Here is a 131,533-nt window from a genome sequence, read left to right as displayed (position 1 = left end):
CCCTGTGTAAGGAAAACAAAGTGGACAGGCATTGTAATAGCATGTAATTGACTGTTGGTGAGCCTTGGATGAGATGATTAAACCAAGTTCTCACCAACCACATAAATCCTTCCCCACAAAAGAAATCCCCCAAACCTCAAAAGCCAGATGAAGGAATCTTTATTATTATGCTAATGGTGTATTTGGAAATGAACTCCAGTTTATTATTGAGGCCTCTAAATTTGCCCTTTCTGTTTAATAAGTTGAGACTTGCAGTTACCACAACACACCAAGTTGTCAGTAAAAGTGGGAAGCTTTGCCAGCGAATTTCTGTGGAAATATTTATAGTGCACCTTCTATTCATTTAGATATAAAAGATACTTGTGAAAAGCTCTGAGGCGTTCAGAGGAATGAAGATATTAAGTATCTCAAGATACTGGTGTTTTTTTTTAAGACAATGGAAACATTTTTAACGTCTCTTATCTCATAATGAAATAACGAACCTTAGAATATTCATCAAAATATAGTGAGTTTTGAAGTACTTCTTGTTTCTCTTGCTGTTTTTGATGAAGCCAGTGTTTCTATCCCATGGGCCACTTTCCATTTCTTATTATACTCCAAGAAATATTTTGAAAAAGTTCTAAACCAGCTCATATATAGGTCCAATTTCTCATTTGAGGCTAAGTTTACTCTTTACAAGTGATTCTGACTTTGGCAGTGAATCTTTGTGCTAGAGGCATATGTCCTGCAGCATGCCTCATGTGGGTTGTTCACAAGGTGCATTTAAATTGGTAATTTCCCACTTGCATGCAGTAAATACATCCTGCTTCAGACTGGCATTCAGGACTCTAAATAAAATTATAGGAGTTAGTTTTCTGTTAACTAAATTAGCCATCTATCATCTGTGATCTCAGGCAGGCACAAAGTTCCTCTAATCATCCAACTTTTCTTATGCCTTAGGGCATAACACCCTATAAACTAGGGAAAAAATGCTCTTTACCCACCACTCTGAACAGGTGTAAGCTCAGAGTTGTTGGGGACCTTAGGGCTGATCCATGGGAAGTGAGCATCAGTGCTGTTGTCTGATGGGGCCAAGCGACAGTCTGCACTCCGGTCCTGTGATTTGGGGCTTCTGGGGTCACACTGATGTTCTGGATGGGTGGGTGATAAAGCTGTCTGGTCATTGTAAAGGCAGGGAGCCCCTGCACTGGGGATGCAGTCCACGGAGGTGGAGTTGTACTGGAGCTCAGGGAACTTCAAGGCAAAAACTGAAGCTGAGGTGGTGCCCAGGAGGCTCCAAGCAGAGCGATGGAGGGAAGTGGATGTAGGTGACCCTGTGAAGGGCCTGGGGAAGCTGGGGTCCATGGAGCAATCACAGCCCCCAGGTGGTTCGAATTCCCTGGGCACTGGATGAGGATCACACCCTCTGTCAGAAGCAGTAGCACTGCCGGTAGCAACCTGAATGGGGTGTGGGGAAGGGAAGAAACAGGTAATAGATAGATACTGCTGTATTAACAAGCATAGAGAGGCACCTGATGTTATGGCATAAGCTGAGGATTTCACTCAATTCTTTGGCTTTCCATCTTTTATCCTGCATTGCCTCTTCCTGTGCATCTGTGTGCTTAAGCACTTCCACAGTGTGCATGCAGGTGGGAAAAGCCTTGTGTGCCTGGGGGCATTCAAGGGAGGTAAGCTGTATTTATTGTGGTGGGAGACTCGAACCTTTCTTAATGTTTTCCCTGGGGAACCCAGCCTTTTCTGCTGCTGACAGCAGCTAGCAGAAGGATTATAAAAGGCGTCTTAATGGTTTTGCCAGTTGCAAAGGGTTGTACTGATTTGCTGCCCATGTGTCCTGCTAGGAGCTTAGGGTGGAGGCTGCTATCCTTACTGTTTTGCCAGGGTGTCCTGATCTGACTCTGTCTTGCTCAAACTGGGGCAAAAAGAGGTGAGCTCGGAACAAGGCAGCAGGTCAGGCCAGTCTTTTGGCTGAGGCTGCTCCTTCCCAGGCAAGAAACTGGATCTGTGAGGTTTGTCCTCTGCTCTGGCTCAGTTCAAGGTCAAACGCTTTATGTGAAAGCATTAACAAGGATATAAAGAAATGGGCTTTGGACTGGAGGAATAACATTTGCAACACAGGGACTAGTCTGCTAACTGTAATTGTTTCTAAGCCTATGAAAATGTTTCCCCAGTCTGTTCCACCAGTTAGTTTCTTACTTTTTCCTCCACTTAGCTATGTCAGCTGAGAAGACGTTCCTGTGGCTGTCATGAGAAAAGGGGTAGCCATGTAGGGTATCTCTCAAAAATCAGCCCAGAGGTGCCCCCTCAAAGTCGCTTTTACAACAAGATTTTTGACTCCTGGTGATGTCTTTGATGTATAACTGGGCTTGCATGAGATCCATGCAGTTATGTCTAGGCTACGCTTGTTAAACCACCTTGTTTCATGCCAGATTATAATCTTTAATATTATAAACCTAAATCAAGACTACTCAGTGTTCCAAGGTGACACAGTACAGGCTGACAGGAACTGCTTGAATAACCTGGCTGTGCAGTTTGCAAAGGAGATGATCTCTCCAGCTGATGGTAATGGCTCAGTTGCCTTCAGTCTTTTCTGTTAGGTGTCTTTTTCCAAGCTTAAGAAGCATTGCTGTCTTTCCTTCGCAGACCACCTGATTTTAGCTTCCACTCGATCTTTCTTTTTGGAAATTATTTTTCAAACATAGAACTTAGCTTGCTCCAGGTGTATGTGCGTGGTAGTGCAGACAGTCAGCTGATGCCCTTTTCTGGAGGAATGTTGTGTAAACCCAGGGTCATAGGTTAATTAAAATAAGGTAGAACTTCGTCCTACTTTGAGAGACAAGTTGGGGCTGGAGCATTTTTGAAGGACATGTGTTGTCCTCTAACATCTGGAGTTTAGACCTCCCTCTTACTGTATGGTTGGATGGAGTGGCACTGCTGCTGGTGCATTTACGGTGGCATGTCAACAAAGACAAAAGGAGAAGAGGAGACAGCTGATAATATTATGCAGTCATTTTAATGGAGAAACAGAGCAAGTAGTTACAGAAAGAAAAAGTTTGCAGTTTTACAAAAGGGTCTTCAGCAAGCATTGTGTGTCTGATGCCAGATGGTGCTCTCTCCTCGTGGAAATGGTGGAGTTTGGCAGTCTGGACAAGGTTCTTGCTCACAGTTGTTCATAAGTCCTGTTCACTGCTGTATAGAGCACAGCATGGATATATAACAGGAGCTTCTCTACATACTGTCTTTTGGAGAAGTTTATTGTGAAGCAAAGAGGAGTTTCTGGCAGTTGAAGAAATCTGCTTCCCATTGACACAGGACTGTTCCTATTACTATGGCACTACAAAATACCTGAGAATTAATTTAAAAGTCAATTTTTCCATCAGCATGATGTAAAGGTGCCTCAATACTTGCTGTAATTCAAGTTGCCCTTTAGAGTAATAGCTGAAGAAATTCTTAAAGATATGAGAGGGTTACATATGGGGTAGTACTAACGAAGCCTGGCACCCACACGCCTCACTGAACCCAGCCAGAGGTGTGGGGGCCCAGCATTTCTCAGCACTGTGACCTTAGTCATGAATCTGTCTCCTGCATTTAATTTCTCGGTTTATCTTTCTGCTGGTTCCGCATAGATAGCAGCTTCAATAGCTGTATCTGTTGCCAAATTGAGAAAAGAAGGGGTAGCCATACCCAAAATTGAGGAAGTCCCCATTCCCATAGTAGCCCCCGTAAACATTCAAGCCTCTGCTGCCGTACAGGTTCCCAAAGCTTCTGTAGCCATATGGGCTCCCATATCGGTACTGGTCCCGGTAGAAGCCATATGGGCTTCCAAATCGGTAGCCATTCAGGCCCCCAAAGCTGTACTGGTCTTCGTAGCCGAATGGCGAGTAGTACCCATCATAGTAGAAGTCCCTGTTGAAGGTCATTGTTGGCTGATGTGGGTAAACCTGAAACACAGACCAGGGAGTAGGGTGAGCACGTTAGCTGCCAGCAGCGGGAGGGAAGGCTCAGAGCCCAGGTGGAGCAAGGGAAATGTGCTGGCACTGACCACGCTCCTTCCTGTGGGTTTTACATCCTCTTAGCTGCCTTGTTTATCTATCTAATCCTCTGAATTCTCCCAAACTTTTTTCTCCTTGTCCTCATCTTTTGATATTGGCTGACAATACTCAGAAAATATTCTTTTTACCAATTGAGAGCTGACCTTTCCTCCAAAGTTAATGAAATGTGAATAAAACAAAGAAAAATATGTCACTTCGGGTAGTGATGCTGATTCGCATCAGACTGACAACACACTTCATGCATCCCCCAATCTGGAGAGCCATGGGGTGCTCAACCCGGCATAAACTCAAAGAACACAATGAAATGGAGGAATTTCTTTGATGGATGTCCAAGTAATAAATGTTTCATATTTTTTATCTAAGGATTTGAATTCCCCACTCCTAAGGAAAATAATCTAGAGTTGGAAATTACTTATCACTTCAAAATTAAGTTGTCTCCTTACGTTCTGCAGTGCTTTAACGCCTGCTATTAAATAAACACAGGAAGAGCAAAACAAGTTCCAGTGAAGGAATTGCATTCAAAATGAGAAAAAGAAACTGCTTACAGACTATCCATGTATACATGTGCATATATGTGGTGTTATGTACATGTACACAGCACAGCCTTTTAAATATGTCCACACACACATGTATAAATATTTTTATCGAGACATGCATACAGATGTATATACACGCAAATATATATATATATATATATATATATATATATATATATATATATATATCAAAAAGTATAGAGTAGAGTCAGTATGGACTTACCCAGTTCACTGAGGAGAGGAACTCAGGAGAAGCGAATAAAACTTCGGAGTTCTGGGTCCGTATATATACCTTTCTAAACTCAGGTGTTAGTTATACAATGGATCTAGTTGCGTGCATTATTCCTTCAACTGATGTAATCGGAGTCAGTGATTTTCATATTTTCAAAGTTTGATGGGATGACACACATGTCATACCTTCAGAATTTCTTTCATCTTAAAACAAGAAGAAATGGGCTCAGCACATTTCTAGTAAAATTGCATGGAATTCTTTGTAGTTGGATGGATGGGATGTTTAGACCATTACTGGTTGCGCAATCTGCTTGTAGGTACACCGTTTACTTGGCTTTTGCATCTATGGTGCAACACAGAGGGGAGAAAAGGAATATATTTGTTCTGGTGTGTTGAGAAGTAGTGCTTCAGTGCTAGGTTATAGGTTGGACTATTTGATCCTAGAGGTCTTTTCCAACCTAAATGGTTCTGTGATTCTGTTCAGCAGCATTGTGACCTGTACTTAGTGCCTGATGATATTCGTGGGGTTCTTCTCTTGCCAGCGGCTTTGGTTTTGTCTCAAGTTCCACAACACTGATTTTGAAGAAATTTCTCTGCTTCTGCTTTAAGAATGTTCCCAAGTATTTCCTCCTGCTTTGAAAAATATATACATATATATATTTATTATTATTTTTATTTTTTTAGCTTTCAACTTTCATAAAACATAGTGCATCACCTTATTAGGACTTGGGAACAAGAGACCTTGATGTACATTGTAAGTGACCATATTATTAAAACTGGGGGTGTCTTTTGGTGACAAACTATTAATATTTAAATACTGCAACACTTTGCAAATTGAAAACATTAATGAGTGTTTATGAAGTGCTTTGGTATTCAGAATTCTGAGGAAGCCTCAGCATCCTGCTTGCTCATTATTATCCTTATTTTATATTCAAATTAATGTCAGAAATTAGGTGAAGGTCATACAAGGAGTTCTGTAGCAATCTCCAGTATTCTTCACTATTGTACCATATTTGACATGTGAGGTTGATTCTTTGCTAAGAAAATATTAACATCCAGCCTTGGAAGACAATATTTAGCACACCTCTCCAAATCCTTATCATTTATTATTTTCGAGGCAAAGTTCATACTTGTTTTCTCCACTTTATTCTGATGACCTCAGGGTCATGTCCTCTAATGAATTAAAGTGCAAACGATGCCGCAGTTGTATTTTTGCTGAAAACATTTTTTCTGCTCACGCAGCAACATGACTTTTATTCACCATGGACATTTTGGAGGAATGCAATTAAGATTTATTTGTAGTTTGTGCTGGTCCTGTTTGCTGCAGTTGCTAAGTAGCTTAATAGAAAATTCCTAAATAAATGTTTGCACTTCCTTTAAGCAGAAAGCCCCTGCCGTAGCACAACAGAATTTCTGATGAACAATATTTCCAAATGTAGGAATATTTTACTTTTTTTTACTGAAATTTTCTCTCCCTCCAATGGCTTTGGGAACTTACAAACGCCTTTATATAATATATAAATAAACTTCAGTTTTGACAGCGGAGACAATAAAATGGTATCAGGAATGTAGTTGGCCCAGAACATTTTAAGATGAAAGAAACCTGTAATATATGTGACATATGGGAGGTTGAGAACACACTAATAATCCCAAACAATGAGGAAAATTATATTAATTGAAGATATGACGTGTACAGGCAAATTTGTTTTCCAACCAATAAGGCTACAAACTCTTTGAATATGCAGGGTGTCTTAGATAAGCCAGGAGGGCAAAGGAACAGTATAAAAAGAGCTCAGAGCTCCAGGCTCTCCATCAGCTCTCTTGCCTTCCTTCTCCTGGTGAACTCGGTAAGCCTCTTCTCAATTCGATCTCTTCGTAAGGCTTAGAGATTTTGGTCTGCTAGTTTGTTGGGATTGCAGCTCCTCTGAAGTGTAAGATTTCTCCATGCCTCGTACCTGTGCCTACTGCTGTGCAGGAGATTGCAGGCTCAGAATTTTAGAGCTGGGGCTGAAACTCTCCTGGTCCTGTTGGTACTTGGAATATTCAGCTCCTGGTTATCAGGCAGCTCTGTGGAGAACTTAAGAGACTTACAGAAGGATTTCCCTGCTGCGGCCCTCACTGGGTTCCTCCATAATTCTCCTATTTTATTCAGAGGGAGGTCTTCTTGTCTGTTTAGCAGGACTGGAATTCAAACTGATATTCTGATATGTCAATGTATTTGTAGTTTCTTGGTTTTGCTGTTAGCATTTGAAGATCCCAATCCAAAATCTGTGAATTACTGCAACAAGACTTGGAGCTGTTCTGGTTTACTTAAAGCTCTCTTGAAGACAGTCTTGAAGGATTTGGGAATGTAGAGCTTTATGCAAAGCTGATCTCCTAAAAGAAATTGGGGATTGATTACTCCTTACCATATTGACTAAGAAAAATCCTGAAACAAGCAACAGGGAAGTTTTGAGCTGTAACAGGTCTATTCCCTAGCTGGTAAACAAGAAAGAAAATTAAATGTTTTAAAAAGAACGGAAAAATGAGAAAGCTAATGACGGTAGGTGGGTGAAGGTGAGAAAATGGAAATAGAAGAAGGGATGTAATAAGGAACCAACATTTAGCTTCTGTCTTCAGTGAAGAAGGCTTTGGACTCTGAGGCTGTTACTGCCTGGAAGTGTTTCTCACTTTGGCTTTCCTTCCTGCTGCTGCATTTCAGGTTTGCCTCCATCGCAGAAAGATGACTTTCTTCCAAGGCCAGTGCGAGGATGACTGCTATTCTCCCTGCGGTTACGGGGGCCTGTATGGCTACCGGGGCTACGACTGTGGAAGCCCTTGCGGCTACCGGGGCTATGGGAGCCTCTACGGCTACCGGGGCCTCTATGGCTTTGGGGACCGCTATGGCTTTGGTGGGCTGTACGGTTCCCGGGGCTTCTATGGCTATGGGGATGGCTATGGCTATGGGGGTCTGTATGGCGGCTATAGGGGCATCTATGGCTATGGGGACTGCTATGGCTACCCAGGCTTATACAGCAGCCGCTACGGCTACCCCTTCAGTTCGCGATATGGCCAAAGATACGGCTACGGGAGCTGCTACCCCTGCTAAACCCAGCGGGAACATCCCTGAAGTGAGGATCAACCCCGGCCTGGCAAGCATGGACTGACGGTGAATCTCAGTGGCGGTGTTTCCTGATGCAGAGAGCCCCAGCGCCAGCAGCCACCCCTCCGCAGGGGCTTTGAGTGCTCTGCACCACCACCCAAGTGCTTAAAATGTTTCTGTTTTCCTGCTTTGTGTCTGCTTGCTCTTGTGTACGTCCCATAGTCTCCTCTTGATCCACTGTTGGATCAAAAAACTTGCTTCTCATCAATGCTATGGTTCTATGTAAACTCTAGAAATGCTGCTGCAATATCTGGCTTTTACGTTTGTTGCAGTGATGTATTCTGAATGAATGGTATAGGCAGGGTGTTATGTGTCTTTGGGAATGTAGCCTTTCTGTTCTGTATACCTTTAAAAGTGTATCTACCTTTCACATTAAAAGTTATGCTTCATCAGTACTGTACTTATGGTTTTATTTTTCACTTCCATTTCTTAAATATCTTGAAATCAAGAGCATCACAGGTGGGGTGTCTGAAAGTTGTTGTTAACTTCATGCACTCCTGAATTTTTTCTCAGAACCTTGCCCTCCTCAAACTGGGAAACATGGCCATTTGCTACTGCAAGAAACTTCAGCTGTATCTCTGATGTATTTCTCAACTCCAGGCTCTTGTTTTATGCACTCCAAAGAAATGATTCATTTAAAATGCTTAGGTGCTGCAGAGAAGGCAAATCAGGTCCTAGACTGCATCTGCATGGGCATTTCTAACAGGCAGATGTGATCATCCCACTTTAATCAGTGCTTGTCAGGAACACCTGGAGCCTTGTGTCCATTTCTGGTCCCATGATTCAAAAAAGACAAGGACAGACTGGAAAGGGTCCAAAGGAGATGATCAAAGGTCTGGAGAACCTGCCTGGTGAGGAAAGACTGGTGTAGTTTGGTCTGGAGAAAAGCAGGCTCGGGGGGACCTCATCACAGTGTTCTGGTATCTAAAGTGTGGCTAAAGATGTAGGTGCTGTCTTCACAAGGCCAAACATGGAAGAGACGAGGGGAAATGTGTTACAAGCTGCATCAGGAGAGGTTTTGTCTCCTCGATACAAGAAACTTTTTACAATAAGGTCAATCAATCATTGGAGCAACCTACCCAAGGATGTGGCAGAGTGTCCACCACTGGGGGAGTTCAGTATGGGATTGACGAGGGTGCTGAAGGGCCCCATCTGGGCTCCCTTTCCCCAAGGGAGAGGGGAGGTTGGGGCTGGTGATCTCTCAAGGTCCCTTCCAACCTGGCCTGTTCTGATAGTGAAGACATCATAGGCAATTGCAAATGCATATACTTGCTGGCAATCCTGTTTTTAATTTTGGAATAAGCTCATCTTCTATCTGTTTGGTCTTCCCCAGTGGACAGGGAGGGGGAATTTGCCCTTGCAAAGTAAATACATTGTTAGAAGTGGATCTCCAGCAGCCAGCACCTCCAAGGTGAGGCAGCAGGGCATGTGTGTCCGTCAGGTCAGGGGAGTGGGTTCAGAGCCTGTGTTTTGGAAGGAAGCTGGGTCACAGCTGATTTTTCCTAATATTTTTTTCCAAGTGAATTTTATGGGCAGAGGGCTGACTTAAGTGAGAGACTGTGGCTGTGTGGGAGGACAATGACGGCGTTTTCTCACCGCTTCCGTGGCCAGGGGCAGCTGGCAGCTGAGAGCTGCCAAAACGCCCTGGGGACATTGAGTGTTGTTTCATGTGTATTGTTTTTTTATGAAAAGCTGCCTTTTTTTTTTTTTTTTTTTTTTTTTCCACCTTTCATTCTCAGTCTTCTAGTTTTCAGCCCCTGGATTTATTGAATTGTTATTGTAATTGCACCCAGGGAAATAGATTTTTTCTACCCAATGTGGAAGATTGAGGCAATGTTTTAGGTTTTCAAGGCCACCATAAAGACAGTGAAAGCCACCACTTCTTCCTTGACACTTTTCCTATTGAATTTAATATAAGATTTATTTATAGATATATAAAGTTCCACTGGCTGCTGCAGCAATTTGTCTGTTAGATGGTAATCTGATTGGAAATTGTGATTTTGAAAGAGTATTTGAATATGGTTTGTGGGAATAGGAGTATTATACTCACTTGAACTTTCTTTTATGTATACTCTATAGAGGTCTGGGACTAACTCTTCTATTTTAAAACATTATAATAAAGACCATCACAGCCTTATTATGCTGAAATATTTTAACCTTACATCTGTAATAGTTTAAATTATTAAGGGAAAGGGAGAAATTTGTGGGATTTCTCAGATTTCTGAGGGGTAGAGAGAGGAAAACAGCTCATTTACTTGGGCCAACTTCAATGAACATGAAGGGATATAAAGTGCTCTGCACAAGAGGCAGGACCCCTCCCCCCCCTCAGAATGCCACTGCTCTATTGAATCTCATGAATGTCTATTCATGTAATCAAGGGACAGGCAAAAGAAGACTGGAACTTTGATTTTTTTTTTATATACAGAAAAATTTTAATGCAATAAGAAAAGAAGTTGACACAGATACAGAAAGATCATAGTTTTGGCATGCTGAAAAGAGCTAGAGTAGATGAGTCACTACACTATGCTATACAGAACATTCCTTTTTGTGAAAGCTGTGTTGCTCGTTCTTAAGGTACTTGTAAATCCAGATCAAAGGAGGCACAGCCGTCATGTTTCTCCATTACGCAGTACTGCAGCACCTTACTGGAAGTAGTTATTGAAAATGCAGATGACACAAGAGCTAATTTTCACTGATGCAGGAGTTCTTTAACGTTGCTGCGGCGACTGGAAGAAGCTTCAAATGAACTGCAGATCATTCTTATTGCTGCCAAAGGGGTCTAAATGCGGGAGACTATCTAGAGTAAGCTTGTAGCTGAGAAACACTGGAAGAAGGAGACAGAAAGTATAACAAAAAATAGAAATGCCGAGAAATTCTAGAGAGCAGCCAAGCTCTCCATTCTTGGTAGCTTCAGCTGCAGCTGCAGGGGCTCAGCACTCCTGAAAACGTCGCCTCTGAGATGATCCATCGGTCTGTGCTTGCCGGGTCGGGGTAGATCCTCACTGTGGGTTCCCACTGGGTTTATCAGGTCTAGCAGCACCCATAGCTGTAGTTACAGCAGGATGGGTAGTAGTAGCGGGTGCAGCAGCTCCGGTAGCTGCAGGGGCTGTAGCAGGAACTGTAGCAGGGACTGCAGCAGTAGCTGTAGCAAGGGCTGCAGCAGTAGCTGTAGCAGGGGCTGCAGCACCTGTAGGCCCGGTAGGAGGTACTGACAGACCTGTAGCAGGGGGAGCAGCACACGTAGTAGCAGGACATCTTGGGGGTGGTGGAGGGAGGTAAACCTGAAAGACAGCACCAGGAAAAGGGTAGGCTCAGTGTGCAAGGAGCAGCATGAGTAGTGGCTGGGTGAGGTGGGGGATTTGGAGGGGTACTGAGCAAATGGCTCAGTCTTGGGATATTCTTCTGACATCTGTTTTTATCCAGCCAATTGCTGTACTCCCCCCTAACTATGTTCAATGCTGAGACACAACTTCTATTCTTTATCTTCTCTTCTTAAAAATGAACCTGATACCTTGTATTTTTGGACTTTGACTACAGGAGATTCAGTTTGCCAACCGTATATGTGGGAGCGCTTGCTGTCCAAGCTCCTAGGATGGGCAAGCTGAAGTTAACCCTGACAGCTAGACTAACTGCAGCTCAGGATACACACCTGTAGGTGTTCTAATGTCTAATGAAAATACCACACAGCATTTTAAAAAGTTTTTAGACGCATTCATTCACTGCACACCAAGTTCAGTGTACAGAAGCCAGAGAACCACAGCCTGGTTGAGGTAGGAAGGGACCTCTGGGTCCCTCTGGTGCAAGCCCTGCTCAAGCAGGGCTACCCACAAAAGGGGGTCCAGGGCCACAGATAGACCTGGTACCAGTGCTGTTCCTGGGCACATTTCCTAGGACCACATAATCTCCTTGTCTGGCTCTAATCTCAGCATGTAAACTACTCCATTTTCTGTCCTACATCACTTCAAACACCTTTCAATGTCAGCTGTAGCAAGGATACTGAAAATACTCTGCTGCACAGTGAGGTGCTAAGGTTTAATTCCTCTACTGCTGCATGTCAGAGCTGATCTGGTGACTTCAGAGAGAACAAAGCAATTCCCATGTCCAGCCTGCATTCCTTATTGCAACATCTTTCTATAAAATAGCTGTTTCTATGTTGCGCAATACACAATTCTGTCCATTATCCAACATTTCATATGGAGTGTCACCAAGTCAAAAAAAATAAGAAAATTTCTTCAGCTGTTTAAATGGAATAGAGTAAAGCTGTTGTTTCCTAGTATGTAAACATAAAACTATTACTAGGCTTCACATCTCACTAATGTTATCTGAATTCCTTGCCTGAATGTTGGCTCATCAATGCCCCCCTTTTTTACTCTAACAGCTTAAAAAGTACAGGATAAAATATTTGTACCAATATTACAAATCAGAGAATGTTAGTAAAGGAGTTATCTAAATTAAAGGAGTCTCTAAGAGAATGGGATCTGCACTTACCAAGTTCACCGAGGAGGCTAAACCAAGAGGAGTGGTGTGAGGAGCAAGGGGGTTGTGAGTGCTTTTATACAGTTTCTCGGACCCGTGGAAATAGGTGCGATTCTCCGCATGCTTCCATTCCCTGGTAGTCATGAAACACATTTCGGAAGTACATCAACAGTACAATTGCTATAATTGTTTTCCTCTGCATTTAGGACACTTTTCAAATTCCTCGGGTAACACATTGTGATTACTACCTGTGTGATTCTTTCATCTTAAAACTTTCCAGGATAAATGGGTTTCTGGGAATTCTCAAAAAGGAGGACTGGGAATGAAACTGGAGGATCTGTGAATGAAACCATAGGTTCTGCTGAACAGTACCAGTTACACTGCACGTGGAACTGGGGAGCACATAGACTTTCTTTTTGCATTATAGCCCTGCAAGGGAGGCAGATACTGCATATTGTAAGGTGACTTAAAACACCTGAGGTGGAAAGAGGCATTATAGAATGTGCTTAGGGCTTTTACCAAGCATTTTGATTCATTTCCGTCTCAATTAATGACAGGCGTTCCATTGATTCCTTTAGGTTCTTCTACTGTCTATAATTTGGCATACACACTATGAGACGGACAGGCCAGGGCACAGGATCGATTAAATTAGCATCTGAGCAATGTGTCTAAGGTTTAATGCCTTTTTCTGGGGGTCTGTTTTCTCTCATTTCTGGATAAAATTCTTAGAAAACCTTGCTCAAATCCATGTCTTGTGATTTTACAGTTGTGTCAGGGCAAGTTTTACTGCAGGACCTGGTAGTGCAGAACAAATCTGGGTTTTCTGCTGGCCTTTCATAGGGAATGCAATAGTGAAAAGGGGAAGAGCAGTCTTAGGAAGGCCGTGGAAGCCTGGAGGATGGGGACTGTGCTGTCCTGACTGGTAGGAGGCACTTGCTGGGAAGGTTTGGTGGAGGCTCTGCCAGCAGCAAGGTCCTGCCACATGCCTGGCTTCCACCATGTTTCAGCTGAATGAAAAGGCTGGTGAAGTGCTAAAAGCTACCAAGCTACCCAAGGCAAAAGGGCTTATACTAAGCTGAGAAGGGAGAAATCAGCTTTTTTTTTTTTTTTTTTTTTTTTTTTTTTTTTTTTTTTTGTGGTGTGTTATCCAGTGAGATACAGCTGTATCTCCATGCCAGCCTGCACCATGCCAGAATGAATGACGAGTGTGGTGCTTTAGTTTGACTGAAGACAGAAAGAGCTCAGCCTGGGGATTCCCTCCCCATTCTGTTGTTTATTATACAACATCGCGGCACCTAACAAACCATTAATATTTAAATAATACAAACATTGCTAAAGTAAGTCCTTAATGACTGTTTTGGAAGAGCATTGATACCATAAATTCTGATGAGGCTCAGCACTTCCAGAATGTCTGTTATTATCCTCATTTAATATGCAAATTAGTAATGGCTCACTGCAGTGAAGGTCATACAAGGAGGTATTTGAAGAGAGAAAAAAAATAAAATGCTCTTGGCTTTATGTATTGTGCTCTGCCTCCTCTGGGAGGGCGGTGTTAGATGAGGTTGAAAACCAGCATCAACAAGATTTCCTGTAAAATAATATTTAAAGTTTTAACTTCTAAATATGCTGTTAACATAAGCAAACCATTTATATTTGCAGTGGTGATAATAATAACTTGGTGATATCCTGAATGAATTTTTTATGGTACGTTCAGGGACAATGATGAGATATAAACTATGTGATTTATTTTTTCCCCTCTCCATTTTGTATATGTATATAATAGTTCCTCAAATGAATGTTGAACTTTTATAAATTTCCTGGTTTTCTTTAGTGAACTAAACTAAAAGAAAGTATTCAAGGCAAAAACTAAATGTATTTTAGAAGAAGAGGAGAAAATCTATTTTTCTCAAATAGAAAACTCTTCTACAGGCACACTAGGAAGCAAAGGAAACTGAAAAAAAAAAAATACTTGCCTCTTCAGATACTCTAGCAGTTTAGCAGTAAAAATTTGTATTCGGTGAGGTACAGGTGGTACACTAGGTTTTATTTTTTGGTGTATAAAACTTTTAAGCGCATACTGGTTTCTCAGAAAACATTTTAGTTATTATTAATACTAATAACATAGAATAGTTATTAATAATTTAACACCCTGGGAACATGTAAATCAAAATAAATGACAAATAAAATTCCTTCTAATTCAGACTGCATACAAATTTAAAATGTTAAAAATATCCCAGATGTATGAATTTTGATTCTTAGTTATCTCTAGGCTGAGGATCTGTTAATCTTTTGTCCATCTCCATCTTTTGTTCTATCTCCAATGACCTGCAAATGATAAAAAAACTGCAGTGACCCAAAAAGTTTGAAGCAAAAGAGGACTGTAACCATCACGTTGTCATGTGGAGATGAGAATGGAGGAATGACCCCTGATGCTGAGGAAATCAATTATATTAATTGATGTTCTGATGTGTGCAAATACATTTATTTTGTTGCTCTTTGTGAAGGTAAGACAATATACGGCATAGGGGCCGAGGCCAGGTCCCTCACCAGCAGCTGGGGAGCACTGCAATGGCTATTACTGCTCCTTGAAAGTTAAAGTTGAGATTTTTCAGTTACCTAACTCAAAATTAAATTATTTTGATGTCCCAAATCTTGAAAATCAGAAATTGAGCTCAGGAAGTGTAAATCACTAATGTCTCTAATTCTGTACCTACAAACAAGAATAAAACAGGGAAATGCCCTAAATATACTTAAGACACAGAGTGGCATTCAGTCAGTAACTGGAAACATAACTTATAAAAAATCTCATTAGGAAGATGAGGTCAAATGCACCAAGGAAAATATATTAAGACATTTAGTTAAGAGCCCTGATTCATGAGAACATTACAGGTTTGAGGGTTGTAGTCCCCATAAAACTTAAATTGCTTTTTGTCGTCTTCATTTATCAAACAATTGATTTTTTCCTGCATTATTTTTTCATTTGGTATACTTTTCCAGGCTATACTGTAGCAGAGTTTATTTCAGAACTAACATATGTGTAAATATGTATTAAAAACAAAACAAAACAAAAAAACACACACAAAAACTTCTGAAAAGGTTTGTGAAAGATGTTGACATTTTATTTAAAGATGTTTTTTCCTATTTTTTCTTTAACTTTTCAGCTATGCCAAGTGCATAGTTGTTTCTCCTAACATATTAATAATAAGATTATATACAAATAATAAATATTATAGTAAATACATACAGATAGGGTGTGTGTGTTGGGGGGGTACACAAAAACCATCACTTTTTCAGATGTGATCCATTTTTCCCAGTTTATTCTGATGTCCTGTTATGGCTGTAAAATATTTATTGAAAAAATCTACTCATTTCGTTTTCTTTCTTTTCATCCTTTTCTTTTTTTTTTAAAAATCATTAAATGTATTTCATAAAATTTTAAATATTTTTATTATTTCCAGCACTGTATACAAAATTGCAGCTTGAACATTGGGAACAAGTAAAATAACATGCAGTATTATTACACAGTAATACACAGTATTGAAAGACAAATCATTTACATTTTCTTTATGTTACTCTGGAACATATGAGTCACAATATATTAAATAAACGGATAATTTCTGTTAAACATTTAAAATAAATTTATGCATAAAATGGGGCTACTTTTAAATGAAAACCAAATACCTTCATACTCTGAGTTTGCAGTCCCTGACCAGCTGATGAAAAGATGTCCTTGATTTGAATTTTTACTGTTGTATCAGATGAGAACATTTTCAGTCTTAATGAAACAATTCAGCACAGTGACCATGAAAAGCCTTTGCTAGTAGGTTATTTGTCTGAAACCATTTGCTTGAAGTACACAGCGTACTCCTGTAGCCCAGGCTGGTGAATTTTCAAACCAGTGTTCGCTGGATGTTTTGGCAGCTCACTCTTGGACTTGTGGGCTTGTTTTCTTCATATTTCTCTTCTGCAGTGTCCTCTGCTGACCTGTTGAATAAGTGTAGGTTCTGATGCATTTCTATGCTCTGCTTTTACGTGGATGCAAATTCACACGAGTCTCGCTTCTGCTGGAATCAGTCGCACCTGGCGCTTAAGGGATGAAGGAAAGAACCTGACAGCAGTCCCTTCCCTGAGCATCTACCCTCCAGGGAACATCAGCACCAAAGTCCCTAAATCTGCCTCCCACACACAGTCTGGCGTTGGCTGGAGAGATGAAGTTCCTGCAGATTGGGAGGAAAAATGCCTTCTGTTGGAAATATTTCTTGCTGTCTTTTCATGGCTGCAGGTGGCTCCAGCCTGGGAACCATTCCGGTACGTTCATCCCTTTGTCATCAAGCTGACAGTCACTTTTACTTAAGGCAGCTCTTCTCCCTCCCTGTCACGTGCCCTCCTGTTAATTATGGGGAAGGATGACTTCCCATTGTAGCCTTGTGTTATCGTGGGAATCTGCCTTCTTGTCCTCGCGTGTAAAACAGTTCTTCCCGAAGGTGCGGGCTGGCAGGCAGATGTGTGCCTAAACCCAGCCCACGCAGGGAAGTGTGCCGGCCTGGGTTGCACAAGTGACACTGGCCATGCAAAATAGTCTCTGATGGAAAAATGGCAATTTTTAAACCTCGTTGTGCACTGGGAACAGGTGAATGTGAGCTCCTACATGGTCTTGTATCAGGCATCTGTTTTGGGAGCTGCAGAAAGCTAAGGGAGTCTCTGTGTCTCTTTGATTGTTTTTTGAATCCTTAAATGTAGCATAGCTTGGGCTGGATGTAATCAGCAAACACATTTAATTTTTGTAAGTTTCCACATTTCTAAGGTAGTGTTTTGGAAGGAAACAGCATTTTGGTGTGTTTTGTGGAAGAGGGGCAGAGTTAAGACGAGATGGATGTGACTTTTCAGGACTGTCTTGAAGGAGACAGAAGTTGAGTTGTCCAATATGTCCTCTGTCACCTCAGACTCCACAGCTGCTTAAAACTGCTGACCTTGAAAGCTAGTGGCTCCTTTTTGCCAAATCTCAGGTAAATAATTAAAAATGCCAAGTATAAAAGAAAAAAAAAAGTTAAAATATGACAGAAAGCAGTAGTGTGATGCAAGATCTTTTAATGAGAATAAGAAGCACTGTATACAGCAGTTACAGCTTGTAGACAAGGAGGAGTATCCAGAGATTCATACATTCTAGAAGTAAAGAGTTTCTACATCTCGCAACAGATGCTTTGCTCTGGGGCTGCAGTGGTTTAGTGGACCAGAGCTGTCAGCACAGTGTGTGGCAAGGATCGGCTGCTCTGGTCTGCATCTCCTGACACAAAGCTGCACATCAAACACACAGTATATCCACAGAGATAGGCTATGAAGGAAGAGCTGACCCTAGAAGCAGGTTATTTGAAGCAGAAGAAGACATTATAGAGAGTTGCTAAGTGCTCCAGGACATTCCTGACTGCAGTTGTTGTCATGGGAATATTTTGCAGGTAGAATTCATACAGGAGCCATAAATCACTATTTTGCCTTTAGCAGGGGTAGCAGGGGTAGCAGCTCCCATAGCTGTACCTCCGGATGTAGCGAGTGGAGCAGGGGTAGTAGCGGGAGCTGTAGCTGGGGTAGCAGTCGCGATACCCGTACAGGCCCCCGTAGCCACGGTAGCCACAGGGACTCCCACAGTCGTAGGTGCGGTAGCTGTACACGGTGCCGTAGCTGCACGGGGAGTAGCAGGAATCCTCACACTGGTTCTGGTAGTAGTAAGTCATCTTGGTGCGATGGAGGGAGGTGAGCCTGGAACACAGCAGAAGGGAAAAGGGTAAGGTCTGCCCCAGAGACCAAGCAGCAGCTTTTGTCTTGTAGCAAACCCCACAGAAGCTACAAGAGGAGACGAGAGCAAGGAGAACATGGGAACCAACCAGACATCACCATTCAGTGCTACACCCTGGTTCCTGCTCACCCAGCTCACTCCTGTCTGTTTCCCTTCTTTTCCTCCTTAATAACATTTCATATTGCTTTTTCTTGTTGCCTTTGCCTTGGAATCAGCAGTCTGATTTAAAACAGTGCTGTACAAATGTTTGGTAGGATTAGGTTCTCTGTGAGGATTTAGCTGTTTCTGCCTCTACCAGTGTCTGACCTTTCCCTGAGGACTGGAGGTGAACAGCCCCCAGTTCAGTAGTGGATCCCACCAACTCCTGGGGGCAAGAAAAGATGCCAGGGAAGGAATCCTCCCTTCATGCAAGTTGGCGGCAGGTTCTTTGTTCAGACCTGCATCAATGCATCAATTATGAGTTGAATATATACCTGGCTTTTTGACTGAAATAATTGGAATAATGTTATACCTTGTCCACTTGAAAATAAAGAAGACAGATGCTTCTGTATAGCATAAAGTAAGGACATTTCTGAGAGCATAGCTAGATGCAACAATCTTGTAAGCTTATGCAGCTGTACTGATATGCCATTTTTAACAAAAAGAATTGCACTGGCACAGCTCTGAAATCACAGCCTTTTTTTAACTACCCCTTTACTACAATATAACAAAAAGACAGCATCAATACAGCAATAAAGTTGTTCTAGTAAGTCTCACTTACCAAGCTCAGTGAGAACGTAAGTCCGGAGATGCGAGTAGAGAGCCCTGAATTTCTCTCCCTTTTATATATTTATCTGACCAAGCCTACTATGCTTTAAACTCGTATTCATCACAAAACAAATTTTCTTGTGCACGTCATTCCTTCAGTTGATGTAATTGTTATTCTTGGTTTGTGATTATTAGTCAGTTCTTGGCTTCCAAAAGCATGACATCGCATTGTAGTTTCTTTCATGTTCAGACTTCCTGAGTCAATTATATTTCTAGAATTGGTGTGGTGAAATCTGAGCTATAACAGGAAAGGGAAGGAAGGATATTGAGAGCAGAAGTGATTGACACTAGCAATCCCAGTTTTGGAGGAATGAATGAATTTCAGTATATGAAATCTGCAATGATTCTGGATTTTTTTAAGAAGAAAGTATTTCTTTCTTTCTTTCTTTCTTTCTTTCTTTCTTTCTTTCTTTCTTTCTTTCTTTCTTTCTTTCTTTCTTTCTTTCTTTCTTTCTAAAGTAATAGTCCATAGAAAACATTTTTCTTGCTTGTTTGCTTTTGTTTCACAATTGCATTTTTTAGGTCAGAATATTACAATTTTTATTTATTATTTGTTTGTATTATTTCTAGCTCAAAAATAGAAGTACAAGAAAGATGTTTGGAATAGAGGAGAGATCTGAAATGTTTTTGAATAATAATAATAAGTAGGAGACAAGGCTTTATGAGAACAGTAAAATGAAGGCTGTAGAAATCTTTAATAAATATAAAGGCTTTCAACCAGAAATACTGATATTTGAAATTTCCAGGCTTTGCACCTTATACAAAACAAAACAAAACAACAACAAAATCTCACAGGCTCAGTCTACTGGAGATCATTTCCTAGCAAGGTAAATGCAAATGTAATTGGATTCAAAAATAATGTTTTTTTTTTTTTTTTTTTTTTTTATTGTTTACACCTAGATCAGAAAGATGATTCATGCGTTAAAAGGAACAAGATAAAACACACCGGAACATATCTGTGTAATAACTGTATTTTTCCTGAGAAGTCCCCCAGATCCTAAATATTGTTTAATGGGACAACTTTGTAATGTTGTTGAGGTGTTTAACTTAATGTTGTTAATGACGGTGAATAATGCTGAGCCCTGTGAGCACAATATGACCTGGTAAGCAGCACATCCCGGTCTTTCCCGGTGACCTTCACCTCAAAACTGCTGTTTACTTGCATCTAAAGGTTGGATAATAACAGGCATGACAGATGTTCTGGGCCTTTCTCTAAATTTTGAATATCAAAGCCTTCATTAATACTTATTAAAGATTTCCATGTACAAAGAGATTTATTATTTAAATATTAATGCTATGTTACTGGAAAACGCCCCAGTATTATGTAACACAGTTAACTAAAAACGTATATCGGGTTATCCTATTTCTGTGCATTATTAAGGTTGTAATTTATAGCTTTGGAATTGGGTCTCTGAAAGATTTTTTTTTCCTAAAAAGACGTCATACACATACCATTTTAAAATTTATAGGCCAATTTTCTAGCTGAATCAATCAGCACAGCAATATCCTATTGCGTGATGGCATCAAATCAAAGAGATGGTCTTTTCCCCTTTGCTAGTCACAGGAAATGGTGGAAGGGTTTGGTAGGAACGCGCTGTTTCACAGGTGATTAAAGTTATGAAATACTTGAAATGGAGAGGTCATGTCTTCTACAGGAATTTCAGGAAAAAAATGCACAGGAAGGTGCATGGGGCAAAATGCACAGTGAGGCTGGGCCTTCAGAAAAATGGGATATTTGGCAATTCGCATGCCTTTGCGTATTCTTTTGACTTATTGCTGTACAGTACAAGTGAATTCAGCACGATGATACCAAAGCTTAATTGCTCTATTTTTGAGATGAAAGAAGGAAACCCGCAGGGTGTAGCCTGCATGTCACAGCGCCGGACCAATAATCAGAAACCCTGGCGAGAACCGGTATATCAATGAGAGGAGTCATGAAGGAAGCAAAATGTGTTCGGTAATTGGAGCTGACCCAGGCGCAAGCATGCCCTTCATGCGCTGGGCGGGACTGGGTGCTCTATAAAAGCCCGCGCTGCTGACAGCACTGCATTCACTTCTCCTGCCTTAGCCTCTTTGCAGAAGTGGGTAAGTCAAAATAAATTTAAAAAAACTAGTGGAAAATGGATAGATGAGTTCATTACTTTTTTGCCCCCTCCTTTCCCCCATCCCTCTTTAAGCTGCAGATGCTATAAATTAACGCATTGGGAAATAGGGTTGTGATTTGATGAGCATTATTTACACATAATATTCTTTTCTCCCTGTGTCTTGATAAATATTTTAGTGTTTCAGTCCTGTGCATATCTTTCTTTTCCCTTAAAGTCTTTATTTCGGTATGTCTATGAAGGACTTTCCTATTTATTCCCTGACAGCTCCCATCCAATGCAGGCAATATTGTTTGTAATTCCACCTTGCATCAGGATGCTGCAGTCAGTGGGGCTGGGCAGGAGAACTCAGAAAGGCTGACGGGGATGGAGCATTATGGGGAAGACTCAGAATTAAAATTCAGGATAGAACAATAGACAAGCACAGAGAGTGTCAGGAAGCATGCCTGGGATTGCTGGCTTTTTCTTCTTCTGCGCATTCACAGCATTCATTTGAAATTTGCTGTTAGAAGCACCCCCTTATAGACTTTTTCTTTCCTGCTGTGTTCCAGGCTCACCTCCCTCCATCGCACCAAGATGACTTACTACTACCAGAACCAGTGTGAGGATTCCTGCTACTCCCCGTGCAGCTACGGCACCGTGTACAGCTACCGCACCTACGACTGTGGGAGCCCCTGTGGCTACCGTGGCTACGGGGGCCTGTACGGGTATCGCGACTGCTACCCCAGCTACAGCTCCCGCTACTACCCCTGCTCCACTCGCTACACCCGGAGGTACAGTTATGGGAGCTGCTACCCCTGCTACCCCTGCTAAACCCAGAAGGATCTGATGGGAAATGAGGACTGAGACTTAATATCTGGATTCACGGACTCTGTTACAGGGATGGCTTGTGGGAGCTCTGAGTCCAGAACAGCAACTGAAAGCAGTAGTGTTTTGGAGAGCTCAGTGCTCCTGTAAAAATTCTTCAGTGTTCTTACAAAATGTTGTTTTGTCTTCTTCCTTTCCTACTGACTTCTTTACTCCTTGGGTTCTGGTAGTATAATGAAACAGGGCATAATGGGAGTGTAAACAACATCTTAACTTATTTATAATTCTTTCCAAGCTAACATTAATGAAAGATGTAGTGCCCTGGTCCTCCTACGGACATGTTTTTCAGTTCCCTGCTTTTGAAACTATACCAAAAAGAAACTGAATCATTTGATTAATTGAACTAAAAAAAAAAAAAAAAAGGAATTGTTTGAAAATGGAAATTGATAGTAAAATGCTGCTGTAGCAGCTCAAATGGCACCAACAAAAATAGGTGATTTTCTGCATAAATTCATCTCTGTATGTATTCTTCCTGCTTCTGCTTTCTGTATCACATTGGATTTTGATTGTAAGCTTTATTCTTATTAAAAATGTTATAGCATCATTACTTCTCCTTGTTTTTTCCTTTTCTGACTCACATGTATGCAGATTTTTGTCTCCAGCTCAATACATGTTGGTTGGTTTTCCTGAGATATAGTGAGTTCTCTAACTTTGATGTAGTTTTTCAGCTGAACCTGAGCTCACCTTTGTCAAACTAATAACCCCGTAGTACCTTATAAAATGAAGTGACCCATTATGGAATTTCCTAGAAAGGATTTGGAAAGATTTCTTTAAATTTGCCTTAGCATCACACTACATGCCCGGACATTGAACATAACAGCTACCAGCACCACATCTTAGTGGCTTATAAATGCATAAGTCTGCCTGTGGGCAAACCCATTTTAACTGGTGAGTAAGCCAAAAATTTGGAAGAAAATCATTCTTTTCTCAACTGCTCTTGTGGTGGCAGTATCTGGAACACTTTCTGGATTTAAAGATCTTACTTGTTATAGAATAGAAAATCGCACACTTTCTGTTCACCTTGCTAACTCATAAAGACAAGTGTTTGCAACTGTTACTGTAAGGCTTCTTTTGAATGACAATGAATTGGCATGCATTTCCCTGTCTGCACAATCACACTGGTTATTAGGGTGAGATCCCTTGATGCATCCTGAAGTGACTCTATTATTCATGACTGAAGTACCTAACTGGCAGCAGTAGTAACCTCTTAATAGTATGATGCTGTAACAATGTCTAGCCATAAAATAGCCAGTGAAGTGCTTTGAAATCCCCATTAAACCCTAGAACCTGTATTGTGAATGTAATTGCCATTCTTTGAACACACACAGAGGCACTTTGATGGCGGTCTCAAAAGAGGAATAGAGCTCAATTGTGCTATGATACACCTGGGTGCATGAGTATAAATTACATTGAACACCTTTGCAAGAAAGCTGTGGGTTGTGCTTCCAGCAAGTTCCAGGACAGAGCTTTCTCATGGCTTCTGAGGAGCTTGTTTCTGGGAAGGTGCTCACTGACTTTGGTGCCTGACATGTTTGTTCCTGGAGCACAGTGCAGATTGCTGCTCAACCTGTATCTTGACATTAAGGCATATAAATTTAGCTGGTCATTATTCTGACATTATAACTGGCCATAATTTCAAGTTTTCAATATCTAAAGCTACAAAATAAAATCTGGAAATTACTAAGTGTCTTACAGTGCAGAAGTAAGAGACTGAGAGCTTAAAATAATCACCATTACAGTATCACAGTGGTTCTACAGATTGTTTATGGACTTAACAGGGGACACAGGTAAAAGAAATGGTTAAAAACGCCCCAAATGCCACATAAGTATGTATCTTTCTTCAGCTCCAGGAAATGTTAAGATAAGGCTAGAAAGAAATCCAGTTTTCTAAGATGAAAAGACAAAGATACTAATTGAAGTGTCTATTACGGTTGTTTGTACAGACCCACATTTTAATGAAAAATTTGAAGGCTACAAAATCCCATTCTGACTAAAGCATATATAGAAATGTCTCCATATGCATGTTTGAAGTGACTATTATTCAGTAATGAAGCATGTAATGAGAACAGTAAGCATTTAATACAGTAATAATACACTATGAATGTATTAAATAGTTACAAGCATCTGAGAAGTGCTTTGAACTTCTCAGACTACTTAGCATGAAGAAATCTGGAGATATTGTACACTTCTTGGGAAAAGGATCTCTAAGCAATAAACAAGTTATATTTTTTCATTTGAAGTCTATCCCTTGCAATAAGGATATTATCTTGTTTGCATCTATTGCATGCTACAGCTCAAGGGTCAGTATCACAAGCTGTTCAACCTTCCACAAACTCTTTAATAACAAATTTGCCATCTGATTTCTGATAATATGGCTTGAGATTAATTATCAAAAAGTCTCTAACCAATACAGAAAATTAAAAGATGAATTTAGAAACACAAACACACCAAAAGCAAGTTGTTGCTGCAATGGAGATTCTTTAATATGGATGGAAAAGGCAATAGACACTGACAGCAGAAAACAAAACATCACAGAAACAATGAATTAGAATCATAAAAATTACAAGTCAAGACACAGTCCAGGACTTCACCTCAAAGATTTCCCCTTCTCAGCATCATTCAGGAACCCCTGATCTGGGCAGAGGGAAGACACTCACTCGAGGATGAGCGCTGCTCTGCTGTATTGCAGATAGAGGGGAGCTTTTGAAGGCATTGCTGGACACCCTGAAACCCCCAGATGTACATCTGCAAGGTTATTTTCTGCAAAAAAGAAAGGAGCAGTAGATTAAAGGAGCTGCTTTGACACAGCTGAAAGAGGGACTGAAAGATTTATTCTGCATCTGGTGGTAGAAATCAAAGGTAGCTGTTTGTAAAGGCTCAAGGCAGATGCAGCACTGCATTCCATGGGCCTTTGGAGTTTAGCAGGGCCCGCAGTTGCCACTGAGATACCTGTGGCTTAGAGCCCAACCTCCGTATCCGCAGCTCCCAAAGGCTCCATAGCCCCCATAACCTCCAAGGCCTCCATAGCCCAAAAGGCCTCCAGAGCCCAAAAGGCCACCATAACCCCCAAGGCCTCCATAGCCCCCAAAGGCACCACGGCCTCCAAAAGTGCCGCCAAAGCCCCCTGCAACAGCCGGGACTCCTGCCGAGCCGACCACGGCGTGCTGAGGGAAGGAGCTGAGGATGGGTCCGGGCAAGGTGAGCACCGTGGCCGGGGGCTGGATCACCACGGTGGAGTCGGGGCACTGCCGCACGCAGGGCTCGTTGGCACTGTCAGCCAGGGGTGCCGGGGCAGCCACCCCACACAGAGGCACACACAGGCTGGAGCAGGACATCCTTTGATTTGCAGGCAAAGCTGTGAGAGAAGGCAGAGCAGGGGTCAGAACATAACCGCATTGCAAATACCCTGTGGCTCTCCTGTTCTTGGAGCTTGTGCCCCAGGAAATGCTCTGCATCATATCAGGCAGTCAGAGCATAAGGACAGTATTCATTTACAAAGCTGGTGTAGATCACTTACTCTCCCTGGCCCTAAGGACACAGGAAAAACCACATCATCCAAAGTACATGGAAAGAGACTGAGCACCCAAAGGACTTAGTTGTGTTGGGAAGCTCAAAGCACCATGCCTAAAGTTTCAATATCCATCCTTCCCATAGATGTGAAACACTACCATTACAACCAAGCCTATTCAACACTGCAAAAAGAATGGTAGAACAAACACCAATAGATGCAATTGATGAAATGACTGCTGAGGAATAGAAGAGGCACATAAGACATGGACTTACCCAAGTGATCTGGTAAGAGACAAATGGAAGATGCAGGACAGAGGCCTGTGAAGCCCTCTGTGCTTTTATACCTGTCTCAGACAGCCTGTGGCATCAAACAGGTGTGGAAGTCCCAGATATTCATGCAATAAAGACAACATGAATCATGACACACGTGGAAATGCGAAGCAATTTTATACCTCCCAACTGGGGACACTGAGGCTTAAACGTACCTTGGGGAAGAGGAACATGATGAAAGGGATAAGCTGTGACAGTCACTTAAAAGACCAGCCACTGCTGAAGCTGACCTCATGGCACCAATAAACCCCAATGAGTTCCAAAACCCCCAGGCAGATCTGGCTTCACCCAAAACACCAACACAGCTACAGCTCTTTGCTTGGCCTTCAGGCGAATTGGAGAGCAAGGAGTAGCACATGGCCCACAGGGCAGAGAGAAACTTAATGGTTAGGGATGATCCTAATCTCCCCCCTGAGTGCCTTGCAGCCCTCGCCTGTACAGGGTGATGGTGAGTGTCTGGGAGCTTCTGCAAGTGGCTGTGATGGCTTCATCCCTTTACCCAAACTTCCACCACCTCTGTTTACCAGCCTGTAAAATGGAGGTAATGACAGGAAGGCTGGCTGTGTACAGGATTGCAAAGCACTTCTTCGACCAATAGCCCATGACTCTTCCACACAGACAAAGTTTGGGATTAGGAAGAAATCAGGCTTTTGGTGTTCCAAGGTCAGTTTCAGCAGTGGATGGCCTTTCATGAAGTTATGTGTAAAGGCCTATTCATCCCATCAGCATCCTGTAAACCAGAGCAGGTTTGCATTTCAGTGTCCCCAATGGGGAAGGATATAATTGCCCCAAATCTCCACATTTGTCATGATTCATGTGGGCTTTTTTGCCTGAACATCTGGGGCATTCACCCCTGCCTGCAGCCTGATGCTGTAGGCTCTCTAGGACAGGTATAAAAGGGCTGAGGGCTTTGCAGCCCTCTATCCCGCTTCCTCCACTTGTCTCTAAGCAGATCACCTGGGTAAGTCGTGCTCTTGGAGGCTTCTCGGGGCTCTCTCCCTGCCTCCATCAATACAGCCTCTCCCCAGACTCTTGCCTAACTCTGCCTGCCCTTTGCAGTACTCCTTGCCTACGTGGAAGATGTCTTGCTCCAGCCTGTGTGCCCCTGTGTGCGGGGTGGCTGCCCCGGCCCCGCTGGCTGACAGCGCCAACGAGCCCTGTGTGCGGCAGTGCCCCGACTCCACCGTGGTGATCCAGCCCCCGGCCACGGTGCTCACCTTGCCCGGACCCATCCTCAGCTCCTTCCCTCAGCACGCCGTGGTCGGCTCGGCGGGAGTCCCGGCTGTTGCAGGGGGCTTTGGCGGCACTTTTGGAGGCCGTGGTGCCTTTGGGGGCTCTGGAGGCCTTGGGGGTTATGGTGGCCTTTTGGGCTCTGGAGGCCTTGGAGGTTATGGAGGCCTTGGGGGTTATGGAGGCCTTGGCGGCTATGGGGGCTATGGAGCCTTTGGGAGCTGCGGATACGGTGGCTGGCGCCGTGGTCACAGGTACCTCAGTGGCAACTGTGGGCCCTGCTAAGCCCACCTCTGGCTCCAGTCTGTGATGAAGGCGAGCTCTGGAATTGCCTTGCAATATTCCCACCTGATGTTGCCATTAAAGGCTCCGCTTTATCATCATCGGGCTCAAGATCTTGGAGGCGTGGCACCTGCATGGGGCTCCTCTGTGCTTCTCCTTCCTGTTTGAGCTTTGCTTTAGGAATCAATGCCCCACAATGATGCAGCCAAGAATTGGACGCCTCCTGTTGCAAGGCTGCTGCTCACCAACGCTCTGCCTTCTGCAAGGAGTCAGGGACTACACTTCTGCCACCTCCCTGCTCCCCTGGACCTGAAATAAAAGCTCTGTTAAAACACATTCTGGACCCTGTCTTTTCTGTGACACTTCCTCCATTCGCTTCTTCCTGTGAGGAGTGGGAGCGGCCATCGGGGAGTCCTCAAGAGCACCACAGGCACTCCCTCATATCCTCCAAAGGCCCTGCACACATGGGCATTACAAGAAGGTCACCACAGCCTTCCCTAGGGCAGACGCCTGGTTAAAGTCAACAGGGAGGCCAAGGGGCAGAGGAAGGAGGCTGAGGGACCCCCACCAGCCTTTACTCCAACCTGTTTGGTTTCCCTCCTCTTCCTACCACATCTGCATAGAGCACTGGCAAACTTTTCCCCACCACTGGGCCAGAAGCTCTTCCCTGGATACACAGCTTGCCTACCTGTAGCCGGGGGACACAGCTCTGGCCAAGTAGGACAGCAGTGCTCCACACAGCTCCATGCTGCAGACATGCTGCCAGGCCTTGGCTGCCCTTCCTCACACACCAGCACACAAAGCAGTCTGCATGGCCAGGCCCCCAGAACACCTGGCCATAACAGCCGTGAGGAGACACGCCTGCTGCCTCCCACCACTCTGCCCTCACCCAGCATGCACGGGATGCTATGTGAGGCAGCACCCAGTGGTTGGCTGGCGGCCCTTGCAATGGAGCCTGGGGAGTTGTGTGGATGGGCAGAAATGCCATTTTTCCCTTCCCCTGCCTTGACAATTATGGGTGATGCATGTTCTCTTGAGCCCCCACCACTGACCAACGTGCTGCCCCGCTGCTCTTCTTGATTTCCCTCACAGGAACAGTCTCAAAGAAAGACCACTGTGCAGAGCCAAGATCACACAATCAGAAGAGGTTTGGGAAAGGAAGGGACATGAGGCGGGTACGGACACGAACTGCCTACTCAAGGCGTTTGTGCTCCCTGGATCTGGATGGCTGCAATGGGTACATGGATGTGAGGGGAACCTGGGGCAGACTTGGTTGTGTCTCCTTCACCCCTTCCCAGTGCCGCCACCTGCAGCTGTGCATGTGGGCACAGTCAGCAGGTGGCAGCAGCCCTGACCATGCAGTGGCCATCTCTCTGTCTCCCCAGACCTCCATGGCTGACCATAGAAAAGGCAATATAAAGAGGTCAAACATGCTGTGGTGGCTGTGCAAGTTCTCTGTCATGTTCTCCAAGTAGTATTGGGGATGTGTTGCCTTTGTACCCGGTGAGAGAAGGGAGGAGGTTCAGGGGCCTGTCCTCTACAAGACCCACTGGGGCCTCTGATCTTCAGTTGTAATGCCCTGCCCCAGCGGCCCAAAGACCCCAGTAGCAAAGGCAGGAGTGCAGTCAGCAGCCCAACTGCCCTGGCTCTGAGTTTTGGGGGAAGTCTGGAAGAAGAATGATGAAGAAATACCATGGGTCAAGAATGTGGTGCAACAGAGCTTTTATTGAAGGTCCAGGGAAGCAAAGAGATGGCAGAAGGGCAGCCCCTGGGCAGAGGCAGCCTCCAACTCCTTGCAAGATGCAGAGAGGAGGAGAGCAGCAGCCAGCCACAGGAAAAGGCAGTTCCATGAGGTTGCATTGTCATGGGGCCGCAAGTCCTGAAGCAAAGCTCGTCAGGGACATGATAAAGTGAGAGCTAGGCCCCATGAAGTCTCATGACCTCCAAGCTCTGGAGACGGGTGACGCCAAAGAGGAGCTTTTCCTGCTGGTGTCATGTCGGGACGTTCCAGAACAGCTGAGGAGCTCTCCTTCTTCAGGGGCAGGAGCCAGACGTGGTCTTAGCAGGGCCCACAGTTGCCACTGAGGTACCTGAGGCCCCGACGCCTGCCACCGTATCCGCAGCTCCCAAAGGCTCCATAGCCCCCATAGCCGCCAAGGCCCCCATAGCCGCCAAGGCCTCCATAACCCCCAAGGCCTCCAGAGCCCAAAAGGCCACCATATCCCCCAAGGCCTCCATAGCCCCCAAAGGCACCACGGCCTCCAAAAGTGCCGCCAAAGCCCCCTGCAACAGCCGGGACTCCCGCCGAGCCGACCACGGCGTGCTGAGGGAAGGAGCTGAGGATGGGTCCGGGCAAGGTGAGCACCGTGGCCGGGGGCTGGATCACCACAGTGGAGTCGGGGCACTGCCGCACGCAGGGCTCGTTGGCGCTGTCAGCCAGCGGGGCCGGGGCAGCCACCCCGCACACCGGGGCACACAGGCTGGAGCAGGACATCTTCCACGTAGGCAAGGAGTACTGCAAAGGGCAGGCAGAGTTAGGCAAGGGTCTGGGGAGAGGCTGTATTGATGGAGGCAGGGAGAGAGCCCCGAGAAGCCTCCAAGAGCACGACTTACCCAGGTGATCTGTTTAGAGACAAGTGGAGGAAGCAGGATAGAGGGCTGCAAAGCCCTCAGCCTTTTTATACCTGTCTCAGAGAGCCCCTGGCATCAAACATAGGTGGAAGCCCCAGATATTCATGCAATAAAACTGACACCCTTCACGACACACGTGATGATGTGGGGAAATTATATCCTTCCCCACTGGGGACATTGAGGCGCAAACGTGCCCTGGGGAAGAGGAATGTGATGGAAGGGACAGACCGTGACATGCAACTACATGAAAGGCCAGTCGCTCCTGAAGCTGACCTCATGGCACCAATAAACCCCAATGAATTCCTAATCCTAAACATTTTCTATGTGGAACAGTCACGTGCATTTTGCCGAAGAAGCACTTTGGTACCCTGTGCACAGCCAGCACACCTGTCATTATCCACCTTTTATGGGCTGGTAAACAGAGGTGTTGGAAGTTTGGGTAAAGGCATGAAGCCATCACAGCCACTTGCGGAAGCTTCCAAACACTCACTATCACCCTGTATAGGCAGGGGCTGTGAGTCACTTGGGTGGGAGTTGAGGAGCATCCCTATGATTGCCCTTCTCCTTGCCCCGTGGAACATGTGCTACTCCTTGCTCTCCAATTCACCTGAAGGCCAAGTAAAGAGCTGTGGCTATGTTGGCATTGTGGGTGCAGCCCAGTTGGCCCGGAGGATTAGGAACTCATTGGGGTTTATTGGTGCCGTGAGGTCAGCTTCAGCAGTGGCTGGCCTTTCATCGTCTGTCCCTCCCATCACCTCCCTATTTCCCAGTGCAAGTTTGCACCTCCATGTCCCAAATGGGGAGGGATATAATTGCCCCACCTCACCATATTTTCATGCAGGCTGTCAGCTTTATTGCAGGAATATCTGGGGCTTCCACCTATGTTTGATGCCAGGGGCTCTCTGAGACAGGTATAAAAGGGCTGAGGGCTTTGCAGCCCTCTATCCCGCTTCCTCCACTTGTCTCTAAGCAGATCACCTGGGTAAGTCGTGCTCTTGGAGGCTTCTCGGGGCTCTCTCCCTGCCTCCATCAATACAGCCTCTCCCCAGACTCTTGCCTAACTCTGCCTGCCCTTTGCAGTACTCCTTGCCTACGTGGAAGATGTCTTGCTCCAGCCTGTGTGCCCCTGTGTGCGGGGTGGCTGCCCCGGCCCCGCTGGCTGACAGCGCCAACGAGCCCTGCGTGCGGCAGTGCCCCGACTCCACCGTGGTGATCCAGCCCCCGGCCACGGTGCTCACCTTGCCCGGACCCATCCTCAGCTCCTTCCCTCAGCACGCCGTGGTCGGCTCGGCGGGAGTCCCGGCTGTTGCAGGGGGCTTTGGCGGCACTTTTGGAGGCCGTGGTGCCTTTGGGGGCTCTGGAGGCCTTGGGGGTTATGGTGGCCTTTTGGGCTCTGGAGGCCTTGGAGGTTATGGAGGCCTTGGGGGTTATGGAGGCCTTGGCGGCTATGGGGGCTATGGAGCCTTTGGGAGCTGCGGATACGGTGGCTGGCGCCGTGGTCACAGGTACCTCAGTGGCAACTGTGGGCCCTGCTAAGCCCACCTCTGGCTCCAGTCTGTGATGAAGGCGAGCTCTGGAATTGCCTTGCAATATTCCCACCTGATGTTGCCATTAAAGGCTCCGCTTTATCATCATCGGGCTCAAGATCTTGGAGGCGTGGCACCTGCATGGGGCTCCTCTGTGCTTCTCCTTCCTGTTTGAGCTTTGCTTTAGGAATCAATACCCCACAATGATGCAGCCAAGAATTGGACGCCTCCTGTTGCAAGGCTGCTGCTCACCAACGCTCTGCCTTCTGCAAGGAGTCAGGGACTACACTTCTGCCACCTCCCTGCTCCCCTGGACCTGAAATAAAAGCTCTGTTAAAACACATTCTGGACCCTGTCTTTTCTGTGACACTTCCTCCATTCGCTTCTTCCTGTGAGGAGTGGGAGCGGCCATCGGGGAGTCCTCAAGAGCACCACAGGCACTCCCTCATATCCTCCAAAGGCCCTGCACACATGGGCATTACAAGAAGGTCACCACAGCCTTCCCTAGGGCAGACGCCTGGTTAAAGTCAACAGGGAGGCCAAGGGGCAGAGGAAGGAGGCTGAGGGACCCCCACCAGCCTTTACTCCAACCTGTTTGGTTTCCCTCCTCTTCCTACCACATCTGCATAGAGCACTGGCAAACTTTTCCCCACCACTGGGCCAGAAGCTCTTCCCTGGATACACAGCTTGCCTACCTGTAGCCGGGGGACACAGCTCTGGCCAAGTAGGACAGCAGTGCTCCACACAGCTCCATGCTGCAGACATGCTGCCAGGCCTTGGCTGCCCTTCCTCACACACCAGCACACAAAGCAGTCTGCATGGCCAGGCCCCCAGAACACCTGGCCATAACAGCCGTGAGGAGACACGCCTGCTGCCTCCCACCACTCTGCCCTCACCCAGCATGCACGGGATGCTATGTGAGGCAGCACCCAGTGGTTGGCTGGCGGCCCTTGCAATGGAGCCTGGGGAGTTGTGTGGATGGGCAGAAATGCCATTTTTCCCTTCCCCTGCCTTGACAATTATGGGTGATGCATGTTCTCTTGAGCCCCCACCACTGACCAACGTGCTGCCCCACTGCTCTTCTTGACTTCCCTCGCAGGAACAGTCTCAAAGAAAGACCACTGTGCAGAGCCAAGATCACACAATCAGAAGAGGTTTGGGAAAGGAAGGGACATGAGGCGGGTACGGACACGAACTGCCTACTCAAGGCGTTTGTGCTCCCTGGATCTGGATGGCTGCAATGGGTACATGGATGTGAGGGGAACCTGGGGCAGACTTGGTTGTGTCTCCTTCACCCCTTCCCAGTGCCGCCACCTGCAGCTGTGCATGTGGGCACAGTCAGCAGGTGGCAGCAGCCCTGACCATGCAGTGGCCATCTCTCTGTCTCCCCAGACCTCCATGGCTGACCATAGAAAAGGCAATATAAAGAGGTCAAACATGCTGTGGTGGCTGTGCAAGTTCTCTGTCATGTTCTCCAAGTAGTATTGGGGATGTGTTGCCTTTGTACCCGGTGAGAGAAGGGAGGAGGTTCAGGGGCCTGTCCTCTACAAGACCCACTGGGGCCTCTGATCTTCAGTTGTAATGCCCTGCCCCAGCGGCCCAAAGACCCCTGTAGCAAAGGCAGGAGTGCAGTCAGCAGCCCAACTGCCCTGGCTCTGAGTTTTGGGGGAAGTCTGGAAGAAGAATGATGAAGAAATACCATGGGTCAAGAATGTGGTGCAACAGAGCTTTTATTGAAGGTCCAGGGAAGCAAAGAGATGGCAGAAGGGCAGCCCCTGGGCAGAGGCAGCCTCCAACTCCTTGCAAGATGCAGAGAGGAGGAGAGCAGCAGCCAGCCACAGGAAAAGGCAGTTCCATGAGGTTGCATTGTCATGGGGCCGCAAGTCCTGAAGCAAAGCTCGTCAGGGACATGATAAAGTGAGAGCTAGGCCCCATGAAGTCTCATGACCTCCAAGCTCTGGAGACGGGTGACGCCAAAGAGGAGCTTTTCCTGCTGGTGTCATGTCGGGACGTTCCAGAACAGCTGAGGAGCTCTCCTTCTTCAGGGGCAGGAGCCAGACGTGGTCTTAGCAGGGCCCACAGTTGCCACTGAGGTACCTGAGGCCCCGACGCCTGCCACCGTATCCGCAGCTCCCAAAGGCTCCATAGCCCCCATAGCCGCCAAGGCCCCCATAGCCGCCAAGGCCTCCATAACCCCCAAGGCCTCCAGAGCCCAAAAGGCCACCATATCCCCCAAGGCCTCCATAGCCCCCAAAGGCACCACGGCCTCCAAAAGTGCCGCCAAAGCCCCCTGCAACAGCCGGGACTCCCGCCGAGCCGACCACGGCGTGCTGAGGGAAGGAGCTGAGGATGGGTCCGGGCAAGGTGAGCACCGTGGCCGGGGGCTGGATCACCACAGTGGAGTCGGGGCACTGCCGCACGCAGGGCTCGTTGGCGCTGTCAGCCAGCGGGGCCGGGGCAGCCACCCCGCACACCGGGGCACACAGGCTGGAGCAGGACATCTTCCACGTAGGCAAGGAGTACTGCAAAGGGCAGGCAGAGTTAGGCAAGGGTCTGGGGAGAGGCTGTATTGATGGAGGCAGGGAGAGAGCCCCGAGAAGCCTCCAAGAGCACGACTTACCCAGGTGATCTGTTTAGAGACAAGTGGAGGAAGCAGGATAGAGGGCTGCAAAGCCCTCAGCCTTTTTATACCTGTCTCAGAGAGCCCCTGGCATCAAACATAGGTGGAAGCCCCAGATATTCATGCAATAAAACTGACACCCTTCACGACACACGTGATGATGTGGGGAAATTATATCCTTCCCCACTGGGGACATTGAGGCGCAAACGTGCCCTGGGGAAGAGGAATGTGATGGAAGGGACAGACCGTGACATGCAACTACATGAAAGGCCAGTCGCTCCTGAAGCTGACCTCATGGCACCAATAAACCCCAATGAATTCCTAATCCTAAACATTTTCTATGTGGAACAGTCACGTGCATTTTGCCGAAGAAGCACTTTGGTACCCTGTGCACAGCCAGCACACCTGTCATTATCCACCTTTTATGGGCTGGTAAACAGAGGTGTTGGAAGTTTGGGTAAAGGCATGAAGCCATCACAGCCACTTGCGGAAGCTTCCAAACACTCACTATCACCCTGTATAGGCAGGGGCTGTGAGTCACTTGGGTGGGAGTTGAGGAGCATCCCTATGATTGCCCTTCTCCTTGCCCCGTGGAACATGTGCTACTCCTTGCTCTCCAATTCACCTGAAGGCCAAGTAAAGAGCTGTGGCTATGTTGGCATTGTGGGTGCAGCCCAGTTGGCCCGGAGGATTAGGAACTCATTGGGGTTTATTGGTGCCGTGAGGTCAGCTTCAGCAGTGGCTGGCCTTTCATCGTCTGTCCCTCCCATCACCTCCCTATTTCCCAGTGCAAGTTTGCACCTCCATGTCCCAAATGGGGAGGGATATAATTGCCCCACCTCACCATATTTTCATGCAGGCTGTCAGCTTTATTGCAGGAATATCTGGGGCTTCCACCTATGTTTGATGCCAGGGGCTCTCTGAGACAGGTATAAAAGGGCTGAGGGCTTTGCAGCCCTCTATCCCGCTTCCTCCACTTGTCTCTAAGCAGATCACCTGGGTAAGTCGTGCTCTTGGAGGCTTCTCGGGGCTCTCTCCCTGCCTCCATCAATACAGCCTCTCCCCAGACTCTTGCCTAACTCTGCCTGCCCTTTGCAGTACTCCTTGCCTACGTGGAAGATGTCTTGCTCCAGCCTGTGTGCCCCTGTGTGCGGGGTGGCTGCCCCGGCCCCGCTGGCTGACAGTGCCAACGAGCCCTGCGTGCGGCAGTGCCCCGACTCCACCGTGGTGATCCAGCCCCCGGCCACGGTGCTCACCTTGCCCGGACCCATCCTCAGCTCCTTCCCTCAGCACGCCGTGGTCGGCTCGGCGGGAGTCCCGGCTGTTGCAGGGGGCTTTGGCGGCACTTTTGGAGGCCGTGGTGCCTTTGGGGGCTCTGGAGGCCTTGGGGGTTATGGTGGCCTTTTGGGCTCTGGAGGCCTTGGAGGTTATGGAGGCCTTGGGGGTTATGGAGGCCTTGGCGGCTATGGGGGCTATGGAGCCTTTGGGAGCTGCGGATACGGTGGCTGGCGCCGTGGTCACAGGTACCTCAGTGGCAACTGTGGGCCCTGCTAAGCCCACCTCTGGCTCCAGTCTGTGATGAAGGCGAGCTCTGGAATTGCCTTGCAATATTCCCACCTGATGTTGCCATTAAAGGCTCCGCTTTATCATCATCGGGCTCAAGATCTTGGAGGCGTGGCACCTGCATGGGGCTCCTCTGTGCTTCTCCTTCCTGTTTGAGCTTTGCTTTAGGAATCAATGCCCCACAATGATGCAGCCAAGAATTGGACGCCTCCTGTTGCAAGGCTGCTGCTCACCAACGCTCTGCCTTCTGCAAGGAGTCAGGGACTACACTTCTGCCACCTCCCTGCTCCCCTGGACCTGAAATAAAAGCTCTGTTAAAACACATTCTGGACCCTGTCTTTTCTGTGACACTTCCTCCATTCGCTTCTTCCTGTGAGGAGTGGGAGCGGCCATCGGGGAGTCCTCAAGAGCACCACAGGCACTCCCTCATATCCTCCAAAGGCCCTGCACACATGGGCATTACAAGAAGGTCACCACAGCCTTCCCTAGGGCAGACGCCTGGTTAAAGTCAACAGGGAGGCCAAGGGGCAGAGGAAGGAGGCTGAGGGACCCCCACCAGCCTTTACTCCAACCTGTTCGGTTTCCCTCCTCTTCCTACCACATCTGCATAGAGCACTGGCAAACTTTTCCCCACCACTGGGCCAGAAGCTCTTCCCTGGATACACAGCTTGCCTACCTGTAGCCGGGGGACACAGCTCTGGCCAAGTAGGACAGCAGTGCTCCACACAGCTCCATGCTGCAGACATGCTGCCAGGCCTTGGCTGCCCTTCCTCACACACCAGCACACAAAGCAGTCTGCATGGCCAGGCCCCCAGAACACCTGGCCATAACAGCCGTGAGGAGACACGCCTGCTGCCTCCCACCACTCTGCCCTCACCCAGCATGCACGGGATGCTATGTGAGGCAGCACCCAGGGGTTGGCTGGCGGCCCTTGCAATGGAGCCTGGGGAGTTGTGTGGATGGGCAGAAATGCCATTTTTCCCTTCCCCTGCCTTGACAATTATGGGTGATGCATGTTCTCTTGAGCCCCCACCACTGACCAACGTGCTGCCCCGCTGCTCTTCTTGACTTCCCTCGCAGGAACAGTCTCAAAGAAAGACCACTGTGCAGAGCCAAGATCACACAATCAGAAGAGGTTTGGGAAAGGAAGGGACATGAGGCGGGTACGGACATGAACTGCCTACTCAAGGCGTTTGTGCTCCCTGGATCTGGATGGCTGCAATGGGTACATGGATGTGAGGGGAACCTGGGGCAGACTTGGTTGTGTCTCCTTCACCCCTTCCCAGTGCCGCCACCTGCAGCTGTGCATGTGGGCACAGTCAGCAGGTGGCAGCAGCCCTGACCATGCAGTGGCCATCTCTCTGTCTCCCCAGATCTCCATGGCTGACCATAGAAAAGGCAATATAAAGAGGTCAAACATGCTGTGGTGGCTGTGCAAGTTCTCTGTCATGTTCTCCAAGTAGTATTGGGGATGTGTTGCCTTTGTACCCGGTGAGAGAAGGGAGGAGGTTCAGGGGCCTGTCCTCTACAAGACCCACTGGGGCCTCTGATCTTCAGTTGTAATGCCCTGCCCCAGCGGCCCAAAGACCCCTGTAGCAAAGGCAGGAGTGCAGTCAGCAGCCCAACTGCCCTGGCTCTGAGTTTTGGGGGAAGTCTGGAAGAAGAATGATGAAGAAATACCATGGGTCAAGAATGTGGTGCAACAGAGCTTTTATTGAAGGTCCAGGGAAGCAAAGAGATGGCAGAAGGGCAGCCCCTGGGCAGAGGCAGCCTCCAACTCCTTGCAAGATGCAGAGAGGAGGAGAGCAGCAGCCAGCCACAGGAAAAGGCAGTTCCATGAGGTTGCATTGTCATGGGGCCGCAAGTCCTGAAGCAAAGCTCGTCAGGGACATGATAAAGTGAGAGCTAGGCCCCATGAAGTCTCATGACCTCCAAGCTCTGGAGACGGGTGACGCCAAAGAGGAGCTTTTCCTGCTGGTGTCATGTCGGGACGTTCCAGAACAGCTGAGGAGCTCTCCTTCTTCAGGGGCAGGAGCCAGACGTGGTCTTAGCAGGGCCCACAGTTGCCACTGAGGTACCTGAGGCCCCGACGCCTGCCACCGTATCCGCAGCTCCCAAAGGCTCCATAGCCCCCATAGCCGCCAAGGCCCCCATAGCCGCCAAGGCCTCCATAACCCCCAAGGCCTCCAGAGCCCAAAAGGCCACCATATCCCCCAAGGCCTCCATAGCCCCCAAAGGCACCACGGCCTCCAAAAGTGCCACCAAAGCCCCCTGCAACAGCCGGGACTCCCGCCGAGCCGACCACGGCGTGCTGAGGGAAGGAGCTGAGGATGGGTCCAGGCAAGGTGAGCACCGTGGCCGGGGGCTGGATCACCACAGTGGAGTCGGGGCACTGCCGCACGCAGGGCTCGTTGGCGCTGTCAGCCAGCGGGGCCGGGGCAGCCACCCCGCACACCGGGGCACACAGGCTGGAGCAGGACATCTTCCACGTAGGCAAGGAGTACTGCAAAGGGCAGGCAGAGTTAGGCAAGAGTCTGGGGAGAGGCTGTATTGATGGAGGCAGGGAGAGAGCCCCGAGAAGCCTCCAAGAGCACGACTTACCCAGGTGATCTGTTTAGAGACAAGTGGAGGAAGCAGGATAGAGGGCTGCAAAGCCCTCAGCCCTTTTATACCTGTCTCAGAGAGCCCCTGGCATCAAACATAGGTGGAAGCCCCAGATATTCATGCAATAAAACTGACACCCTTCACGACACACGTGATGATGTGGGGAAATTATATCCTTCCCCACTGGGGACATTGAGGCGCAAACGTGCCCTGGGGAAGAGGAATGTGATGGAAGGGACAGACCGTGACATGCAACTACATGAAAGGCCAGTCGCTCCTGAAGCTGACCTCATGGCACCAATAAACCCCAATGAATTCCTAATCCTAAACATTTTCTATGTGGAACAGTCACGTGCATTTTGCCGAAGAAGCACTTTGGTACCCTGTGCACAGCCAGCACACCTGTCATTATCCACCTTTTATGGGCTGGTAAACAGAGGTGTTGGAAGTTTGGGTAAAGGCATGAAGCCATCACAGCCACTTGCGGAAGCTTCCAAACACTCACTATCACCCTGTATAGGCAGGGGCTGTGAGTCACTTGGGTGGGAGTTGAGGAGCATCCCTATGATTGCCCTTCTCCTTGCCCCGTGGAACATGTGCTACTCCTTGCTCTCCAATTCACCTGAAGGCCAAGTAAAGAGCTGTGGCTATGTTGGCATTGTGGGTGCAGCCCAGTTGGCCCGGAGGATTAGGAACTCATTGGGGTTTATTGGTGCCGTGAGGTCAGCTTCAGCAGTGGCTGGCCTTTCATCGTCTGTCCCTCCCATCACCTCCCTATTTCCCAGTGCAAGTTTGCACCTCCATGTCCCAAATGGGGAGGGATATAATTGCCCCACCTCACCATATTTTCATGCAGGCTGTCAGCTTTATTGCAGGAATATCTGGGGCTTCCACCTATGTTTGATGCCAGGGGCTCTCTGAGACAGGTATAAAAGGGCTGAGGGCTTTGCAGCCCTCTATCCCGCTTCCTCCACTTGTCTCTAAGCAGATCACCTGGGTAAGTCGTGCTCTTGGAGGCTTCTCGGGGCTCTCTCCCTGCCTCCATCAATACAGCCTCTCCCCAGACCCTTGCCTAACTCTGCCTGCCCTTTGCAGTACTCCTTGCCTACGTGGAAGATGTCTTGCTCCAGCCTGTGTGCCCCTGTGTGCGGGGTGGCTGCCCCGGCCCCGCTGGCTGACAGCGCCAACGAGCCCTGCGTGCGGCAGTGCCCCGACTCCACTGTGGTGATCCAGCCCCCGGCCACGGTGCTCACCTTGCCCGGACCCATCCTCAGCTCCTTCCCTCAGCACGCCGTGGTCGGCTCGGCGGGAGTCCCGGCTGTTGCAGGGGGCTTTGGCGGCACTTTTGGAGGCCGTGGTGCCTTTGGGGGCTCTGGAGGCCTTGGGGGTTATGGTGGCCTTTTGGGCTCTGGAGGCCTTGGAGGTTATGGAGGCCTTGGGGGTTATGGAGGCCTTGGCGGCTATGGGGGCTATGGAGCCTTTGGGAGCTGCGGATACGGTGGCTGGCGCCGTGGTCACAGGTACCTCAGTGGCAACTGTGGGCCCTGCTAAGCCCACCTCTGGCTCCAGTCTGTGATGAAGGCGAGCTCTGGAATTGCCTTGCAATATTCCCACCTGATGTTGCCATTAAAGGCTCCGCTTTATCATCATCGGGCTCAAGATCTTGGAGGCGTGGCACCTGCATGGGGCTCCTCTGTGCTTCTCCTTCCTGTTTGAGCTTTGCTTTAGGAATCAATGCCCCACAATGATGCAGCCAAGAATTGGACGCCTCCTGTTGCAAGGCTGCTGCTCACCAACGCTCTGCCTTCTGCAAGGAGTCAGGGACTACACTTCTGCCACCTCCCTGCTCCCCTGGACCTGAAATAAAAGCTCTGTTAAAACACATTCTGGACCCTGTCTTTTCTGTGACACTTCCTCCATTCGCTTCTTCCTGTGAGGAGTGGGAGCGGCCATCGGGGAGTCCTCAAGAGCACCACAGGCACTCCCTCATATCCTCCAAAGGCCCTGCACACATGGGCATTACAAGAAGGTCACCACAGCCTTCCCTAGGGCAGACGCCTGGTTAAAGTCAACAGGGAGGCCAAGGGGCAGAGGAAGGAGGCTGAGGGACCCCCACCAGCCTTTACTCCAACCTGTTCGGTTTCCCTCCTCTTCCTACCACATCTGCATAGAGCACTGGCAAACTTTTCCCCACCACTGGGCCAGAAGCTCTTCCCTGGATACACAGCTTGCCTACCTGTAGCCGGGGGACACAGCTCTGGCCAAGTAGGACAGCAGTGCTCCACACAGCTCCATGCTGCAGACATGCTGCCAGGCCTTGGCTGCCCTTCCTCACACACCAGCACACAAAGCAGTCTGCATGGCCAGGCCCCCAGAACACCTGGCCATAACAGCCGTGAGGAGACACGCCTGCTGCCTCCCACCACTCTGCCCTCACCCAGCATGCACGGGATGCTATGTGAGGCAGCACCCAGGGGTTGGCTGGCGGCCCTTGCAATGGAGCCTGGGGAGTTGTGTGGATGGGCAGAAATGCCATTTTTCCCTTCCCCTGCCTTGACAATTATGGGTGATGCATGTTCTCTTGAGCCCCCACCACTGACCAACGTGCTGCCCCGCTGCTCTTCTTGACTTCCCTCGCAGGAACAGTCTCAAAGAAAGACCACTGTGCAGAGCCAAGATCACACAATCAGAAGAGGTTTGGGAAAGGAAGGGACATGAGGCGGGTACGGACACGAACTGCCTACTCAAGGCGTTTGTGCTCCCTGGATCTGGATGGCTGCAATGGGTACATGGATGTGAGGGGAACCTGGGGCAGACTTGGTTGTGTCTCCTTCACCCCTTCCCAGTGCCACCACCTGCAGCTGTGCATGTGGGCACAGTCAGCAGGTGGCAGCAGCCCTGACCATGCAGTGGCCATCTCTCTGTCTCCCCAGACCTCCATGGCTGACCATAGAAAAGGCAATATAAAGAGGTCAAACATGCTGTGGTGGCTGTGCAAGTTCTCTGTCATGTTCTCCAAGTAGTATTGGGGATGTGTTGCCTTTGTACCCGGTGAGAGAAGGGAGGAGGTTCAGGGGCCTGTCCTCTACAAGACCCACTGGGGCCTCTGATCTTCAGTTGTAATGCCCTGTCCCAGCGGCCCAAAGACCCCAGTAGCAAAGGCAGGAGTGCAGTCAGCAGCCCAACTGCCCTGGCTCTGAGTTTTGGGGGAAGTCTGGAAGAAGAATGATGAAGAAATACCATGGGTCAAGAATGTGGTGCAACAGAGCTTTTATTGAAGGTCCAGGGAAGCAAGGAGGCGGCAGAAGGGCAGCCCCTGGGCAGAGGCAGCCTCCAACTCCTTGCAAGATGCAGAGAGGAGGAGAGCAGCAGCCAGCCACAGGAAAAGGCAGTTCCATGAGGTTGCATTGTCATGGGGCCACAAGTCCTGAAGCAAAGCTCGTCAGGGACATGATAAAGTGAGAGCTAGGCCCCATGAAGTCTCATGACCTCCAAGCTCTGGAGACGGGTGACGCCAAAGAGGAGCTTTTCCTGCTGGTGTCATGTCGGGACGTTCCAGAACAGCTGAGGAGCTCTCCTTCTTCAGGGGCAGGAGCCAGACGTGGTCTTAGCAGGGCCCACAGTTGCCACTGAGGTACCTGAGGCCCCGACGCCTGCCACCGTATCCGCAGCTCCCAAAGGCTCCATAGCCCCCATAGCCGCCAAGGCCCCCATAGCCGCCAAGGCCTCCATAACCCCCAAGGCCTCCAGAGCCCAAAAGGCCACCATAACCCCCAAGGCCTCCAGAGCCCCCAAAGGCACCACGGCCTCCAAAACTGCCGCCAAAGCCCCCTGCAACAGCCGGGACTCCCGCTGAGCCGACCACGGCGTGCTGAGGGAAGGAGCTGAGGATGGGTCCGGGCAAGGTGAGCACCGTGGCCGGGGGCTGGATCACCACGGTGGAGTCGGGGCACTGCTGCACGCAGGGCTCGTTGGCGCTGTCAGCCAGCGGGGCCGGGGCAGCCACCCCGCACACAGGGGCACACAGGCTGGAGCAGGACATCTTCCACGTAGGCAAGGAGTACTGCAAATGGCAGGCAGAGTTAGGCAAGGGTCTGGGGAGAGGCTGTATTGATGGAGGCAGGGAGAGAGCCCCGAGAAGCCTCCAAGAGCACGACTTACCAAGGTGATCTATTCAGAGACAAGTGGAGGAAGCAGGATAGAGGGCTGCAAAGCCCTCAGCCCTTTTATATCTGTCTCAGGGAGCCTGTGGAATCAGGCAAGAGGTGGAAGCCTCAGATATTCATGCAATAAAGCTGACTACCCTTCATGACACACGTGGTGATGCGGGGGCAATTATATCTCTCCCCAGTGGGGGACACTGAGGCACAAATGTGCCCTGGGGAACAGGAACGTGACAGGAGGAGTAGACCATGACGCGCACATACATGAAAGGCCAGCCACTGCTGAAGCTGATCTTATGACTTGAATAAATCCCAATGAATTCCTAATCCCCCAGGTTGATGGGGGTTCACCCTCAGTACCAACAAAACCACAGCTCTTTACTTGGCCTTCAGATGAATTGGCGAGCAAGGAGTAGCACATGTCCCACGGGGCAGGGAGAATGGCAATGGTTAGGGATGCTCCTCAACTCCCACCCAAGTGCCCTTCCGCCCTTGCCTGTACAGGGTGATGGTGAGTGTTTGGAATTTTCTGCAAGTGGGTGGGATGGCTTCATCTGTTTACCCAAACTTCTACCACCTCCGTTTACCACCCTGTGAAATGGAAGTAATGACAGGTGTGCTGGCTGTGTACAGTGTAGCACAGTGCTTCTTCAGCAAAATACCTCTGACTCTTCCACATAGACAAAGTTTGGGATTAGGAAGAAATCAGGGTTTATTGGTGTTGTGAGGTCAGCTTCAGCAGTTGGTGACTTTCACATAGTTGCATGTCACAGTCTGTCCCTCCCATCAACTCCTGTTCCTGTGGGCATGCTTTTGCCTCATTTTCCTTGGTGGGGAGGGATACAATTGCCCTGACTCCACGTTTGCCGTGATTTGTGCTGGCTTTATTACACGAAAATTTGAGGCTTGTAATTGCATGAATAACTGACGGATATAATTGCCCTGCATTTACATGCATGTCATGAAGGGTGTCAGCTTTATTGCATGAATATCTGGGGCTTCCACATCTGTTTCTAGCTACGGGCTCTTGTACGATGTATAAAAGGGCTGAGGGCTTTGCAGCCCTCTATCCTGCTTCCTCCACTTGTCTCTAAACAGATCACCTGGGTAAGTCATGCTCTTGGAGGCTTCTCGGGGCTCTCTCCCTGCCTCCATCAATACAGCCTCTCCCCAGACTCTTGCCTAACTCTGCCTGCCCTTTGCAGTACTCCTTGCCTACGTGGAAGATGTCCTGCTCCAGCCTGTGTGCCCCTGTGTGCGGGGTGGCTGCCCCGGCCCCGCTGGCTGACAGTGCAAACGAGCCCTGCGTGCGGCAGTGCCCCGACTCCACCGTGGTGATCCAGCCCCCGGCCACGGTGCTCACCTTGCCCGGACCCATCCTCAGCTCCTTCCCTCAGCACGCCGTGGTCGGCTCGGCGGGAGTCCCGGCTGTTGCAGGGGGCTTTGGCGGCAGTTTTGGAGGCCGTGGTGCCTTTGGGGGCTCTGGAGGCCTTGGGGGATATGGTGGCCTTTTGGGCTCTGGAGGTCTTGGGGGTTATGGAGGCCTTGGGGGTTACGGAGGCCTTGGCGGCTATGGGGGCTATGGAGCCTTTGGGAGCTGCGGATATGGCGGCTGGCGTCGCGGCCACAGGTACCTCAGTGGCAACTGTGGGCCCTGCTAAACCCACCTCTGGCTCCTGCTTCTGAGTAAAGAGAGCTCCAGAGCTGACCTGGTATTTCCCGACATGACACCAGCAGGAAGTGCTCCCATTCATCATCAGTGGTCTCCCTCCACAGCTTAGAGGCCTTGTGCCTGCATGGTGCTCAAATCCGACTTTTAACTTCCCCGCTTAAGATTCCCTTCAGGACTTGTTTCCCCATGACAGTCCAGCCTACCACTTTCATCCTCTTCCTGCTGCATGATTTCTGGTCATCACTTCTGTACCTTTCTCAAGGTGCTAGTGGATGCCTCTGCCCAGGGGCTGCCCTTCTGCCGCCTCCTTGCTTCCCTGGACCTTCAATAAAAGCTCTGTTGCACCACATTCTTGACCCATGGTATTTCTTCATCGTTCTTCTTCCAGACTTCCCCCAAAACTCAGAGCCAGGGCAGTTGGGCTGCTGGCTGCACTCCTGCCTTTGCTACTGGGACCCTTGCTTCTGCACGTTAAGCTGAAGGAGGGGAGGTTTAGCTTGGACATCAGGAAGAGGTTCTTCTCCAAGAGGGTGGTCGCACACTGGAACAGGCTCCACAGTGAATTAGTCACTGCACCAAGCCTGTCTGAATTTATGAAGGAATTGGACTGTGCACTTAGGCACATGGTCTAACATTTTGGGAAGACCTGTGCGGTGTCAGGTTTTGGACTTGATGTTCCTTAAGGGTCCTTTCCAACTCGAGATATTCTATGATTCTATGATTCTTTGTGCAGCTGGGACAGGGCATTACGACTGAAGATCAGAGGCCCCAGTGGGTCTTGTAGAGGACAGGCCCCTGAACCTCCTCCCTTCTCTCACCGGGTAGAATGGCAATGAGTACCGAATCCTATTGTGAAAACATGAAAAAGCAACAGCCATCTTGCACAGCCACCACAGCATGTTTGACCCCTTTATATTGCCTTTTCTATGGTCAGCCATGGAGGTCTGGGGAGACAGAGAGATGGCCACTGCATGGTCAGGGCTGCTGCCACCTGCTGACTGTGCCCACGTGCACAGCTGCAGGTGGTGGCACTGGGAAGGGGTGAAGGAGACACAACCAAGTCTGCCCCAGGTTCCCCTCACATCCATGTACCCATTGCAGCCATCCAGATCCAGGAAACACAAACGCCTTGAGTAGGCAGTGCGTGTCCGTACCCGCCTCATGTCCCTTCATTCCCTAAGTGTCTTCTGATTGTGTGATGCTGGCTCTGCACAGTGGTCTTTCTTTGAGACTGTTCCTGTGAGGGAAATCAAGAAGAGCAGCGGGGCAGCACGTTGGTCAGTGGTGGGGGCTCAAGAGAACATGCATCACCCATAATTGTCAAGGCAGGGGAAGGGAAAAATGGCATTTCTGCCCATCCACACAACTCCCCAGGCTCCATTGCAAGGGCCGCCAGCCAACCACTGGGTGCTGCCTCACATAGCATCCCGTGCATGCTGGGTGAGGGCAGAGTGGTGGGAGGCAGCAGGCGTGTCTCCTCACGGCTGTTATGGCCAGGTGTTCTGGGGGCCTGGCCATGCAGACTGCTTTGTGTGCTGGTGTGTGAGGAAGGGCAGCCAAGGCCTGGCAGCATGTCTGCAGCATGGAGCTGTGTGGAGCACTGCTGTCCTACTTGGCCAGAGCTGTGTCCCCCGGCTACAGGTAGGCAAGCTGTGTATCCAGGGAAGAGCTTCTGGCCCAGTGGTGGGGAAAAGCTTGCCAGTGCTCCATCGAGATGTGGGAGGAAACGGAGGGAAACTGGAGCGGGTGGAGGAATGGCTGGTGGGGGGCCCTCAGCCTCTTTTGGATGCCCCATGGCCTCTGCAGTAGCTCCAACCAGGCCTTTTCCTCTGGGGAGCCTGTGTCAACTTTCTTTTAAGAGCTGTGCTGCCTGGGGTAGGGCGTGGAGGTGAGGGAATGGCTGCAGGACCTCTGAGAATGCCCTGGGTGGCAACTGGTAGGGTTGGACCCAGAAAGATGGTGCGTCCATATGGCAAGTGGGGAGAATAGGAAGTGTCAAGGAAAAACTGTGCTCAAGAATGTGGTATAACAGTTTTTATTACTGCTGTAGGGGATTGTAGGGAATCAGGGAGACGGCAGGAAGGCAGTCCCTGTCTCCTTGCAGAAGGTAGAGCGGTACTGAGAAACAGCCGTGCCACAGGAGGCGTCCGTTCCTTGGCTGCATCGTCATGGGGCAGCAAGTCCTGAAGCAAAGCTCAAACAGGGAGGAGAAGGACAGAGGGGTCCCATGCAGGCACAAGACCTCCAAGCTCTGGAAACCAGTGACACCGAAGGGGAGCTCTTTGTGATGTCATGTCAGGATGTTCCAGGGCAGCTGAGGAGATCTCCTTCGTCAGGGGCAGGAGCCAGACGTGGGCTTAGCAGGGCCCGCAGTTGCCACTGAGGTACCTGAGGCCCCGACGCCAGCCACCGTATCCGCAGCTCCCAAAGGCTCCATAGCCCCCATAGCCGCCAAGGCCTCCATAACCCCCAAGGCCTCCATAACCCCCAAGACCTCCAGAGCCCAAAAGGCCACCATAACCCCCAAGGCCTCCAGAGCCCCCAAAGGCACCACGGCCTCCAAAAGTGCCGCCAAAGCCCCCTGCAACAGCCGGGACTCCCGCCGAGCCGACCACGGCGTGCTGAGGGAAGGAGCTGAGGATGGGTCCGGGCAAGGTGAGCACCGTGGCCGGGGGCTGGATCACCACGGTGGAGTCGGGGCACTGCCGCACGCAGGGCTCGTTGGCACTGTCAGCCAGCGGGGCCGGGGCAGCCACCCCGCACACAGGGGCACACAGGCTGGAGCAGGACATCTTCCACGTAGGCAAGGAGTACTGCAAAGGGCAGGCAGAGTTAGGCAAGGGTCTGGGGAGAGGCTGTATTGATGGAGGCAGGGAGAGAGCCCCGAGAAGCCTCCAAGAGCATGACTTACCCAGGTGATCTGTTTAGAGACAAGTGGAGGAAGCGGGATAGCGGGCTGCAAAGCCCTCAGCCCTTTTATACCTGTCTCAGAGAGCCCCTGGCATCAAACATAGGTGGAAGCCCCAGATATTCCTGCAATGTTGCCAGCATGAATCATGACAAATGTGAAGATGCGAGGCAATTATATCCCTCCCCATCGGGGACACCGAAACGCAAACATGCCCTCAGGAACAGGAGGTCATGGGAGGAACCGACATTGACACGCAACTACATCAAAGGCCAGCTGTTTTTTAAACTGACCTCATGACACCAATAAACCCTGATTTCTTCCTAATCCTAAACTTTGTCTATGTAGAAGTGTCATGGGCAATTTGTTGAAGAAGTGCCTTTTTATCTCTGTGGACAACCAGCATACCTGTCATTACCTCCCTTTTATGGGCTGGTAAACAGAGGTGGTGGAAGATTGGGTGAAGGGATGAAGCCATCCCACCCACGTGAAGCAGTTCCCAAACACTCACCATCACCCTGTACAGGCAGTGGCTGTGAGGCACTCAACTGGGAGTTGAGGAGCATCCCTAACCATTGCCCTTCTCCCTGCCCTGTGGAACACGTGCTACTCCTTGTTCTCCAATTCGCCTGAAGGCCAAGCAAAGAGCTGTGGCTGTGTTGGTATCATGGGTGAAGCCTAATAAACCTGGGGATTAGAACTCATTGGGGTTTATTGGTGCCATGAGGTCAGCTCCAGCAGTGTCTGGCCTTTTATGTATGTGAGTGTCATGGTCTGTCCCTCCCATCACCTCCCTGTTCCTCAGGACACGTATGAGCCTCAGTGTCCCCAGTGTGGAGGGATATAATTGTCTCGCATCTCCACGTGTGTCATGATTTGTGCTGTCTTTATTGAATGAGTATCTGAGGCTTCCACCTCCGCCCCCTGCTTGATGCTGCAGGCTCTCTGGGACAGGTATAAAAGGGCTGAGGGCTTTGCAGCCCTCTATCCTGCTTCCTCCACTTGTCTCTAAACAGATCACCTGGGTAAGTCGTGCTCTTGGAGGCTTCTCGGGGCTCTCTCCCTGCCTCCATCAATACAGCCTCTCCCCAGACCCTTGCCTAACTCTGCCTGCCCTTTGCAGTACTCCTTGCCTACGTGGAAGATGTCCTGCTCCAGCCTGTGTGCCCCTGTGTGCGGGGTGGCTGCCCCGGCCCCGCTGGCTGACAGCATCAACGAGCCCTGCGTGCAGCAGTGCCCCGACTCCACCGTGGTGATCCAGCCCCCGGCCACGGTGCTCACCTTGCCCGGACCCATCCTCAGCTCCTTCCCTCAGCACGCCGTGGTCGGCTCGGCGGGAGTTCCGGCTGTTGCAGGGGGCTTTGGCGGCACTTTTGGAGGCCGTGGTGCCTTTGGGGGCTATGGAGGCCTTGGGGGTTATGGTGGCCTTTTGGGCTCTGGAGGTCTTGGGGGTTATGGAGGCCTTGGGGGTTATGGAGGCCTTGGCGGCTATGGGGGCTATGGAGCCTTTGGGAGCTGCGGATACGGTGGCTGGCGTCGGGGCCTCAGGTACCTCAGTGGCAACTGCGGGCCCTGCTAAGCCCACGTCTGGCTCCTGCCCCTGATGAAGGAGAACTCTGGAGCTGCCCTGGAACCTTCCCAACGTTCATTGCCAGGAAAGGCTCCCCTTCATCTTCACTCGTCTCCACTGCTTGGGGGCCTTGTGTCTACATGGGCCCCAGATTCTTCCTTCTCCTGCTCTGAGCTTTGCTTCAAGACTTGCTGCCCCGTGACGATGTAGCTCACAGCTGTCTGCCAATTTCTGCATCGTGACTGCTTCCACCGCCATCTGCAAGGAGTCAGGGGCTTCCACATGCCAGGGGCCGCCTTTCTGCCATCTCCCTTCTCCTCTAGACCTGCAATAAAAGCTCTGTTTCACCACATTCTTGACCCTGTCTTTTCTATGACCCTTCATGCATTTGCTCCTTGCTGTGAGTCTGTACAGGCCCCCAGGGTCCATTCCTGAGAGCTGCAATCCTGGGACATTCTCAGCCGCCCTCAGGAACTCCCTCACCTCTACGGCCATGACCATCAGAAGATGACCTTGATGGTCAGAGCAGCCATCAGTGAAGGGTCGCCACAGTGGGGCTACACACAGAACCATCACCAACCACTGCTCCCTCAGTGCTCGCACCATCTCATCCTCATCCTGGGCAATTAACAGCTACAGCCCAAGATGAGAGGTTGGTAATGAAAAGCACTTCTTGTCTACTCTGGCAGCTCCCTAGGGGCTTCCTGAAGGCCTTGGACTTTTAAGTCTCTGGGAACTACTGCAGCCTCCCCAATGGCAAAGACCTGGTTAAAGCCACCTGAGAGGCCACTGAACAGAGGAAGGAGGCTGAGGGACCCCACCAGCCTTTCCTCCACCCCCTCCAGTTTCCCTTCCTCCCACATCTGCATGGAGCACTGGCAAGCTTTTCCCCACCACTGGGCCAGAAGCTCTTCCCTGGATACACAGCTTGCCTACCTGTAGCTGATGGACACAGCTCTGGCCAAGTAGGACAGCAATGCTCCACACAGCTCCATGCTGCAGACATGCTGCCAGGCCTTGGCTGCCCTTCCTCACACACCAGCACACAAAGCAGTCTGCATGGCCAGGCCCCCAGAACACCTGGCCATAACAGCCGTGATGAGGCACACCGGCTGCCTCCCACCACTCTGCCCTCACCCAGCATGCACGGGATGCTATGTGAGGCAGCACCCAGGGGTTGGCTGGCGGCCCTTGCAATGGAGCCTGGGGAGTTGTGTGGATGGGCAGAAATGCCATTTTTCCCTTCCCCTGCCTTGACAATTATGGGTGATGCATGTTCTCTTGAGCCCCCACCACTGACCAACGTGCTGCCCCGCTGCTCTTCTTGATTTCCCTCACAGGAACAGTCTCAAAGAAAGACCACTGTGCAGAGCCAGCATCACACAATCAGAAGACACTTAGGGAATGAAGGGACATGAGGTGGGTACAGACACGCACCGCCTACTTAAGGCCTTTTATGTTTCCTGGCTCTGAATGGCTGTGATGTGTTCATGGCCATGTGGAGGACCTTGGGCAGACTTGGTTGTACCTCCTTCACCCCTTCCCAGTGCCATCACCTGCAGCTGTGCACGTGGGCACAGTCAGCAGGTGGCAGCAGCCCTGACCATGCAGTGGCCATCTCTCTGTCTCCCCAGACCTCCATGGCTGACCATAGAAAAGGCAATATAAAGGGGTCAAACATGCTGTGGTGGCTGTGCAAGATGGCTGTTGCTTTTTCATGTTTTCACAATAGGATTCGGTACTCATTGCCATTCTACCCGGTGAGAGAAGGGAGGAGGTTCAGGGGCCTGTCCTCTACAAGACCCACTGGGGCCTCTGATCTTCAGTCGTAATGCCCTGTCCCAGCTGCACAAAGAATCATAGAATCATAGAATATCTCGAGTTGGAAAGGACCCTTAAGGAACATCAAGTCCAAAACCTGACACCGCACAGGTCTTCCCAAAATGTTAGACCATGTGCCTAAGTGCACAGTCCAATTCCTTCATAAATTCAGACAGGCTTGGTGCAGTGACTAATTCACTGTGGAGCCTGTTCCAGTGTGCGACCACCCTCTTGGAGAAGAACCTCTTCCTGATGTCCAAGCTAAACCTCCCCTCCTTCAGCTTAACGTGCAGAAGCAAGGGTCCCAGTAGCAAAGGCAGGAGTGCAGCCAGCAGCCCAACTGCCCTGGCTCTGAGTTTTGGGGGAAGTCTGGAAGAAGAACGATGAAGAAATACCATGGGTCAAGAATGTGGTGCAACAGTGCTTTTATTAAAAGTCCATGGGTGCAGGAAGTTGACAGAAGGGCAGCCCCTGGGCAGAGGCATCCATCAGGTCCTTGGAAAAGGCACAGAGGAGGTAACCAGCAACCATGCTACATGAACAGGAGGAAGATACTGTGCTGCCTGTCATGGGGCTGCAAGTCCTGAAAAGAATCTCAATCGGGGCAGGTAAAAGTCAGAATTGGGCCGCATGCAGGCAGGAGGTCTCCAAGCTCTGGAGACAGGTGACACCAAAGGGGAGCCATTCCTGCGGCTGTCATGCTGGGAAATACCAGTGCAGCTGCAGAGCTCTCTTTAGTCAGAGGCTGGAGCCAGAGGTGGGTTTAGCAGGGCCCACAGTTGCCACTGAGGTACCTGTGGCCGCGACGCCAGCCGCCATATCCGCAGCTCCCAAAGGCTCCATAGCCCCCATAGCCGCCAAGGCCTCCGTAACCCCCAAGGCCTCCATAACCCCCAAGACCTCCAGAGCCCAAAAGGCCACCATAACCCCCAAGGCCTCCATAGCCCCCAAAGGCACCACGGCCTCCAAAACTGCCACCAAAGCCCCCTGCAACAGCCGGAACTCCTGCCGAGCCGACCACGGCGTGCTGAGGGAAGGAGCTGAGGATGGGTCCGGGCAAGGTGAGCACCGTGGCCGGGGGCTGGATCACCACGGTGGAGTCGGGGCACTGCTGCACGCAGGGCTCGTTGATGCTGTCAGCCAGCGGGGCCGGGGCAGCCACCCCGCACACAGGGGCACACAGGCTGGAGCAGGACATCTTCCACGTAGGCAAGGAGTACTGCAAAGGGCAGGCAGAGTTAGGCAAGGGTCTGGGGAGAGGCTGTATTGATGGAGGCAGGGAGAGAGCCCCGAGAAGCCTCCAAGAGCATGACTTACCCAGGTGATCTGTTTAGAGACAAGTGGAGGAAGCAGGATAGAGGGCTGCAAAGCCCTCAGCCCTTTTATACCTGTCCCAGAGAGCCTGCAGCATCGAACAGTTGGAAGCCCCAGATATTAATCCTGTAAAGCTACCATGCAACATGACACATGTGGAGATGTTGGGCAATTACGTCCTTCCCCATCACAGACATGAGGCGCTAAACATGCCCTGGGGAATAGGGAGGTGATGGGAGGGACAGACCATGATAGTCACCTACATGAAAGGCTAGGAGCCGCTAAAGCTGACCTCACAGCACCAGTAAATCCCAATGTGTTCATAATCCGAAACTTTGTCTATGAGGAAGTATCAGGGGTATTTTACGGAAGAAGCTCTTTGCAACTCTGCGCAAAGCCAGCACACCTGTCATTACCTCTCTTTTACGGGCTGGTAAACGGAGGTGGTAGAAGCTTGGGTAAACAGATGAAACCATCCCACCCACTTGCAGAAGCGTCCAAACACTCACCGTCACCCTGTACAGGCAAGGGCTGCAAGGCATTTGGCTGGGAGTTGAGGAGCATCCCTACGATTGCCCTTCTCCCTGCCCTGTGGAACATGTGCTACTCCTTGCTCTCCAATTCGCCTGAAGGCCAAGTAAAGAGCTGTGGCTATGTTGGAATTGTGGGTGAAGCCACATCTGCCTGGGGAATTAGGAATTCATTGGGGTTTCTTGGTGCCACAAGGTCAGTTTTGCAGCAGCTTGTCTTTCATGTAGATGAGTGTCATGCCCTGTTCCTTCCAGCAACTCCCAGTTTCCCAGGGAATGTTTGTACCTCAGTGTCCACAATGGGGAGGGATGTAATAGCCTCGCATCTCCACATTTGTCATGATTTCTGCTGGCTTTATTGCATGAATATCTGGGGATTCCACCTCCACACCCTGCCTGATGCTGCAGGCTCTCTGGGACAGGTATAAAAGGGCTGAGGGCTTTGCAGCCCTCTATCCTGCTTCCTCCACTTGTTTCTAAACAGATCACCTGGGTAAGTCGTGCTCTTGGAGGCTTCTCGGGGCTCTCTCCCTGCCTCCATCAATACAGCCTCTCCCCAGACCCTTGCCTAACTCTGCCTGCCCTTTGCAGTACTCCTTGCCTACGTGGAAGATGTCCTGCTCCAGCCTGTGTGCCCCTGTGTGCGGGGTGGCTGCCCCGGCCCCGCTGGCTGACAGCGCCAACGAGCCCTGCGTGCGGCAGTGCCCCGACTCCACCGTGGTGATCCAGCCCCCGGCCACGGTGCTCACCTTGCCCGGACCCATCCTCAGCTCCTTCCCTCAGCACGCCGCGGTCGGCTCGGCGGGAGTCCCGGCTGTTGCAGGGGGCTTTGGTGGCAGTTTTGGAGGCCGTGGTGCCTTTGGGGGCTATGGAGGCCTTGGGGGTTATGGTGGCCTTTTGGGCTCTGGAGGTCTTGGGGGTTATGGAGGCCTTGGGGGTTATGGAGGCCTTGGCGGCTATGGGGGCTATGGAGCCTTTGGGAGCTGTGGATATGGCGGCTGGCGTCGCAGCCACAGGTACCTCAGTGGCAACTGTGGGCCCTGCTAAACCCACCTCTGGCTCCTGCTTCTGAGTAAAGAGAGCTCCAGAGCTGACCTGGTATTTCCCGACATGACACCAGCAGGAAGTGCTCCCATTCATCATCAGTGGTCTCCCTCCACAGCTTAGAGGCCTTGTGCCTGCATGGTGCTCAAATCCGACTTTTAACTTCCCCGCTTAAGATTCCCTTCAGGACTTGTTTCCCCATGACAGTCCAGCCTACCACTTTCATCCTCTTCCTGCTGCATGATTTCTGGTCATCACTTCTGTACCTTTCTCAAGGTGCTAGTGGATGCCTCTGCCCAGGGGCTGCCCTTCTGCCGCCTCCTTGCTTCCCTGGACCTTCAATAAAAGCTCTGTTGCACCACATTCTTGACCCATGGTATTTCTTCATCGTTCTTCTTCCAGACTTCCCCCAAAACTCAGAGCCAGGGCAGTTGGGCTGCTGGCTGCACTCCTGCCTTTGCTACTGGGACCCTTGCTTCTGCACGTTAAGCTGAAGGAGGGGAGGTTTAGCTTGGACATCAGGAAGAGGTTCTTCTCCAAGAGGGTGGTCGCACACTGGAACAGGCTCCACAGTGAATTAGTCACTGCACCAAGCCTGTCTGAATTTATGAAGGAATTGGACTGTGCACTTAGGCACATGGTCTAACATTTTGGGAAGACCTGTGCGGTGTCAGGTTTTGGACTTGATGTTCCTTAAGGGTCCTTTCCAACTCGAGATATTCTATGATTCTATGATTCTTTGTGCAGCTGGGACAGGGCATTACGACTGAAGATCAGAGGCCCCAGTGGGTCTTGTAGAGGACAGGCCCCTGAACCTCCTCCCTTCTCTCACCGGGTAGAATGGCAATGAGTACCGAATCCTATTGTGAAAACATGAAAAAGCAACAGCCATCTTGCACAGCCACCACAGCATGTTTGACCCCTTTATATTGCCTTTTCTATGGTCAGCCATGGAGGTCTGGGGAGACAGAGAGATGGCCACTCCATGGTCAGGGCTGCTGCCACCTGCTGACTGTGCCCACGTGCACAGCTGCAGGTGGTGGCACTGGGAAGGGGTGAAGGAGACACAACCAAGTCTGCCCCAGGTTCCCCTCACATCCATGTACCCATTGCAGCCATCCAGATCCAGGAAACACAAACGCCTTGAGTAGGCAGTGCGTGTCCGTACCCGCCTCATGTCCCTTCATTCCCTAAGTGTCTTCTGATTGTGTGATCCTGGCTCTGCACAGTGGTCTTTCTTTGAGACTGTTCCTGTGAGGGAAATCAAGAAGAGCAGCGGGGCAGCACGTTGGTCAGTGGTGGGGGCTCAAGAGAACATGCATCACCCATAATTGTCAAGGCAGGGGAAGGGAAAAATGGCATTTCTGCCCATCCACACAACTCCCCAGGCTCCATTGCAAGGGCCGCCAGCCAACCACTGGGTGCTGCCTCACATAGCATCCCGTGCATGCTGGGTGAGGGCAGAGTGGTGGGAGGCAGCAGGCGTGTCTCCTCACGGCTGTTATGGCCAGGTGTTCTGGGGGCCTGGACATGCAGACTGCTTTGTGTGCTGGTGTGTGAGGAAGGGCAGCCAAGGCCTGGCAGCATGTCTGCAGCATGGAGCTGTGTGGAGCACTGCTGTCCTACTTGGCCAGAGCTGTGTCCCCCGGCTACAGGTAGGCAAGCTGTGTATCCAGGGAAGAGCTTCTGGCCCAGTGGTGGGGAAAAGCTTGCCAGTGCTCCATCGAGATGTGGGAGGAAACGGAGGGAAACTGGAGCGGGTGGAGGAATGGCTGGTGGGGGGCCCTCAGCCTCTTTTGGATGCCCCATGGCCTCTGCAGTAGCTCCAACCAGGCCTTTTCCTCTGGGGAGCCTGTGTCAACTTTCTTTTAAGAGCTGTGCTGCCTGGGGTAGGGCGTGGAGGTGAGGGAATGGCTGCAGGACCTCTGAGAATGCCCTGGGTGGCAACTGGTAGGGTTGGACCCAGAAAGATGGTGCGTCCATATGGCAAGTGGGGAGAATAGGAAGTGTCAAGGAAAAACTGTGCTCAAGAATGTGGTATAACAGTTTTTATTACTGCTGTAGGGGATTGTAGGGAATCAGGGAGACGGCAGGAAGGCAGTCCCTGTCTCCTTGCAGAAGGTAGAGCGGTACTGAGAAACAGCCGTGCCACAGGAGGCGTCCGTTCCTTGGCTGCATCGTCATGGGGCAGCAAGTCCTGAAGCAAAGCTCAAACAGGGAGGAGAAGGACAGAGGGGTCCCATGCAGGCACAAGACCTCCAAGCTCTGGAAACCAGTGACACCGAAGGGGAGCTCTTTGTGATGTCATGTCAGGATGTTCCAGGGCAGCTGAGGAGATCTCCTTCGTCAGGGGCAGGAGCCAGACGTGGGCTTAGCAGGGCCCGCAGTTGCCACTGAGGTACCTGAGGCCCCGACGCCAGCCACCGTATCCGCAGCTCCCAAAGGCTCCATAGCCCCCATAGCCGCCAAGGCCTCCATAACCCCCAAGGCCTCCATAACCCCCAAGACCTCCAGAGCCCAAAAGGCCACCATAACCCCCAAGGCCTCCAGAGCCCCCAAAGGCACCACGGCCTCCAAAAGTGCCGCCAAAGCCCCCTGCAACAGCCGGGACTCCCGCCGAGCCGACCACGGCGTGCTGAGGGAAGGAGCTGAGGATGGGTCCGGGCAAGGTGAGCACCGTGGCCGGGGGCTGGATCACCACGGTGGAGTCGGGGCACTGCCGCACGCAGGGCTCGTTGGCACTGTCAGCCAGCGGGGCCGGGGCAGCCACCCCGCACACAGGGGCACACAGGCTGGAGCAGGACATCTTCCACGTAGGCAAGGAGTACTGCAAAGGGCAGGCAGAGTTAGGCAAGGGTCTGGGGAGAGGCTGTATTGATGGAGGCAGGGAGAGAGCCCCGAGAAGCCTCCAAGAGCACGACTTACCCAGGTGATCTGTTTAGAGACAAGTGGAGGAAGCAGGATAGCGGGCTGCAAAGCCCTCAGCCCTTTTATACCTGTCTCAGAGAGCCCCCGGCATCAAACATAGGTGGAAGCCCCAGATATTCCTGCAATGTTGCCAGCATGAATCATGACAAATGTGAAGATGCGAGGCAATTATATCCCTCCCCATCGGGGACACCGAAACGCAAACATGCCCTCAGGAACAGGAGGTCATGGGAGGAACCGACATTGACACGCAACTACATCAAAGGCCAGCTGTTTTTTAAACTGACCTCATGACACCAATAAACCCTGATTTCTTCCTAATCCTAAACTTTGTCTATGTAGAAGTGTCATGGGCAATTTGTTGAAGAAGTGCCTTTTTATCTCTGTGGACAACCAGCATACCTGTCATTACCTCCCTTTTATGGGCTGGTAAACAGAGGTGGTGGAAGATTGGGTGAAGGGATGAAGCCATCCCACCCACGTGAAGCAGTTCCCAAACACTCACCATCACCCTGTACAGGCAGTGGCTGTGAGGCACTCAACTGGGAGTTGAGGAGCATCCCTAACCATTGCCCTTCTCCCTGCCCTGTGGAACACGTGCTACTCCTTGTTCTCCAATTCGCCTGAAGGCCAAGCAAAGAGCTGTGGCTGTGTTGGTATCATGGGTGAAGCCTAATAAACCTGGGGGATTAGAACTCATTGGGGTTTATTGGTGCCATGAGGTCAGCTCCAGCAGTGTCTGGCCTTTTATGTATGTGAGTGTCATGGTCTGTCCCTCCCATCACCTCCCTGTTCCTCAGGACACGTATGAGCCTCAGTGTCCCCAGTGTGGAGGGATATAATTGTCTCGCATCTCCACGTGTGTCATGATTTGTGCTGTCTTTATTGAATGAGTATCTGAGGCTTCCACCTCCGCCCCCTGCTTGATGCTGCAGGCTCTCTGGGACAGGTATAAAAGGGCTGAGGGCTTTGCAGCCCTCTATCCTGCTTCCTCCACTTGTCTCTAAACAGATCACCTGGGTAAGTCGTGCTCTTGGAGGCTTCTCGGGGCTCTCTCCCTGCCTCCATCAATACAGCCTCTCCCCAGACTCTTGCCTAACTCTGCCTGCCCTTTGCAGTACTCCTTGCCTACGTGGAAGATGTCCTGCTCCAGCCTGTGTGCCCCTGTGTGCGGGGTGGCTGCCCCGGCCCCGCTGGCTGACAGCATCAACGAGCCCTGCGTGCAGCAGTGCCCCGACTCCACCGTGGTGATCCAGCCCCCGGCCACGGTGCTCACCTTGCCCGGACCCATCCTCAGCTCCTTCCCTCAGCACGCCGTGGTCGGCTCGGCGGGAGTCCCGGCTGTTGCAGGGGGCTTTGGTGGCACTTTTGGAGGCCGTGGTGCCTTTGGGGGCTATGGAGGCCTTGGGGGATATGGTGGCCTTTTGGGCTCTGGAGGTCTTGGGGGTTATGGAGGCCTTGGGGGTTACGGAGGCCTTGGCGGCTATGGGGGCTATGGAGCCTTTGGGAGCTGCGGATACGGTGGCTGGCGCCGGGGCCTCAGGTACCTCAGTGGCAACTGCGGGCCCTGCTAAGCCCACGTCTGGCTCCTGCCCCTGATGAAGGAGAACTCTGGAGCTGCCCTGGAACCTTCCCAACGTTCATTGCCAGGAAAGGCTCCCCTTCATCTTCACTCGTCTCCACTGCTTGGGGGCCTTGTGTCTACATGGGCCCCAGATTCTTCCTTCTCCTGCTCTGAGCTTTGCTTCAAGACTTGCTGCCCCGTGACGATGTAGCCCACAGCTGTCTGCCAATTTCTGCATCGTGACTGCTTCCACCGCCATCTGCAAGGAGTCAGGGGCTTCCACACGCCAGGGGCCGCCTTTCTGCCATCTCCCTTCTCCTCTAGACCTGCAATAAAAGCTCTGTTTCACCACATTCTTGACCCTGTCTTTTCTATGACCCTTCATGCATTTGCTCCTTGCTGTGAGTCTGTACAGGCCCCCAGGGTCCATTCCTGAGAGCTGCAATCCTGGGACATTCTCAGCCGCCCTCAGGAACTCCCTCACCTCTACGGCCATGACCATCAGAAGATGACCTTGATGGTCAGAGCAGCCATCAGTGAAGGGTCGCCACAGTGGGGCCACACACAGAACCATCACCAACCACTGCTCCCTCAGTGCTCGCACCATCTCATCCTCATCCTGGGCAATTAACAGCTACAGCCCAAGATGAGAGGTTGGTAACGAAAAGCACTTCTTGTCTACTCTGGCAGCTCCCTAGGGGCTTCCTGAAGGCCTTGGACTTTTAAGTCTCTGGGAACTACTGCAGCCTCCCCAATGGCAAAGACCTGGTTAAAGCCACCTGAGAGGCCACTGAACAGAGGAAGGAGGCTGAGGGACCCCACCAGCCTTTCCTCCACCCCCTCCAGTTTCCCTTCCTCCCACATCTGCATGGAGCACTGGCAAGCTTTTCCCCACCACTGGGCCAGAAGCTCTTCCCTGGATACACAGCTTGCCTACCTGTAGCTGATGGACACAGCTCTGGCCAAGTAGGACAGCAATGCTCCACACAGCTCCATGCTGCAGACATGCTGCCAGGCCTTGGCTGCCCTTCCTCACACACCAGCACACAAAGCAATCTGCATGGCCAGGCCCCCAGAACACCTGGCCATAACAGCCGTGATGAGGCACACCGGCTGCCTCCCACCACTCTGCCCTCACTCAGCATGCACGGGATGCTATGTGAGGCAGCACCCAGGGGTTGGCTGGCGGCCCTTGCAATGGAGCCTGGGGAGTTGTGTGGATGGGCAGAAATGCCATTTTTCCCTTCCCCTGCCTTGACAATTATGGGTGATGCATGTTCTCTTGAGCCCCCACCACTGACCAACGTGCTGCCCCGCTGCTCTTCTTGACTTCCCTCGCAGGAACAGTCTCAAAGAAAGACCACTGTGCAGAGCCAGGATCACACAATCAGAAGACACTTAGGGAATGAAGGGACATGAGGTGGGTACAGACACGCACCGCCTACTTAAGGCCTTTGTGTTTCCTGGCTCTGAATGGCTGTGATGTGTTCATGGCCATGTGGAGGACCTTGGGCAGACTTGGTTGTGTCTCCTTCACCCCTTCCCAGTGCCATCACCTGCAGCTGTGCACGTGGGCACAGTCAGCAGGTGGCAGCAGCCCTGACCATGCAGTGGCCATCTCTCTGTCTCCCCAGACCTCCATGGCTGACCATAGAAAAGGCAATATAAAGGGGTCAAACATGCTGTGGTGGCTGTGCAAGATGGCTGTTGCTTTTTCATGTTTTCACAATAGGATTCGGTACTCATTGCCATTCTACCCGGTGAGAGAAGGGAGGAGGTTCAGGGGCCTGTCCTCTACAAGACCCACTGGGGCCTCTGATCTTCAGTCGTAATGCCCTGTCCCAGCTGCACAAAGAATCATAGAATCATAGAATATCTCGAGTTGGAAAGGACCCTTAAGGAACATCAAGTCCAAAACCTGACACCGCACAGGTCTTCCCAAAATGTTAGACCATGTGCCTAAGTGCACAGTCCAATTCCTTCATAAATTCAGACAGGCTTGGTGCAGTGACTAATTCACTGTGGAGCCTGTTCCAGTGTGCGACCACCCTCTTGGAGAAGAACCTCTTCCTGATGTCCAAGCTAAACCTCCCCTCCTTCAGCTTAACGTGCAGAAGCAAGGGTCCCAGTAGCAAAGGCAGGAGTGCAGCCAGCAGCCCAACTGCCCTGGCTCTGAGTTTTGGGGGAAGTCTGGAAGAAGAATGATGAAGAAATACCATGGGTCAAGAATGTGGTGCAACAGAGCTTTTATTGAAGGTCCAGGGAAGCAAGGAGGCGGCAGAAGGGCAGCCCCTGGGCAGAGGCATCCACTAGCACCTTGAGAAAGGTACAGAAGTGATGACCAGAAATCATGCAGCAGGAAGAGGATGAAAGTGGTAGGCTGGACTGTCATGGGGAAACAAGTCCTGAAGGGAATCTTAAGCGGGGAAGTTAAAAGTCGGATTTGAGCACCATGCAGGCACAAGGCCTCTAAGCTGTGGAGGGAGACCACTGATGATGAATGGGAGCACTTCCTGCTGGTGTCATGTCGGGAAATACCAGGTCAGCTCTGGAGCTCTCTTTACTCAGAAGCAGGAGCCAGAGGTGGGTTTAGCAGGGCCCACAGTTGCCACTGAGGTACCTGTGGCCGCGACGCCAGCCGCCATATCCGCAGCTCCCAAAGGCTCCATAGCCCCCATAGCCGCCAAGGCCTCCATAACCCCCAAGGCCTCCATAACCCCCAAGACCTCCAGAGCCCAAAAGGCCACCATAACCCCCAAGGCCTCCATAGCCCCCAAAGGCACCACGGCCTCCAAAACTGCCGCCAAAGCCCCCTGCAACAGCCGGGACTCCCGCCGAGCCGACCGCGGCGTGCTGAGGGAAGGAGCTGAGGATGGGTCCGGGCAAGGTGAGCACCGTGGCCGGGGGCTGGATCACCACGGTGGAGTCGGGGCACTGCCGCACGCAGGGCTCATTGGCGCTGTCAGCCAGCGGGGCCGGGGCAGCCACCCCGCACACAGGGGCACACAGGCTGGAGCAGGACATCTTCCACGTAGGCAAGGAGTACTGCAAAGGGCAGGCAGAGTTAGGCAAGGGTCTGGGGAGAGGCTGTATTGATGGAGGCAGGGAGAGAGCCCCGAGAAGCCTCCAAGAGCACGACTTACCCAGGTGATCTGTTTAGAAACAAGTGGAGGAAGCAGGATAGAGGGCTGCAAAGCCCTCAGCCCTTTTATACCTGTCCCAGAGAGCCTGCAGCATCAGGCAGGGTGTGGAGGTGGAATCCCCAGATATTCATGCAATAAAGCCAGCAGAAATCATGACAAATGTGGAGATGCGAGGCTATTACATCCCTCCCCATTGTGGACACTGAGGTACAAACATTCCCTGGGAAACTGGGAGTTGCTGGAAGGAACAGGGCATGACACTCATCTACATGAAAGACAAGCTGCTGCAAAACTGACCTTGTGGCACCAAGAAACCCCAATGAATTCCTAATTCCCCAGGCAGATGTGGCTTCACCCACAATTCCAACATAGCCACAGCTCTTTACTTGGCCTTCAGGCGAATTGGAGAGCAAGGAGTAGCACATGTTCCACAGGGCAGGGAGAAGGGCAATCGTAGGGATGCTCCTCAACTCCCAGCCAAATGCCTTGCAGCCCTTGCCTGTACAGGGTGACGGTGAGTGTTTGGACGCTTCTGCAAGTGGGTGGGATGGTTTCATCTGTTTACCCAAGCTTCTACCACCTCCGTTTACCAGCCCGTAAAAGAGAGGTAATGACAGGTGTGCTGGCTTTGCGCAGAGTTGCAAAGAGCTTCTTCCGTAAAATACCCCTGATACTTCCTCATAGACAAAGTTTCGGATTATGAACACATTGGGATTTACTGGTGCTGTGAGGTCAGCTTTAGCGGCTCCTAGCCTTTCATGTAGGTGACTATCATGGTCTGTCCCTCCCATCACCTCCCTATTCCCCAGGGCATGTTTAGCGCCTCATGTCTGTGATGGGGAAGGACGTAATTGCCCAACATCTCCACATGTGTCATGTTGCATGGTAGCTTTACAGGATTAATATCTGGGGCTTCCAACTGTTCGATGCTGCAGGCTCTCTGGGACAGGTATAAAAGGGCTGAGGGCTTTGCAGCCCTCTATCCTGCTTCCTCCACTTGTCTCTAAACAGATCACCTGGGTAAGTCATGCTCTTGGAGGCTTCTCGGGGCTCTCTCCCTGCCTCCATCAATACAGCCTCTCCCCAGACCCTTGCCTAACTCTGCCTGCCCTTTGCAGTACTCCTTGCCTACGTGGAAGATGTCCTGCTCCAGCCTGTGTGCCCCTGTGTGCGGGGTGGCTGCCCCGGCCCCGCTGGCTGACAGTGCCAACGAGCCCTGCGTGCGGCAGTGCCCCGACTCCACCGTGGTGATCCAGCCCCCGGCCACGGTGCTCACCTTGCCCGGACCCATCCTCAGCTCCTTCCCTCAGCACGCCGTGGTCGGCTCGGCGGGAGTCCCGGCTGTTGCAGGGGGCTTTGGCGGCACTTTTGGAGGCCGTGGTGCCTTTGGGGGCTCTGGAGGCCTTGGGGGTTATGGTGGCCTTTTGGGCTCTGGAGGTCTTGGGGGTTATGGAGGCCTTGGGGGTTACGGAGGCCTTGGCGGCTATGGGGGCTATGGAGCCTTTGGGAGCTGCGGATATGGCGGCTGGCGTCGCGGCCACAGGTACCTCAGTGGCAACTGTGGGCCCTGCTAAACCCACCTCTGGCTCCAGCCTCTGACTAAAGAGAGCTCTGCAGCTGCACTGGTATTTCCCAGCATGACAGCCGCAGGAATGGCTCCCCTTTGGTGTCACCTGTCTCCAGAGCTTGGAGACCTCCTGCCTGCATGCGGCCCAATTCTGACTTTTACCTGCCCCGATTGAGATTCTTTTCAGGACTTGCAGCCCCATGACAGGCAGCACAGTATCTTCCTCCTGTTCATGTAGCATGGTTGCTGGTTACCTCCTCTGTGCCTTTTCCAAGGACCTGATGGATGCCTCTGCCCAGGGGCTGCCCTTCTGTCAACTTCCTGCACCCATGGACTTTTAATAAAAGCACTGTTGCACCACATTCTTGACCCATGGTATTTCTTCATCATTCTTCTTCCAGACTTCCCCCAAAACTCAGAGCCAGGGCAGTTGGGCTGCTGGCTGCACTCCTGCCTTTGCTACTGGGACCCTTGTTTCTGCACGTTAAGCTGAAGGAGGGGAGGTTTAGCTTGGACATCAGGAAGAGGTTCTTCTCCAAGAGGGTGGTCGCACACTGGAACAGGCTCCACAGTGAATTAGTCACTGCACCAAGCCTGTCTGAATTTATGAAGGAATTGGACTGTGCATTTAGGCACATGGTCTAACATTTTGGGAAGACCTGTGCGGTGTCAGGTTTTGGACTTGATGTTCCTTAAGGGTCCTTTCCGGCTCGAGATATTCTATGATTCTATGATTCTTTGTGCAGCTGGGACAGGGCATTACGACTGAAGATCAGAGGCCCCAGTGGGTCTTGTAGATGACAGGCCCCTGAACCTCCTCCCTTCTCTCACCGGGTAGAATGGCAATGAGTACCGAATCCTATTGTGAAAACATGAAAAAGCAACAGCCATCTTGCACAGCCACCACAGCATGTTTGACCCCTTTATATTGCCTTTTCTATGGTCAGCCATGGAGGTCTGGGGAGACAGAGAGATGGCCACTGCATGGTCAGGGCTGCTGCCACCTGCTGACTGTGCCCACGTGCACAGCTGCAGGTGGTGGCACTGGGAAGGGGTGAAGGAGACACAACCAAGTCTGCCCCAGGTTCCCCTCACATCCATGTACCCATTGCAGCCATCCAGATCCAGGAAACACAAACGCCTTGAGTAGGCAGTGCGTGTCCGTACCCGCCTCATGTCCCTTCATTCCCTAAGTGTCTTCTGATTGTGTGATCCTGGCTCTGCACAGTGGTCTTTCTTTGAGACTGTTCCTGTGAGGGAAATCAAGAAGAGCAGCAGGGCAGCACGTTGGTCAGTGGTGGGGGCTCAAGAGAACATGCATCACCCATAATTGTCAAGGCAGGGGAAGGGAAAAATGGCATTTCTGCCCATCCACACAACTCCCCAGGCTCCATTGCAAGGGCCGCCAGCCAACCCCTGGGTGCTGCCTCACATAGCATCCCGTGCATGCTGGGTGAGGGCAGAGTGGTGGGAGGCAGCAGGCGTGTCTCCTCACGGCTGTTATGGCCAGGTGTTCTGGGGGCCTGGCCATGCAGATTGCTTTGTGTGCTGGTGTGTGAGGAAGGGCAGCCAAGGCCTGGCAGCATGTCTGCAGCATGGAGCTGTGTGGAGCACTGCTGTCCTACTTGGCCAGAGCTGTGTCCCCCGGCTACAGGTAGGCAAGCTGTGTATCCAGGGAAGAGCTTCTGGCCCAGTGGTGGGGAAAAGCTTGCCAGTGCTCCATCGAGATGTGGGAGGAAACGGAGGGAAACTGGAGCGGGTGGAGGAATGGCTGGTGGGGGGCCCTCAGCCTCTTTTGGATGCCCCATGGCCTCTGCAGTAGCTCCAACCAGGCCTTTTCCTCTGGGGAGCCTGTGTCAACTTTCTTTTAAGAGCTGTGCTGCCTGGGGTAGGGCGTGGAGGTGAGGGAATGGCTGCAGGACCTCTGAGAATGCCCTGGGTGGCAACTGGTAGGGTTGGACCCAGAAAGATGGTGCGTCCATATGGCAAGTGGGGAGAATAGGAAGTGTCAAGGAAAAACTGTGCTCAAGAATGTGGTATAACAGTTTTTATTACTGCTGTAGGGGATTGTAGGGAATCAGGGAGACGGCAGGAAGGCAGTCCCTGTCTCCTTGCAGAAGGTAGAGCGGTACTGAGAAACAGCCGTGCCACAGGAGGCGTCCGTTCCTTGGCTGCATCGTCATGGGGCAGCAAGTCCTGAAGCAAAGCTCAAACAGGGAGGAGAAGGACAGAGGGGTCCCATGCAGGCACAAGACCTCCAAGCTCTGGAAACCAGTGACACCGAAGGGGAGCTCTTTGTGATGTCATGTCAGGATGTTCCAGGGCAGCTGAGGAGATCTCCTTCGTCAGGGGCAGGAGCCAGACGTGGGCTTAGCAGGGCCCGCAGTTGCCACTGAGGTACCTGAGGCCCCGACGCCAGCCACCGTATCCGCAGCTCCCAAAGGCTCCATAGCCCCCATAGCCGCCAAGGCCTCCATAACCCCCAAGGCCTCCATAACCTCCAAGGCCTCCAGAGCCCAAAAGGCCACCATAACCCCCAAGGCCTCCAGAGCCCCCAAAGGCACCACGGCCTCCAAAAGTGCCGCCAAAGCCCCCTGCAACAGCCGGGACTCCCGCCGAGCCGACCACGGCGTGCTGAGGGAAGGAGCTGAGGATGGGTCCGGGCAAGGTGAGCACCGTGGCCGGGGGCTGGATCACCACGGTGGAGTCGGGGCACTGCCGCACGCAGGGCTCGTTGGCACTGTCAGCCAGCGGGGCCGGGGCAGCCACTCCGCACACAGGGGCACACAGGCTGGAGCAGGACATCTTCCACGTAGGCAAGGAGTACTGCAAAGGGCAGGCAGAGTTAGGCAAGGGTCTGGGGAGAGGCTGTATTGATGGAGGCAGGGAGAGAGCCCTGAGAAGCCTCCAAGAGCACGACTTACCCAGGTGATCTGTTTAGAGACAAGTGGAGGAAGGAGGATAGCGGGCTGCAAAGCCCTCAGCCCTTTTATACCTGTCTCAGAGAGCCCCCGGCATCAAACATAGGTGGAAGCCCCAGATATTCCTGCAATGTTGCCAGCATGAATCATGACAAATGTGAAGATGCGAGGCAATTATATCCCTCCCCATCGGGGACACCGAAACGCAAACATGCCCTCAGGAACAGGAGGTCATGGGAGGAACCGACATTGACACGCAACTACATCAAAGGCCAGCTGTTTTTTAAACTGACCTCATGACACCAATAAACCCTGATTTCTTCCTAATCCTAAACTTTGTCTATGTAGAAGTGTCATGGGCAATTTGTTGAAGAAGTGCCTTTTTATCTCTGTGGACAACCAGCATACCTGTCATTACCTCCCTTTTATGGGCTGGTAAACAGAGGTGGTGGAAGATTGGGTGAAGGGATGAAGCCATCCCACCCACGTGAAGCAGTTCCCAAACACTCACCATCACCCTGTACAGGCAGTGGCTGTGAGGCACTCAACTGGGAGTTGAGGAGCATCCCTAACCATTGCCCTTCTCCCTGCCCTGTGGAACACGTGCTACTCCTTGTTCTCCAATTCGCCTGAAGGCCAAGCAAAGAGCTGTGGCTGTGTTGGTATCATGGGTGAAGCCTAATAAACCTGGGGGATTAGAACTCATTGGGGTTTATTGGTGCCATGAGGTCAGCTCCAGCAGTGTCTGGCCTTTTATGTATGTGAGTGTCATGGTCTGTCCCTCCCATCACCTCCCTGTTCCTCAGGACACGTATGAGCCTCAGTGTCCCCAGTGTGGAGGGATATAATTGTCTCGCATCTCCACGTGTGTCATGATTTGTGCTGTCTTTATTGAATGAGTATCTGAGGCTTCCACCTCCGCCCCCTGCTTGATGCTGCAGGCTCTCTGGGACAGGTATAAAAGGGCTGAGGGCTTTGCAGCCCTCTATCCTGCTTCCTCCACTTGTCTCTAAACAGATCACCTGGGTAAGTCGTGCTCTTGGAGGCTTCTCGGGGCTCTCTCCCTGCCTCCATCAATACAGCCTCTCCCCAGACTCTTGCCTAACTCTGCCTGCCCTTTGCAGTACTCCTTGCCTACGTGGAAGATGTCCTGCTCCAGCCTGTGTGCCCCTGTGTACGGGGTGGCTGCCCCGGCCCCGCTGGCTGACAGTGCCAACGAGCCCTGCGTGCAGCAGTGCCCCGACTCCACCGTGGTGATCCAGCCCCCGGCCACGGTGCTCACCTTGCCCGGACCCATCCTCAGCTCCTTCCCTCAGCACGCCGTGGTCGGCTCGGCAGGAGTCCCGGCTGTTGCAGGGGGCTTTGGCGGCACTTTTGGAGGCCGTGGTGCCTTTGGGGGCTCTGGAGGCCTTGGGGGTTATGGTGGCCTTTTGGGCTCTGGAGGTCTTGGGGGTTATGGAGGCCTTGGGGGTTACGGAGGCCTTGGCGGCTATGGGGGCTATGGAGCCTTTGGGAGCTGCGGATATGGCGGCTGGCGTCGCGGCCACAGGTACCTCAGTGGCAACTGTGGGCCCTGCTAAACCCACCTCTGGCTCCAGCCTCTGACTAAAGAGAGCTCTGCAGCTGCACTGGTATTTCCCAGCATGACAGCCGCAGGAATGGCTCCCCTTTGGTGTCACCTGTCTCCAGAGCTTGGAGACCTCCTGCCTGCATGCGGCCCAATTCTGACTTTTACCTGCCCCGATTGAGATTCTTTTCAGGACTTGCAGCCCCATGACAGGCAGCACAGTATCTTCCTCCTGTTCATGTAGCATGGTTGCTGGTTACCTCCTCTGTGCCTTTTCCAAGGACCTGATGGATGCCTCTGCCCAGGGGCTGCCCTTCTGTCAACTTCCTGCACCCATGGACTTTTAATAAAAGCACTGTTGCACCACATTCTTGACCCATGGTATTTCTTCATCGTTCTTCTTCCAGACTTCCCCCAAAACTCAGAGCCAGGGCAGTTGGGCTGCTGGCTGCACTCCTGCCTTTGCTACTGGGACCCTTGCTTCTGCACGTTAAGCTGAAGGAGGGGAGGTTTAGCTTGGACATCAGGAAGAGGTTCTTCTCCAAGAGGGTGGTCGCACACTGGAACAGGCTCCACAGTGAATTAGTCACTGCACCAAGCCTGTCTGAATTTATGAAGGAATTGGACTGTGCACTTAGGCACATGGTCTAACATTTTGGGAAGACCTGTGCGGTGTCAGGTTTTGGACTTGATGTTCCTTAAGGGTCCTTTCCAACTCGAGATATTCTATGATTCTATGATTCTTTGTGCAGCTGGGACAGGGCATTACGACTGAAGATCAGAGGCCCCAGTGGGTCTTGTAGAGGACAGGCCCCTGAACCTCCTCCCTTCTCTCACCGGGTAGAATGGCAATGAGTACCGAATCCTATTGTGAAAACATGAAAAAGCAACAGCCATCTTGCACAGCCACCACAGCATGTTTGACCTCTTTATATTGCCTTTTCTATGGTCAGCCATGGAGGTCTGGGGAGACAGAGAGATGGCCACTGCATGGTCAGGGCTGCTGCCACCTGCTGACTGTGCCCACGTGCACAGCTGCAGGTGGTGGCACTGGGAAGGGGTGAAGGAGACACAACCAAGTCTGCCCAAGGTCCTCCACATGGCCATGAACACATCACAGCCATTCAGAGCCAGGAAACACAAACGCCTTGAGTAGGCAGTGCGTGTCCGTACCCGCCTAATGTCCCTTCATTCCCTAAGTGTCTTCTGATTGTGTGATCCTGGCTCTGCACAGTGGTCTTTCTTTGAGACTGTTCCTGTGAGGGAAATCAAGAAGAGCAGCGGGGCAGCACGTTGGTCAGTGGTGGGGGCTCAAGAGAACATGCATCACCCATAATTGTCAAGGCAGGGGAAGGGAAAAATGGCATTTCTGCCCATCCACACAACTCCCCAGGCTCCATTGCAAGGGCCGCCAGCCAACCCCTGGGTGCTGCCTCACATAGCATCCCGTGCATGCTGGGTGAGGGCAGAGTGGTGGGAGGCAGCCGGTGTGCCTCATCACGGCTGTTATGGCCAGGTGTTCTGGGGGCCTGGCCATGCAGACTGCTTTGTGTGCTGGTGTGTGAGGAAGGGCAGCCAAGGCCTGGCAGCATGTCTGCAGCATGGAGCTGTGTGGAGCATTGCTGTCCTACTTGGCCAGAGCTGTGTCCATCAGCTACAGGTAGGCAAGCTGTGTATCCAGGGAAGAGCTTCTGGCCCAGTGGTGGGGAAAAGCTTGCCAGTGCTCCATGCAGATGTGGGAGGAAGGGAAACTGGAGGGGGTGGAGGAAAGGCTGGTGGGGTCCCTCAGCCTCCTTCCTCTGTTCAGTGGCCTCTCAGGTGGCTTTAACCAGGTCTTTGCCATTGGGGAGGCTGCAGTAGTTCCCAGAGACTTAAAAGTCCAAGGCCTTCAGGAAGCCCCTAGGGAGCTGCCAGAGTAGACAAGAAGTGCTTTTCGTTACCAACCTCTCATCTTGGGCTGTAGCTGTTAATTGCCCAGGATGAGGATGAGATGGTGCGAGCACTGAGGGAGCAGTGGTTGGTGATGGTTCTGTGTGTGGCCCCACTGTGGCGACCCTTCACTGATGGCTGCTCTGACCATCAAGGTCATCTTCTGATGGTCATGGCCGTAGAGGTGAGGGAGTTCCTGAGGGCGGCTGAGAATGTCCCAGGATTGCAGCTCTCAGGAATGGACCCTGGGGGCCTGTACAGACTCACAGCAAGGAGCAAATGCATGAAGGGTCATAGAAAAGACAGGGTCAAGAATGTGGTGAAACAGAGCTTTTATTGCAGGTCTAGAGGAGAAGGGAGATGGCAGAAAGGCGGCCCCTGGCGTGTGGAAGCCCCTGACTCCTTGCAGATGGCGGTGGAAGCAGTCACGATGCAGAAATTGGCAGACAGCTGTGGGCTACATCGTCACGGGGCAGCAAGTCTTGAAGCAAAGCTCAGAGCAGGAGAAGGAAGAATCTGGGGCCCATGTAGATACAAGGCCCCCAAGCAGTGGAGACGAGTGAAGATGAAGGGGAGCCTTTCCTGGCAATGAACGTTGGGAAGGTTCCAGGGCAGCTCCAGAGTTCTCCTTCATCAGGGGCAGGAGCCAGACGTGGGCTTAGCAGGGCCCGCAGTTGCCACTGAGGTACCTGAGGCCCCGGCGCCAGCCACCGTATCCGCAGCTCCCAAAGGCTCCATAGCCCCCATAGCCGCCAAGGCCTCCATAACCCCCAAGGCCTCCAGAGCCCAAAAGGCCACCATATCCCCCAAGGCCTCCATAGCCCCCAAAGGCACCACGGCCTCCAAAAGTGCCGCCAAAGCCCCCTGCAACAGCCGGGACTCCTGCCGAGCCGACCACGGCGTGCTGAGGGAAGGAGCTGAGGATGGGTCCGGGCAAGGTGAGCACCGTGGCCGGGGGCTGGATCACCACGGTGGAGTCGGGGCACTGCTGCACGCAGGGCTCGTTGATGCTGTCAGCCAGCGGGGCCGGGGCAGCCACCCCGCACACAGGGGCACACAGGCTGGAGCAGGACATCTTCCACGTAGGCAAGGAGTACTGCAAAGGGCAGGCAGAGTTAGGCAAGGGTCTGGGGAGAGGCTGTATTGATGGAGGCAGGGAGAGAGCCCCGAGAAGCCTCCAAGAGCACGACTTACCCAGGTGATCTGTTTAGAGACAAGTGGAGGAAGCAGGATAGAGGGCTGCAAAGCCCTCAGCCCTTTTATACCTGTCCCAGAGAGCCTGCAGCATCAAGCAGGGGGCGGAGGTGGAAGCCTCAGATACTCATTCAATAAAGACAGCACAAATCATGACACACGTGGAGATGCGAGACAATTATATCCCTCCACACTGGGGACACTGAGGCTCATACGTGTCCTGAGGAACAGGGAGGTGATGGGAGGGACAGACCATGACACTCACATACATAAAAGGCCAGACACTGCTGGAGCTGACCTCATGGCACCAATAAACCCCAATGAGTTCTAATCCCCCAGGTTTATTAGGCTTCACCCATGATACCAACACAGCCACAGCTCTTTGCTTGGCCTTCAGGCGAATTGGAGAACAAGGAGTAGCACGTGTTCCACAGGGCAGGGAGAAGGGCAATGGTTAGGGATGCTCCTCAACTCCCAGTTGAGTGCCTCACAGCCACTGCCTGTACAGGGTGATGGTGAGTGTTTGGGAACTGCTTCACGTGGGTGGGATGGCTTCATCCCTTCACCCAATCTTCCACCACCTCTGTTTACCAGCCCATAAAAGGGAGGTAATGACAGGTATGCTGGTTGTCCACAGAGATAAAAAGGCACTTCTTCAACAAATTGCCCATGACACTTCTACATAGACAAAGTTTAGGATTAGGAAGAAATCAGGGTTTATTGGTGTCATGAGGTCAGTTTAAAAAACAGCTGGCCTTTGATGTAGTTGCGTGTCAATGTCGGTTCCTCCCATGACCTCCTGTTCCTGAGGGCATGTTTGCGTTTCGGTGTCCCCGATGGGGAGGGATATAATTGCCTCGCATCTTCACATTTGTCATGATTCATGCTGGCAACATTGCAGGAATATCTGGGGCTTCCACCTATGTTTGATGCCGGGGGCTCTCTGAGACAGGTATAAAAGGGCTGAGGGCTTTGCAGCCCGCTATCCTGCTTCCTCCACTTGTCTCTAAACAGATCACCTGGGTAAGTCGTGCTCTTGGAGGCTTCTCGGGGCTCTCTCCCTGCCTCCATCAATACAGCCTCTCCCCAGACCCTTGCCTAACTCTGCCTGCCCTTTGCAGTACTCCTTGCCTACGTGGAAGATGTCCTGCTCCAGCCTGTGTGCCCCTGTGTGCGGGGTGGCTGCCCCGGCCCCGCTGGCTGACAGTGCCAACGAGCCCTGCGTGCGGCAGTGCCCCGACTCCACCGTGGTGATCCAGCCCCCGGCCACGGTGCTCACCTTGCCCGGACCCATCCTCAGCTCCTTCCCTCAGCACGCCGTGGTCGGCTCGGCGGGAGTCCCGGCTGTTGCAGGGGGCTTTGGCGGCACTTTTGGAGGCCGTGGTGCCTTTGGGGGCTCTGGAGGCCTTGGGGGTTATGGTGGCCTTTTGGGCTCTGGAGGTCTTGGGGGTTATGGAGGCCTTGGGGGTTATGGAGGCCTTGGCGGCTATGGGGGCTATGGAGCCTTTGGGAGCTGCGGATACGGTGGCTGGCGTCGGGGCCTCAGGTACCTCAGTGGCAACTGCGGGCCCTGCTAAGCCCACGTCTGGCTCCTGCCCCTGACGAAGGAGATCTCCTCAGCTGCCCTGGAACATCCTGACATGACATCACAAAGAGCTCCCCTTCGGTGTCACTGGTTTCCAGAGCTTGGAGGTCTTGTGCCTGCATGGGACCCCTCTGTCCTTCTCCTCCCTGTTTGAGCTTTGCTTCAGGACTTGCTGCCCCATGACGATGCAGCCAAGGAACGGACGCCTCCTGTGGCACGGCTGTTTCTCAGTACCGCTCTACCTTCTGCAAGGAGACAGGGACTGCCTTCCTGCCGTCTCCCTGATTCCCTACAATCCCCTACAGCAGTAATAAAAACTGTTATACCACATTCTTGAGCACAGTTTTTCCTTGACACTTCCTATTCTCCCCACTTGCCATATGGACGCACCATCTTTCTGGGTCCAACCCTACCAGTTGCCACCCAGGGCATTCTCAGAGGTCCTGCAGCCATTCCCTCACCTCCACGCCCTACCCCAGGCAGCACAGCTCTTAAAAGAAAGTTGACACAGGCTCCCCAGAGGAAAAGGCCTGGTTGGAGCTACTGCAGAGGCCATGGGGCATCCAAAAGAGGCTGAGGGCCCCCCACCAGCCATTCCTCCACCCGCTCCAGTTTCCCTCCGTTTCCTCCCACATCTCGATGGAGCACTGGCAAGCTTTTCCCCACCACTGGGCCAGAAGCTCTTCCCTGGATACACAGCTTGCCTACCTGTAGCCGGGGGACACAGCTCTGGCCAAGTAGGACAGCAGTGCTCCACACAGCTCCATGCTGCAGACATGCTGCCAGGCCTTGGCTGCCCTTCCTCACACACCAGCACACAAAGCAATCTGCATGGCCAGGCCCCCAGAACACCTGGCCATAACAGCCGTGAGGAGACACGCCTGCTGCCTCCCACCACTCTGCCCTCACCCAGCATGCACGGGATGCTATGTGAGGCAGCACCCAGGGGTTGGCTGGCGGCCCTTGCAATGGAGCCTGGGGAGTTGTGTGGATGGGCAGAAATGCCATTTTTCCCTTCCCCTGCCTTGACAATTATGGGTGATGCATGTTCTCTTGAGCCCCCACCACTGACCAACGTGCTGCCCCGCTGCTCTTCTTGATTTCCCTCACAGGAACAGTCTCAAAGAAAGACCACTGTGCAGAGCCAGGATCACACAATCAGAAGACACTTAGGGAATGAAGGGACATGAGGCGGGTACGGACACGCACTGCCTACTCAAGGCGTTTGTGTTTCCTGGATCTGGATGGCTGCAATGGGTACATGGATGTGAGGGGAACCTGGGGCAGACTTGGTTGTGTCTCCTTCACCCCTTCCCAGTGCCACCACCTGCAGCTGTGCACGTGGGCACAGTCAGCAGGTGGCAGCAGCCCTGACCATGCAGTGGCCATCTCTCTGTCTCCCCAGACCTCCATGGCTGACCATAGAAAAGGCAATATAAAGGGGTCAAACATGCTGTGGTGGCTGTGCAAGATGGCTGTTGCTTTTTCATGTTTTCACAATAGGATTCGGTACTCATTGCCATTCTACCCGGTGAGAGAAGGGAGGAGGTTCAGGGGCCTGTCCTCTACAAGACCCACTGGGGCCTCTGATCTTCAGTCGTAATGCCCTGTCCCAGCTGCACAAAGAATCATAGAATCATAGAATATCTCGAGTTGGAAAGGACCCTTAAGGAACATCAAGTCCAAAACCTGACACCGCACAGGTCTTCCCAAAATGTTAGACCATGTGCCTAAGTGCACAGTCCAATTCCTTCATAAATTCAGACAGGCTTGGTGCAGTGACTAATTCACTGTGGAGCCTGTTCCAGTGTGCGACCACCCTCTTGGAGAAGAACCTCTTCCTGATGTCCAAGCTAAACCTCCCCTCCTTCAGCTTAACGTGCAGAAGCAAGGGTCCCAGTAGCAAAGGCAGGAGTGCAGCCAGCAGCCCAACTGCCCTGGCTCTGAGTTTTGGGGGAAGTCTGGAAGAAGAATGATGAAGAAATACCATGGGTCAAGAATGTGGTGCAACAGAGCTTTTATTGAAGGTCCAGGGAAGCAAGGAGGCGGCAGAAGGGCAGCCCCTGGGCAGAGGCATCCACTAGCACCTTGAGAAAGGTACAGAAGTGATGACCAGAAATCATGCAGCAGGAAGAGGATGAAAGTGGTAGGCTGGACTGTCATGGGGAAACAAGTCCTGAAGGGAATCTTAAGCGGGGAAGTTAAAAGTCGGATTTGAGCACCATGCAGGCACAAGGCCTCTAAGCTGTGGAGGGAGACCACTGATGATGAATGGGAGCACTTCCTGCTGGTGTCATGTCGGGAAATACCAGGTCAGCTCTGGAGCTCTCTTTACTCAGAAGCAGGAGCCAGAGGTGGGTTTAGCAGGGCCCACAGTTGCCACTGAGGTACCTGTGGCCGCGACGCCAGCCGCCATATCCGCAGCTCCCAAAGGCTCCATAGCCCCCATAGCCGCCAAGGCCTCCATAACCCCCAAGGCCTCCATAACCCCCAAGACCTCCAGAGCCCAAAAGGCCACCATATCCCCCAAGGCCTCCATAGCCCCCAAAGGCACCACGGCCTCCAAAACTGCCACCAAAGCCCCCTGCAACAGCCGGGACTCCCGCCGAGCCGACCACGGCGTGCTGAGGGAAGGAGCTGAGGATGGGTCCGGGCAAGGTGAGCACCGTGGCCGGGGGCTGGATCACCACGGTGGAGTCGGGGCACTGCCGCACGCAGGGCTCGTTGGCGCTGTCAGCCAGCGGGGCCGGGGCAGCCACCCCGCACACAGGGGCACACAGGCTGGAGCAGGACATCTTCCACGTAGGCAAGGAGTACTGCAAAGGGCAGGCAGAGTTAGGCAAGAGTCTGGGGAGAGGCTGTATTGATGGAGGCAGGGAGAGAGCCCCGAGAAGCCTCCAAGAGCACGACTTACCCAGGTGATCTGTTTAGAGACAAGTGGAGGAAGCAGGATAGAGGGCTGCAAAGCCCTCAGCCCTTTTATACCTGTCCCAGAGAGCCTGCAGCATCAAGCAGGGGGCGGAGGTGGAAGCCTCAGATACTCATTCAATAAAGACAGCACAAATCATGACACACGTGGAGATGCGAGACAATTATATCCCTCCACACTGGGGACACTGAGGCTCATACGTGTCCTGAGGAACAGGGAGGTGATGGGAGGGACAGACCATGACACTCACATACATAAAAGGCCAGACACTGCTGGAGCTGACCTCATGGCACCAATAAACCCCAATGAGTTCTAATCCCCCAGGTTTATTAGGCTTCACCCATGATACCAACACAGCCACAGCTCTTTGCTTGGCCTTCAGGCGAATTGGAGAACAAGGAGTAGCACGTGTTCCACAGGGCAGGGAGAAGGGCAATGGTTAGGGATGCTCCTCAACTCCCAGTTGAGTGCCTCACAGCCACTGCCTGTACAGGGTGATGGTGAGTGTTTGGGAACTGCTTCACGTGGGTGGGATGGCTTCATCCCTTCACCCAATCTTCCACCACCTCTGTTTACCAGCCCATAAAAGGGAGGTAATGACAGGTATGCTGGTTGTCCACAGAGATAAAAAGGCACTTCTTCAACAAATTGCCCATGACACTTCTACATAGACAAAGTTTAGGATTAGGAAGAAATCAGGGTTTATTGGTGTCATGAGGTCAGTTTAAAAAACAGCTGGCCTTTGATGTAGTTGCGTGTCAATGTCGGTTCCTCCCATGACCTCCTGTTCCTGAGGGCATGTTTGCGTTTCGGTGTCCCCGATGGGGAGGGATATAATTGCCTCGCATCTTCACATTTGTCATGATTCATGCTGGCAACATTGCAGGAATATCTGGGGCTTCCACCTATGTTTGATGCCGGGGGCTCTCTGAGACAGGTATAAAAGGGCTGAGGGCTTTGCAGCCCGCTATCCTGCTTCCTCCACTTGTCTCTAAACAGATCACCTGGGTAAGTCGTGCTCTTGGAGGCTTCTCGGGGCTCTCTCCCTGCCTCCATCAATACAGCCTCTCCCCAGACCCTTGCCTAACTCTGCCTGCCCTTTGCAGTACTCCTTGCCTACGTGGAAGATGTCCTGCTCCAGCCTGTGTGCCCCTGTGTGCGGGGTGGCTGCCCCGGCCCCGCTGGCTGACAGTGCCAACGAGCCCTGCGTGCGGCAGTGCCCCGACTCCACCGTGGTGATCCAGCCCCCGGCCACGGTGCTCACCTTGCCCGGACCCATCCTCAGCTCCTTCCCTCAGCACGCCGTGGTCGGCTCGGCGGGAGTCCCGGCTGTTGCAGGGGGCTTTGGCGGCACTTTTGGAGGCCGTGGTGCCTTTGGGGGCTCTGGAGGCCTTGGGGGTTATGGTGGCCTTTTGGGCTCTGGAGGTCTTGGGGGTTATGGAGGCCTTGGGGGTTATGGAGGCCTTGGCGGCTATGGGGGCTATGGAGCCTTTGGGAGCTGCGGATACGGTGGCTGGCGTCGGGGCCTCAGGTACCTCAGTGGCAACTGCGGGCCCTGCTAAGCCCACGTCTGGCTCCTGCCCCTGACGAAGGAGATCTCCTCAGCTGCCCTGGAACATCCTGACATGACATCACAAAGAGCTCCCCTTCGGTGTCACTGGTTTCCAGAGCTTGGAGGTCTTGTGCCTGCATGGGACCCCTCTGTCCTTCTCCTCCCTGTTTGAGCTTTGCTTCAGGACTTGCTGCCCCATGACGATGCAGCCAAGGAACGGACGCCTCCTGTGGCACGGCTGTTTCTCAGTACCGCTCTACCTTCTGCAAGGAGACAGGGACTGCCTTCCTGCCGTCTCCCTGATTCCCTACAATCCCCTACAGCAGTAATAAAAACTGTTATACCACATTCTTGAGCACAGTTTTTCCTTGACACTTCCTATTCTCCCCACTTGCCATATGGACGCACCATCTTTCTGGGTCCAACCCTACCAGTTGCCACCCAGGGCATTCTCAGAGGTCCTGCAGCCATTCCCTCACCTCCACGCCCTACCCCAGGCAGCACAGCTCTTAAAAGAAAGTTGACACAGGCTCCCCAGAGGAAAAGGCCTGGTTGGAGCTACTGCAGAGGCCATGGGGCATCCAAAAGAGGCTGAGGGCCCCCCACCAGCCATTCCTCCACCCGCTCCAGTTTCCCTCCGTTTCCTCCCACATCTCGATGGAGCACTGGCAAGCTTTTCCCCACCACTGGGCCAGAAGCTCTTCCCTGGATACACAGCTTGCCTACCTGTAGCCGGGGGACACAGCTCTGGCCAAGTAGGACAGCAGTGCTCCACACAGCTCCATGCTGCAGACATGCTGCCAGGCCTTGGCTGCCCTTCCTCACACACCAGCACACAAAGCAATCTGCATGGCCAGGCCCCCAGAACACCTGGCCATAACAGCCGTGAGGAGACACGCCTGCTGCCTCCCACCACTCTGCCCTCACCCAGCATGCACGGGATGCTATGTGAGGCAGCACCCAGGGGTTGGCTGGCGGCCCTTGCAATGGAGCCTGGGGAGTTGTGTGGATGGGCAGAAATGCCATTTTTCCCTTCCCCTGCCTTGACAATTATGGGTGATGCATGTTCTCTTGAGCCCCCACCACTGACCAACGTGCTGCCCCGCTGCTCTTCTTGATTTCCCTCACAGGAACAGTCTCAAAGAAAGACCACTGTGCAGAGCCAGGATCACACAATCAGAAGACACTTAGGGAATGAAGGGACATGAGGCGGGTACGGACACGCACTGCCTACTCAAGGCGTTTGTGTTTCCTGGATCTGGATGGCTGCAATGGGTACATGGATGTGAGGGGAACCTGGGGCAGACTTGGTTGTGTCTCCTTCACCCCTTCCCAGTGCCACCACCTGCAGCTGTGCACGTGGGCACAGTCAGCAGGTGGCAGCAGCCCTGACCATGCAGTGGCCATCTCTCTGTCTCCCCAGACCTCCATGGCTGACCATAGAAAAGGCAATATAAAGGGGTCAAACATGCTGTGGTGGCTGTGCAAGATGGCTGTTGCTTTTTCATGTTTTCACAATAGGATTCGGTACTCATTGCCATTCTACCCGGTGAGAGAAGGGAGGAGGTTCAGGGGCCTGTCCTCTACAAGACCCACTGGGGCCTCTGATCTTCAGTCGTAATGCCCTGTCCCAGCTGCACAAAGAATCATAGAATCATAGAATATCTCGAGTTGGAAAGGACCCTTAAGGAACATCAAGTCCAAAACCTGACACCGCACAGGTCTTCCCAAAATGTTAGACCATGTGCCTAAGTGCACAGTCCAATTCCTTCATAAATTCAGACAGGCTTGGTGCAGTGACTAATTCACTGTGGAGCCTGTTCCAGTGTGCGACCACCCTCTTGGAGAAGAACCTCTTCCTGATGTCCAAGCTAAACCTCCCCTCCTTCAGCTTAACGTGCAGAAGCAAGGGTCCCAGTAGCAAAGGCAGGAGTGCAGCCAGCAGCCCAACTGCCCTGGCTCTGAGTTTTGGGGGAAGTCTGGAAGAAGAATGATGAAGAAATACCATGGGTCAAGAATGTGGTGCAACAGAGCTTTTATTGAAGGTCCAGGGAAGCAAGGAGGCGGCAGAAGGGCAGCCCCTGGGCAGAGGCATCCACTAGCACCTTGAGAAAGGTACAGAAGTGATGACCAGAAATCATGCAGCAGGAAGAGGATGAAAGTGGTAGGCTGGACTGTCATGGGGAAACAAGTCCTGAAGGGAATCTTAAGCGGGGAAGTTAAAAGTCGGATTTGAGCACCATGCAGGCACAAGGCCTCTAAGCTGTGGAGGGAGACCACTGATGATGAATGGGAGCACTTCCTGCTGGTGTCATGTCGGGAAATACCAGGTCAGCTCTGGAGCTCTCTTTACTCAGAAGCAGGAGCCAGAGGTGGGTTTAGCAGGGCCCACAGTTGCCACTGAGGTACCTGTGGCCGCGACGCCAGCCGCCATATCCGCAGCTCCCAAAGGCTCCATAGCCCCCATAGCCGCCAAGGCCTCCATAACCCCCAAGGCCTCCATAACCCCCAAGACCTCCAGAGCCCAAAAGGCCACCATATCCCCCAAGGCCTCCATAGCCCCCAAAGGCACCACGGCCTCCAAAACTGCCACCAAAGCCCCCTGCAACAGCCGGGACTCCCGCCGAGCCGACCACGGCGTGCTGAGGGAAGGAGCTGAGGATGGGTCCGGGCAAGGTGAGCACCGTGGCCGGGGGCTGGATCACCACGGTGGAGTCGGGGCACTGCCGCACGCAGGGCTCGTTGGCGCTGTCAGCCAGCGGGGCCGGGGCAGCCACCCCGCACACAGGGGCACACAGGCTGGAGCAGGACATCTTCCACGTAGGCAAGGAGTACTGCAAAGGGCAGGCAGAGTTAGGCAAGAGTCTGGGGAGAGGCTGTATTGATGGAGGCAGGGAGAGAGCCCCGAGAAGCCTCCAAGAGCACGACTTACCCAGGTGATCTGTTTAGAGACAAGTGGAGGAAGCAGGATAGAGGGCTGCAAAGCCCTCAGCCCTTTTATACATCGTACGAGAGCCCGTAGCTAGAAACAGATGTGGAAGCCCCAGATATTCATGCAATAAAGCTGACACCCTTCATGACATGCATGTAAATGCAGGGCAATTATATCTGTCAGTTATTCATGCAATTACAAGCCTCAAATTTTCGTGTAATAAAGCCAGCAAAAATCACGGCAAACGTGGAGTCAGGGCAATTGTATCCCTCCCCACCAAGGAAAATGAGGCAAAAGCATGCCCACAGGAACAGGAGTTGATGGGAGGGACAGACTGTGACATGCAACTATGTGAAAGTCACCAACTGCTGAAGCTGACCTCACAACACCAATAAACCCTGATTTCTTCCTAATCCCAAACTTTGTCTATGTGGAAGAGTAAGAGGTATTTTGCTAAAGAAGCACTGTGCTACACTGTACACAGCCAGCACACCTGTCATTACTTCCGTTTCACAGGGTGGTAAACGGAGGTGGTAGAAGTTTGGGTAAACAGATGAAGCCATCCCACCCACTTGCAGAAAATTCCAAACACTCACCATCACCCTGTACAGGCAAGGGCGGAAGGGCACTTGGGTGGGAGTTGAGGAGCATCCCTAACCATTGCCATTCTCCCTGCCCCGTGGGACATGTGCTACTCCTTGCTCGCCAATTCATCTGAAGGCCAAGTAAAGAGCTGTGGTTTTGTTGATACTGAGGGTGAACCCCCATCAACCTGGGGGATTAGGAATTCATTGGGATTTATTCAAGTCATAAGATCAGCTTCAGCAGTGGCTGGCCTTTCATGTATGTGCGCGTCATGGTCTACTCCTCCTGTCACGTTCCTGTTCCCCAGGGCACATTTGTGCCTCAGTGTCCCCCACTGGGGAGAGATATAATTGCCCCCGCATCACCACGTGTGTCATGAAGGGTAGTCAGCTTTATTGCATGAATATCTGAGGCTTCCACCTCCTGCCTGATTCCACAGGCTCCCTGAGACAGATATAAAAGGGCTGAGGGCTTTGCAGCCCTCTATCCTGCTTCCTCCACTTGTCTCTGAATAGATCACCTTGGTAAGTCGTGCTCTTGGAGGCTTCTCGGGGCTCTCTCCCTGCCTCCATCAATACAGCCTCTCCCCAGACCCTTGCCTAACTCTGCCTGCCCTTTGCAGTACTCCTTGCCTACGTGGAAGATGTCCTGCTCCAGCCTGTGTGCCCCTGTGTGCGGGGTGGCTGCCCCGGCCCCGCTGGCTGACAGCGCCAACGAGCCCTGCGTGCGGCAGTGCCCCGACTCCACCGTGGTGATCCAGCCCCCGGCCATGGTGCTCACCTTGCCCGGACCCATCCTCAGCTCCTTCCCTCAGCACGCCGTGGTCGGCTCGGCGGGAGTCCCGGCTGTTGCAGGGGGCTTTGGTGGCACTTTTGGAGGCCGTGGTGCCTTTGGGGGCTCTGGAGGCCTTGGGGGTTATGGTGGCCTTTTGGGCTCTGGAGGCCTTGGGGGTTATGGAGGCCTTGGCGGCTATGGGGGCCTTGGCGGCTATGGGGGCTATGGAGCCTTTGGGAGCTGCGGATACGGTGGCAGGCGTCGGGGCCTCAGGTACCTCAGTGGCAACTGTGGGCCCTGCTAAGACCACGTCTGGCTCCTGCCCCTGAAGAAGGAGAGCTCCTCAGCTGTTCTGGAACGTCCCGACATGACACCAGCAGGAAAAGCTCCTCTTTGGCGTCACCCGTCTCCAGAGCTTGGAGGTCATGAGACTTCATGGGGCCTAGCTCTCACTTTATCATGTCCCTGACGAGCTTTGCTTCAGGACTTGCGGCCCCATGACAATGCAACCTCATGGAACTGCCTTTTCCTGTGGCTGGCTGCTGCTCTCCTCCTCTCTGCATCTTGCAAGGAGTTGGAGGCTGCCTCTGCCCAGGGGCTGCCCTTCTGCCGCCTCCTTGCTTCCCTGGACCTTCAATAAAAGCTCTGTTGCACCACATTCTTGACCCATGGTATTTCTTCATCATTCTTCTTCCAGACTTCCCCCAAAACTCAGAGCCAGGGCAGTTGGGCTGCTGACTGCACTCCTGCCTTTGCTACTGGGGTCTTTGGGCCGCTGGGGCAGGGCATTACAACTGAAGATCAGAGGCCCCAGTGGGTCTTGTAGAGGACAGGCCCCTGAACCTCCTCCCTTCTCTCACCGGGTACAAAGGCAACACATCCCCAATACTACTTGGAGAACATGACAGAGAACTTGCACAGCCACCACAGCATGTTTGACCTCTTTATATTGCCTTTTCTATGGTCAGCCATGGAGGTCTGGGGAGACAGAGAGATGGCCACTGCATGGTCAGGGCTGCTGCCACCTGCTGACTGTGCCCACATGCACAGCTGCAGGTGGCGGCACTGGGAAGGGGTGAAGGAGACACAACCAAGTCTGCCCCAGGTTCCCCTCACATCCATGTACCCATTGCAGCCATCCAGATCCAGGGAGCACAAACGCCTTGAGTAGGCAGTTCGTGTCCGTACCCGCCTCATGTCCCTTCCTTTCCCAAACCTCTTCTGATTGTGTGATCTTGGCTCTGCACAGTGGTCTTTCTTTGAGACTGTTCCTGCGAGGGAAGTCAAGAAGAGCAGCGGGGCAGCACGTTGGTCAGTGGTGGGGGCTCAAGAGAACATGCATCACCCATAATTGTCAAGGCAGGGGAAGGGAAAAATGGCATTTCTGCCCATCCACACAACTCCCCAGGCTCCATTGCAAGGGCCGCCAGCCAACCACTGGGTGCTGCCTCACATAGCATCCCGTGCATGCTGGGTGAGGGCAGAGTGGTGGGAGGCAGCAGGCGTGTCTCCTCACGGCTGTTATGGCCAGGTGTTCTGGGGGCCTGGCCATGCAGATTGCTTTGTGTGCTGGTGTGTGAGGAAGGGCAGCCAAGGCCTGGCAGCATGTCTGCAGCATGGAGCTGTGTGGAGCACTGCTGTCCTACTTGGCCAGAGCTGTGTCCCCCGGCTACAGGTAGGCAAGCTGTGTATCCAGGGAAGAGCTTCTGGCCCAGTGGTGGGGAAAAGCTTGCCAGTGCTCTATGCAGATGTGGTAGGAAGAGGAGGGAAACCGAACAGGTTGGAGTAAAGGCTGGTGGGGTCCCTCAGCCTCCTTCCTCTGCCCCTTGGCCTCCCTGTTGACTTTAACCAGGCGTTTGCCCTTGGGGAGGCTGTGGTGACCTTCTTGTAATGGCCATATGTGCAGGGCCTTTGGAGGAGCTGAGGGAGTGCCTGTGGTGCTCTTGAGGACTCCCCGATGGCAGCTCCCACTCCTCACAGGAAGAAGCGAATGGAGGAAGTGTCACAGAAAAGACAGGGTCCAGAATGTGTTTTAACAGAGCTTTTATTTCAGGTCCAGGGGAGCAGGGAGGTGGCAGAAGTGTAGTCCCTGACTCCTTGCAGAAGGCAGAGCGTTGGTGAGCAGCAGCCCAACAGGAGGCGTCCAATTCTTGGCTGCATCATTGTGGGGCATTGATTCCTAAAGCAAAGCTCAAACAGGAAGGAGAAGCACAGAGGAGCCCCATGCAGGTGCCACGCCTCCAAGATCTTGAGCCCGATGATGATAAAGCGGAGCCTTTAATGGCAACATCAGGTGGGAAAATTTCAGGGCAACTGCAGAGCTCTCCTTCATCACAGACTGGAGCCATAGGTGGGCTTAGCATGGTCCGCAGTTTCCCCTGAGGTACCTGAGGACCAGGCGCCAGCCACCGTATCCGCAGCTCCCAAAGGCTCCATAGCCCCCATAGCCCCCAAGGCCTCCATAACCCCCAAGACCTCCAGAGCCCAAAAGGCCACCATAACCCCCAAGGCCTCCAGAGCCCCCAAAGGCACCACGGCCTCCAAAAGCGACGCCAAAGCCCCCTGCAACAGCCGGGACTCCTGCCGAGCCGACCACGGCGTGCTGAGGGAAGGAGCTGAGGATGGGTCCGGGCAAGGTGAGCACCATGGCAGGGGGCTGGATCACCACGGTGGAGTCGGGGCACTGCCTCACGTAGGGCTCATTGGCGCTGTCAGCCAAGGGGGCCGGGGCAGCCACCCCACACACAGGGGCACACAGGCTGGAGCAGGACATCTTCCACGTAGGCAAGGAGTACTGCAAAGTGCAGGCAGAGTTAGGCAAGGGTCTGGGGAGAGGCTGTATTGATGGAGGCAGGGAGAGAGCCCCGAGAAGCCTCCAAGAGCACGACTTACCCAGGTGATCTGTTTAGAGACAAGTGGAGGAAGCGGGATAGAGGGCTGCAAAGCCCTCAGCCCTTTTACATCTTTCCCATAGAGCCCGTGGCATGGGGCAGGATGCGGTGTTGGAAGCCCCAGATATTCATGCAATAAAGCTGAAACCCTTTTTTAAACACGTGAAGGTGTGAGGCAATTATATCCTTCACCATCGGGGACACTGAGGTACAAACCTGCCCTGGGGAACAGGGAGGTGATGGGAAGAAGAAACCATGATTGTCACCAAATGAAGGGTCATTGGCTTCTAAAGCTGACCTCGCAGCAACAAGAAACAACAATGAATTTCTAATTCCCAGGGTGATTGGGCTTCAACCATAATGCCAACACTGCCACAGTTCTTTGCTTGGCCTATAGGTGTATTGGAGAGCAAGGAGTACCGCATGCCCCATAGGGCAAGAAGAAGGGCAATGGTTAGGGATGCTCCTCAATTCCCACCCAAATGCTTTGCAGCCCTTGCCTGTACATTGTGATGGTGTTTTGTCTTCTTCAAGTGGGTGGGACAGCTTCATCCCTTTACCCAAACTTATACCACCTCTGTTTACCAGCCAATAAAAGGGAAGTAATGACAGGCATGCTGGCTGTGCAGAGGGTTTCAAAGCACTTCTTCTGCTAAATACCCATGACTCTTCCACATAGACAAAGTTTGGGATTAGGAAGAAATCAGTTTATTGTTGCCATGAGGTCAGGTTCAGGAGTGGCTGGCCTTTCATGTAGTTGTGTCGCAGCCTGTTCCTCCCATCACCTCCCCATTCCCCAGGACGCGTTTGAGTCTCAAAGTCCCCAATGTGGAGGGATATAATTGCCCTGCATCTCTGTGTTTGTCATGATTCATGATGGCTTTATTGCATGAATATCTGGGGCTTTGTCCAATGCCACCTGCCCGATGCTGCAGGCTGTCTCTAGCAGGTATAAAAGAGCTGAGGGCTCCACAGCCCTCTATCCTGCGTCCTCCACTTGTCTCTTACTGCATCACTCGGGTAAGTCCATGCTTTATGTGCCTCTTCTATTCTTCAGCAGTCATTTCATCAATTGCATGTATTGGTGTGGGTTCTGCCTTTGTTTTTGCAGTGTTGTATAGGCTTGGTTTTAATGTAGTGTTTCATAGCTACAGAAAGGATGGATATTGAATTTTTTAGGCATGGTGCTTTGAGCATTCCAATGAAATTGAGTCCTTTGGCTCTCTTTCTATGTGCTTTGGATGATGTGTTTTTTCCTGTGTCCTCCGTGTCAGGGAAATCAAGTTGTTCACACCAGCTGTCCAAGTGAAAACTGTGCTTATGCTCTGACTGATTTACTTGGTGCAGAGCCTTTCCTGGGGCAGAAGCTCCAAGTACAGGAGGGCAACAGGGTATTTGCAATGTGATGATGTTCTGACCCCAGCTCTGCCTTCTCTCGCAGCTTTGCCTTCAAATTGGAGGATGTCCTGCTCCAGCCTGTTTGCCCCTGTGTGCGGGGTGGCTGCCCCGGCCCCCTTGGCTGACAGCGCCAATGAGCCCTGTGTGCGGCAGTGCCCCGACTCTACGGTGGTGATCCAGCCCCCGGCCACGGTGCTCACCTTGCCTGGGCCCATCCTCAGCTCCTTCCCTCAGCATGCTGTGGTCGGCTCGGCGGGAGTCCCGGCTGTTGCAGGGGGCTTTGGTGGCACTTTTGGAGGCCGTGGTGCCTTTGGGGGCTCTGGAGGCCTTGGGGGTTATGGTGGCCTTTTGGGCTCTGGAGGCCTTGGGGGTTATGGAGGCCTTTTGGGCTATGGAGGCATTGGAGGTTATGGGGGCTATGGAGCCTTTGGGAGCTGTGGATACGGAGGTTGGGCTCTAAGCCACAGGTATCTCAGTGGCAACTGCGGGCCCTGCTAAACTCCAAAGGCCTATGGAATGCAGTGTTGCATTTGCCTTGAGCCTTTACAAACAGCTGCCCTTGATTTCTACCACCAGATGCAGAATAAATCTTTCAGTCCCTCTTTCACCTATGCCAAAGCAGCTACTTTAATCTACTGCTCCTTTCTTTTTTGCAGAGAATAACCTTGCAGATATGTATCTGGGGGCTTCAGGATATTAACAATGCCTTTTTAAAGCTCCCCTCTATCTGCAATACAGTAGAGCAGTGCTCATCCTCGTGTGTCTCCCCTCTCTGCCCAGATCTGAGGTTCCTGAATGGTGTTAAGAAGGGGAAATCTTTGAGGTGAAGTCCTGTGTTGTAACTTGCTGCAGCTTTAGTATTTCTGTGATTCCATTTCATTGTTTCTGTGTTTTTTTTTTTTTTTTTCTCTTGTTTCCTTTTTTTTTTTTTTTCTTTCAATTTCTACTGCATTTTCCATTCATATTAAAGAATCTGTATTGCATCAATAAAATTTCTTGTCTGAATTTTGTCTTCACTTTGATGCGAGATATCTTTATACATTGGTGATGATGTGAAATACCAGATGTCAAGTGGGTTTGGTAACATTTTTGTGGAAGCACTGTTTTTCTCTTAGAAAACATTTTGAAATAAAATGTGGGAAAGTTGCTATCAAATAATTAACTTCACTAATACAAATAGATTTAAAGGCAAAATTCAGATTTATGCTTTTAATGATTTATAGAGGAACGGAAACTAAACTAGTTAAGTGTTTCTTTCTTGTTGATCCTGTGGGAAAATTATGCATATTTTCACATTAAAAACAATTTAGTATAGAGGAAATTGATACACTTTTCCTTTCCTCTCGATGGAAAGACAAAAGAAAATTTTTATTGGGACACAAAGCAATGTTTTTTCAGCTCATTGGAAACTTGTGCTTATCGTTGCCACCCACCAGTTGTGATGCACCAAGTTTTCACCCTGCAGCATGTCTACTGCCTTTGCTTTCCTCTGCAGGTATCTCTGGAGCTTCCTTTCAGTCTTATGGCCTCAGGGAAGCTCCATGCTTTGTCTTGGAAGGCTATGCCTAGGCCCTGGGTTTCTCCACCTGGAGAGCTGCACCCAGCAAGGCATGCCTTGCTTGGGGCTTGGGGCCAAGTGTTGGAAAGTTGCTCTGTCCTGAGATGGACACGGGAAATTTGGCACAGATCATTACCTGAGAAGTGGCAACTGTCAGAGACTCAGGTTGGTCCTGGGGGCTGTCAAATATTAAGCTCATATCTAATGAGATCATGTAGAAAAGTGTGTGTGTGATTTTGTGATACTTGTGCACAAAGAGGAAACATGAAATACCTATGACAACGAATAAATATACTATAAATTCAATTGAGAAGTGAAAGAAAAAGGCAGCAATTATGTTGTAATGAAAACCAAAAGTCATAGTTTGGTATAGAAAATTTATTTGGAAGGAGACAGCTTTTCTACAATTCTGGAACAAAATTGTACATAATATAAAGATTATCTTTCTGGGGGTTCACTGTGGTCTGGTTTATCACCAGGACCAAAGTGATGCAGCCTATATATTTTTTTTTTCCTTCGGTGCAGTTGCTGTGTGCAATTTCTAGCATCCTAAGTCACCTCTCTAGACTCAGTGTCAATAACGTAACTGAAGTAAACAAAGCACAATGTAAGCAGATGACTAAACCAGAAAGCCAGAGGCTAACAAACCTAAGCTAAAGGCAAAAGGAGAAACTGCACACATGAGCTGCCTCTCACAGGTGCTGAGTGTTCACAGCTCTCCTCCAGCTGGAGCCAGGCGATGCCCAATGCTGAGCTCCTGCCTGGCCGCTCAGCCCTCCTGCATTGCCAGGGGCTTGAGCTACCTGAAGCCGCTTCACATCCCAGCTCAGTATGTCCACCGTTTTCCAGAGCGGTACAAGTTGCATGGATGTGTCCATTGGGAAGAATATGTGTAGGAGTATTTAGGAGCGCACCGAGGCTCTGGGCGAGCGATAACCTGCGGGGTGAGTTTCTCCACTGCAGCCTCCAGCCTCCCCTGGGCCTCTGCTGGCAGGGGGGCTGCAGCAGGGGGCTCCGCCAGGGCCACCTCAGAGGGCTCTGAGGCTCCCACCACTGTTTGCTGGGGGTAGGTGGTGAGGATGGGCCCTGGGAAGGTGACGACGACGGGTGGTGGGTAGATGATCACCCGGGAGTCGCCGCAGGCAACCACGCAGGGCTCGTTGCTGCTGGCAGCCAGGGGCTGAGGACACTTCGCCTCGCAGGGGTTGCTGCATGCCAGCTGCTCGGAAGCCATTGCCTGGCTGCAGAGGAGGGTCCTGCAATTTCATTGTGAAGTTAGAGGGGAGGAAAATAGGGGAAAAAAAAAACAAATATACCCCGTGTGCTTGGCTGCTGATACTTCTATGCTTGACTCCAAGAGATCTTAAGAGAGATAATTTGAATAAAGAAAACAGCATAGCTTCTCTCCCCAGCTCAACAACATTTTACTTAGCCTACACCTATTTATCTTTTCTAATTTGCTGCTTTAATCATGCTCCCTCCTCATCCTCTAGGAGCGAAAATCTGGCCCTTTTCCTGTGTGCCAATTCCAAACCTCACGTGTGCTCTAAAAGCTCATCTCTTGCAGTATTTTCTGGAGATGCGTTGGGTCTTGTTCCAGCAGCCTCCTTCCTCCTCCCACGGGCAGCCTCTCAGGGCAGTGCCTACATTCTTTTTTTTACAGAGAGGGGTGCAAAGGGCGGGGAGAGACAGGTTTTCAATAGAATTGAGTACCGAGTGATCTGTTTAGCAGCCTGCTTAACGTCTTCTATTTTCCATGCAAATTTCTGGTATTACCGAGCATTGTTCCATTAAAGCACAGAAGAAATAAAGGCTAAGAATAAAAGGGGGATTAAAAATACCGTTTTAATAAGTAAAACACCACACTTACAATATTTAAATTGTGGATGAATGGTTTTGCCAACCCGAATGCAAAAGTTGCAGCTCTAGATTGGGGCTTGGGTACAGACAAATTTAATAATGGTTATTTCTTTCTTCACATTAAATCTCTACATACAAGCTAGTTCTCCGTGGTATAGCATCACACTAATTTTTAAACTTGTAAGTCAAAGACATGGTACAGTGAAGAATAAGGAAAAAGTATTGATTTGTTCTCAGTTAAGCCCTGTGTGCTGCAGTGTATTAAATTACTGTCCTTAAACGTTTGAAAGTGAGGACTAGGGGATATGGCAGCTTTAAAGCACTCCTCACAGTAAGTAAATGCAGAATGCTTCTAAAGGTAGAGGGAGGATAATTTGGAGCTAATCTATAAAATCAATAAATCTTATGTATGGAGAAGTGATATACAGGTTCTTAAATTATGTAGCCAAAAACACTTTATAATAAACAATTAAACCACAAAGCATAAAATGAAAGTATCTTAAAAGCTACTTTCCCTGACTTCAGGAGCTCAGTGTTACCTTGTACCAGATGCTAGCACAGGGAATAGGCAGGGCAATGAACTCACATCTATTTACTTGTCTCAGCTGTATTCTCAAAAGTAATTTCAAATATACTCAAAAGGATTCTCAAATACATCATTCTTCAGGGAGAGGGGAAGCATGTCTGCTATTTTTCCCCAAATACCTTCAGGTTAGAATTTAGCTTTGACCCAAAAAAATGCTTACCTCCATCTTTATAAGAACACATTAAAATGTTAGCAAAGTCACATTTTATTAATTAGAAATGAAAGCTTATTTTCCACAGTTACATTATGTAATAGTATCGAACCATCACCAGGTGTAATTTGTTGGGACTCCAAATAAATTAGCTAAGGATGGACAGATTAAGAACAAAAGCAATGCTGCATCTCTGTAGTTACACTGAACTACCTTCAAACAATGAGGTTTTACTTCAACAGTCGTTTAGGAAATTCCCCCACTTAACAACTGACAAATTTCCTATGCATGGCATATATGTAAAAACAGAGCTAAAATCTATTCTTAGTACTTTTCTGAGAAATTTTCTAAATGGAGAGTAAAATTTCCCAATTCTCTCATAAACTTAGTAGCCCAAAGGAGTCTTGAAAAACTCTTCCTTTTATTTTACAGCCTTTATCCATCAGACAAAAAAACATCTGTAGAAAGATGCTTACTAATGTCTCTGATAGAGGTTTTAGTCCCAAGTTTAACAAAACTTACGCTAAAATAACATTAAACTCAGTATTTTTATAGTTGTCAAATCAGACTTACTCAGTGTACCGCAGAGAACAAGTCAAGAGAAGTAGTGAGAAGAACCTTGCACGGAAAGTGTATTTATATCCTTTCTCAGATTGCCTGGAGGATCTGAGACGCCCTTTGTGTAAAGGGCCTTAATTACTTATGAAACAAACTTTGTTGCATGTATTACTCCTGTAGTTGCTGTAATTGTTTTGCTCACTGTTTATGATTATCTAAAGCTAAGTTAGGTAATAATTCAAAATGCAGACTGTAGCCTGCAAGTTTCTTTCATCTTGAAATTTCCTTGTTTTACTCTACTGATTTCATTAGGAATTAAAAATACATGAATGAATAGGCTTCTAGTGACTTACCTTTGCTAAAAACAGGATTGCACAGGGAGTTTTAGAAATGTCAGTGACAAATTGTGTCAACACATGCAAGATTTATTTTCCATATTGGAAATACAGGTAACATCTCCTAACATTCTCCATGCCTAGATAAATCTCTAGAAGCACAGGGCTTCTTCCTCATCTGATACAATGTTAGTGAAGCTGATGGATGTGTTCTTACCCAAGTCAGAGGAGTTATCTGGTGCAAAAACTTTAAAGAGCAGAACTATCACAAAACTATCTATTAAATAAAAATGAAGTCATCTCCAATTATGAAGTCTAAAATGAGGAGTTGATTAAATAAATGTTTTACACTTTTCATTCTGTATGAGGTCAGAACAGTCTAAATCCACTAGGATATTATTACTATTAACATAAAATAACTTCCAAGCTTGGCATATTAACATGTTTGTGAAGTACTTTGAAATCTTGTTTCCCCATGTCTCCAGAATATTCCTGATAAGCTCTACAGCCTGGGGGATGTTTAGGGTGTCTTCATTAAAAAGAATTAAACCCACTGTCATGGTGTTTATGACATGAAATTCTTTTTTAATGTGCTTGGTGTCTTTATGCATGAAGCTTCCCTCCAGAGGGAAGAGAGAGTGCAGTGGACCGATTTCTTATAAAATGGGTTTCCCACCCACGCCTGTCACTGAGGCCCCCCCCGCCCCGGAGGCTGCCTCCACCAGAGGGAGCCTCCATGTGTTTGGGAGCCTCCCCTCATGCGCTGCTCCTCTGTGCACATGAGGGCAGAGTTCAGGTATTGGGAATACTGGCACAGTCTTTGAGCTGTGGATATAGGCCACAGCAGAGGTGGCCTCAGGTTTTCATGGTTTGGTTCTTGCGAGGTGGTGTCGATACGGAGTATGCATCAAAGGAACTCACAATTCAACTGCAAATAGTGGTGTTTTTTTTTTTTTTTTTTTTTTCCTTTTTCTTCTCCGATGTTCTCAAGGTCTCCTGGTCCTAAGTTATGCATAATTTGTAGCTAGAAGACTACTGCTGCCCCCCCCGTATTGCTATTTCAAAGCATGACTTTTAAAGCACATGTAACAAGAGTGAAATTCATCCCAATAAACGTATTCTAGCTAAGCATACTGGATTTTTGCTTCATCTCCACAGCATTTGGGAGATACCCATGAGTACAGGAAATAAGTAGGAACTGAATTCTGGCTGTCATATTAAGATGTAGTCCCTTTGCCCCACAGGAAAATGAACTCTTCAGAATTCCCTCATAATTTAGCAATACTCTACAGATTTATTTTTATTTTTTTCCCTTCTGGTTTTCATGTTGTACTCTGGAGTGACTCATAAAGGCAACAAAAGGTAAAGAGGAAAGAAGACTGCATACACCACAATATACAATGTTAATATTGTGAGCATCTATTAATTTTAAAATTATTTTAGAAAATTACATCCTTGTGTAAGGCAGGGCCAGCATTAATAATAGCTCTTGCCTAGCTAAGATATGATCTATGTGGTCAAACCTGTTCTGTTCAACTTCAGAGCACAGAAGTCTTCTTTGTAAAGCTGAGTCAGGGGCACTTGCTAATGAAGAAATAATCAAAGGAAAATGCTTGTGGATGGATGCTCTGCTGATGTAGATCTGCAACATTCATTCTGGGTACTTCAAAGAAGTTCTACATGCTTACATCATCTGTAAACACATTATATCAGCAAAAATTCTGCCCATTAGGCATGTAAGAATTAAAATATAAGTCCAGATCATTAGCAAATGTTAATCAATTATGTATTAATTTATAGATCCAACATTTCTTATGCTAGCCAAATCTCTGGCTTTCTGGTTTTATACAAACTACAAGTGAAAGTTGAGTAATTCAAAATTTGAGGCAGGGCATCAGAATCTAATTAGGACAATGCCAGAAATGACCTTGATATCTCTCCTTTAAGGTGATACTATTGCCCAACACTAGGCGTCACCTACGGCTATTATCATTATAGACCTATTTGCATAAGCCACATATTCATAAATGATTATGAAACATTTGCAGTCCTCAGCATTCTCATGGCGTTTAACTACATAGGGTGTTTCCAGAAACACCTCATAAATCCCAATGTATGGCAGAAGGAGAACAGCTGAATAAAGGTGCACAGATACTGGAAAAGTCCACCAGGATGCATATCAGGCTTCTCCAAGCATGTTTGTCAGTTCAACAGAACAGGCACTTTTCTGAAGATCTTTCAAGAGCACTAGTGGATTAAAAAGGGGAAATTTTTCTTGTGTAATGGCCTTGTGACACATGGTTGCTTGCTGGCTCTCTGCTTTCCAGGCTTGTCAGGACCAGTGACGTGGGGTCCAGGGCTCCCTGGATATTCCATGTCTTCACCAATTCATTACTTTTGTTTAACAGCCCAGGAAACAGGGTACAAGAAGCAAAGACTTCTACTTTTTCTTCCCTGCTATGTGGGATTAACCTAGTTTTTGAGCATTGAAAAACAACAAAGAACTCTAAACAAATTGAAGTCTGTGTGAGAAACTCAGAGGAAGTAGGTGTTCAAAGAACACAGAAGGGAGCAGAGGGAGCAGGGCAGATGAGAGACCTCCTTCACTACGTGCTGACCAGAGCAGTGTTGAAATGTAATACAAGAAAGTCTAAGTGCTAATTTATTAGGAGCAGGAAAGCAAAAGAAATCATTTAAATGATGTAAAATGTGTTTGGAGTTTATGTAGGTTGTGTGTTGTCTCTGATCCTACCATGGATCTTATTTATTTTTTCCTGCTAATGCTGTGTTTTGTTTTTTGTTTTGTTTTGTTATTTTTATTTTTAACATTTAGATAGAAACATGAACCCTGCAGACAGGTTTAGGAGACACCGAGTCAACCCTGGTTTATTTAGCCTCCACAGCTCCCTCTAGTTGCCCTGTGTGTCATTACATAACCTGCCTCAGTTTCCCTTTGTTTTGAGTTTTCTTTATTTTTCTCATCTGCTTCCCAAACACTGGCCCCCAGCCCCTCATTGCACAGTGTCAGGCAGCAGCACAGATGGTACCTGGCAGATAAGCAGCAAGCTGATTTCCTTCTGCCACAGGTAAGGTGCACAGCCCTAGTCTTAAGTGACTTGTTGCCTTCAACATGACTATAAATATGGATGCTGAAGATGCTGTTTGGTTTCCTAGAATTAAAGAGCAGACCAGATTAAATTGTAACGGTGTACATCCAAATTTCACTACCTGAAATGTCATAATCAAGCTGAAGCCTGCCTGGTGTTGACTATGAAATAGCAATGTAAGGGATGGTCCCTGAATGGGACCATATCTGGGATCATCAGACTGATCTGTCGAAAGGTTTAGAAGGAGCTACTGTTGCTATGTATTTGTCACTATAGATGAGCAGATGCACAAAACTAAAAGGCTGAACTGCCATTCTAGGTGAGCACAAGTTATAGAGAAAATGGAGCCAGGTCCTTTATGGAGACAGATTGCAGGAATATGAGGAGCAATATGTGTAAACAATGAGAGGGGTTCTGATAGGATGAAAAAAAATCCTGAGAAAGAACAAGAGTTTGGATCAGAGACCTAAGAAAAATCTTATATTAACCAATAATTAGATCCGAGTCTGGTGCAATTTGGCTCTATCAAACTCTAACATCCCTCTGCTATTCTGAATGATATTATATGAAATCATTGTACATATCTGAAACTTCACTTTAAAGCAGTTATTTCTCAATGAAAATTGAATGAAGAACATGCAGAATGGGTTTTGGCATATAGGAAGAAGGGGGGGGGGTGTCAATCTTGTGGTAGTAGAGCTTACTGAAACACTGATTATTTTTAATAATGCAGTGTGGTGCATATAGAAGATTTTGTAGAGCCTTCACAAAATTCTTTGAAAGTATTTGCTCTCAGCATTCCGCAGGATATATTTAACAAGTGAGTTTCCCCTCAGGGAGATCCCACATATTCACCTCAAAATTTAAGGACAATTTATGGTATGGAAACCTGAAGTTATTTAATCAGGATCAAACCACAGGAATGTAAACAAATTATACAGGAGAATGAAGAAAGTATTTTTAGCAATCTGTGGGTGTAGCAGCTTAATTCATTGCGAGTCATCCTATGTCCTCCCTGGCAGACCTCAGAGTTGGGATGGTTACAGGGTGAGGAATGCTGTCTGGCACACAGACCTCTGCTGCCACATCACAGCCTGGGGGTCTGGCCCTTAGTGGTAGTAAAAATAGTCAGAGCTCAGGGGCTGGAAGTGAAGATTACTGTGTCACTAAAGTGCCACAAATGAAGTTTGTACATGTAATTTAAAGTGCTCTTTTTTACTTGATATTTTTGTGCAGAGCCTGATAAGGTAGGGTTCAATTTGTTTTGTTCCTGTGGTTGGTGCAGAAAAAGTAAAAACGAGTATGAGATGAGAATTTTGAACTTGTTTCTTCTAAAACAGCCATAGATAGGTGTTATTACTGAACAGTTCCTTTAGAGGGCAGACCAGAAGTTAGGGATAAGGAATGTAGAAGTAGCAATTTAGGGAATAAAGAGAAGACAAGAATACAAATAGTATGAGTAGATTATTACGGTCCTGCCTGCACATAGAAGATCTCTGAAATGGAAGAGGGGCAGAAGAGAATGTTGGGGAGAATCATGAACATAGCCTACCTCATGGGAAAGTTTGAAGTGATGAACTTTTACATACTCAAGGTTTATTATTGAATGCATCTGATCCAGATAAATAGCTACTTCTTAGTAAAGATCTGATCCCAGGGCATCAAAGTTGAGTTAAGTGATATTAACTTTATAATAGGCACTTTGCCTATGTAAATCAATACAAAGCACTTTGGAATTATTTTGAAACTCTTTCCCTGAGGGCATTTTGGAGATTTCCCAGTGAATGATTTTCTCTGAGACCCTCAGAGAAGCACCTCCCAAACTGCAGGGAGCAATTGGGAGTATAAATCTGATTAAGCCAAAGCCCAGGTAGTACAGAAACAGTGTGCAGCAGTAGAAGCAGGCTTCTAGTACACAACCTGGACCCCAGCAGTCCTTCCCCTTCCTAGAGCGCATAGTTCCATGGAGCTTCCCAGTGTTGACATCAGTGCTGTGCACACCTGCCCTCCTTTTTAGGATGGCTGTTGTTCGAGTGTTGGGACCATGTAGCAACTGACTGCATCAGCAGCAAAGTTACACCTATATGCCAGGTCACTTACGGGTCTGTGACCAACACAAGCCTTGCACAGATCCTTGGGAAAGGAATAGCAAGGAACATATACACTCCGGGATCCTCCATCACCAATGCTAAGACAAGTGTAACAGCTAAATCTGTAGGACGTGTGGTGGTAGCAGGTTTGCAGGTGAGAAGTAGCTACTAGTACCTGACTAGCTGATCTGCTATTACATAAACCACTATGTGAGATATGTTCATGGGGCTGGACTATTGCAGGGAGCAGATATTCAAAATACATGAATATTTTGTATTCATGCCCAATGTAAACTGAGTATAATACATACTGGGTTGCTAAAGGGGAAAGAGAGGGAGATGCCTGGATTCCACTTTCTTGGTGTTTGTCCCATGTACTTCAAAAAGCCTTAGGGTATGCGAGGGGTGGTTTGTTTAAAATGGAGGGGAAAATAAAATAAAAAAAAATAATAAAAAAAAGCTTGTTTTCATGAAAAGTTGTAAAATAATGATCTCACCTGCAAAATACTTCTTGAAATCCTCACACATTTCTAAAGTGTGGGTGTTACTCAACATCTGGATGTCTAAATCTGAAGGCATACACTTAGTTTTGCAACACTGCATGTGTACAAACATAATTAATGTTTATGAAATAACCTGGAAACTTCAGAGATACGTGCTATTACTGCAAGGATCACATAGAATCCCTCAGAAGTGGGTCTAATTTATGGGAATAGAAGCTACGGCTTTAATTTGCAGACTCCAAGAGTTCGAGTAGATTAGTATGGAGAGGATGTCCTGGGGGATGGGGAGGGCTGTTGGAAATAGTCCTCTGGGAATTACAATGAGGGAAGAAGGTTTCCACTTGAAAAATCTTGTGAGGCATCAGCATTTGTCTCTGACTTCAGGGTACAAATTTTTATGTAATTTTTCATGGATTTACTCCTACAGGCCTAGCCTCAAATCCACCCCCTTCTACTTGTCTTTTTTTCCAAACATTTTGGAAACACAGGATAATGGGGTAGGGGAGAAGTAGATGATCCTTCCTAGTCACAGAATATAGACAATTTAAAAGCAGAATCACTCCTCTGCTTGGCTTCTTCAGCACATTAATACTTAGCCTAATAGCACATGAGTTCTAGCTGTTGTTGTCTGTTGGCCAATTGACGTTTGCTTTGCATTTTTAAGTTGCATGTATCCAGGTTGCGGGTGATTTTTGCACAAGTTGTCCCAACAGAGTGACCCAGAGACTGCCACAGTGCCCTGCTGTTGTGAGTGCTCAGCTCACGATTTTACGCAGTTTTGGGAGAATAGACTTGCTAGTTTGCTAGGAAACTCATGGTGGCACTCAAGACAATCTGAAAATCTGCATGTGTTGTGCATCTCTGTGCTCCTAACAACTGGGGAAGGAGTGTGGAGGGTATTTCATGGTGCTCTATGCTGCTGTAGCCAGGTGGATTCCTGTGAACCGCTGTGCTGCTGTGCAGCGCATGGCCCCCTCTGAATACAACAGCATTTTTCTTCCACGCAAAAATGCAGTTGGGATGGATGCTTTAAAAAATGCAAAGGTTTCTAAACATCAGGTAGTGATTTAGTTAATGCTGGTGTGGGTGGTGCACCTCAGGCAGGTGACAGCACCGCTTGAGGTGGGACTCATAAGGGTTCAAAAATAGAGTGTAGGGGAAAAAAAGGAAAAACAAAAAGTGCATGCTGCATGATAATGTTTAATGCGAATGAAAAGCTGAATATACATGCACAAAATTAGATGGATAGGATATAATCAGAAGAGTTCCAGGACTTCATGAGGGTCTACAGTGAATCTCCAGTTCCATGGTTCTGCATAGGTTGTTCTTTTTTTGCTCACAAATATTTCACAATGAAATCTGCTGTTACAATTGCTTGAACTTTTTTTTTTTTTTTTTTTTTTTTTTTTTTGCCCTGGTTTGCATTAAATGAGATATAGGCAGAAAAATAAGCTGGTAAGCCAGTACATCATGGGTCTTAAGCAGAAATAAAGTATAAGGAAGACTTACTAATGCCTGAGAGCTAACTTTTTTTTTTTTTTTTTTTTTTGGGGGGGTGGTAAATGCTGGTTCAGCAAAGTATACACGTGAATGTCAATTTTGATAAAAAAAAAATCTTTTTGGAACCCAAGATTTTCAGTCATATAATTTTAAGAAATTGTGTTTTCAAGATGAATTGATAATAAAAAGTCAATGTTGGCATAAAATCTTTAATTTATTGAGAGATACAGTTTTGTCAAACCAAAAATATTTTTTTGAAAATCTTGTTTCTTGGAGAATTCTTTTTCATTTCATCCTAATTTTGGATAAGATCAATGGTGAAATTCCAATTTCTTGTAGTTTGGAAATTCTAGTCCTCATGCAGGTCTAGTGCCAGGAAGCCATGCTTTTATCGACTCCACTGGGAACTGTGGGAGCTCAGCACTTCTACAACCCATTATCCATAAACTTAGTCATGATCTGTCTTTTCAGTTCTCGTTTTTACTTAATCCAGCATGGATATCCATGGATTTAGGCTGGCCTGCAAGTTCTATAACAAAATGGCTTGGAGAAGTGAGGAGACAAAGTATTACAGTTTCCTGTATCAAAAAATGGTAATCCTGAGTTACATGCTGTCCCAGAACCACACATGCCCCTGAACCCAAGAGATCCCCTGGAACCAAGTAAATTCCCGATATCGAACAGTGCAGTAGATCCCACTATGGTTTGCTGAGGGAAAGTGGTGAGAGTTGGGCCTGGATAGATCACAGAATATGGTGGCGAGTCAGGTTCCACTATGTCCACTATCGTGTCGGGGTATTTTATGACACAGGTCTCATTGGAGGTGAGGGCAAATGGCTCAGGGCATACCACCCCCGGCGGCAGGCAACACTCGTCGTAGGGAGACATGTGATGGATCCAGACCTGAAACACAGCAAGAGGGAAGGAGAGAAAAGGCAGTTGTCAGTCCAGCAAGGAGATAATATATTGCATGTCAAGATTTTTGGAAGATAGGATTGTGTGCTGGATATAGCAATTGGGAGTATTCCAAGTTGCAAGTATTTTAGGTGACTGTATGTCCAGTGTCCTCTTTTTGCAATCGTCTGTCTCCCTCCTACTGCCTGTTCAAACCTTGCTGAGAGCTGTAACCAAAGCTCAACTCTGTGTTAAAACTCCAGTTTTAATCCCCAGCACTGGCAAAATCAAAATACAGGGATGAAGCAAGTTACCTCACCTCATCTGGTTAGAAGTGGAACAGTAAGAAATGGGATGGAGATCCACCCATCTTTTATTAGTCTCATTAGTTATCCTCCAGATTACAGATTCTTATATTTGAAATCACACAGCTCTTTAAAACTGCTCCTGATATCAAGGTCAGGTTTTCTTGGGCATTGTTTAATTATAGATTAACAAGCAGTCCTTGCCCTGAATTGTGCCCACACTAATTAGGTGCGGCAAACACAGTGAGGGAGAAGTGATAATTTTCTTCACTTGATCAGTGTGGAACTGATGTGGAAGAGATTAAGGGTTGGCAGAAAGGGTGGGCCTAAACTCATTTCCCAAATGAATCCCAACATTTACTCCATGAGTCTACAGGAAAAAGAAAATTTAGGGGAGATTTCTTGTCTCCATCTAAATGTCTTGTTTTAGCCACGCGTCTGTGTTGTCCTCTCCCAACCTCAGGGCTGCATCTTCAGCTTTTGCCAATTGACCCCATGCCTTTGACTTGAAGGTAAGACAAAAGCAACAACAGGCTATTTTGTCAGCTGAAGTGCTGGATCTGGAATGGCTAGTTTTCCTCTGACCGGGTAAGAATCACTACCACAGATCAGTCTAAGGGCAGGGATCCCCAAGTGGTGTGAAGGAGACCAACAACTTGTGGAAGCTCACCCTAGAACCCATGAAGAGAGGTGAAGGAGAATTTGTATGATCCTTCTAAATTAGTAATTCAGCACTGCTTAAAATATATTTTAAACAAAACCAGCAGTAAAGTGACTCTTTAATAGGAAAAAAAATGAGCTCCAGTCACTGTAGGCTTTTAAAAATATTTAGGGCAGCTTCAGCTGTTAAAAGACACTACTTTCTGTGAAGACAGCTGAAGGTGAGAACATCAAAAAAAATATGTATTTTTTTCCAATGTTAATTTGTTTAATTTGACATAGTCTTTATAGTATGAAAAGAATGCTTGCCAGTATGAAATTATTGAGACTTTCCAGAGTTCTGAGGGAATTTTATATACCATTCCTAGTCTAAGTGAACTGTTGTCCTGAACACTAACATAGTTTGCAAATGCCAGCTTCCACCTCTGAAGTATAAAACTTCAATTGACTTAAAACTAAAGGTCAATAGAAAGTATATTTCTGGAAGAATACCCCCTTACCATTTCCTAAGTTTAACCTATCATTTGATAATATTTAGATAGCAATAAGTAATTGATTCAAAATTGACTTACCCGGATCACCAAGGAGAAGAGTTTAAGAAAAGTGATTAGAAGAGTTCTACGTAGCAAATGCTTTTATACACTTAGTCAAATTGCCTGAAGGATGTGACACCCTTTTTGCATGCAGTCTTAATTAGTTGCAAAACAAAGTTTGCTGCATGCATAACTTCATGCAAGTAATGAAACTGTTTTGCTCGCTGTTTGTGTTTGCTAGCTATTGGACATTCACGTAGTGTGCTAACATGCTACTACACCCTGCAGGCAGGATTCACTAACATTTCATGGGTCAAAAAGAACTAGATATACTTCATTAGCCACATTTCAGTTATATCATAAGTTGACCACACTTTCATGTATTTGCTCTATCTCCCATCAAATTCAATTTGTGAAAGAAAATTAAGGGAGCACCAGCAGTACCACTTGCTGTCAGGGAATAGGATTTTATTGTTTTTTCCCTAATTTGTGCTGGTGTGCAGCATGGTAAAGAAGAGTTTGTCCCTAAAATTCCTTACAGGGAGCTTAACCTGAAGCTGTTACGGCTCTAAGTGAATATTCACATTTAAGGAGAACTAAATACATCTGTAGTCATCTTCCGAGTAAGACTGCCTTTGAATGGGATTGGTTTCTAGGGAGAGACCTCTGTTATTTAACATCCACTTTACAAATAGTGCTTGCATAGGATTTGAGTGGAGCATGTAGATTTATTTCAGCTTTCTTTGTAGGGTTTGACCATGTTACAATTAAAGACAGGCAGGTGTCACCCACGTTTTTTTGCCACTGACTCAAAGTGAAGTCATAGAGCATCATGGTAGTATGTTTTTAGGGTGTTTTTTTTTTTTTTTTTTTTTTTTGACTGGGTTGAAAAGGGCAATACTACAGAAAAGGGAAGATTGCAACAGGGAAGATTGTACTGTACTATGAAACTGGTGTTTCCATCCAGCCTTTGTTTTTTTCAGTGACAGTACCAAAGTGATGACTGGAAAGAACATGCACAAAAAATAGCTCTATCCTGATTAGAAATTAATTTAACACATGAGAGACATAAGCTTAATATAAGACTACTGAAGAATAAGAGAAAATGAGGGCTGTCAGTTTGTCAAGATTTTTATGAGTGAGACAAAAATGTAAAATTAAAAATGTTTTTCTAGTTACTTTAAAGAGGAAATCAGTATAACAGAAGCATGTTAAATGAGGAGAAGGAAACTGGGATTCGCTGGGAGCAGGCTTCTGGAGAAGTTAGTGTAGATAGAAGAGTTTTTGATGTCAGTCACATGACACAGCAGCTCATAACTCAGAATGTTCTTAATTAAAATACTTAAAATACATAAAAGTTCTTAATTAAAATCTTTTAGCAATACTAAGGATATGGATCATTTACATGTTTGGAAACACACTTGGGTAGTACAATAGAACTTGCTGTGTTGCATTAGCATACCTGAAGCATGATGTTTTATCTGCATAAATGACTGGGAATTGGTCTGAAATCTTTTGTTCTGTTCACAAGTCTCTGTAAATGCTTTTGCCTTAGGACCCCTGTGAACATCCTCCCAAGCTACAGATAGCTTATGATATGAAGGAAAACTTTGGGTAAATAATTACAAACAAAAGAATCCTTCATCAAGTTTGTAAGGCAAGGGAGGCAGGCATGTCATCTTCCTAGCACCACACAATGGTTCCCTTTCACTTGGAATATAAATCTTGTGAAAGAGAAATAGTAGTTTTTGATAGCAGGGTCTTTGTCGTGGGGTTCCATAGCCTGACATCTACTTTAAAACAATGAAGTTTATTACAAGAATAAGAAGCTGACTGGGACTGGAGTAACAAGAGAAGCGACCCAGTTGAGAGGACTCTAGGAAAGACCTCCCTGTCCAGATGAAAGGTAACATCACTGCTTTATCAAGATACGTGAGGAGCCCTGACGGGTCCTCCTTTGAGAGAAGAGATGCACCAGCCGTGCTGGAGACAGTAAAGATCTAAAGCTGAAATACATTATTTCATTAGCACTTCACAGTCCTGAAGAAGGACTGAAGTCAAGGTTGGCGACCGGACGCTTCAAGTTTGCATAATGCAGTATATTTATTTGGAGACAATTTTCCCATTTTTGGTCCCTTTTTGCTTCTCTTCTTCATCCTTGTTAGGAAACTTTAAACTGCCAGATACGTTGTGCTCTTGCATGTGCATCAGCTTGCCTTCAGTCTTTGCAGAGATTACCAGAGCATTTACCATGACTTGTCTAAAATATTTCAAAATCAAATGTCTGCTTGAAGCTACGGGGAAAAAAATTTGCCTATTCCTTCTGCATAACATATGTAAGATATAGCTTCTATTCACTGAAGGCAAATGTCTTATTGTACAGATTAAGAGCTAAATTTCTTGATCATCTTGTGTTGATCTTTATTGTATGAATAGGCATTTGTGGGGAATGCCACTGAGTGAAATGGGTGCTTCCCTTCTGCCAGAAGGTGGCAAGTTTGGAGTAAAAAGGTGGATTTGTGTTTAACCCTTAGAGCTGCCTTTATATTTATTTTTCCTCCCCAGCACAGTGTTGTTACCTCTTAGCCATGTTGTTTTTTAAGACCATGTTAAGAAATGGGAAAAATAATTTTTCTGACTAAAAATAGGAAATAGGATTTCTGAGCACAGCAGGAAGAAAAGAGTAAAGGTAAATAAGAACGTCCTAAAATCTACCATGTAATTAAACTGCCTGAGCACTCAGCTGAAGAGCTGCAGGTATGGTCACACACATATATGGAGAATCATATATATTTTGAATGAATCTACTAAATAAATTATTTTAACAAAATTCTGGTTCTTGCAAATTGACCACAATATAAAATTCACACAATGTGCTTCTCATATGCCAAGTCAGGATAAACCTGAAAAACTTTTTTTTTTTTTAAAAAAAAAGACAGTTCTTAACGAACTATAACACACGACTGGTGCCATTCTTAGCAATGAAAGCTGTTGTATGCAGAAGATCCCTTAATTACTGGAAGTGCCCATTTATTTAGTTTTATAAGCAGAGAACAAGTATCCCTGTGATGGTCCAGACATGGAGCCCCCCATTGAGAGACACTCATGTGGGTGCCATGCAGGAACCCAAGAGCAGCAGTGGCTGTTCCTTCCCTGGGGCTGGGGTTCTGGTTATCCTTGGACCTTGCTTGAACCAGGGCAATGCCCTATGGAGGCTTTGCTGCAAGCGCTTCAGGCAAACTGGATACGGTCTTTAGTAAACAGTACAGGAAGATAACTGGAAGTATCCAGTAAACAAAAACACAAACACCGTAGCTGCCAACTATGCTCATCTTCTGTGGTTTCAGCACTTTGTGACATTAATCCAGGCTTAGCAGTCACTACTCATTTTATGCATCTTCTGACTCCTTTCTAAATGTTGTCCCAGAGACTGGTCAATGCTTTGTGCTCATTGCATCCTCTTTTTCCAGTGCCTTGTCACATTATGTCGTGGGGCTCCTTGAGACTTTTACTTTCTTTGCAATTTTGGGCACTATACTGAATGCTACCTAACTTCCCTCACAGCTTAATTTTTCATTGCCTTGAGCAAATTTTAATTCTAGTTATTATCTAGATTTAATAAAGTGAAGCACAGAGGCTAAATGAATCACCAGAGGTCACTTGGTGAGCAAATGGAACAGCCTGGAGTAAAACAGGCTTTCTTCCTTGGCATTTATCGTATTTATAATTTGAATTCCAGCAACTGTTTGAAGTCTTCACTAAGACTGTGTTGTATCAGGCAAACAAAGGACAAGTCCATGCACTGAATAGCAAGTATTGGAACTGATTAGACCTGGGAAACAAAAGAGGAGGGATTATTATCTCTTACAAATGCAACTTTAATGCACAGGGATTAAGGGAGGGGCTGTCAGTTGAGAAAAGCACAGTGAGCAATTTTTGACATGTCCTGAAATGACACAGGAAATCTGTGGCAGTCAGGAAGTAAACACAGACCTGAATTTTAAAAAATGATTGAACTCCGAGAGTACCCATTATAGTCATATTTTCCCAGTGCTGTTTCTACAATAAAACTGAGGATTTGGTGCAAAAGCTCAGTCCCTAAGATGTCAGAAGTGTGTGTGACTGTGACTAGGCCAGTGATTTGGGTAACGGAGTGTCCTTCTCTCTGGGGTAACTACTTCTAGAGAAAAGAGACCTGAATTTGAATCTGAGGGAATAAGCATCCAAAGGGATTATAAAGGTCTGGACAAAATGTAACTTTTCAAGAAGGCTGGAGACTCAAAACTGCTTCTTTTTCCTTTGCTTGGAAAAAATAGTGAGCACTGCTTTTTTTCATAAAACAGAAAAAAAAATCAAAGTTTTTCAAAGCTAAAGTATTGTTACCATCCGTGTAACAGTAGTTAAAATCCGTGGCTTCCTTTATGTTTTTTGAAACCTAAGTTGTCATTTAACAAATCTGCAATTATCAATGCATGCAAATTAATGCCTATGGAATAAAATGATCTTTATTAAAAAGAAATCCCCCTAAAGAAAAATATACATTCAAAATCATCCTTTAATAGTTGGTTACCAGGGAACAATTTCTTTAAGGTGGATTTATATGCTTTTCTGAGCAGAATAGCTAAAGAGAAACAAATCAAGGAAACAAGTAAAGGAAACAATAAGTTGAGAATAAATTAGGAAATAGGAAGCCTCTGTTGTGGGGACTTTCTTAAATTAACTGAAGGATTACAATTTTTATTTTATTTTATTTTATTTTATTTTATTTTATTTTATTTTATTTTATTTTATTTTAATTTAATTTAATTTTATTTTATTTTTTTGTGCGTGTGTGAGTTATTTACCTACCCAGAATTTTATTTCTACAAGTAAGCTCTTCATGCACATTTTCTGACCTTCATATTCTGCCTTTAGGTTTCATTCATTAGAAATTCAGAAAACCTAGAATATCACTTGAATCATTCTCCTAACTCTGAAAACAGCCTCTGGAATTGAAAGGTGTTTATTTTGTCACTCATTTTTCAATCTGAGTCTATGAATGTTTCAGGTTTTTCTGAGACTCTCCCTGCAAATGCAAACAAAACTAAACTATATGTGCAGATCATGTACTCTTACACAATTCTTACTCTTTCTTGTTTGCACATACATACAAGAGGGCAAGCAAGGAGGTGCTCATTTGTGTAATTTCTGAGAAAATGGTTTTGTATGAGAAGGTTCAGGTTTTCTTTGTAACACTTTTTTTTTTTTTTTTTGTTTTGGTTGCATATTTTGAGAAACCTGACAGCAGTGCAAAGCTACTTTTCAAATGAAAATCAAACAAAAATGCATATGTTGCAAACACCTTAATACATAACTAGAGAATGTATATTAATAACCTTGACACATTTCAGGGTGACTTTGTAACTCTTTTAAAACACTGCAATCATTCTGGATACTTAAAATATGATAATAAGTGTTTTGCATGTATAAATCATTAATGAGGATTTGCAGAGTGCTTTGAAATCCTTTAATATGAAACTTCCGCAGGCTGTTTCCAATGACTGTCATTGCTTTGGGACCTTTACAAAGACATCTACTGTATAGGAATGCTTTAGAAGATGAGGACCACAGATTGAAAGATTATTAACAAAGAAAAAAAAAAAGGAAAATATTAGCAAGTAAGAAAATTAAATAGTTTTTAGAGAAAAGTGGTGGAGCATAAACACTTTCTATGCTGAAATCTCATATTTCACGAGATAAGATGGTACCTCAGATATATTACTTTCAATATCTTGTCCAAAGAGATTTACTCATATAGTTCAGGGGTTTATACATTCAAGTTGCTGAGAGAGTTTTTCACACACAACTATAAATGTAATTCAAGTATTATGAGAGAGTCCTCTTTACTGCTTATCAACATTGTCCAAAGAACTGATTGCTAAGACCACATGCAACCACCTTATACCACTGGTCTGAGGGTAGGAACCAGCTCTCTTAGAGTATAAGATTATAAAATTAGGGAGCATAGAAAATATAAAAATTTCTTCTCCTTGTACATCAGTTCCTGTGCACTCATTCCCCTGAGCATACAGATTCCCTGAACATGGCCAGTGACAGAGGGCACTAAAGTAATAACCACTGCCTTCAGTATTGCTTCGTATGGAGCCTGGTGGTTCCCTGTAATCCTTTCTCTGAGATCCTCAGGTGTCTGACTTTGAAGGTGGGTAAAAGCTGTGAGAGACATCCAGGGAGAAAGAAGGGGAAAGAAGTCAACCAAATGCCTCCTGCTTTACAGCGAAAGCTAATGTTCACTCCAATTGAAAAATGATCAGAGATTTTGGTTGCCAAAGCCACAATGCCTCAAATGAGAAAGAGTTTTAGAAATGATTTGACTTGAAAGCCAAGACATATCTGAGCAGCTCCAAATTTAAATCCAGAAGTAACTAGTCACTGTGATGATCTGTTTATCTTTCCAAGCAGTGGGCTCCAACTCCCAGCCCATCTGTCTGTTGTCCTTAAGAGTACCACAGCTAAATTATGATTTGAAGGGAGAGATGAATGGAGAACAAGAGTATTGGACTGATGACAGGCAGCCTGCTCAATACACCAGTAATTGTGCCATTGATAAGGGACCAGTCCTTCAAATACGTTTATAAAAAGAGAAAATCTGTCAGTGATATGACTTTTATCCTGAGACAATATGATTAACATTATTATTTCTAACCTTGGTGGTAAAAATCATTGCAATGACAGAAATCTATGGAATGGTGTTTATTTGCATCTACCGGGGTCACCCAAGATTCTTTAAGGTGGGAGTGGGATCTAATGAGAATGCAGTGTAGGAAAAAAATTGCATTATGAGGCAAGAAATCATGACCTGATTAAGACCTGATTGGTGGTATGACATGCGTGACTTTGATCTGTTTATCGTAAAGGGATTCTATTACTCAATTCATGGGTGTCTGAAGCCAGTACCACACTTTAAGTATAATAACACAGCACTTTGCATGTATAAATCATTAATGAATACTTGTGATATGACATTTGATCCAAGGAGGCCACAGAGCTTCCTGATAAGAGTTACTGCCCCAGGGATCCTTCTAACACACCTTATAATTTAGAAGGGATTTACAGATTTATTTTTTTTTACCATTCTATTAGAGAAGGAAACAAGTAGCAGGTAAACAACTCCAGATAGGAAATCTGTCTGTAGGGAAGGGCAGATCTCAAGGTATGTGAGGCACTTTCCCTGATGAGCTTGTTCTGTGGGCTGTCAGCTACACCTTCTGACACAACAACCCAAGACAACCCAAGAATGAATTATGCAGGAGAGGAAAAAACTTTGTCATCCTTTGTGGCTGCAACTTTTCACCCTCATACTGATGGATAGACCCTTTAATCAGAATCAGTGCCCAAACAAGCATCCTGGGGGGCAACCAAAGCTTGTGTTCAGAATGATGCTATCCATCAGAAAGGGCAAGGAAGGCCAGAAAGATCTTTTTCTTAAAATAAAAACAAAAACAAACAAGCAAACAAAAAAACACTGAAGTACCATTTTCTGTCTAGACAACACACTGATGTAGAAGCAATTACAATGTAGCAGCCTCTTCAGTCTCATGGCAAGTCTCAAATCCTTCCTTCTCTCACCTGAAGAAGTCTACTTGCCTTGGGATCACTGGGTGTAAATTTTTACTATGAATCTGGAGCAGACATATGGCGCTAGCTATGCAGGTAAATGCTTTAATTAGTATTCTCTTAGTAGAACTGAGGAAATAATTTTTCACCGAGATGGACAAGCTGGTGAAAGACAAACAGAGAGAAGCAATAAGTCAGAGAATTTGTATAAAATGCAAATTATGCAGTAACGACAGGAACAGACACAGAAGTTGTGGCAGCAGGCTAATGCTCAGGAAAGTGGGTGGTTTGTGTTGGTGGTTTAAAAAAAACAACACACCATATTCCAGCTTTATTTTGTTGCCTGGTGCTGCTGCACTACATAGTCATAAGAATTTAGAGTAGATGAAGATCTGCTCCAGAATTTTTATAAAAGGTTACTGTTATGACACACAAAACTACTTTTTAATGAAAAATGTAATAACCTTGGTTTGAAGCTATTAAATGCTGTCTGCTTATGGAGTAACCATGACTCTCAAATTTAAAGTGATGTTATTATCCAAGTGACATATCTGTTTAAATTTTGTCATATACTTGGAATATTTACATACTATATGCACTTTGTATGTCTCAACCATTAATGAATATTTGAGACTAACTTTGAAGTTCTAACTTTAAAGAAGCCAAAGAAGAAGCTTCAATATTGTTATACAGCCCTAGGGATCTGTAGACAGACACACCTCACTGGCTTCTAAACGTATAATAGAGGTAAATGAAAGATCAAGATGATGATATTGCTAGGTAGAAAATTTTATTTTAAGTGAAATACACTTTTAAAAATGAAATTATATTTTATAAAAACATTTCCATCAATCAGGTAATTGATCACCTATTACACCTCAAAGATCACCATTGGATAAATTCCCAATTAATTTGTTTTTGTTTCTCAGTTGCAGTAAAATATGTTTTGGGGATGATATTGGGCTTGACTCATGCTCTAATGAAGACAGAGAAATAAGTACTGAACTCAGAATAATAATCATAAAAAAACAAAACTGGATGTGATGTTTTGTAGGAACACTGATAGATATATAATTTGATCCCTTCATAGTCAAATTCTTGTTTTGCTGTAGTCATGATGCATTAGGCATGATTTTAATGAACAAAATTAAAACATTTCTCAGAAATGTTTCATGCAATGGAGAAAAAAAATCAAGCTTCAGACTTTGTTCATTTTTCTTCATTTGGTTAGCCAAAACTACCAACTCAAATTATTTGAATCTAATATAAGTAATTGTTTAGTACACCACCTCAATGTAGCACTTGGTTTTCTGTGTTTTGGTATGGTAATAAATCAACAGAAAGTATGTGTCCAAGCAATTACATGGATGCCATTTTCTCATGATGTCAATTGATTTAATGTCTTTCCTATAGGAGTGGTGTCTGAATATTTAAGTGGATGTTCTGCATACAAAATTGTTATTCAAGTACATGAAATCTTAGTGTATTACATCCATAACTAGATAAGGAAAACAACTGTTTCAATAACCCATATCCAACATCAGATGAGAAATGCTCTGTAGAGTAATTTTGGATTACTTTAAAAAATGAGCTAATTTGCTGTGCTAAATCCCTAAATCAGTGTCTCTTAAGGTGCAATACTTTATCCTTTGAGTTTCATCTCAAATATTTAATGAGTTGTTTTTTTTTTCTTGTACTTTCATGGTCTCTACTGCTGCCAGTACATGGATGATTCAAAGTCCTGTTGTGAGAACAGTTTTGTCTGTACTTCACAGGTGCCTGGACTGCCTGATGATGCACAATGGACTGTGATTGATATCTTGAATGTGCAATTCAGTCTCTGCCCTGAAGAAACTGCTGAACTGTGTAATTCATTGTCCTTGAATGGTTCGAACAAGAGTCCAAAAGCCTGAAAGTTTTTGGTCTCAGCTTATTGAGACAATTCTCACTCTGACTGATATCAGGAAAGGATTCAGAAATCTAACTACTAGTGGATTCTTTTTCTGACTACATCCCAAAATATGAGATTTCCTCCAAGAATTCATTGGTTTACTGTTGGAAGTCAGAAAAAAAAAGGGAAACATACTCCTTAAGATGTTTTACAGAAATTAAAGGATTGAAGTTTTAAGTTGCCTTGGAGAATACATTATAAACCACAATATGATTTATGAAATAAAATAGTTAATTTGACAAAAAAAAAAAAAAAGTTCATATTACACAGAGGATGTGTTGTAGTTATGATTTACTAAAAAAAAAATATAATTCACTGTAAAATATATATCAAAGCCATATACAAACTTGATTTCTACAACAAATCTAAGAACTACAGAAAAATACCTGGAAAATATTTTCTGCAGATGATGTAAATTTTCTCATTGTATAGCTGCTTAGGATGAGTCTGGCATCATTCTAACTTAAATTGGCCCCAAAACAAGTAGGTGACTAAACTAACAGAGAGAGGAGGAAAAGACCAGTGCTTTTCAAGCAGAGTGCCATAAATGGCCAAATTACATTAATAAAGTATACAGTAATCGAAATTCATTTGATCTGCAATTATGATGCAAAAGACAAAGATCTAAGGTAGAAGAGACATACCATTAGCAAGGAATTGCACTGGGAGCATTGCAAACACCAACCCCAAAGACTGTGTCACTAGCACTGACTGCTTTGCATTCAAGACGAACTTGTTGGTACACAAATTACAAATGCATGGGGTGCCTCTGGGCCTGGGGCAGCCTGGAAGAGTATAAAAGCCCATCCAACATTAAGCTCCCTCATCCACTTCTCTTGCCTTCTCCTCCTTGGTGAAAAAGGTGAGCTGCAAGAGCCTTCTCCTCACTCCCCTCATTCTCTTCTTCTCCTCTTGGCCTTCTGACCCTGACTGAGTCTGCCTCCATGTAGCTTTGATGTGGGCCTTGCTCCTCACTCCATCATTGTTCTGCTTGTCACTGAGAGAGGAGGTGGGAGAAGGACTTAGGCTGTCTTTGCAGGGGTCCTTGAGCACCCAGGCCCCCAATCCCCTCTCTGTCATTGTGCACCCCATGCTCCCCAGACTATGCCTTCTGTCTTGGCCAGCAGGCTGTCAGGCTGCTGCTGACATGCTGCATGTGCTTTCCCTGCTCTCTCTTCCAGGTGCGCCTCCATCCCACAGCCATGTCGTGCTACGATCTGTGCCGTCCCTGTGGGCCAACCCCACTTGCCAACAGCTGCAACGAGCCCTGTGTCCGGCAGTGCCAGGACTCCCGTGTGGTGATTGAACCATCTCCCGTGGTGGTGACCCTGCCCGGCCCCATCCTCAGCTCCTTCCCCCAGAACACCGCTGTGGGATCCACCACCTCAGCTGCCGTTGGCAGCATCCTGAGTGCTGAGGGAGTGCCCATCTCCTCTGGGGGCTTTGGCCTCTCTGGCTTTGGTGGCCGCTACTATGGCAGGAGGTGCCTGCCCTGCTAAAGCTCATGAGGATGTCCAGTGAGAGCATCGACCACGAAGCCCGAAGCCAGGTGCTGGACTGAAGACGGAGCTGCTGGCCAGAGTTTCCAGATGGGCTGAGCACCCTCGTGGCCTCCTGCAGAGCAGAGAGGGAAGCCAGGGTGCCAGCCTGCGCTGTCTGGAAACATGGCCAGCAGACATCTTCTTCTCCCACTTTCTTCATTGCATGACAAGTCCTTGTTTTCTGCTGCTGTTCTGTGCCATTGGTTCATCTGGAAGCAAGTCAAGAGTGTCCTGTTTGTTCTTCCTCTTCCCATGTAAGGGAGGAAGACATGCAACCCATTGTGTTGAAGTGGGATCTGACTGCCAGCTCTCCTTGTGGCAGCTTGGACTGGATCCCTTCCTCCATGTGCTGCTTTGATTCCTTCTTCAGACTCATTAAAGTTTATGCTGCATTATAATCTGTGTCTCCTCATATTCCTTCCCTATTGGGATTCCCAGCCATTCTCTGTAGAGAATGGGCATGTCCTGAATTGTAATATTCTGGTTAGCCACCACATCATCTCTCTGTGCCTACACTAATGTTTCTGAATCACTCAATGAGTCCAGCAGAGCCGCAAAGTCACTGTTTCTGTGTCTGCAACACCGTTCTCCAGCAGCATTCAAGTGAGGGATTTTGGCAAGTCCCTGTCTGACCCTCTCCTACCACAGCAAGGAGAGGAAGAAATCATCCTGGATGCATCTGTTGTGCTTTTCTACTGTTCTGCCCCAACCTGCAAGAGCACCAGCATCAGGGAGGAAAGTAGCATGGTTTGTGTGTGGTTGTTGTGTCCAACTACAACAGGCTCTGGTGATTGCTCTTGCCATGGGGGATGCAGGGGATAATGAGCTCCATAGCCCTACTTCCCATATGCTCTAATCCTCAACAGGAGATTTTTTTGTCTGTGTCACGCACTCCTGCTTGAGGCATAGTGCAGGGCACCTCTCATGCTATCCCCTATGCTGGGGAAATCCTACAACACTTTACACCATAGCTAAAGGCCTGCCTTCCCTGACTGATTGCTTTTTCAGGCAAAGTCCTGAGTCTTGCTGTGTGGGAAGACCCTCAATAAACACCCTCTTTGTTAACATTCCTGAGTCACCCTGGGCTGACAGTGGGAGCATAGTGCTGTGAAGAGCTGATACCGGAGAGGGAAGGCAACAACTGCAGCAGGTGATCAGGGAACGTAGGGAACTGCAGGGAACTGGAGCTTTTGGGCAGAGTAGCATTCTGAAGACCGACTGCTGGGTAGTACTGGCCAGTGGGAAACCACATGTGTGTGTTTGCTGAGATGCATGGGGAGAGGAAATTGAGGGAAACGATTGTTGTGCTTTGTGCTGTGCTGGTGCAGCCTCACATTGAGTACTGTGTTGAGTTTTGGCTGCCACAGTATAAGAAGGTTATAAAACTATTAGAGTGCCCAAAGGAGGGCTACAAGTTGGTGAAAGGTCTCGAGGGAAAGACATATGACCAGTTTTCTCAGTCACCTGTGTTTTTCAGCCTAGAGATTAGGAGACTGAGGGGAGGCCTCCTTGCAGCCTACAGCTTCTTCACGAGGGAAAGTAAAGGTAGGCCCTGTTCACTTCTCTGTGGTGACAGTGGCAGGACCTGAGGAAATGGCATGGATCTGCAAGAAGGGAGGTTCAGGCTGGATGTTAGGAAAAGCTTCTTCACTCTGAGAAGGCAGTCAGCACCGGAACAGGCTCCTCCTGGGAGTGGTCATGGCACTGAGGCTGCCGGCATTCAGGAAGCGTTTGGAAACCACCCTCAGAAATATATTCTGATTGCTTGGTGGTCCTGTGTGGAGATAGAAGTTGTACTTGATGATCCTTGTGGGTCCCTTCTAACTCAGGATATTCTAGGATTCTATGAAGCAGAGGTCGCGATGCATACTTTCCTCTATAGACATCCTGCTGTCATTCTCAGGCCGTGCCAGCTTGTGATGAGTTTTCGTGTTGCATGGGAAGTTTTCCAAGCATTTTGCAGTGGAGGTTATTGAATTAGCACACAGTTTGAAAGCAGAAGTTGCAGGAAGCCTTGAGGAGGAGGAAGGAGGAGTTGTGAAGCCACTACATCACTGCACTGACCTTTGGTAGTGTGAGGGGTGTAGACTTAGCATGTGTTGGAAAGGGGTGTCTCTCCTCAAACGTCCTTCTTCTGTTGACTGGGGACTTCAGGAGGCTGCCCAGCAAAGGAGGGAAGGGCAAAGAACATGTGAATTCCTCCTGTGTGAGATTGCAGACAATCTAAAAGCCAACAGCTTATCCAACCTGACTCGCATGTTCAGACCTAACATAGAATTATTTATTATGTGAAGCATTGGCGATGGCCACTCCCATCATAGAAAGCTGTTTTTAAGTCATACCTTGTGTTTTAGTATGGGAAGGAAATGTGAGTTAAGCATTTTTGAAATCGTCAAAGTAAGGCTCTTTAGGATATGTGGCTGTCATCAAATACTGTAGCTGAATACCCCTCATCACTACTGTATCATTTTCATGTGCTGATGCATCATTTCCAATGGAAATATTTTGGTCTATAATTCTGTCCATTTAAAGGAGTGTGCATGGCCAAATAGGCATGTCATGAAAAGGGTGCATTAATTGGAACAAAAAATAGTGTCCCCATTTACTTTGACTTCACAGTTTTGCATAGAAGATGAGCTTGTTGTGAAACAGATTTAAGCCCAAAAGGTGTCTCTGCGCCTGGGGCAGTCTGGAACAGTATAAAAACCCATCCAACAACAGGCTCCCTCATCCACTTCTCTTGCCTCCTCCTCCTTGGTGAACAAGGTGAGCTGCAAGTGCCTTCTCCGTACTCCCCTCTTCCTCTTCTCCCCTTGGCCTTCTGGCCTCCACCGAGACTCTGGCTCCATGTAGGTTTGGTGTGGGCCTTGCTCCTTGACTCTGCTCCCTCTGTTGCTGTTCTGCTTGTCACTGAGTGTGTTTGCAGAGGCCCTAGGACCCCTCTCTGTCCTCGTCGACTGTGTCCCTGTTCCCCAGACTATGCCTTCTGTCTTGGCCAGCAGGCTGTCAGGCTACTGCTGACATGCTGCATGTGCTTTCCCTACTCTCTCTTCCAGGTGCGCCTCCATCCCGCAGCCATGTCGTGCTATGATCTGTGCCGTCCCTGTGGGCCAACCCCACTTGCCAACAGCTGCAACGAGCCCTGTGTCCGGCAGTGCCAGGACTCCCGTGTGGTGATTGAACCATCTCCCGTGGTAGTGACCCTGCCTGGCCCCATCCTCAGCTCCTTCCCCCAGAACACCGCTGTGGGATCCACCACCTCAGCTGCCGTTGGCAGCATACTGAGTGCTGAGGGAGTGCCCATCTCCTCTGGAGGTTTTGGCCTCTCTGGCTTTGGTGGCCGCTACTATGGCAGGAGGTGCCTGCCCTGCTAAAGCCCATGAGGAAGTCCAGTGAGCGCATTGACCAGGAAGCTCGAAGCCAGTTGCCGAACTGAAGATGGAGCTGCTGGCCAGAGTTTCTAGATGGGCTGAGCACCCTCGTGGCCTTCTGCAGAGCAGAGAGGGAAGCCAGGGTGCCAGCCTGCGCTGTCTGGAAACATGACCAGCAGACATCTTCTTCTTCTCCCACTTTCTTCTGTGCATCATGAGCCGTTGTTGTCTCCTGCTGTCCTATGCCATGGGTTCATCTGGAAGCAAGTCAAAAGTGTCCTGTTTCTTCTGCCTCTTGCCATGTGAGGGAGGAAGACATGCAACCCATTGTGTTGAAGGAGGGTCTGACTGGCAGCTGTCCTTGTGGCAGCATGTACCGGATTCTTTCCACCATGTGCTGCTTTGATTCCTTCTTCAGACTCATTAAAGTTTACACTGCATTGTAATCTGTGTGTCGTCATGTTCCTTTTCTTTATGGATGCCCAGTGAAGCTGTTCAGGGAGAAATGTGATGTCTTGGAGTGGAAAAGCATGGGTGAATATGGCCCTAATATGGACCTCCTTCATGTCTGGAGTAGTTAGCTAGCCTGAAGAAAGATGGTCATTAGTGGAGATATGGAGAGGTGGAAGGGTGTCTGGTGTTTTAAAGCTAAAATGAGAGTGTCCAATATGTAACCCAAGAGATTTGTCACCAACATGGGAGGTTTGCTGCTGTCTTCCAATTTATGAGGCAAACCTTTGAATTTCTGGAAGGTATGTTTGTGAAGGCCAGTGCCCAACTGGATGAAGCTCTGATGTTATATTACAGCTCTAAATATTTTGTTCTGCCCATCTCTCCCCATGCATATCTGCCAAAGCCTCAGATTGGAAAGAGCCCTGAAGAAGGTAAAGGGAGAAGTGGAAGCTAGGGCAGTCTATTAGAGGATGATGTGAGCTCCTATTTTTGGGTTTAAGTCCCTCCCTCCTCTGCTCTTTTTCTCTGTGGGCAATCCCTTGCTCCAGGCCCTCCAGTCCTCACTGAGGTTGAGTAGGAAGCTTCTCTTTTGCTCTACCCTCTGGAGGACAGTATAATTTTGCACCAGATGGGTATATTCTCTTAAAGACAGAAACCACCCAAAAGATCCATGCATCTGTCCTTGATGGGAGACCCTCTAAAATGCACTTTGCTCTATGTTTTTAAGGCATCCTGTTCCATCTCCAGAATACAGGAGTTGTTAAAAGATACAACTGGGGATAGAAGTCAACATCCTCAGTATGCCGTCTGAGAGTAGTGTGTTACAAGATGCTTGAGGTCTTGTATAGACCCTCCGTATGTGATTCTGCATTGGGGACTATGGAGAGATGATAGAAAAATGCATTTTTGCATGCAATGTCTTTCTTGTGGAGAGTTTTTAATGGAAGCAGCATGTATGGGAAACTGGTGCCCTGTATAGTTTAAAGATGATTAAAATTCCTTTGTGTATGGAGATCCTTATTTTCCGTGCAGCAATGCTGTGTTGCAGTCACACTGTGGATTTATTCTGCATGCAGATTTGCCTAGATGAACATGCCCTGTCACCTTAAAAGCTCCTTTCATCTTCTTAAATGAGGAATTTGGTTGGGCCTCTGTGATTAGAGAGTTGCCTATGTCTGGTGGAGTCCCAGCCTCACTGGGGAAGGCATTCTGTCCACCCCGTGGGATGAGGTCGTGAGCTGTGTACATGTATGTTTAATATCCCAAGCTGGGCTGTTGTTCCCCCAAGAAATGTGCTGCCTCAGGAAAGCACAGGGTGTGGCTTGGTGTTGCCCCCTCGGCACATATCCGCAGGGAGGTCCTGATACCTGCTGCTTACCCAGATGCCCTCGGTGGACCTCCCAGACCTCCCTTGTTTCTGGGCAGGGTTGTGTGTAGCATGGAAATGTTGCCGTGTGTTTTTGTTAGGGTGGTTTCTTCAAGAAAGCAGCATATCTAGATAATACTGACTTTGGAAAAGCAAAATCATTCTTTCTGAAGCATGCTTGCTCTGGTTATTGGGGACTTACAGACAACAGTGAAGGAGGTGAGAAAGCAAAACAGCCAGGATAACTGGACTGTGCAATGCCAGATGAAAAGGAGAGTAAAAAACACCTGACAGCACTGTCATCCTGCTGTAAAAATAATGCCTACAAAAGCTTTAAAAGCCTTGGAGGCACAGAGAGCAACAGATTTGACCAGTCCTTGGATCTGCTCTCTAATCAAATGAAAATATTAGAAGAAAAAAAAACAAAAGCAAACAACAAACAAACAAAACAACAACAACAAAATCAAAAAGCACCAACAAAATAATGCCACATTCATAACAACAGTCTAATATGCCTAAGAAGGGGAAAATGCTGATGTCAACTAAAAACATGGCAAAACTCCTCTAACGTGGTTGAAACATCTGCCTGATTTTAACTATAATTTCCAATGGAAATATTGGCCTATAATACTGGAACTTGAAAGGAGACAGCATGATGGAATGGACATGACATGAAACAGCAGAATGAAAAGGGAGCATTGCAGGGAAAATAAACAACGAGCCAATTTACTTAATTTGGAAGCTCAGCATAAAATACGAGCTTGTTAGTAAACACATTAAAAGTGCAAATGGTCCCTCTGTGCCTAAGGCAGTCTGGAACAGTATAAAAACAAATCCAATGTTAAGCTCCCTCATTCACTTCTCTTGCCTTCTTCCTTGGCGAACAAGGTGAGCTGCAAGTGCCTTCTCCTCACTCCCCTCTTGCTCTTCTCCCCTTGGCCTTCTTGCCTTAAAAAACTCTTTGCCTTTGTAAAGCTCTTGCTGTGGCCCTTCATCCTTGACACTCCTCGCTCCATTGTTGACCTGCTAGACACTGAGAGGGGAGGTGGCAGGAGGTCTTGGACTGTCTTTGCAGGGGCCCTTCGGCCCTTCTCTGTCCTCGATCTGGACTCAAGCCTATCCCTGCTCCCCAGACTGTGCCTTCTGTCTTGGCCAGCAGGCTGTCAGGCTGCTGCTGACATGCTGCGGTGCTTTCCCTGCCCTCTCTCCCAGGTACGCCTCCATCCCACAGCCATGTCGTGCTACGATCTGTGCCGTCCCTGTGGGCCAACCCCACTTGCCAACAGCTGCAACGAGCCCTGTGTCCGGCAGTGCCAGGACTCCCGTGTGGTGATCCAGCCCTCTCCCGTGGTGGTGACCCTGCCCGGCCCCATCCTCAGCTCCTTCCCCCAGAACACCGCTGTGGGATCCACCACCTCAGCTGCCGTTGGTAGCATCCTGAGTGAGGAGGGAGTGCCCATCTCCTCCGGGGGCTTTGGCCTCTCTGGCTTTGGTGGCCGCTACAGCGGCAGAAGGTGCCTGCCCTGCTAAAGCCCACGAGGATGTCCAGTGAGAGCATCGACCACGAAGCCCGAAGCCCTGTGCCGGACTGAGGACGAAGCTGCTGGCCAGAGTTTCCAGAGGGCCTGAGTACCCTCGTGGCCTCCTGCAGAGCAGAGAGGGAAGCCAGGGTGCCAGCCTGCGCTGTCTGGAAACACGGCCAGCAGACATCTTCTTCTTGTGCTTTCTTCTCTTCAGCATGAGTCCTTGTTGTCTCATCCTGTCCTGTGCCATGAGTTCATCTGGAAGCAAGTCAAGAGCATCATCTTTGTTCTTCCTCTCACCATGTGAGGCAGGAAGACGTGCTTCCCATTGTGGTGAAGGGGGTCTGACTGGCAGCTGTCCTTGTGGCAGCATGGGCTGGATCCTTTCCTCCATGTGCTGCTTTGATTCCTTCTTCAGACTCATTAAAGTTTTTGCTTCAAATTAATCTGAGTCTCCTTATGTTCCTTTTCTATTGCGATGTTCCGTGAAGATGTACAGAGAGAAATGTGATGTCTTGGAGTGGAAAAACATGGGTGGATATGGTCCTAATGTGGATCTCCTTCATGCCTGTAGGAGATGAGTACCCTTAAGGAATTTGGTCTTTGTAGGAGTGACTGATAGGTGTGGTATTGGCAAGGTCTTAGAAGGATGTCCAGGAGCTCCCGCTCTCTAATTGTCGTATCACCAACAACCAAGGTTTGATCCTGTCTCCCCGTTGATGAAGCAAACCTTTGAATTGCTGGAAGGTATGTTTGTGCAGGCCAATGCCCAACTGGATGAAGCGCTGATGGTATATTAGCACTCTAAACATTTTGTATTGCCCATCCCTCCTCCAAGCACACCTGCCAAAGCCACAAAGAGGAGGGAGTCCCAAAGAAGTCAAAGGGATAGGTGGCAGCCAGGACAGCTTTTAGAGGGTGATGTGAGGCCCCTTTAAATCTGGGCAGGACGCAGATAAATTCAGCCTTGGTGTGTATAATGGCGACGGAATGTGAATGGCGATGCAAAGATTGTTTTCTCTCCTCTGAAAGGGCTTATGCAGAATCTTTCAGTTGTCCTGAAAACACTGCAGAGGACAGGAATAGCGCAGGACAAGTATCGTCTTCCCCACTGGAGCATTCCTGTGGTGAAAAGTGTAATGTCTTTCAGGGTATTACGTGTGCATCACTGTGTCCTGAAGCCAAGTGGGTCTGGAGAAGCCCTGCAGGACCCCTCCAAAAATCCCATTCTGATGCTGTGCAGGCTAGGCTGTGCCTGGGTTGGTCCCAAGCCAATGATTGCTTTGTCCCTCCACCCTGGCCTCAAGCTGGGGAGACCGAGGTTGTGGCACACCAACAGCTCTGTTCTCAGTCCCCCCTTCCCATACTCTTGTCCTCCACAGGCAGTGCTGTGCTCCTGCCACTCTGATCCTGCCTCAGGCAGAGTTAGGGGCACGTCTGGTGCCCTTGCTCATCTGGCTGCCCTTGTGAGGACTCCCGGAGCATGCGTGCTGCTGAGCAGGGTGGGTGGGGTGTCCTGGGGAAATCCTACCAAATATGTGCTTGTGCCTGCTGTGCAGGCACAGAGATGTGTATCAATTACTCAGCATGTGCTTTTGTTATTGAAGCTCTTGTAGTGGGTTTATGTGACAAGGTTGTGGTAGCAGTGGCCCACAGGGGTGGCTTCTGCGAGAAGAATCTAGAAGACGCCCCATTTTAGGTAAGGGCCCACTGCTGGCCAGAGTAGATCCAATAAGCAACGCTGTTTGCACCTCTCTGTGAGCATAATTAAGACAGGGACACACACAAAAAAAAGGTGCTGCTACACAGCATCTGGGGGAGTGAGTCGTGAGAAAGAGCCTTGCAGGCGCCATGGTCAGTGAAGAAGGAGGGGGAGAGGTGCTCCAGGTGCTGGAGCCCAAGTTCCCTTACGGCCTATGGTGTGGACCGTGGCGAAGAAGGCTGTCCCTCTGCAGCCCATGGCGTACCACGGTGAAGCAGGGTTCCATGCTGCAGCCGGTGGAGGAGACCACGGTGGAGCAGGTGGACCTGCACTGAAGGAGGCTGCGGGCTGTGGAGGACCCCTGCCGGACCCAGATTCCGGGCCAGACCTGTGGCCTGTGGAGAGGAGCCTATGTAAGAGCAGGTGACCTGGCAGGAGCTGTTGCCTGTGGGGGACTCATTTTGGAGCAGTTTGCTCCTGATGGATTGACCCTGTGGTACGGACCCATATCTGGAGCAGTTCTTGAAGAGCTGCTGCCTGTGGGAGGTCCACGCACAATCAGTTCAGGAAGGACTGCATCCTGTGGGAGGGACCCCAACGTGCAGGTTACGAGAGTGACTGTGAAGGAGCGGCAGAGACAAATGATATAGACTGACCACAACACCCGATCCCCCATTCCCCTGGGCCGCTCGAGGGGAGGAGGTTGAAGAGGCCAGATGGGAGGAAAGCATGTTTGTTTTCTTTTCTTTGTTTCTCACTCCTCTAGCTTGTTAGTAATAGGCAATAAATAGTAATAGGCAATAAATCTTACTATCTCCCTATGTTGAGGCTGCTTTGCCCATCACAATAATTACTGAGCGATCTCCCTGTCATTATCTCAAACCTTGAGCCCTTTTTATCCTATTTTCTCCACCTCTCCCTTTGGGGAGGGGGAGTGAAGGAGCGGTTGTTGTGGAGCTCGGCCGCCCACCCAAGTAAAACAACCACAGCTCTCCAACAGAAACTCTTGGGAGGGCAGCAGCCTTCATTCCCGATTCTTGGAGTTAAGAGGTGTAAAGAAGGAAGGTACGAAGGGGAGAAGTACGATTACAAAAGAAGAGCCAGGCACATTTCTCCCAAGAGCAATTGTTAATCTGAGGGAGTCTAAAACCAAGATTAGAGGTGCCCTGCCTAGAAATACAATGACTAAAAGAACCTGAGTAAGCACTGCGTTAAGGAGGGAGATTGATAATGCTGACGACCCTCACACCTGGAAGTCCATCCTGAAACTTCAAGGCTAGGGAGGAGATGTACACCAGAAATCAGGATGAGTGTTGGAGCAAGGCTCCAGGGAGTAAGAGGCTCCCATTCCCTAAAGAGGTAGGACAATCCGCATCATTGTCTTCATCATCTCTTTGTGCTGATGTGTATTTTTGCCCGGAAACATTCTGGCCTCTAATCCTGTGACTTGAAAGAAGCCAGCGTGGCAGAATGGCTATGACATGAGCAAGGAAATGAAAAGGGAGCATTGCAGGGAACAAATAAATGCCAGAGATTCTTAAATTGCAATATTTTGCATGTGAGATGAGCTTGCTAGTAAAAACATTACTTGTGCAAATGGTGCCTCTGGGCCTGGGGCAGTCTGGAACAGTATAAAAACTCATTCAACAGCAAGCTGCCTCATCCACTTCTCTTGCCTCCTCCTCCTTGGTGAACAAGGTGAGCTGCAAGTGCCTTCTCCGTACTCCTCTCTTCCTCTTCTCCCCTTGGCCTTCTGGCCTCCACCGAGGCTCTGGCTCCGTGTACGTTTGGTGTGGGCCTTGCTCCTTGACTCTGCTCCCTCTGTTGCTGTTCTGCTTGTCACTGAGGGGGAAGGTGGGAGGAGGTCTAGGACGGTCTTTGCAGGGGCCCTGGGACTTCTCTCTGTCCTCGTCGACCGTGTCCCTGTTCCCCAGACTATGCCTTCTGTCTTGGCCAGCAGGCTGTCAGGCTACTGCTGACATGCTGCGTGTGCTTTCCCTACTCTCTCTCCCAGGTGCGCCTCCATCCCGCAGCCATGTCGTGCTACGATCTGTGCCGTCCCTGTGGGCCAACCCCACTTGCCAACAGCTGCAACGAGCCCTGTGTCCGGCAGTGCCAGGACTCCCGTGTGGTGATCCAGCCCTCTCCCGTGGTGGTGACCCTGCCCGGCCCCATCCTCAGCTCCTTCCCCCAGAACACCGCTGTGGGATCCACCACCTCAGCTGCCGTTGGTAGCATCCTGAGTGAGGAGGGAGTGCCCATCTCCTCCGGGGGCTTTGGCCTCTCTGGCTTTGGTGGCCGCTACAGCGGCAGAAGGTGCCTGCCCTGCTAAAGCCCACGAGGATGTCCAGTGAGAGCATCGACCACGAAGCCCGAAGCCCGGTGCCGGACTGAGGACGAAGCTGCTGGCCAGAGTTTCCAGAGGGCCTGAGTACCCTCGTGGCCTCCTGCAGAGCAGAGAGGGAAGCCAGGGTGCCAGCCTGCGCTGTCTGGAAACACGGCCAGCAGACATCTTCTTCTTGTGCTTTCTTCTCTTCAGCATGAGTCCTTGTTGTCTCATCCTGTCCTGTGCCATGAGTTCATCTGGAAGCAAGTCAAGAGCATCATCTTTGTTCTTCCTCTCACCATGTGAGGCAGGAAGATGTGCTTCCCATTGTGGTGAAGGGGGTCTGACTGACAGCTGTCCTTGTGGCAGCATGGGCTGGATCCTTTCCTCCATGTGCTGCTTTGATTCCTTCTTCAGACTCATTAAAGTTTTTGCTTCAAATTAATCTGAGTCTCCTTATGTTCCTTTTCTATTGCGATGTTCCGTGAAGATGTACAGGGAGAAATGTGATGTCTTGGAGTGGAAAAACGTGGGTAGATATGGTCCTAATGTGGATCTCCTTCATGCCTGTAGGAGATGAGTACCCTTAAGGAATTTGGTCTTTGTAGGAGTGACTGAGAGGTGTGGTATTGGCAAGGTCTTAGAAGGATGTCCAGGAGTTCCCGCTCTCTAATTGTCGTATCACCAACAACCAAGGTTTGATCCTGTCTCCCCGTTGATGAAGCAAACCTTTGAATTGCTGGAAGGTATGTTTGTGCAGGCCAATGCCCAACTGGATGAAGCGCTGATGGTATATTAGCACTCTAAACGTTTTGTATTGCCCATCCCTCCTCCAAGCACACCTGCCAAAGCCACAAAGAGGAGGGAGTCCCAAAGAAGTCAAAGGGATAGGTGGCAGCCAGGACAGCTTTTAGAGGGTGATGTGAGGCCCCTTTAAATCTGGGCAGGACGCAGATAAATTCAGCCTTGGTGTGTATAATGGCGACGGAATGTGAATGGCGATGCAAAGATTGTTTTCTCTCCTCTGAAAGGGCTTATGCAGAATCTTTCAGTTGTCCTGAAAACACTGCAGAGGACAGGAATAGCGCAGGACAAGTACCGTCTTCCCCACTGGAGCATTCCTGTGGTGAAAAGTGTAATGTCTTTCAGGGTATTACGTGTGCATCACTGTGTCCTGAAGCCAAGTGGGTCTGGAGAAGCCCTGCAGGACCCCTCCAAAAATCCCATTCTGATGCTGTGCAGGCTAGGCTGTGCCTGGGTTGGTCCCAAGCCAATGATTGCTTTGTCCCTCCACCCTGGCCTCAAGCTGGGGAGACCGAGGTTGTGGCACACCAACAGCTCTGTTCTCAGTCCCCCCTTCCCATACTCTTGTCCTCCACAGGCAGTGCTGTGCTCCTGCCACTCTGATCCTGCCTCAGGCAGAATTAGGGGCACGTCTGGTGCCCTTGCTCATCTGGCTGCCCTTGTGAGGACTCCCGGAGCATGCGTGCTGCTGAGCAGGGTGGGTGGGGTGTCCTGGGGAAATCCTACCAAATATGTGCTTGTGCCTGCTGTGCAGGCACAGAGATGTGTATCAATTACTCAGCATGTGCTTTTGTTATTGAAGCTCTTGTAGTGGGTTTATGTGACAAGGTTGTGGTAGCAGTGGCCCACAGGGGTGGCTTCTGCGAGAAGAATCTAGAAGACGCCCCATTTTAGGTAAGGGCCCACTGCTGGCCAGAGTAGATCCAATAAGCAACGCTGTTTGCACCTCTCTGTGAGCATAATTAAGACAGGGACACACACAAAAAAAAGGTGCTGCTACACAGCATCTGGGGGAGTGAGTCGTGAGAAAGAGCCTTGCAGGCGCCATGGTCGGTGAAGAAGGAGGGGGAGAGGTGCTCCAGGTGCTGGAGCCCAAGTTCCCTTACGGCCTATGGTGTGGACCGTGGCGAAGAAGGCTGTCCCTCTGCAGCCCATGGCGTACCACGGTGAAGCAGGGTTCCATGCTGCAGCCGGTGGAGGAGACCACGGTGGAGCAGGTGGACCTGCACTGAAGGAGGCTGCGGGCTGTGGAGGACCCCTGCCGGACCCAGATTCCGGGCCAGACCTGTGGCCTGTGGAGAGGAGCCTATGTAAGAGCAGGTGACCTGGCAGGAGCTGTTGCCTGTGGGGGACTCATTTTGGAGCAGTTTGCTCCTGATGGATTGACCCTGTGGTACGGACCCATATCTGGAGCAGTTCTTGAAGAGCTGCTGCCTGTGGGAGGTCCACGTACAATCAGTTCAGGAAGGACTGCATCCTGTGGGAGGGACCCCAACGTGCAGGTTACGAGAGTGACTGTGAAGGAGCGGCAGAGACAAATGATATAGACTGACCACAACACCCGATCCCCCATTCCCCTGGGCCGCTCGAGGGGAGGAGGTTGAAGAGGCCAGATGGGAGGAAAGCATGTTTGTTTTCTTTTCTTTGTTTCTCACTCCTCTAGCTTGTTAGTAATAGGCAATAAATAGTAATAGGCAATAAATCTTACTATCTCCCTATGTTGAGGCTGCTTTGCCCATCACAATAATTATTGAGCGATCTCCCTGTCGTTATCTCAAACCTTGAGCCCTTTTTATCCTATTTTCTCCACCTCTCCCTTTGGGGAGGGGGAGTGAAGGAGCGGTTGTTGTGGAGCTCGGCCGCCCACCCAAGTAAAACAACCACAGCTCTCCAACAGAAACTCTTGGGAGGGCAGCAGCCTTCATTCCCGATTCTTGGAGTTAAGAGGTGTAAAGAAGGAAGGTACGAAGGGGAGAAGTACGATTACAAAAGAAGAGCCAGGCACATTTCTCCCAAGAGCAATTGTTAATCTGAGGGAGTCTAAAACCAAGATTAGAGGTGCCCTGCCTAGAAATACAATGACTAAAAGAACCTGAGTAAGCACTGCGTTAAGGAGGGAGATTGATAATGCTGACGACCCTCACACCTGGAAGTCCATCCTGAAACTTCAAGGCTAGGGAGGAGATGTACACCAGAAATCAGGATGAGTGTTGGAGCAAGGCTCCAGGGAGTAAGAGGCTCCCATTCCCTAAAGAGGTAGGACAATCCGCATCATTGTCTTCATCATCTCTTTGTGCTGATGTGTATTTTTGCCCGGAAACATTCTGGCCTCTAATCCTGTGACTTGAAAGAAGCCAGCGTGGCAGAATGGCTATGACATGAGCAAGGAAATGAAAAGGGAGCATTGCAGGGAACAAATAAATGCCAGAGATTCTTAAATTGCAATATTTTGCATGTGAGATGAGCTTGCTAGTAAAAACATTACTTGTGCAAATGGTGCCTCTGGGCCTGGGGCAGTCTGGAACAGTATAAAAACTCATTCAACAGCAAGCTGCCTCATCCACTTCTCTTGCCTCCTCCTCCTTGGTGAACAAGGTGAGCTGCAAGTGCCTTCTCCGTACTCCCCTCTTCCTCTTCTCCCCTTGGCCTTCTGGCCTCCACCGAGGCTCTGGCTCCGTGTACGTTTGGTGTGGGCCTTGCTCCTTGACTCTGCTCCCTCTGTTGCTGTTCTGCTTGTCACTGAGGGGGAAGGTGGGAGGAGGTCTAGGACGGTCTTTGCAGGGGCCCTGGGACTTCTCTCTGTCCTCGTCGACCGTGTCCCTGTTCCCCAGACTATGCCTTCTGTCTTGGCCAGCAGGCTGTCAGGCTACTGCTGACATGCTGCGTGTGCTTTCCCTACTCTCTCTCCCAGGTGCGCCTCCATCCCGCAGCCATGTCGTGCTACGATCTGTGCCGTCCCTGTGGGCCAACCCCACTTGCCAACAGCTGCAACGAGCCCTGTGTCCGGCAGTGCCAGGACTCCCGTGTGGTGATCCAGCCCTCTCCCGTGGTGGTGACCCTGCCCGGCCCCATCCTCAGCTCCTTCCCCCAGAACACCGCTGTGGGATCCACCACCTCAGCTGCCGTTGGTAGCATCCTGAGTGAGGAGGGAGTGCCCATCTCCTCCGGGGGCTTTGGCCTCTCTGGCTTTGGTGGCCGCTACAGCGGCAGAAGGTGCCTGCCCTGCTAAAGCCCACGAGGATGTCCAGTGAGAGCATCGACCACGAAGCCCGAAGCCCGGTGCCGGACTGAGGACGAAGCTGCTGGCCAGAGTTTCCAGAGGGCCTGAGTACCCTCGTGGCCTCCTGCAGAGCAGAGAGGGAAGCCAGGGTGCCAGCCTGCGCTGTCTGGAAACACGGCCAGCAGACATCTTCTTCTTGTGCTTTCTTCTCTTCAGCATGAGTCCTTGTTGTCTCATCCTGTCCTGTGCCATGAGTTCATCTGGAAGCAAGTCAAGAGCATCATCTTTGTTCTTCCTCTCACCATGTGAGGCAGGAAGATGTGCTTCCCATTGTGGTGAAGGGGGTCTGACTGGCAGCTGTCCTTGTGGCAGCATGGGCTGGATCCTTTCCTCCATGTGCTGCTTTGATTCCTTCTTCAGACTCATTAAAGTTTTTGCTTCAAATTAATCTGAGTCTCCTTATGTTCCTTTTCTATTGCGATGTTCCGTGAAGATGTACAGGGAGAAATGTGATGTCTTGGAGTGGAAAAACGTGGGTAGATATGGTCCTAATGTGGATCTCCTTCATGCCTGTAGGAGATGAGTACCCTTAAGGAATTTGGTCTTTGTAGGAGTGACTGAGAGGTGTGGTATTGGCAAGGTCTTAGAAGGATGTCCAGGAGTTCCCGCTCTCTAATTGTCGTATCACCAACAACCAAGGTTTGATCCTGTCTCCCCGTTGATGAAGCAAACCTTTGAATTGCTGGAAGGTATGTTTGTGCAGGCCAATGCCCAACTGGATGAAGCGCTGATGGTATATTAGCACTCTAAACGTTTTGTATTGCCCATCCCTCCTCCAAGCACACCTGCCAAAGCCACAAAGAGGAGGGAGTCCCAAAGAAGTCAAAGGGATAGGTGGCAGCCAGGACAGCTTTTAGAGGGTGATGTGAGGCCCCTTTAAATCTGGGCAGGACGCAGATAAATTCAGCCTTGGTGTGTATAATGGCGACGGAATGTGAATGGCGATGCAAAGATTGTTTTCTCTCCTCTGAAAGGGCTTATGCAGAATCTTTCAGTTGTCCTGAAAACACTGCAGAGGACAGGAATAGCGCAGGACAAGTACCGTCTTCCCCACTGGAGCATTCCTGTGGTGAAAAGTGTAATGTCTTTCAGGGTATTACGTGTGCATCACTGTGTCCTGAAGCCAAGTGGGTCTGGAGAAGCCCTGCAGGACCCCTCCAAAAATCCCATTCTGATGCTGTGCAGGCTAGGCTGTGCCTGGGTTGGTCCCAAGCCAATGATTGCTTTGTCCCTCCACCCTGGCCTCAAGCTGGGGAGACCGAGGTTGTGGCACACCAACAGCTCTGTTCTCAGTCCCCCCTTCCCATACTCTTGTCCTCCACAGGCAGTGCTGTGCTCCTGCCACTCTGATCCTGCCTCAGGCAGAGTTAGGGGCACGTCTGGTGCCCTTGCTCATCTGGCTGCCCTTGTGAGGACTCCCGGAGCATGCGTGCTGCTGAGCAGGGTGGGTGGGGTGTCCTGGGGAAATCCTACCAAATATGTGCTTGTGCCTGCTGTGCAGGCACAGAGATGTGTATCAATTACTCAGCATGTGCTTTTGTTATTGAAGCTCTTGTAGTGGGTTTATGTGACAAGGTTGTGGTAGCAGTGGCCCACAGGGGTGGCTTCTGCGAGAAGAATCTAGAAGACGCCCCATTTTAGGTAAGGGCCCACTGCTGGCCAGAGTAGATCCAATAAGCAACGCTGTTTGCACCTCTCTGTGAGCATAATTAAGACAGGGACACACACAAAAAAAAGGTGCTGCTACACAGCATCTGGGGGAGTGAGTCGTGAGAAAGAGCCTTGCAGGCGCCATGGTCAGTGAAGAAGGAGGGGGAGAGGTGCTCCAGGTGCTGGAGCCCAAGTTCCCTTATGGCCTATGGTGTGGACCGTGGCGAAGAAGGCTGTCCCTCTGCAGCCCATGGCGTACCACGGTGAAGCAGGGTTCCATGCTGCAGCCGGTGGAGGAGACCACGGTGGAGCAGGTGGACCTGCACTGAAGGAGGCTGCGGGCTGTGGAGGACCCCTGCCGGACCCAGATTCCGGGCCAGACCTGTGGCCTGTGGAGAGGAGCCTATGTAAGAGCAGGTGACCTGGCAGGAGCTGTTGCCTGTGGGGGACTCATTTTGGAGCAGTTTGCTCCTGATGGATTGACCCTGTGGTACGGACCCATATCTGGAGCAGTTCTTGAAGAGCTGCTGCCTGTGGGAGGTCCACGCACAATCAGTTCAGGAAGGACTGCATCCTGTGGGAGGGACCCCAACGTGCAGGTTACGAGAGTGACTGTGAAGGAGCGGCAGAGACAAATGATATAGACTGACCACAACACCCGATCCCCCATTCCCCTGGGCCGCTCGAGGGGAGGAGGTTGAAGAGGCCAGATGGGAGGAAAGCATGTTTGTTTTCTTTTCTTTGTTTCTCACTCCTCTAGCTTGTTAGTAATAGGCAATAAATAGTAATAGGCAATAAATCTTACTATCTCCCTATGTTGAGGCTGCTTTGCCCATCACAATAATTATTGAGCGATCTCCCTGTCGTTATCTCAAACCTTGAGCCCTTTTTATCCTATTTTCTCCACCTCTCCCTTTGAGGAGGGGGAGTGAAGGAGCGGTTGTTGTGGAGCTCGGCCACCCACCCAAGTAAAACAACCACAGCTCTCCAACAGAAACTCTTGGGAGGGCAGCAGCCTTCATTCCCGATTCTTGGAGTTAAGAGGTGTAAAGAAGGAAGGTACGAAGGGGAGAAGTACGATTACAAAAGAAGAGCCAGGCACATTTCTCCCAAGAGCAATTGTTAATCTGAGGGAGTCTAAAACCAAGATTAGAGGTGCCCTGCCTAGAAATACAATGACTAAAAGAACCTGAGTAAGCACTGCGTTAAGGAGGGAGATTGATAATGCTGACGACCCTCACACCTGGAAGTCCATCCTGAAACTTCAAGGCTAGGGAGGAGATGTACACCAGAAATCAGGATGAGTGTTGGAGCAAGGCTCCAGGGAGTAAGAGGCTCCCATTCCCTAAAGAGGTAGGACAATCCGCATCATTGTCTTCATCATCTCTTTGTGCTGATGTGTATTTTTGCCCGGAAACATTCTGGCCTCTAATCCTGTGACTTGAAAGAAGCCAGCGTGGCAGAATGGCTATGACATGAGCAAGGAAATGAAAAGGGAGCATTGCAGGGAACAAATAAATGCCAGAGATTCTTAAATTGCAATATTTTGCATGTGAGATGAGCTTGCTAGTAAAAACATTACTTGTGCAAATGGTGCCTCTGGGCCTGGGGCAGTCTGGAACAGTATAAAAACTCATTCAACAGCAAGCTGCCTCATCCACTTCTCTTGCCTCCTCCTCCTTGGTGAACAAGGTGAGCTGCAAGTGCCTTCTCCGTACTCCTCTCTTCCTCTTCTCCCCTTGGCCTTCTGGCCTCCACCGAGGCTCTGGCTCCGTGTACGTTTGGTGTGGGCCTTGCTCCTTGACTCTGCTCCCTCTGTTGCTGTTCTGCTTGTCACTGAGGGGGAAGGTGGGAGGAGGTCTAGGACGGTCTTTGCAGGGGCCCTGGGACTTCTCTCTGTCCTCGTCGACCATGTCCCTGTTCCCCAGACTATGCCTTCTGTCTTGGCCAGCAGGCTGTCAGGCTACTGCTGACATGCTGCGTGTGCTTTCCCTACTCTCTCTCCCAGGTGCGCCTCCATCCCGCAGCCATGTCGTGCTACGATCTGTGCCGTCCCTGTGGGCCAACCCCACTTGCCAACAGCTGCAACGAGCCCTGTGTCCGGCAGTGCCAGGACTCCCGTGTGGTGATCCAGCCCTCTCCCGTGGTGGTGACCCTGCCCGGCCCCATCCTCAGCTCCTTCCCCCAGAACACCGCTGTGGGATCCACCACCTCAGCTGCCGTTGGTAGCATCCTGAGTGAGGAGGGAGTGCCCATCTCCTCCGGGGGCTTTGGCCTCTCTGGCTTTGGTGGCCGCTACAGCGGCAGAAGGTGCCTGCCCTGCTAAAGCCCACGAGGATGTCCAGTGAGAGCATCGACCACGAAGCCCGAAGCCCGGTGCCGGACTGAGGACGAAGCTGCTGGCCAGAGTTTCCAGAGGGCCTGAGTACCCTCGTGGCCTCCTGCAGAGCAGAGAGGGAAGCCAGGGTGCCAGCCTGCGCTGTCTGGAAACACGGCCAGCAGACATCTTCTTCTTGTGCTTTCTTCTCTTCAGCATGAGTCCTTGTTGTCTCATCCTGTCCTGTGCCATGAGTTCATCTGGAAGCAAGTCAAGAGCATCATCTTTGTTCTTCCTCTCACCATGTGAGGCAGGAAGATGTGCTTCCCATTGTGGTGAAGGGGGTCTGACTGACAGCTGTCCTTGTGGCAGCATGGGCTGGATCCTTTCCTCCATGTGCTGCTTTGATTCCTTCTTCAGACTCATTAAAGTTTTTGCTTCAAATTAATCTGAGTCTCCTTATGTTCCTTTTCTATTGCGATGTTCCGTGAAGATGTACAGGGAGAAATGTGATGTCTTGGAGTGGAAAAACGTGGGTAGATATGGTCCTAATGTGGATCTCCTTCATGCCTGTAGGAGATGAGTACCCTTAAGGAATTTGGTCTTTGTAGGAGTGACTGAGAGGTGTGGTATTGGCAAGGTCTTAGAAGGATGTCCAGGAGTTCCCGCTCTCTAATTGTCGTATCACCAACAACCAAGGTTTGATCCTGTCTCCCCGTTGATGAAGCAAACCTTTGAATTGCTGGAAGGTATGTTTGTGCAGGCCAATGCCCAACTGGATGAAGCGCTGATGGTATATTAGCACTCTAAACGTTTTGTATTGCCCATCCCTCCTCCAAGCACACCTGCCAAAGCCACAAAGAGGAGGGAGTCCCAAAGAAGTCAAAGGGATAGGTGGCAGCCAGGACAGCTTTTAGAGGGTGATGTGAGGCCCCTTTAAATCTGGGCAGGACGCAGATAAATTCAGCCTTGGTGTGTATAATGGCGACGGAATGTGAATGGCGATGCAAAGATTGTTTTCTCTCCTCTGAAAGGGCTTATGCAGAATCTTTCAGTTGTCCTGAAAACACTGCAGAGGACAGGAATAGCGCAGGACAAGTATCGTCTTCCCCACTGGAGCATTCCTGTGGTGAAAAGTGTAATGTCTTTCAGGGTATTACGTGTGCATCACTGTGTCCTGAAGCCAAGTGGGTCTGGAGAAGCCCTGCAGGACCCCTCCAAAAATCCCATTCTGATGCTGTGCAGGCTAGGCTGTGCCTGGGTTGGTCCCAAGCCAATGATTGCTTTGTCCCTCCACCCTGGCCTCAAGCTGGGGAGACCGAGGTTGTGGCACACCAACAGCTCTGTTCTCAGTCCCCCCTTCCCATACTCTTGTCCTCCACAGGCAGTGCTGTGCTCCTGCCACTCTGATCCTGCCTCAGGCAGAGTTAGGGGCACGTCTGGTGCCCTTGCTCATCTGGCTGCCCTTGTGAGGACTCCCGGAGCATGCGTGCTGCTGAGCAGGGTGGGTGGGGTGTCCTGGGGAAATCCTACCAAATATGTGCTTGTGCCTGCTGTGCAGGCACAGAGATGTGTATCAATTACTCAGCATGTGCTTTTGTTATTGAAGCTCTTGTAGTGGGTTTATGTGACAAGGTTGTGGTAGCAGTGGCCCACAGGGGTGGCTTCTGCGAGAAGAATCTAGAAGACGCCCCATTTTAGGTAAGGGCCCACTGCTGGCCAGAGTAGATCCAATAAGCAACGCTGTTTGCACCTCTCTGTGAGCATAATTAAGACAGGGACACACACAAAAAAAAGGTGCTGCTACACAGCATCTGGGGGAGTGAGTCGTGAGAAAGAGCCTTGCAGGCGCCATGGTCAGTGAAGAAGGAGGGGGAGAGGTGCTCCAGGTGCTGGAGCCCAAGTTCCCTTACGGCCTATGGTGTGGACCGTGGCGAAGAAGGCTGTCCCTCTGCAGCCCATGGCGTACCACGGTGAAGCAGGGTTCCATGCTGCAGCCGGTGGAGGAGACCACGGTGGAGCAGGTGGACCTGCACTGAAGGAGGCTGCGGGCTGTGGAGGACCCCTGCCGGACCCAGATTCCGGGCCAGACCTGTGGCCTGTGGAGAGGAGCCTATGTAAGAGCAGGTGACCTGGCAGGAGCTGTTGCCTGTGGGGGACTCATTTTGGAGCAGTTTGCTCCTGATGGATTGACCCTGTGGTACGGACCCATATCTG

At 49.4% G+C, this 131,533-nt stretch overlaps 38 protein-coding genes across 41 annotated transcripts; 22 read left to right on the top strand and 16 right to left on the bottom strand.

The window, feature by feature from the left end:
* The first annotated feature begins 1,302 nt into the window (after window positions 1-1,302).
* Window positions 1,303-8,353, top strand: LOC137845738 (keratin-associated protein 6-5-like). 4 transcript variants are annotated; one of them, XM_068663174.1, is made up of 2 exons: window positions 1,303-1,468; window positions 7,518-8,353. In XM_068663174.1, the coding sequence occupies exons 1-2, from the start codon at window positions 1,442-1,444 to the stop codon at window positions 7,902-7,904; spliced, it is 414 nt and encodes a 137-aa protein (XP_068519275.1). In that variant the 5' UTR covers window positions 1,303-1,441; the 3' UTR covers window positions 7,905-8,353. The 4 variants fall into 4 exon arrangements, with proteins under 4 accessions (XP_068519275.1, XP_068519274.1, XP_068519276.1 ...); XM_068663173.1 differs by lacking the exon at window positions 1,303-1,468 and adding an exon at window positions 1,475-1,667; XM_068663175.1 differs by lacking the exon at window positions 1,303-1,468 and adding an exon at window positions 5,499-5,570.
* On the bottom strand, window positions 3,010-3,998 carry LOC137845740 (keratin-associated protein 19-2-like). The gene has a single exon (XM_068663178.1). It carries the CDS (start codon window positions 3,915-3,917, stop codon window positions 3,633-3,635), a length of 285 nt encoding a protein of 94 aa, XP_068519279.1. The 5' UTR covers window positions 3,918-3,998; the 3' UTR covers window positions 3,010-3,632.
* Window positions 8,354-17,505: 9,152 nt separating the features above from the next.
* Window positions 17,506-19,047, bottom strand: LOC137845701 (keratin-associated protein 20-1-like). Its single transcript, XM_068663121.1, has 2 exons — window positions 18,986-19,047; window positions 17,506-18,188 (listed from the first exon to the last, which is right to left on the bottom strand). The coding sequence occupies exon 2, from the start codon at window positions 18,161-18,163 to the stop codon at window positions 17,927-17,929; it is 237 nt and encodes a 78-aa protein (XP_068519222.1). The 5' UTR covers window positions 18,164-18,188; window positions 18,986-19,047; the 3' UTR covers window positions 17,506-17,926.
* A 2,647-nt stretch (window positions 19,048-21,694) lies between these two features.
* Window positions 21,695-22,481, top strand: LOC137845771 (keratin-associated protein 20-1-like). The gene has a single exon (XM_068663218.1). The coding sequence runs from the start codon at window positions 21,711-21,713 to the stop codon at window positions 21,945-21,947; it is 237 nt and encodes a 78-aa protein (XP_068519319.1). The 5' UTR covers window positions 21,695-21,710; the 3' UTR covers window positions 21,948-22,481.
* A 2,438-nt stretch (window positions 22,482-24,919) lies between these two features.
* LOC137845763 (claw keratin-like) lies at window positions 24,920-25,336 on the bottom strand. Its single transcript, XM_068663212.1, has one exon. It carries the CDS (start codon window positions 25,334-25,336, stop codon window positions 24,920-24,922), a length of 417 nt encoding a protein of 138 aa, XP_068519313.1.
* A 1,585-nt stretch (window positions 25,337-26,921) lies between these two features.
* Window positions 26,922-27,356, top strand: LOC137845672 (claw keratin-like). Its single transcript, XM_068663084.1, has one exon. The coding sequence runs from the start codon at window positions 26,922-26,924 to the stop codon at window positions 27,354-27,356; it is 435 nt and encodes a 144-aa protein (XP_068519185.1).
* Window positions 27,357-29,412: 2,056 nt separating this feature from the next.
* On the bottom strand, window positions 29,413-29,847 carry LOC137845695 (claw keratin-like). Its single transcript, XM_068663117.1, has one exon. The coding sequence runs from the start codon at window positions 29,845-29,847 to the stop codon at window positions 29,413-29,415; it is 435 nt and encodes a 144-aa protein (XP_068519218.1).
* A 1,238-nt stretch (window positions 29,848-31,085) lies between these two features.
* LOC137845671 (claw keratin-like) lies at window positions 31,086-31,520 on the top strand. The gene has a single exon (XM_068663083.1). The coding sequence runs from the start codon at window positions 31,086-31,088 to the stop codon at window positions 31,518-31,520; it is 435 nt and encodes a 144-aa protein (XP_068519184.1).
* A 2,056-nt stretch (window positions 31,521-33,576) lies between these two features.
* On the bottom strand, window positions 33,577-34,011 carry LOC137845677 (claw keratin-like). Its single transcript, XM_068663089.1, has one exon. It carries the CDS (start codon window positions 34,009-34,011, stop codon window positions 33,577-33,579), a length of 435 nt encoding a protein of 144 aa, XP_068519190.1.
* A 1,238-nt stretch (window positions 34,012-35,249) lies between these two features.
* Window positions 35,250-35,684, top strand: LOC137845673 (claw keratin-like). Its single transcript, XM_068663085.1, has one exon. It carries the CDS (start codon window positions 35,250-35,252, stop codon window positions 35,682-35,684), a length of 435 nt encoding a protein of 144 aa, XP_068519186.1.
* Window positions 35,685-37,740: 2,056 nt separating this feature from the next.
* LOC137845678 (claw keratin-like) lies at window positions 37,741-38,175 on the bottom strand. Its single transcript, XM_068663091.1, has one exon. The coding sequence runs from the start codon at window positions 38,173-38,175 to the stop codon at window positions 37,741-37,743; it is 435 nt and encodes a 144-aa protein (XP_068519192.1).
* Window positions 38,176-39,413: 1,238 nt separating this feature from the next.
* On the top strand, window positions 39,414-39,848 carry LOC137845670 (claw keratin-like). The gene has a single exon (XM_068663082.1). It carries the CDS (start codon window positions 39,414-39,416, stop codon window positions 39,846-39,848), a length of 435 nt encoding a protein of 144 aa, XP_068519183.1.
* Window positions 39,849-41,904: 2,056 nt separating this feature from the next.
* On the bottom strand, window positions 41,905-42,339 carry LOC137845764 (claw keratin-like). Its single transcript, XM_068663213.1, has one exon. It carries the CDS (start codon window positions 42,337-42,339, stop codon window positions 41,905-41,907), a length of 435 nt encoding a protein of 144 aa, XP_068519314.1.
* A 1,347-nt stretch (window positions 42,340-43,686) lies between these two features.
* Window positions 43,687-44,121, top strand: LOC137845698 (claw keratin-like). Its single transcript, XM_068663119.1, has one exon. The coding sequence runs from the start codon at window positions 43,687-43,689 to the stop codon at window positions 44,119-44,121; it is 435 nt and encodes a 144-aa protein (XP_068519220.1).
* Window positions 44,122-46,489: 2,368 nt separating this feature from the next.
* Window positions 46,490-46,924, bottom strand: LOC137845708 (claw keratin-like). The gene has a single exon (XM_068663127.1). It carries the CDS (start codon window positions 46,922-46,924, stop codon window positions 46,490-46,492), a length of 435 nt encoding a protein of 144 aa, XP_068519228.1.
* Window positions 46,925-48,184: 1,260 nt separating this feature from the next.
* On the top strand, window positions 48,185-48,619 carry LOC137845706 (claw keratin-like). Its single transcript, XM_068663126.1, has one exon. The coding sequence runs from the start codon at window positions 48,185-48,187 to the stop codon at window positions 48,617-48,619; it is 435 nt and encodes a 144-aa protein (XP_068519227.1).
* Window positions 48,620-51,194: 2,575 nt separating this feature from the next.
* On the bottom strand, window positions 51,195-51,629 carry LOC137845683 (claw keratin-like). The gene has a single exon (XM_068663098.1). It carries the CDS (start codon window positions 51,627-51,629, stop codon window positions 51,195-51,197), a length of 435 nt encoding a protein of 144 aa, XP_068519199.1.
* Window positions 51,630-52,887: 1,258 nt separating this feature from the next.
* On the top strand, window positions 52,888-53,322 carry LOC137845681 (claw keratin-like). Its single transcript, XM_068663097.1, has one exon. The coding sequence runs from the start codon at window positions 52,888-52,890 to the stop codon at window positions 53,320-53,322; it is 435 nt and encodes a 144-aa protein (XP_068519198.1).
* Window positions 53,323-55,690: 2,368 nt separating this feature from the next.
* On the bottom strand, window positions 55,691-56,125 carry LOC137845702 (claw keratin-like). Its single transcript, XM_068663122.1, has one exon. The coding sequence runs from the start codon at window positions 56,123-56,125 to the stop codon at window positions 55,691-55,693; it is 435 nt and encodes a 144-aa protein (XP_068519223.1).
* Window positions 56,126-57,386: 1,261 nt separating this feature from the next.
* On the top strand, window positions 57,387-57,821 carry LOC137845704 (claw keratin-like). Its single transcript, XM_068663124.1, has one exon. The coding sequence runs from the start codon at window positions 57,387-57,389 to the stop codon at window positions 57,819-57,821; it is 435 nt and encodes a 144-aa protein (XP_068519225.1).
* A 2,579-nt stretch (window positions 57,822-60,400) lies between these two features.
* LOC137845668 (claw keratin-like) lies at window positions 60,401-60,835 on the bottom strand. The gene has a single exon (XM_068663080.1). The coding sequence runs from the start codon at window positions 60,833-60,835 to the stop codon at window positions 60,401-60,403; it is 435 nt and encodes a 144-aa protein (XP_068519181.1).
* Window positions 60,836-62,093: 1,258 nt separating this feature from the next.
* Window positions 62,094-62,528, top strand: LOC137845674 (claw keratin-like). The gene has a single exon (XM_068663086.1). The coding sequence runs from the start codon at window positions 62,094-62,096 to the stop codon at window positions 62,526-62,528; it is 435 nt and encodes a 144-aa protein (XP_068519187.1).
* A 2,363-nt stretch (window positions 62,529-64,891) lies between these two features.
* LOC137845685 (claw keratin-like) lies at window positions 64,892-65,326 on the bottom strand. The gene has a single exon (XM_068663099.1). The coding sequence runs from the start codon at window positions 65,324-65,326 to the stop codon at window positions 64,892-64,894; it is 435 nt and encodes a 144-aa protein (XP_068519200.1).
* A 1,261-nt stretch (window positions 65,327-66,587) lies between these two features.
* On the top strand, window positions 66,588-67,022 carry LOC137845713 (claw keratin-like). The gene has a single exon (XM_068663134.1). It carries the CDS (start codon window positions 66,588-66,590, stop codon window positions 67,020-67,022), a length of 435 nt encoding a protein of 144 aa, XP_068519235.1.
* Window positions 67,023-69,596: 2,574 nt separating this feature from the next.
* Window positions 69,597-70,013, bottom strand: LOC137845757 (claw keratin-like). The gene has a single exon (XM_068663202.1). The coding sequence runs from the start codon at window positions 70,011-70,013 to the stop codon at window positions 69,597-69,599; it is 417 nt and encodes a 138-aa protein (XP_068519303.1).
* Window positions 70,014-71,274: 1,261 nt separating this feature from the next.
* On the top strand, window positions 71,275-71,709 carry LOC137845686 (claw keratin-like). The gene has a single exon (XM_068663101.1). It carries the CDS (start codon window positions 71,275-71,277, stop codon window positions 71,707-71,709), a length of 435 nt encoding a protein of 144 aa, XP_068519202.1.
* Window positions 71,710-74,077: 2,368 nt separating this feature from the next.
* On the bottom strand, window positions 74,078-74,512 carry LOC137845675 (claw keratin-like). Its single transcript, XM_068663087.1, has one exon. The coding sequence runs from the start codon at window positions 74,510-74,512 to the stop codon at window positions 74,078-74,080; it is 435 nt and encodes a 144-aa protein (XP_068519188.1).
* A 1,261-nt stretch (window positions 74,513-75,773) lies between these two features.
* On the top strand, window positions 75,774-76,208 carry LOC137845669 (claw keratin-like). The gene has a single exon (XM_068663081.1). The coding sequence runs from the start codon at window positions 75,774-75,776 to the stop codon at window positions 76,206-76,208; it is 435 nt and encodes a 144-aa protein (XP_068519182.1).
* Window positions 76,209-78,576: 2,368 nt separating this feature from the next.
* On the bottom strand, window positions 78,577-79,011 carry LOC137845676 (claw keratin-like). Its single transcript, XM_068663088.1, has one exon. The coding sequence runs from the start codon at window positions 79,009-79,011 to the stop codon at window positions 78,577-78,579; it is 435 nt and encodes a 144-aa protein (XP_068519189.1).
* A 1,347-nt stretch (window positions 79,012-80,358) lies between these two features.
* Window positions 80,359-80,793, top strand: LOC137845687 (claw keratin-like). Its single transcript, XM_068663102.1, has one exon. The coding sequence runs from the start codon at window positions 80,359-80,361 to the stop codon at window positions 80,791-80,793; it is 435 nt and encodes a 144-aa protein (XP_068519203.1).
* A 2,052-nt stretch (window positions 80,794-82,845) lies between these two features.
* On the bottom strand, window positions 82,846-83,262 carry LOC137845429 (claw keratin-like). Its single transcript, XM_068662590.1, has one exon. It carries the CDS (start codon window positions 83,260-83,262, stop codon window positions 82,846-82,848), a length of 417 nt encoding a protein of 138 aa, XP_068518691.1.
* A 1,579-nt stretch (window positions 83,263-84,841) lies between these two features.
* LOC137845428 (claw keratin-like) lies at window positions 84,842-85,276 on the top strand. The gene has a single exon (XM_068662589.1). The coding sequence runs from the start codon at window positions 84,842-84,844 to the stop codon at window positions 85,274-85,276; it is 435 nt and encodes a 144-aa protein (XP_068518690.1).
* Window positions 85,277-108,824: 23,548 nt separating this feature from the next.
* LOC137845592 (feather beta keratin-like) lies at window positions 108,825-110,911 on the top strand. The gene is made up of 2 exons (XM_068662937.1): window positions 108,825-109,845; window positions 110,165-110,911. Exon 2 carries the CDS (start codon window positions 110,186-110,188, stop codon window positions 110,480-110,482), a length of 297 nt encoding a protein of 98 aa, XP_068519038.1. The 5' UTR covers window positions 108,825-109,845; window positions 110,165-110,185; the 3' UTR covers window positions 110,483-110,911.
* A 2,673-nt stretch (window positions 110,912-113,584) lies between these two features.
* Window positions 113,585-114,323, top strand: LOC137845621 (feather beta keratin-like). Its single transcript, XM_068662969.1, has one exon. The coding sequence runs from the start codon at window positions 113,602-113,604 to the stop codon at window positions 113,896-113,898; it is 297 nt and encodes a 98-aa protein (XP_068519070.1). The 5' UTR covers window positions 113,585-113,601; the 3' UTR covers window positions 113,899-114,323.
* A 2,607-nt stretch (window positions 114,324-116,930) lies between these two features.
* Window positions 116,931-117,644, top strand: LOC137845624 (feather beta keratin-like). Its single transcript, XM_068662972.1, has one exon. The coding sequence runs from the start codon at window positions 116,948-116,950 to the stop codon at window positions 117,242-117,244; it is 297 nt and encodes a 98-aa protein (XP_068519073.1). The 5' UTR covers window positions 116,931-116,947; the 3' UTR covers window positions 117,245-117,644.
* A 2,865-nt stretch (window positions 117,645-120,509) lies between these two features.
* Window positions 120,510-121,704, top strand: LOC137845594 (feather beta keratin-like). Its single transcript, XM_068662940.1, has 2 exons — window positions 120,510-120,637; window positions 120,954-121,704. The coding sequence occupies exon 2, from the start codon at window positions 120,975-120,977 to the stop codon at window positions 121,269-121,271; it is 297 nt and encodes a 98-aa protein (XP_068519041.1). The 5' UTR covers window positions 120,510-120,637; window positions 120,954-120,974; the 3' UTR covers window positions 121,272-121,704.
* Window positions 121,705-124,497: 2,793 nt separating this feature from the next.
* Window positions 124,498-125,634, top strand: LOC137845604 (feather beta keratin-like). The gene is made up of 2 exons (XM_068662952.1): window positions 124,498-124,664; window positions 124,981-125,634. Exon 2 carries the CDS (start codon window positions 125,002-125,004, stop codon window positions 125,296-125,298), a length of 297 nt encoding a protein of 98 aa, XP_068519053.1. The 5' UTR covers window positions 124,498-124,664; window positions 124,981-125,001; the 3' UTR covers window positions 125,299-125,634.
* A 2,929-nt stretch (window positions 125,635-128,563) lies between these two features.
* Window positions 128,564-129,758, top strand: LOC137845600 (feather beta keratin-like). Its single transcript, XM_068662947.1, has 2 exons — window positions 128,564-128,691; window positions 129,008-129,758. The coding sequence occupies exon 2, from the start codon at window positions 129,029-129,031 to the stop codon at window positions 129,323-129,325; it is 297 nt and encodes a 98-aa protein (XP_068519048.1). The 5' UTR covers window positions 128,564-128,691; window positions 129,008-129,028; the 3' UTR covers window positions 129,326-129,758.
* Window positions 129,759-131,533: the final 1,775 nt, after the last annotated feature.

Source organism: Anas acuta, chromosome 28, assembly GCF_963932015.1.
Source record: "Anas acuta chromosome 28, bAnaAcu1.1, whole genome shotgun sequence".
NCBI classification, from domain to species: Eukaryota; Metazoa; Chordata; class Aves; order Anseriformes; family Anatidae; genus Anas; species Anas acuta.
The sequence above is the reverse complement of the archived record's forward strand: the minus strand, read 5'-3'. Positions and strand labels throughout refer to the sequence as shown.

What these genes read in the sequence shown, in the direction of transcription:
- LOC137845738 (XM_068663173.1), top strand. Translation starts at nt 1,515, where the DNA reads ATGTTATGGCATAAGCTGAGGATTTCACTCAATTCTTTGGCTTTCCAT. An exon ending in CCTGGGGGCATTCAAGGGAG is followed by an intron (nt 1,668 to 7,517) that starts GTAAGCTGTATT and finishes GCTGCATTTCAG; the next exon opens with GTTTGCCTCCATCGCAGAAA.
- LOC137845740 (XM_068663178.1), bottom strand. Translation starts at nt 3,917, where the DNA reads ATGACCTTCAACAGGGACTTCTACTATGATGGGTACTACTCGCCATTC.
- LOC137845701 (XM_068663121.1), bottom strand. Translation starts at nt 18,163, where the DNA reads ATGACTTACTACTACCAGAACCAGTGTGAGGATTCCTGCTACTCCCCG.
- LOC137845771 (XM_068663218.1), top strand. Translation starts at nt 21,711, where the DNA reads ATGACTTACTACTACCAGAACCAGTGTGAGGATTCCTGCTACTCCCCG.
- LOC137845763 (XM_068663212.1), bottom strand. Translation starts at nt 25,336, where the DNA reads ATGTCCTGCTCCAGCCTGTGTGTGCCTCTGTGTGGGGTGGCTGCCCCG.
- LOC137845672 (XM_068663084.1), top strand. Translation starts at nt 26,922, where the DNA reads ATGTCTTGCTCCAGCCTGTGTGCCCCTGTGTGCGGGGTGGCTGCCCCG.
- LOC137845695 (XM_068663117.1), bottom strand. Translation starts at nt 29,847, where the DNA reads ATGTCCTGCTCCAGCCTGTGTGCCCCGGTGTGCGGGGTGGCTGCCCCG.
- LOC137845671 (XM_068663083.1), top strand. Translation starts at nt 31,086, where the DNA reads ATGTCTTGCTCCAGCCTGTGTGCCCCTGTGTGCGGGGTGGCTGCCCCG.
- LOC137845677 (XM_068663089.1), bottom strand. Translation starts at nt 34,011, where the DNA reads ATGTCCTGCTCCAGCCTGTGTGCCCCGGTGTGCGGGGTGGCTGCCCCG.
- LOC137845673 (XM_068663085.1), top strand. Translation starts at nt 35,250, where the DNA reads ATGTCTTGCTCCAGCCTGTGTGCCCCTGTGTGCGGGGTGGCTGCCCCG.
- LOC137845678 (XM_068663091.1), bottom strand. Translation starts at nt 38,175, where the DNA reads ATGTCCTGCTCCAGCCTGTGTGCCCCGGTGTGCGGGGTGGCTGCCCCG.
- LOC137845670 (XM_068663082.1), top strand. Translation starts at nt 39,414, where the DNA reads ATGTCTTGCTCCAGCCTGTGTGCCCCTGTGTGCGGGGTGGCTGCCCCG.
- LOC137845764 (XM_068663213.1), bottom strand. Translation starts at nt 42,339, where the DNA reads ATGTCCTGCTCCAGCCTGTGTGCCCCTGTGTGCGGGGTGGCTGCCCCG.
- LOC137845698 (XM_068663119.1), top strand. Translation starts at nt 43,687, where the DNA reads ATGTCCTGCTCCAGCCTGTGTGCCCCTGTGTGCGGGGTGGCTGCCCCG.
- LOC137845708 (XM_068663127.1), bottom strand. Translation starts at nt 46,924, where the DNA reads ATGTCCTGCTCCAGCCTGTGTGCCCCTGTGTGCGGGGTGGCTGCCCCG.
- LOC137845706 (XM_068663126.1), top strand. Translation starts at nt 48,185, where the DNA reads ATGTCCTGCTCCAGCCTGTGTGCCCCTGTGTGCGGGGTGGCTGCCCCG.
- LOC137845683 (XM_068663098.1), bottom strand. Translation starts at nt 51,629, where the DNA reads ATGTCCTGCTCCAGCCTGTGTGCCCCTGTGTGCGGGGTGGCTGCCCCG.
- LOC137845681 (XM_068663097.1), top strand. Translation starts at nt 52,888, where the DNA reads ATGTCCTGCTCCAGCCTGTGTGCCCCTGTGTGCGGGGTGGCTGCCCCG.
- LOC137845702 (XM_068663122.1), bottom strand. Translation starts at nt 56,125, where the DNA reads ATGTCCTGCTCCAGCCTGTGTGCCCCTGTGTGCGGGGTGGCTGCCCCG.
- LOC137845704 (XM_068663124.1), top strand. Translation starts at nt 57,387, where the DNA reads ATGTCCTGCTCCAGCCTGTGTGCCCCTGTGTGCGGGGTGGCTGCCCCG.
- LOC137845668 (XM_068663080.1), bottom strand. Translation starts at nt 60,835, where the DNA reads ATGTCCTGCTCCAGCCTGTGTGCCCCTGTGTGCGGGGTGGCTGCCCCG.
- LOC137845674 (XM_068663086.1), top strand. Translation starts at nt 62,094, where the DNA reads ATGTCCTGCTCCAGCCTGTGTGCCCCTGTGTGCGGGGTGGCTGCCCCG.
- LOC137845685 (XM_068663099.1), bottom strand. Translation starts at nt 65,326, where the DNA reads ATGTCCTGCTCCAGCCTGTGTGCCCCTGTGTGCGGAGTGGCTGCCCCG.
- LOC137845713 (XM_068663134.1), top strand. Translation starts at nt 66,588, where the DNA reads ATGTCCTGCTCCAGCCTGTGTGCCCCTGTGTACGGGGTGGCTGCCCCG.
- LOC137845757 (XM_068663202.1), bottom strand. Translation starts at nt 70,013, where the DNA reads ATGTCCTGCTCCAGCCTGTGTGCCCCTGTGTGCGGGGTGGCTGCCCCG.
- LOC137845686 (XM_068663101.1), top strand. Translation starts at nt 71,275, where the DNA reads ATGTCCTGCTCCAGCCTGTGTGCCCCTGTGTGCGGGGTGGCTGCCCCG.
- LOC137845675 (XM_068663087.1), bottom strand. Translation starts at nt 74,512, where the DNA reads ATGTCCTGCTCCAGCCTGTGTGCCCCTGTGTGCGGGGTGGCTGCCCCG.
- LOC137845669 (XM_068663081.1), top strand. Translation starts at nt 75,774, where the DNA reads ATGTCCTGCTCCAGCCTGTGTGCCCCTGTGTGCGGGGTGGCTGCCCCG.
- LOC137845676 (XM_068663088.1), bottom strand. Translation starts at nt 79,011, where the DNA reads ATGTCCTGCTCCAGCCTGTGTGCCCCTGTGTGCGGGGTGGCTGCCCCG.
- LOC137845687 (XM_068663102.1), top strand. Translation starts at nt 80,359, where the DNA reads ATGTCCTGCTCCAGCCTGTGTGCCCCTGTGTGCGGGGTGGCTGCCCCG.
- LOC137845429 (XM_068662590.1), bottom strand. Translation starts at nt 83,262, where the DNA reads ATGTCCTGCTCCAGCCTGTGTGCCCCTGTGTGTGGGGTGGCTGCCCCG.
- LOC137845428 (XM_068662589.1), top strand. Translation starts at nt 84,842, where the DNA reads ATGTCCTGCTCCAGCCTGTTTGCCCCTGTGTGCGGGGTGGCTGCCCCG.
- LOC137845592 (XM_068662937.1), top strand. Translation starts at nt 110,186, where the DNA reads ATGTCGTGCTACGATCTGTGCCGTCCCTGTGGGCCAACCCCACTTGCC.
- LOC137845621 (XM_068662969.1), top strand. Translation starts at nt 113,602, where the DNA reads ATGTCGTGCTATGATCTGTGCCGTCCCTGTGGGCCAACCCCACTTGCC.
- LOC137845624 (XM_068662972.1), top strand. Translation starts at nt 116,948, where the DNA reads ATGTCGTGCTACGATCTGTGCCGTCCCTGTGGGCCAACCCCACTTGCC.
- LOC137845594 (XM_068662940.1), top strand. Translation starts at nt 120,975, where the DNA reads ATGTCGTGCTACGATCTGTGCCGTCCCTGTGGGCCAACCCCACTTGCC.
- LOC137845604 (XM_068662952.1), top strand. Translation starts at nt 125,002, where the DNA reads ATGTCGTGCTACGATCTGTGCCGTCCCTGTGGGCCAACCCCACTTGCC.
- LOC137845600 (XM_068662947.1), top strand. Translation starts at nt 129,029, where the DNA reads ATGTCGTGCTACGATCTGTGCCGTCCCTGTGGGCCAACCCCACTTGCC.